Source organism: Capra hircus, chromosome 11, assembly GCF_001704415.2.
Source record: "Capra hircus breed San Clemente chromosome 11, ASM170441v1, whole genome shotgun sequence".
Lineage (NCBI taxonomy): Eukaryota > Metazoa > Chordata > Mammalia > Artiodactyla > Bovidae > Capra > Capra hircus.
In genome coordinates, this window is record NC_030818.1 from 95,643,378 (window position 1) to 95,787,085 (window position 143,708).

Genomic DNA, 143,708 nt, shown 5'->3' on the forward strand with positions numbered 1-143,708 from the left:
GTGGCAGAGTAGTCTGGGGATTATGAGGTCGAGAGTCTCAAGAACTGACCTCTAATCTAGATCCGGCATGATTTCTGTGGCTATGAACATGTAATTTCATTTTCTCTGTATGTCAAGGAAAGTTCTGTGATGTAGTGGAAAGAAAAGGGCTTTGACCACAGCTCACTGTTTATTCATCTCATTCATTTTTTTTTTTAAAGAAAATATGTATTACATCCTAAGTAGGTAGCATGGCAGGTTCCAGAGAGACAGTGGTGAACAAAATGGGGTTCTCTCCCTTTGTAGTGAGGTGAAAGTCGCTCAGTCATGTCTGACTCTTTGCAACCCCATGGACTGTAATCCATGGAATTCTCCAGGCCAGGATACTGGAGTGGGTAGTCTTTCCCTTCTCCAGGGGATCTTCCCAACCCAGGGATCAAACCCAGGTCTCCCACATTGCAGGCAGATTCTTTACCAGCTGAGCGACAAGGGAAGCCCAAGAATGCTGGAGTGGGTAGCCTATCCCTTCTCCAGGGTATCTTCCTGACCCAGGAATCAAACTGGGGGTCTTCTGCATTGCAGGTGAATTCTTTACCAACTGAGCTATCAGGGAAGCCCTCTTTTCCTGTAAAGTGTACTATTAATTGATTCTGAACATCTTTTCATTTCCTGAGTTCACTTTCCTTTGTGTAAAAAGTGTTCAGAATAATCTTCATATTCCATAAGAATTATAGTGATCCTTTTCTCCTTTTTTTTGGCTGCGGTGGGTCTTCACTGCTTTGCACAGCTAGTTGGGGCGAGTGGGGGTTACTCTTTGTTGCCCGGGAATGGGCTTCTCATTGCGCTGCTTTCTTTTGTTGTGGAGCCTGGGCTCTAGGTATACAGGCTGCAGACAGGCTCAGTAGTTGTGGCTCTCAGGGCTCTAGAGCACAGCTCAGTCGTTCTGGCTTTCGGGGCTCTAGAGCACAGCTCAGTAGTCGCGGCTCTGGGGCTTAGTTGCTCTGTGGCATGTGGAATCTTCCTGGACCAGGGATGGAGCCGGAGTGCCCTGCGTTTGCAGGTGGATTCTTATCCACTGTGCCACCAGGGAGTTGGGTGATCCATTGTTCTGATGTGCAGGTTGTGTTCCTTGGATGTACTAGCTGGAAGAAAATATTGAGAACTACTTATCTAGGTCAAGTTCTTCATTTATAGGTTGACAGAGGACTCAGAATGACTGACCATCCCGGTATTCTTTTTACTTACTACATACTGCAATTTCTTCACAACCTTTAAGAACTTCTTGCAACTTTGGGGGCTCTTTCCTTCCCCTTTAACCTGGCCTGTGTGCTCCAGCCCGTTTATAGCACTGTACTCAGTGTTAAGTGAGAGCAAACGTGATCCATTTCATTTTGCTGGACTCTTCCTTAGTGATATGCCATTTCTTTCTTGAAATCCAACCATTTGGTAAATTTGAAGTGTTACTTCCTTTCCAAAGTCATGGCCCATCAACGTGATGAAGATTTTTACCAAGAATCTGAATGCACTTTATAACTTAGCTTATTATTATGATCCTTAATCTGTGTGATTATCCTTTTACCCTAAATAATAAACCATATTCTGTTGCTTTTTTCATTCACTGGTTGCTGTGTGTGTGTTTGTGTGTTAGTTGCTCAGTCATGTCCGACTCTATGCGCCCACCAAGCTTCTCTGTCCATGGGATTCTCCAGGCAAGAATACTGGAGTGGATTGCCGTGCCCTCCTCCAGGGGATCCTCTCCACCCAGGGACTGAACACAGGTTTCCTCATTACAGGTGGACTCTACCATCTGACCGAGAAGGCAGTGGCACCCCACTCCAGTACTCTTGCCTGGAAAATCCCATCGATGGAGGAGTCTGGTAGGCTGCAGTCCATGGTGTTGCAGAGTGGGACAGGACTGAGCGACTTCACTTTCAGGCATTGGAGAAGGAAATGGCAACCCACTCCAGTGTTCTTGCCTGGAGAATCCCAGGGACAGGGGAGCCTGGTGGGTTGCTGTCTATGGGGTCTCTCAGAGTCAGACACGACTGAAGTGACTTAGCAGCAGCAGCAGCTACCATCTGAACCACAAAGGAAGCCTCTGGTTGGTTTGGACAATGTTTTATAATAGAGCTGTGGAATAATCTCTAATCGAATTCTTGAGTCAGTTGAATGGCAATATGATAGCAATAATAGCTGACAAGCTTACCATGGAATGCTCTTGTGATTAAAAAAAAAAAGCAATAAATCCGAGGCAAATTTTGACCATTTCTAAAGATAATACATCAGGGAGAATGACTAAATGGAAAGCAGTCTAGGAGCTGAATCATATTTAAGTTGTTGCAAAACTGACAATTATCACTTTTTTTTTTTTTTTGGTCTGGAGACGCCTAGTGTTGGAGGATATAATTATTGTGTTCAAGTTTTTGAAAGACTATCAAGGGGAAAATATTCTATATTGCTGTAAGCAGCATCACTACTAGCAGTGGAAGGAAGTAAAAGGGAAATAGATTTTGGTTCAGCAGGAGAACTTTCTAACATTAAACGCTGCCCAACAGTTGAGCAGGCTGTCTTACTTAAGGAAGTGAGCGCTCTGAAATTTGAACTGTTGAAATAGAAGTCGGACGCCTGTCTGTACAAGAGGGAATTCATGCCCGGGAGGAAGTTGGACTAATGACTTTTAAGGTGTCTTCCAATTCTAAGGTTTATAGGAGTGTTCAGTTAACCTGACATTTGAATATATGTGAATTGTTATTTTTAAAAGATTGTATTAAATAAATTGTCAATCGACCTAAAAACTGTATGGTCAAGTTTACAATATGTAAAATTTGATAAACATAGTGGGAAATCAGGTTTAAGACTGAAAACCCAGGTGTCATTAAAGGCAATTAGTGACACTTTTAACAGAAAGTAGGAAGAAAGAGCCATATGGGTTTCGAATGATGTGTTCTGGCCAAGTGACACTTGTCACCTAAAACATAAATGCTATAAATTGTTTTACTTTACACATGCTCAGACGGATTTTTTAACATTCAGCGGTACCGTACGCGAGAGCAAGAGCGGGTCTTTGGCGAACAAGTCTCCGGAAGCCCTTTCGCGGTAACCCAGCCGCGGAAGACCGCTCCAGCCTGCGGCGGACTCGGGGGTGGGGGTTGGGGGGTAAAAGCGGAAGAGGCGCCGCTGGCCGCGGGTCCGAACTACCAGTCCCAGAGGTCCCCGCGGCTCTGCGCAAGCGCGATGACTTGGCGGCAGCGCCGCCGCAGGACGCAGGGAAGCCAACTAGCGAGTGGCGGCGGCTGGGGCAGCGGCCGTGGCAGTTCGCGGCGAGGGGACGGCTCCGAGGCCGAGTGACGGTCCGACGCAGACCTCGGTGCCCTCCTCCGCATGATCTTCTCGGTAAGTGCACGTCCCGGATCACCCCGCGCCCAGTGCGCGGGCTCCTTGCCTGGCGGCGGTGCTGCTCCGGCCTAGGGCCGCAGCCTGCGCCTGACGGCGGGCCACCGGGTGCAGCTAACCCCTGGGCCCTGGGCCCTTCCCTCCAGCGAGGGGAGACGTGGGGCCGGGGGCACACGATTCGGTCCAGAGGGGAGAGGAGGCGGCGCGCAGGGGACCAGGCAGCCTGGGGCGGACAAGAGGGAGGGACGCGTGGGGGATGGGATGGGAAGGGAGAAACAGAGGCGAGCGACCTGGCAGCTGGAGAACTGAGAATGGGAGGCGAGAAGGTGCAATATCCTCTGAGTGCCGCTGGTGAAGATGTCTTGGTTCGGAGACTCTTGACAAGCTGGACTCAACGGTCTGGGGGTGGAGGGGCAGCCCACCTACCAGAAACATACACACCATACTTGGCATCTTTCCACTTCCTGTTGGAGGTCTGTAAATAAGAAGCTGTCGGTTGCTTCCATCGCCTTTCCTTCAACTTCGTCTTTCATTGACTGGCAAAATTTTAAACGGGTCCTGGCTAAGCAAAGCAGAGAAATAAACAGGTAGTTCTGTCTGTAAATCTGCGTAAAAACAGGGAGGCGTGGTGGTCCGTTCAGACGAGAGGTAAGTCAAAGGAGAACTCAGTGTTTTAATTTTAAAATTTGTGCTAAAAATCAGTTTGAGCGAGGCTTTAAACTAGAAAGGATTTTAAACCTGGGATTCACCATTTGGTGGTTAGAATTCAGGAGCTCCTTGAACTAGAATGAGAACAAAACACGTCTTTATTATCTGATAACTGTATTGTCATTATAAGCAACAAACCACAGTAGAGTTAGCGATGCCTGTGACTTTGTCACCAACATAAATAATAGATATTTTTGTGTCATGTTTACAGTTGTTGCAGGTATCTTAAAATATCATTTATGGTACACTCCAGTAAAACATTTTTAAAGTATCATTTATGCTTATAATTTCTTTGGATTATGGTATTATCAGACCCACTGTTAGACCTTGTTATTTGATAAAGGTACACATATATTAAAATATCAGGGTTTTTTTTTTCATTCTTTTGCTAATAGTTCAGTATAATTAGTTTCTTTTGTGGTCGCATATAGTTAATTATGCATTTAAAAAGCAATCTGAGAAGGGGGTCCATAGGCTTCACCAGACTACCAAAGAGACCCATGGCTCAAAAAGACTTAAGAATTTCTGAAGCAGAAATAAGTTTTGGGGATCTGTAAGTTGGCTTGCAAGAATATTTGGATCATTAGATAAGAAAAAAGTCAAAGCAGATAGGACAATAGTGTAGATGAAAGAGGGAATTTTTGTAATCAGGGAAATAAAAAAATCTGACTGTAATCAGAGCAATAATTTTGAAAAAGAGTATCGACCACAGATATTTCACTCAAGGTACTGAGGAATCAACAAAATAATCTGAGGAAGAAAGGGAAGTGAGTACTTTGGCCCTTAGATTTTTGTGTGAAGGCACCTCCTGGTTCTAAGTGATTAAAGGAATTGAGCCCTCCAAACTCTTATATAAGTCTGTGAAAGAAAATTTTAGTGTGTGCTGTTTTTCTTTAAGTCATGTAGGCAGTGTGACTTTTAAAGGGGGGGAGGATATTCTAATTTTTCTATCTTTTTTGGGATGCGGGGTGGTGGGCCACACCGTGAGGACTGTGGGATCTTAGTTCAGTTCTGTGACCAGGGATCAAACGCGGACCCTGGCAGTGAGAGCACTGACTGCCAGGGAATTCCCCAGACTAATTTTTCTATCATTAAGTGAAAACTGCAGGATCTCTCTTCGAGTCTGTTTTCCTGTTGCTGTTCTTTTCATACATGACAGAAAGTAAACGTACAGCTTAGAGTTGAAGAGTTACTAAGTCTTTTTCTTGAAATTTCATTTTAAATTCTTGTAGTTCAGCTGCTTTTTGGCCTCAGACTTCTCACTGACAAATCACTCTTCACATTTTTTCAGAATATGTGTGACTGGAAGTTTGCACCTGTTTGTAAAGCACCTGTCAGCATCTTGTGTGAAATATTTTCCCCTCTAAAATAATATCTATAATGAAAAACCAGTGCAGCAGACTTTTTTAGAAAGGATTAGGGGAGGGTATGGAAAGCTGAGGAGGAGTCTTTTCTGAAATAGATGTTGGTGCTGAAATAGTTTGTGTTGACTTAAACACACCGTGTTACAAATCACTGCCTTGGGGAGGTCTTGCCAGATACCTTCTGTGTCCTTACACTGCCTCTTTCATCATTCTTTCTCCCCTGCCCCTTTATTTTATTTATAGATTTACCTATCTGGCATCATATTATTTGTATATTTGTATATATTTATACCTAAAAGATCAAGAGGATTTAGATTGGAGCTACTACTACTAAATGGGACAGTGGAGATTGGGGAGTGCTGTGTGGATATGTCATTTGAACTGGACATTCAGTCGTAGATGTGATTAGCTACAGGGATACTGGAGAAAGGCCTCGGGTACAGGGAACGATTTGAACAAAGACAAGGACAGAGGAGTTTGTAAATCAAATAAACATCTAAGTCAACAGCTCACCCCCACCTCCCTCCCATCCATCCATCCATCCATCCAGTGCGTTAGGTCTGTAAAAGGAAAAATGGAAGAAAAGATTATGTATAAAGGCAGTTTGGGATGAACAAAGGCTGAAAAATCTAGGCTCCCCATGAGAGTGTGTGACCATTTGCCTCCAGATGGATCTCTCCCTCCTAGAGCCCACCATTGACATTGCTCACAGGGAACCTGAAGTCTCTATGCTTAAGAACCAGAGAGGCAGCATGGGGAAATGAAGAGTGTGGGGTGTGGAGTCAAACAAATCTAGTCTTGAATTCCTTGTCTGCTGCATAATAGCTGGATGATTAGGCAGTAAGTTATTTGACTTCTCTAAAGCTATTTCCTCCTCTGTATAATGGAGGTGATAAATAGTTGTCATATAGGATTAACCCCAGAAGTAACTTCAGGAACATGGCTTTCACTCAGTAATTGCTGGTTATCTTTTGGCGTTCCAGCTTTCAACGTGCTTTCACCCTTTTCCACATTCATGCCACGTCCCTGACTTTAAAACAGCCATTACTCTTCTGGTGCCTTCTTGGGCACTGTCACAGTGTTGTCACTTCCCACTTCCCCCAGTCGGCTTTGCTGTGAGTTTGTGAGCAATTTTCCAGGGGTGACAGTTAGCACCATAGAAGATGATACTGCCTGAGAATGGCATTCTGGAAATGGCAACAATATGTATTAACTTTCGTTGAGTGCACCTAACAATATAAAATTTGCCACTCTTTAAATGTAATGTGCTTCAGTTTAGATTAGTTTATTTGGAAAAATTACCCCTGATATTTGCAGAAAATTGAAGCAGGAAAGTAGATACATCCCCAACTGTAAGATGTTTCACTTTTATTTATTATTATTTTTAGTAGTGAGTGTACTGGGGAGTTGGTTACACATTCTCCAGGATAAAGTATGATTTTTTTGAGGGGTTTAAAGTCTGATATATTAAAAATAAAGTCTGATATAAGTGGGATCCTTGGGGTGAATTGGGGGGATGGAAGGGAGGTTCAAGAGGGAGGGGATATATGTATACTTAGCGCAGAGTTAACAGTGTTGTATAGCAGAAACCAGCATGACATTATAAAGCAATTATCCTCCAATTAAAAATAAGTTAAAAAAATAAGTGGGATCCTTTTTACTTGCTTAGGAAAGACCAAAAATAATTGAAAAACAGTTTCTTCTCAAGTGACTAATTAAATTTTCCCCTTCAGCTTCATGTTTATTCACCACACACATTTCCTTCTCTGTAGTTAATGTTTTCTTAGGTAAGAAGGATTTTAGCTGTGTTTTTGTTTTTTTACATTTGAACTGCCTAGAACACAAATTCTATATGTTTGCATAGAATTATTTGTGGCTTTAACTCTTAAATCCTAATCAAGAATTCATTTGTAAAGGAACAATTTCTGTATTGTGTTCAGAAAAAGCTTTTGGCACAAATTGTTTGACTTGTGGTTTGCAAAATTACAGATAATTAAAATTTCCTTCTTTGTGTTTACCTATATTTTCTTCTTTTTTGGATTATGTTTCAGTATGTATTATGATTTTGTAAAAATATTTTCAGAAGGGGAGTTCTTCGTTGTTTCTAAGCTGAAACCCAGTTTTGAGCTCTGCAATTCAAAGTCAAAAAAAGTGATGAATATCTGTTGATACTTCAGGTTCTCATATTTAATAAATAAATGGCTGAGCAAATGTTTAAGAAAATACAGACTTCCTAAGGGTCTTTATAATGTCTTTTTTCTTTTCTAAGTTTGAAGATAAACTAGATACTTGTTAAGTATTTATACCCAAAAGGAAAATATAACTTAATGCTATATATTAAGCCAAAATTATCTTTGTATTCACCTTTTCTGTAAGCCATTTAAAAAAGATAAGACTACATAATAACGAATGAAATATTGCCATTTGCAGTAACGAGTGGACCTAGAAAATATTGTATTTAGTAAGTCAGAGAAAGACAAATCTATGATATCACTTATATGTGGAATCTAAAAATAATGCAAATGACTTTATATTCAAAACAAAAACAGACTCACAGACACTGAAAATAAACCTATGGTTATCAAAGGGAAAAGGGGGTAGGGGGTTGATAGAATAAATTAGGAGTATGGGATTGACAGATACAGACTACTATATATAAAATAGATAAGCAACAAGGATTTACTGTATGGCACAGGGAATTTTAACCAGTGTCTTATAATAACCTATAATGGAAAATAATCTTAAAAAAGATATCTATCAATATATAGGTAGACATCTATATGTGTCTATCTTCTTGTGTGTGTGCCCAGTTGTGTCCGACTCTTCATGACCCCAAGGACTGTAGCCCGCCAAGCTCCTCTTGCTCATGGAATTTTCCAGGCAAAAATACTGGATCAGATTGCCATTTCCTACTCCAGGGGATCTTTCCCACCCAGGGATCAAACCCTCGTGTCTTGGGTCTTCTGCATTGGCAGGTGGATTCTTTGCCAATAGATAAAAGATAGATATACATATCTGAGTCACTTTGCTGTATACCTGACACTAACACAATATTGTAATCAACTATACTTCAATAAAAAGATGATAAACTATACAAGGCTTTAAGCAGACTGTAACTGTATAAACAGGCAAGATGTCTGCTCATTAATTTAAGATGTCTGTCTGAAAGGGTGCCTGCTTGGTCTTGCTCCGGTGTAATGCCTATACACCCACGCTGGAGACTAGTCGTCAAACGTGTTCAGTTCTATTTTTTCTCTTCCTAATTTATATTTTCAATTTATTTTCTCTGAATCTTTGAAAGGATTAATATTGGGGAATTTAAAAGACAGAACATTTAATCAAGGGATGTTAGCCTATTCCCTTTTTTTCAGGATCAGAATCAAATTATCTTCACAAGCAATTCAAATTTTATCTAAGTACATCTATTTTAAAAGTTTTTAGGACTTAGGCTAAAGTCATCTATTTTCAGCCCACTCTGAACTGTCTCCTTTCACTTTCTAATGGAGAACTCTGACCCATGTCTTAATTTTACTTCCACTGTTTATAAATCCTGACCACCTGACAAAAATACATTAGGTCTGAAAGTCATAGCACTTATGGCAGAATTGCGAAATGTTTACAGATGTGGACTTGTGTCCAAAAGGCTTAGGGAAGAATAGATTAATTCTTTTTACAGAATTTATTTCATCTTTACCTGCTTTAGAACCCAAGGAATCTAACTTTGATTTCTCTAAAACAAAGTGCTTTTTAATATCGAATTATTCAAGGGCCTGGTGGGCCAACTTGGATTCTGATGGAAAGTAATTTATTAAGTAAGCTTTCCTCTAAGTTTCTGTTTGTTGCTGTTCAGTTGCTAAGTCTGACTCTTTGCGACCCCATGGACTGCAGCATGCCAGGCTCCTCTGTCCTCCACCAACTCCCAGAGTTTGCTCAAATTCATGTAAAGTTTTTATTCCATCATTGCAAAACATCATGATAGCAGTAATGACAATAATAGCTAACATTTATTGACTTCTTTTTTTGTAGGCATTATGTAAACTAAAGTTAAAAATTCCGTAATTTTATGGAGGCATCTTAATGGTTAATTTATTTTTGAAAAGCCATTTGACTAATGAGATTTATTTATTTACTTTTTTTGTGGTCCAGAATGTTCCTTTTAGGTAGAACACAGTGATAATAATGCTGTTTGAAGTTTGATAGTGTTTGTAATTTTATGAAGTACCATTTTGGAAAATGTGATGACGCAGACATGTCAGTCTGCTGTTTACATGCTTTCCTTAAATTTGAGGGTGTACTCTTGGATCTTGAAACAGGCTTTACCAGTATTACAGCTCAGCAAAAATGCAGCTGAAGCTCAAAGTTCTCTTTCTGCTCTTCTATCTGGTAGTTTTGTGCACCCACTGTATTTAGGGAAGAAACTTAATTTTATGCTGGGGACGAAAGCTTCCTCAAAGCATGTGGGTGGTGAAATCTTTCTCTCAAAGGTTTGTAGAATGTTCTAAGGGTTGTAGGATTTTTTTCACTAGTTTACCTTGATCTCCAGATTTCTGTATGTCTTAGTAAGTTGTCGTTAGAGATTGTTGAATAGGGGGAAATTAGATTTGGTGGTATACAGGGAGGCCTGGCGTGCTGCGATTCATGGGGTCGCAAAGAGTCGGACACGACTGAGCGACTGAACTGAACTGGAGAAGACTCTTGAGAGTCCCTTGGACTGCAAGGAGATCCAACCAGTCCATTCTGAAGGAGATCAGCCCTGGGATTTCTTTGGAAGGAATGATGCTAAAGCTGAAACTCCAGTACTTTGGCCACCTCATGCAAAGAGTTGATTCATTGGAAAAGACTCTGTTGCTGGGAGGGATTGGGGAAGGAGGAGAAGGGGACGACAGAGAATGAGATGGCTAGATGGCATCACTGACTCGATGGATGTGAGTCTGAGTGAACTCCGGGAGTAGGTAGATGGACAGGGAGGCCTGGTGTGCTGCAATTCATGGGGTCGCAAAGAGTCGGACACGACTGAGCGACTGAGCTGAACTGAACTGAACTTTGGATTAATTAAATTAATTAAGGCTTCCATAACATGAAAGTTCCTGATGCGTTTCTAGATCAGGCGGATATTTTTGTGTTACTTACTGCCTTTGGAGGAGAAGGGGATATAATTTTAATACCATTGCAGTTCTGCTTATTAGTGTACAGTGTGTTATTGTTCAGCTGTACCTAGAAATTAAGTACTGTGTCCTTTTTGTTGGACTTGAAAATTTCACAGTTTTAATTATTCACAGAATTTGTCTGGTCCTGAGTGTTTAAGTAATTGTACTAGCAGATCTTTAAGCAGGGGAGCTTTTAGTGCCAAGTTTTTATTATGTTTTCCTTAAAAAATTTTTTGAATTACTAAAGTAATAAATATTCTTTGTTAAAAAAATAAAAATGATGCAAAAATGAAAAATTTTTTCCCTACCTGCATATGCATATACTATATGGTTTGGAATTTTTTTTTCCCCCAGAATTATAGTTAACACTAGCTCTTGATAACCCATTAAACCCTCACAACTTTATGAACATGCCCGTCAAAGTTTCAATTTTACATCCATTTGCATATGAAGAAACTAAGGCAAGGAAAAGTAATTAGCCAAAGCCTGCATAACTAGTGAGCAGCAAAACTGAGATTTGAGCTCAAGAAGTCTTGCTCTGGGATTTGTGTTTTAACTAACCTTGGACTGCCTCTGGGATCTTACCTTGCATCTCGTTCTGCAGTTTGCTTTTTTCACTTAGTGGAACCTGATAGGCATGCGGGTCTCCTGCATTGTAGACAGACGTTTAACCATCTGAGCCACCAGGAGCCACCAGGGAAGTCCTCCAGGTACCTCTGTCTCCTTCTTAGTAATTATGTGGCAGTACATGGAAAGCCGTTTCCCTGGCGGCTCAGTGGTAAAGAATATGCCTGACAATACAGGAGAAGAGATGCGGGTTCGATGCCTGAGTCAGGAAGATCCCATGGAGAAGGAAATGGCAACCCACTCCAGTATTCTTGCCTGGGAAATCCCATGAACAGAGGAGCCTGGCAGGCTACAGTTGATTGGGGTCACAAAAGAACATGACTTAACAACTAAACAAGTCCATGGAAGGCGTACCATGATTTATTTAATGTCTTTCATGCTTCATCTTGTTTAACTGTCCCATTAGTCATGATTTCAAATAAGATTTTAAAAAGCCAAGATTTTAAAATGAAAATAGTGTATCTACATTAGTATTTACTAAATAATGCATATTAGCTGTCCAGGTGTTTTATTCTGTCAGTTGGGTGGTCTAATAAAACCTGAGCTTAATCTACAAGCTATTTGTTATGTGTTGAATTTCATTATTTTCATGGTTTTTCTTTTTCAGCTCTGGAAAAGTAATTAATGGATCAGGGCAGGGGGTAAAATTGACCTTTGGATTTTATTTATTTTTGGTAGGGTTTGGAGTTTTGATGTCATGACACGAAGTGCTGTACTCTTAATTTGAATTTTGGGTACTATCTGACTTTGAATTAGGTACTTACATCTTCAGAGCTGTGTGTCTTTCAGATCCTTGTACTTGTGCCAGGAATAGTTGGTACCAAGTCTATTTTTTTAAACAGTGTCTTACTTTTGTTTCAAAAATGTCAACCAAAGATATTAGGACGTGTCAGTCGTTTCCATATTTTCCCCTCATGATACACATTTCTTCATTGTAAAGAAACGTCCTTTTTTTGGTACCTTAATAGTTATTTCAGACATACTCATTGGGAAGTTAGTAGGTGTCTCCAACTTAAATTTTGTTGCTCTTCTTTAATCATTTTGGAACTGAGTTAGCAGCAGCTTGGCTGATTCCTAACTGGAGCATTGCTCTTCATCATTCAGTTGCTTGTTTATTAATTATTTATAAATTTATACATTGATTCAGTACCTGCTAAACACCAGTTCCGCTGCTGAGTCACGGAGATACCAAGATGACTGTGTCCCTGTTTCAGGGCACTTAAAGTTTTGTTGAGAAAACAATGTTCTGTTGCAAATAGTCTGTGTGAAAATATCTGACTCAGGAGGCTGGTAAAGGCTTCTCAGTTTGGGCTGGGCCCCGCTGCCTGAGTGGGACTTAACTGACCGCTAAGAGGAGTAAGCAGAGGATTCTAAACAGAGGGCATGCAGAAATCCAGTCTCTGACAACTCAGAATTGTCATCAGAATGTCATGTATCCCTGTGAGAAAGCAGGTCCCTCAAGAGCAGACCTTAACCTGTCCTGTTCATCAGCGCCTAGCACTTCATAGGTGTTTAGTAAACATTTCTTGAATGGGTGAGTGAAGCAAGTATGTTAGATACAGCCTTACTGTCCTTGTCTGTCCATTTTCTGGAAAGAGCTGAGCTCATTATTTTTAATACCTGATGATTTTTAGAGTGTGTAATTTAAAGAAACATAAAGTGAGCAAGAAACTATTCCTGCATCGAAGGAGATAAATCTTGCAAGAGGAAACACATGTAGACAAATCATTGTAATTCAACATGATTATATTTATTAAAAAAAAATTTTGCAGTGGACACCCATCTCTGGTATGGGTTGGTTACGTCCCTGGAAAGTGGTGGGTAATTAAAATCCTATACAGCTAACATTGTAGTAGGTCATTAGAAAATGACGGTCATTTTTTTTCCCTTGTCACATTAGTATAAACAGTACATGAATACTGTGATGAAATGTACGTATATAATGAACAAAAAAAGTAACTGGCAGTTCTGTCAAGGTTTAGGCAGTAGTATATAACAATGTTTACCATGCTTGATCCTTGAGTAACATCAGAATTTTTCCTGAATCTGCACACTGCTTTACTGTTGTTTATTTAAAATGTCTTTTTTTGGGCCCCTTAAAAATATTTTTAAAGAAGCTTTATGTTATTACCATAATGAAAGGCTACTATCTCTTGCCCTAAATAGAAACCAAGTTAAATATAATAAAAACACAGCAGTGTTATAAAACTTAGCTTGCTGCTGTTTGCGGAAGGTGCCGAGTTTGAGATCTGCTGTCCTTTAATTGAAAGGAGAGATTAGCAGGTGTTGGGCTTCCCTGGTAGCTCAGCTGGTAAAGAATCTGCCTGCAATGCAGAAGACCTGGGTTCGATCCCTGGGTTGGGAAGATCCCCTGGAGGAGGGCATGGCAACCCTCTCCAGTATTCTTGCCCAGAGAATCCTCATGGACAGAGGAGTCTGACAGGCTACAGTCCACGGGGTCACAGAGTCAGACACCACTGAGCGACTAAGCACAGCAAGTGTTAGGGAAATGTTGAAGACAAACTGGGGCCTCGCTTAGCTTTTCTCCATGATGTGAATAGGAGAACTGAAAGAGACTTGAAGACGGAGTAACTTTCCCACTCAGTGTCATAAGGGAGGAAGGACGTACCCTATTTGTTAGAGGCAGTTCCCCCAGCACTTAGCAGTGGGAAGAGATTTGGGGGCTGGGCCTCAAAGGAGAAATCTGAGTTCACATAAAGATGAGGAGGATATAGGCTTCATGTGTGTGCGTGCTTGTGTGCACGTGGATGCTCAGGTGTGCCCGACTCTTTGCGACCCCGTGGACTATAGCCTGCCAGGCTCTTCTGTCCATGGGATTTTTTCAGGCAAGAAAACTGGAGCAGGTTACCATTTCCTCCATCAGGGGATCTTCCCGACTCAAGGGATTGAACCCATGTCTCCTGTGTCTCCTGCAGTAGGGAGGAGAGTCCAGGAATGAGACTACTCAGATGAGACTCTTCATAGTCTGAAGGGTTGACTGGAGGAAGATGATAATCTTGAATTTTCCTAACCTTTCCCAATAAAGGGCCATTTTGATTTTCTGTTCTCCCACATTGGAAGAAGGCAGAAGATACAGTCAGAGCATAGATCACTTTGACAATATTGATTACTGTCTGAGGTCACCTGCCCACAGGAAATCCCAATTAGCTTCCAAAGACAGAGAGTGAGGTGACCCAGATTTTCTGGTGCCAGTTAGGGAAGAATTGATGCTTTTGAACTGTGGTGTTGGAGAAGACTCTTTAGAGTCCCTTGGACTGCAAGGAGATCCAACCAGTCCATCCTAAAGGAGACCAGTCCTGCCTGTTCACTGGAAGGACTGATGTTGAAGCTGAAACTCCAATACTTTGACCACCGGATGTGAAGAGCTGACTCATTTGAAAAGACCCTGATGCTGGGAAAGATTGAGGGCAGGAGGAGAAGGGGACGACAGAAGATGAGATGGTTGGATGGCATCACTGACTCAATGGACATGGGTTTGGGTGGACTCTGGCAGTTGGTGATGGACAGGGAGGCCTGGCGTGCTGCAGTTCACAGGGTTGCAAAAAGTCGGACACGGCTGAGCGACTGAACTGAATCTGGATTAGTCCCTAGTAACTTTTTCTAAACTTTCATATACCATTTCTGCAGTAGGATCTAGGTTATTTAGTCGTGAAGTCCAACTAAACTTGACTTTGTCAGACAGTTTGAAACTTTCGAAGAAGAGGAGAGTTGTCCAGCTACTGACTGACATATTAATAGCTGGAAGAGTGGGGTGAATAGAAGAAGCAACCTTGACGGTGAATTAAAGCACTCATTTTGGGGAGGCAGATGGCATGGTGGTTAAAATCTGCGTAAGCCAGGTACACCTGGATTCTAGTCTTAGCTTTGCTAGTTACTGAGTTGACCTTGGGCAGAATATTTAATTTCCTCATCAATAAAAGGTGGGTACGAATACCTTTCAGGAATGTTACACAGATTAAATGAGAATTTCCATATAAAGTACCTGGCTGGTCCCTAGTAAGGACAATCCTGAAATGCCCAGTGGTTATTATTGTTTCCTAGGCACGAGTACATTCTACTGCTGCTATTGCTAAGTCGCTTCAGTCGTGTCCGGCTCTGTGCGACCCCATAGGCGGCAGCCCACCAGGCTCCCCCGTCCCTGGGATTCTCCAGGCAAGAACACTGGAGTGGGTTGCCATTTCCTTCTCCAGTGCATGAAAGTGAAAAGTGAAAGTGAAGTCAGTCAGTCGTGTCCGACTCTTAGCGACTCCATGGACTGCAGCCCACCAGGCTCCTCCACCCATGGGATTCTCCAGGCAAGAGTACTGGAGTCGGGTGCCATTGCCTTCTCCAATACTTTACTACCCCCAGCCAAAACTCTGCTCTTCAAGCTCAACCACTATTACTTATAATGGCTTTAAAAATTTTGCTATTAAGTGGAAATTAATATGAAAACTGACATTTCCTAAACAATTCTGGATGGGAAATTTATTTGCCTTGCTTCTTTTGACCAGGAATTAGTGCAAAATGTTAATACAGCTGTGGAACTTTTGCGTTAGGAGGTTTCTGTGTTTTGTTTCTGATCACAGTGAACTGAAAGAAAAAATATTCTTAGTGTGATAGTTTAAACAGTGCAGTTATGTTACCAGATGTTAGTGCGTTCTGTGACATCAGGTAATGATAAGTTACAGTGTTCATGTGCAGTTCTCAAATTCATATATTTTTTTGTACTGAGAGAAGTTGCTAAATTGTATGCTTAGATTTAGAATTATGTTATTTATGCAACAAAAAATTAAAACAGACTTTACTTTTTAGAACAGTTTAATTTACAGAAAAACCTAGATGATAGTGCAGGGAGTTGCCATCCACCCAGCATCAAGTTCCTGTTGATATGGTGCATTTGCTACAATTAGTGAACCGGTATTGATAATTATTATTAATTAAAGTTCATACTTTATTCAGATTTCTTTAGTCTTTACCTGATGTCCTTTTTCTGTTCCAGGATCTCATCCAGGATATGTTACATTTAGTTGTTATTATCTCTGTAATTTTTGATTGGATCATCTTAATTAACCAAATTATTTGTTTGCAAAACATGCTTTATTCTCAAAAAAAGCCATACCTATGTGTGGCATATAATGTTGCTAAAAATGCTCTTTGATTGAAGCTAGTTGGCCTTTAATTCCACTTTCAATAAGCCTTTATGACGGTAGGTTTCATCATGTGAGCAAGTAGCCTGTCTTACCTTTTTAGTTATGTCTGATATTTCACACTTATTTTCATGGAAAGCTTCATTTTGGTTGCCTCTGCCGTGTGAAGGACATGGAGTATGTCTCATTGTGTCCTAGCAAAATGATAAAAATTACTCTGCCTCTTTTTTGTGGAGGCACTTAGATCCCACAAGCTGTGCTACATGGCTTGTGGGATTTTACCTCATTGACCAGGGATTGAACCTAGGCCCTTGGCAGTGAAAGTACAGAATCCTAACCACTGCACCACCAGGAAATTCCCTACCCTACCTCATAATTGATAAGAATGGTGATGTCCTATATCATAGATTATTTATACTTCACAATCTTCACATGTGAACTATACTATTTAGCATATGAAGTAGGTAAGAGGTAAGAGCATTATCCCAGTTTTGAAGATGGGGAAGCAGAAACTTAGGTGAAATCACTAGCCACAGATCACGTTGCCAGTAGAAGTCAGAGCCCAGTCTTAAATCCCTCAGATCTTCTTACTGTAGTTTTTTGTTTTATTTTTAGTATCCTTTCCATCGTCTTGTATGAAATAATTTCTATAAAAAATGATACAGTAGTGAGTGTTTTTCTGTTACTGACTTACAGAGTTGATCTTGAGTTTATTAAATTCCTGAAGCCTGGTGATCTCAAAGATCCATGGGATCTCAAAGAACCGAGCGGCTGAACAACAGACAGATGATTAGATAAACTCTCGATGTTACTTATAAGTTTAAAACTCTTGGCTGCATATCATTAACTTGGGATACTTTTGATTAGAAATTTTCATCAGCGAAATCATGAGACATGATTCTCATTCCATAAAACATTTGAAATTATTTCCCCCTACTTTTGAGTCCTCGAGTCGCCGGAGTTCGTTCAGGCATAGTTGCTGACGTGTGTAATACGTGTTTCCTCCTTGGAACTTTGAGCGCATTTTCTAATTGACGCATTTCACTTTATCTGGTTGTGCTTCCTCCCCATGCTCTGTGTTAGAGGAGGTATGCTTGCTTATCAGGAGTTGACAGGCTTTTTCTGTAAAAGGGCAGATAGTGGATGTTTTAGGCTTTGAGGGCATATGGACCCTGGTGGACTCTGGCAACTATTCAGCTCTGCTATTGTAGCCTGAGAACAGCCATAGATAATATATAAACAAATGGACATGGCTGTGTTCTGGTAAAACTTTATTTGTACAAGTAGGCAACTGGTTGAATTTGACCCACAGGCTATAGTTTGGCAGCCTCTCCTCTACACAATTGTAGGAACGATACAAAAACTCAATGTGCTTCACTTCTTCCAACTAACATCTCCCTTCTAGGCTCTCAGTGATAAGTCTTCCTAACATGAGTTGAAAAGGTTAAAATCTGACTTAACACGCATAGGTATGCTGCTGCTGCTGCTGCTAAGTCACTTCAGTCGTGTCCGACTCTGTGCGACCCCATAGACGGCAGCCCACCAGGCTCCCCCTTCCCTGGGATTCTTCAGGCAAGAACACTGGAGTGGGTTGCCACTTCCTTCTCCAGTGCCTGAAAGTGAAAAGTGAAAGTGAAGTCGCTCAGTTGTGTCTGACCCTTAGTGACCCCATGGACTGCAGCCTACTAGGCTCTTCCGTCCATGGGATTCTTCAGGCAAGAGTACTGGAGTGGGGTGCCATCGCCTTCTCTGACGCATAGGTATAATTGATTTTATTTTTGTAGAAAATATGGTTAAGTAGAACTGAAGTTAATATAGATTTTCAAAGTTCAATTATTGACCCCTCCAAAAAGAAATTATCTAACTTTGAAAATGCTTGCAGCTTTCAGGGAAAAAAAAAATCAGTTTGTTACTGTGAGATATACCTAAAGTTAATTTAAAAATTCTTTGATTTTTACTTAAGTTCTTTTTCTCAGAGCAACTTGTGATAATGCAGTTAGCAAAACTATATGAGAACTTCTTGTGTTTGGCTGTGGTACTGGGGGCTGGGCATACACAGGTCTAAGAGAGAATTCTCATCCTTTGAGGGGACCCTTCATTCTTGCTGGAAGGACAGTAGACATTAAAGATGAAAATAAAAAATAACAGTTCCAATTTAATGGTATGAATAAGCACTGCTTTAGGAGTTCATAGTTGGAATTTATCACTGGGGCAAACTGTATGGTTGGGAAGGAAGATTTCATTGAGCTAGGCCTTGAAAATTTAAAGGAGCAAATAGGATGAAGGTGCATTGAAAATAAAAATGAAGAGGCATAAGAGGGTTTGTATAGAGAAATAATGTGAGATTAGGACTGGAGGGGAGGGTTAAAGGAAAACTCGCCCTTAAACATTAGGTTAACAAGTTTGGAAATTATCCTCTAAGAAGTAAGGAATAAATGTTAATTTTGAACGTGTAGTATTTTTAATGTTTTCAGTACAATGTGCTTATTGTAGTTAACATTTATTGATTGTTTTCATAGTATTTACCTCTCTTCTTTTCCTGTCCATCAGAGACTACACGCTTGTTCTTCCTATGTTATTTCCACCTCTGCTTATGAGGTTTCTAACATGAATATGTGACTGAAATGCCTCTTTTTCATTCATATATTCATTCAGCAGATGTGTACTGATGTGCATGATGTGATGGATTCTATTCTAGTCGGTGTGAACAGAACTGGAAACAAATTGGGCATAAATCCCTCCTCTTAGGGAGTGTATATTTTCTTGGGGAGATGGTAAATACATAAGAGAGATAAGTGAAATGTATAGTAACCAGTGCTAACAAGTCAATCCTAAGGGAAATCAGTCCTGAATATTCATTGGAAGGACTGATGCTGAAGCTGAAGCTCCAATGCTTTGGCCACCTGATGCGAAGAACTGTCTCATTGGAAAAGACCCTGATGCTGGGAAAGATTGAAGGCAGGAGGGGTAAGGGACAACAGAGGCTGAGATGGTTGGATGGCATCACCGATTCAATAGACGTGAGTTTGAGCAAGCTCCAGGAGTTGGTGATGGACAGGGAAGTCTGGTGTGCTACAGTCCATGGGGTTTGCAAAGAGTTGGACACGACTGAGTGACTGAACTGAACAAGAAAAATGAAAGCAGGGAGACATAAAATGAACATGTGACAGAGTGAGGGTTGGAATGTTATGTAGGGTGGACGAGAAAGACTTCACTGAAGAAGATGACTCTAAGACCCAAAGGAAGTAAGAGACCCGGGTGGGAAGCAGGTGCGAAGATACTGGAGTGGAAGTATGCCCGGCAGGTTTGAGAATCTGGCTGAAATAGAATGAATATGGGGGTTGCTAAGAGAGTGATCTAATGTCCTTCTTTGTGTGTCTTGATGAAATTATTAATAGTGTCTGCTTTCATTCCCAGTAGTGTCCCAGTTTGGATGGTAAGTTATATGGTCTGGTAATAGGAGGTGAAGTCAGAGAGCTAAAGGGGGATAGAGGCAGACCATGGAGAGCCAAGAAAAAAGCTTTTGGAGGATTTTGAGTTCAGTGATGTGGTTTGACTTAGGCTTTCCCAGGGTTTCACTTAGGCTCACTGTGGCCACTGTGTTGAGAATAGGCTGAGAGCAACGACGGAAGCAGAGAGCCTGTGGAAAATCTCTTCTGATGCTTCAGTTCTGTCAGTAAAGTAGGAGGCAAGGGGCTGAGAATGAGGAGAGGGGAAGAGGTTGGGGATCTGAGGAGAGAGGATGGTATGGATTCATCGCCTGGGGACTGGGGAGTGGTGGAAGAGCTTGTGGGAGTGACAGGCGTGTGCTGTGCATCAGTGAGGGCCCGCGTAGGGCTTGTGATCGTGAGTTTGAAGTGATGCTAGCATGGTTGTGTGTGTCGGTTTTCTCATTCACAGGTAGAAAGTAGGAGTTGGGAGAGCATTAGGTTTAACTGGAATTGAGGGTTAGTCAAGTGAGGGGACAAATTGCGGGCTTCCCAGGCAGCACTAGTGATAAAGAACCTGCCTGCCAGTGCCAAGTAGATGTACTAGAGGTAGGTTCGATCCCTGGTTCGGGAAGATCCCCTGGAAGAGGACAACCCACTCCAGTATTTTTGCCTGGAGAATCCCATGGACAGAGGAGCCTGGCAGGCTATAGTCCATAGGGTCACAAAGAGTCAGACACGACTAAAGCAACTTAGCATGCATGCACGGAGCAAATTGAGAGTGCATTCGGCAAGTGATCATAATGATTGACTATGGGATTTGTGCTAGTTGGGTAAGGAAGGAAGCAGAGACAGGAGGAGGCTGAAGGTTAGTTAAAAAAAAAATATATATATATGTATATAAAATAGGCTTAATGGCTTGAAATCCTTGGTGGGGTCAAATGATCATTGGAGTTTGAGAGTTGTAGGGGAAGGAGAGAGACTGTAGTATATGATAGCAGTAAGGGTGGGTAGTAGGTCATACAGTGTGATGAACTTGAAAGAAAATGCTTAGCAAGTTTACCCAGTGTTCTGGATTTATTTAAAATATGTTCGCAAAAATGTCTTTGAAGACATTTTGGGCTTTCGAAGGGCTTAGAAGGTGAGTTCTTATTCGGATATTTGAAGTATTACCTTCACGTGATTTTTTATTTTTAAATATTTATGTATTTGGCCATGCCGGGTCTCAGTTGCAGCCATGTGTTGATTTTTTTTTAAGTGAAGGTTTACTTGAAGGTTTTGGCTTCTAAACTGCATAGATTGGTTCATATTTTGCTATGTCATTGGAAACAGTTTATGCATCCTATCTTGAACAGGATTTCTGTTCTGATTGGACTGTGAGCTCCTTGAGATTAGGGGACCTGGCTAGGTTCCAACGATAATTGATAAGATATTTTGTTAAGTTGTATTAAGGCATTAAGAAAGGTACAGTTTGAGAATTGCCAAAATATTTTCCTCTATCATTTTATTATGAAAAACTTCTAACATAAACAAACTGTTGAAGAGTAGTACATTGATCACCATATACCCACCAACCAGATTCAACAGTGTTTATATTTTGCAGTGTTTTACAAATCTTTTAACTTTTTCTTGACCATGTACAAGTGAGTTCCAGATATCCGGACACTTTACTTCTGCATACCTGAGCGTGCATCTCTGAAAAATACAGTGTTCTCTTGTGTAACCACCGGATTTTTCTGAGCCATTCCTGTAGAGATCAGGGAAATAGTGAAATGTACTGGCTCTGTCACCTCTCGCCCACTTGGCCTCATGCAAGTTACTTAACGTCCCTGAGCCTTAATTCCCTTTGCTGCACGGTTCCTATCTCAGAGGGATGTTGTGAGGATGAAGTGTGTAGAGTTCTTAGAACCACACCAGGCACAATTTTCAGTTTATAAAGTGTTTTCTCACATAATACCCAATTACGGTGTATACCACCACAGCCAACCCTTGTCATCGGAGTTGGAAACATCTTCCTCGCCATCTCCATGTATAAGTGTCAGCAAGCTAGTATCTTCTGCCTCCAGTATCTGTCATATCTGTCTGATTCTTTCCACTGCCACTACAATATTTCTTGCCTATCAACAAGTTCGTAGTGTTTCTTCACCTAGTTCCATCCCTATCTCCTCATCTTTCTCCTTACTGCCAGAGTTTATGTTCTCAAATATAAATTTAATCATGTTAATCTATTTAAACTCTTTCCCCATCTCTTACAGTCCAGTTTCTTTTTTTTTTTTCACAGTCCAGTTTCTTAACACTGGCTTATCTCATTATACATTGAGTCCTCTGCCTCCAGCCTCACTCTTAACACACACAAACACACATGCCCCCAGACTGTAGGAAGTCATGTGTAGTTCTCTGAATATCACACACATCTGTGCTTTTTGCTTGATTGGCTCTGTGTATCTGGAAGTCTACCCCTTCCCAAGATCTTCTTTTTGTCAGGCAAATTCTTATCCCACCCCTGCATCCCCACCCAAATACTTGTCTTTTAAGACCACACTCCCGGTACCTGACTTTTCAGTCGCTCCTTCTCCTTGTCCCTACTGTACATTGTACAGCCTTCAGCATATTATCCATATTTTGGGGCAGCCACTAACTTGCATGTCTAATAGAATGGGGGTTCTATTAGATTAGAAAGTCCTTGAGGACTACGTGTTATCTTTGTTTTTTTTTTTGTATCCCTAGTACCTAATGTGTTGCTCATGCCAGGCACAAAATAAATGTAGGTATTGTGTCCACGTTTTATGGAGAAAAAAGCCTGAAGTTTAGATAATATGCATTATGTACCCAAGGTAACAGAACTATTAATGAAAGATAGAGATCTTTAAGAGCCCATTTCCATTTTATTTTCATTAACTATAAACTTCTCATAATTACAACCATTTGTTCAGTGATTCTGTTCTTGGTCTGTGGATTTAGAGCCCCCTAGAGGATGTTAGAATTCCCTCATGGAAGTTTACAGAGTCATGTGTGTTTTCTTTAGACTGAGTTAATAAGATTATATATGTTTGGCAGCAGTTTTTTTGAATGTACATGAATGCTTTTGTGACTTAATAGCAGATCATCTTGGTGAAGTAGACATATTTAAAATCTTTGGGAGGAAAGCACTCTGAGGGTCTTAATATGGGAGACCTGAAATAGTTTGCTGCTGCTGCTGCTAAGTCGCTTCAGTCGTGTCCGGCTCTGTGGGACCCCATAGACAGCAGCCCACCAGGCTCCCCCGTCCCTGGGATTCTCCAGGCAAGAACACTGGAGTGGGTTGCCATTTCCTTCTCCAATGCATGAAAGTGAAAAGTGAAAGTGAAGTTGCTCAGTCGTGTCCGACCCTCAGCGACCCCATGGACTGCAGCCCACCAGACTTCTCCATCCATGAGATTTTCCAGGCAAGAGTGCTGGAGTGGGATGACATTGCCTTCTCCGAAATAGTTTGCTAGGTAATTGATAAAGTACAAAAAAGTGATTTTTTGAAAGCAGTTAAATTCAGGTTAGATGATAATTCCAGAAACTTTCCTAGAAATCAGTAGTTCATTAAAATAAAGGTTAAAAATTTCTGAAGTCAAACTTATTTTAAAAATTGTTGAATCTGTTTCATTATTTAAATTTGAAAGTGGCTTTAAATATATTTCCATTGATTCTCATAATATTTAATTCTTGGTATTTTTTAAAGTCTTAGCACAAAAATATTTATCTCATATATATAAATGTATTTTCATTGGATCTGTAAACATATTGAGAGTTCTGTGGGCTAGGTTCCTCTTTCCAAATCTGAATTCACTGCAAATTATATTTTATCAATTCCAAATAAACCCACTATGAATCTGATTGGTTGGGACAACATTTTTTAAAAGACTTTTAATATATTTCTTTTCTTTAAATTTGTTTTTATTTGGAGGGGGATAGCTCCCCCCCAACTTTATTGAAGTATAATTGACATATAGCATTGTGTAAGTTTAAGTTATATAATAACGATTTGTTACATATATATTGCAAAAGTTTGCCACAGTGAAGTTAGTTAATGCATCCTTCACCTCATGTAATTACCATTTGCTTGTTATTATGATGAGATCATTTAAAGCTTTACTCTCATAGCAGCTTTTAAGTATACAATCTTTATGTTTAATTTTTAAAAAAATTTTTTATTCAGAAATATATTGAACATTGATTTAAATATAAATTCAACATATTCAAGTGTAAATTCAACATTGATTTACAATGTTGTGAAGTAACTCAGATATAAGTATCAGTTCAGTTCAGTCACTCAGTCGTGTCCGACTCTCTGCAACCCCATGAATTGCAGCACGCCAGGCCTCCCTGTCCATCACCACCTCCTGGAGTTCACTCAGACTCACGTCCATCGAGTCTGTGATGCCATCCAGCCATCTCATCCTCGGTCGTCCCCTTCTCCTCCTGCCCCCAATCCCTCCCAGCATCAGAGTCTTTTCCAATGAGTCAACTCTTCGCATGAGGAGGCCAAAGTACTGGAGCTTCAGCTTCAGCATCATTCCTTCCAGAGAAATCCCAGGGTTGATCTCCTTCAGAATGGACTGGTTGGATCTCCTTGCAGTCCAAGGGACTCTCAAGAGTCTTTTCCAACACCACAGTTCAAAAGCATCAATTCTTCGGCGCTCAGCCTTCTTCACAGTCCAACTCTCACATCCATACATGATCACAGGAAAAACCATAACCTTGACTAAACGGACCTTAGTCAGCAAAGTAATGTCTCTGCTTCTGAATATGCTGTCTAGGTTGGTCATAACTTTTCTTCCAAGGAGTAAGCGTCTTTTAATTTCATGGCTGCAGTCACCATCTGCAGTGATTTTGGAGCCCCAAAAAATAAAGTCTGACACTGTTTCCACTGTTTCCCCATCTGTTTCCCATGAAGTGATGGGACGGGATGCCATGATCTTCGTTTTCTGAATGTTGAGCTTTAAGCCAACTTTCTCGCTCTCTTTCACTTTCGTATGGTTTATCACAGGACGTTGAATATAGTTCCCTGTGCTATACAGCAGGACCTTATTTATTCATTCTGTATGTAACAGTTTGTATCTGCTGATCCCAAACTCCCAGTCCTTCCTTTCCCCACCACTAATGTTTAATTCTTAATGAGAAGCATTTTTCTAACTTAATGACTGCTGTCTGGACACAACGTTGTATTCTGCTATCTGGGCCACAAACGCTTCTATTGCTGATATAAAACATTTGTGGTCTGGCAGGCATTCTAGCTTCAAGGGTATAGCTTAAATAATAATGCTCTAAAATACGTGTGCTATTTCTTTCAGTTTGTTTAGCTACTAGATGAACAAGAATTGTGTGATTTCATTCATTCCTGTGGCAAATACTTCTTTACCTCCTGGCGTGAGCCAAACCCTCTCCTTAGCCCCGAAATTACAGCTGTAAGTCGACAAAGCAGACAAGCCTTAGTCTTGGCGGTCCTTGTCTTTCAGTAGGGAAGCCCCACTCTAAGCATCTTGAACATTCATGTAATATAATGCTGAGTAGGAGCAAATGCTTAATAAAAGGTCAGAAGAGGAAATAAGTGATTTTCTCTGTTTTAGAATGAGTTGTTTTAGAAGACCTTTCTCAATAGACTTTTGAGCAGAGAGACCCAAAAATAATTTTGTTTTTCTTTTTCACTCTTAGTGATCAGCCTTTGTCCCTTCTCCACATTTGAAGATGGTGAAGCTAGATATTCATACTCTGGCCCATCACCTCAAGCAGGAACGCTTATATGTGAACTCTGAAAAACAGCTCATTCAGAGGCTTAATGCAGATGTACTTAAGACAGCCGAAAAGTTGTATCGTACAGCATGGATTGCTAAGCAACAGAGAATTAATTTGGATCGGCTTATCATCACCAGGTAAAGAAAAGGTTTTGAGTTCAGAAATTTTATAAACCGCTATAATTCTGCTTATGGCAGTTACATAATTGCTAACTGCAAATAAACAAATATATTTCTAACAAAGTGCAGTGTTTGAGATAACTTACATCAGCATCCCAATGGTGAGTCTTTGCTTATTTTGTTTATTAATGTATTGACCTAAGCACTGTTGTAGAGAATTACAACTTCAGCATTAATATTTTATACCACACCGTTTAATTTTGTACATTGGCATTATATAACATTTTATTGTTATAGAGGGTAAGTTATCTTGTTTCCTACTTTTCTCCTAATATTATTTAAAATACACATTTTCATGTTTTGCTATTTTGTATCTACTTTGCAGTTTTAGAAACCTCATTTTTCACTGTGTTAGTACTTCTTTATTCTATTGTTCCAAGAAGCAATTTTTTTTTTTTTGGCTGCACCACAGGGCATGTGGGATCTTAGTTCCCCAACCAGGGATTGCACTCATGCCCTCTGCAGTGGAAGTGTGGATTCTTAACCACTGGATCACCAGGGAAGTCCCTCAAGAAGCAGTTTTTAAGTTTAGAAATAGTGATACTATGAAGAAGACAGACATAGAAGAGTACATACTGTATGATGCCATAAATATGAAATTCAAAAAGATGCAGAACTAATCTTCAATCCTAAAGGAAATCAACCCTGAATATTCATTGGAAGGACTGATCCTGAAGCTGAAGCTCCAATACTGATGCAAAGAGCTGATTCATTGGAAAAGACCCTGGTGCTGGGAAAGATAGAAGGCAGGAGGAGAAGGGGACAACAGAAGATGAGATGGTTGGATGGCATCACTGACTCAGTGGACATGAGTTTGAGCAAATCCTAGGAGATGGTAAAGGACAGGGAAGCCTGACATGCTGTAGTCCACAGGGGTCGCAAAGAGTTGGACATGACTGAGCGACTGAACAACAGCAACAATCTTCAATGATAGAAATCAGATTAATGGTTATTTCTCAGTATTTTTCATGGAACCTGATTTAATATGAGAAATCTGTCTTCCTTTGTACTTTTTGGTTTTGACTTTCTTTACATATTCAGGTGCTGGTGGTCTAAAAGATTTTAGCAATTCCTAGTGATCTCATTGCTGGGACTGTAACCAACTCACGTTTCCATGCTTCAATATAGTATATGTGTTATATTATCATTGTTGTTAATTTTGTTATTTTGCTTGTTTGCTCTGTTTTTTAGTGCTGAAGCTTCCCCTGCTGAATGTTGCCAACATGCTAAGATTTTGGAAGACACACAGTTTGTCGATGGGTATAAGCAACTGGGATTCCAGGAGACTGCTTATGGAGAATTCTTGAGCCGACTAAGGGAAAATCCTCGTCTTATCGCCTCCTCCTTGGTTGCTGGAGAGAAGCTTAATCAGGAGAACACACAGAGCGTCATTTACACAGTTTTCACCTCTCTCTATGGCAACTGCATTATGCAAGAAGATGAAAGCTACCTCCTTCAGGTGCTGAGATACTTGATTGAATTCGAACTTAAAGAAAGTGACAACCCCAGACGACTTTTGAGGAGAGGAACCTGTGCCTTCAGCATCTTATTTAAGCTTTTTTCTGAAGGACTGTTTTCTGCCAAACTTTTCCTCACAGCTACTTTACATGAGCCGATCATGCAGCTGCTTGTTGAAGACGAAGATCACCTGGAGATCGACCCAAACAAGCTGATTGAGAGGTTCTCCCCAGCTCAACAGGAAAAACTCTTTGGAGAGAAAGGCTCAGACAGATTTAGGCAGAAGGTTCAAGAGATGGTGGATTCCAACGAGGCCAAACTTGTGGCCTTGGTGAACAAATTTATTGGTTATCTCAAACAGAACACTTACTGCTTCCCACACAGTCTGAGGTGGATCGTGTCACAGATGTACAAAACTCTGTCCTGTGTAGACAGACTGGAAGTTGGGGAGGTCAGGGCCATGTGCACTGACCTCCTGTTGGCCTGCTTCATTTGTCCTGCAGTTGTCAATCCAGAGCAGTATGGAATAATCTCCGATGCTCCCATTAATGAGGTGGCGAGGTTTAACCTGATGCAGGTATGCTTTTGCTGGGCATTCAGTGTAAGGTCAGTTGATTGGGCATTGGGGTGGGAACGGAAAGTATGATGACGTTGTTCGTATGTTCTTAACATTCTTTCCCCCCCAAAGTGTCCCAAACATTTGCTTCTTAAGTTTTGGGTTCATTTTTAAATGGAGTCCTCACACACTTTAAATATTTAAATGATTCCATTTTCTAGAACAAGGCTACCATCCCTTTCCCATGATTTCACAATCCAGAATAATTAAAAACTGAGAGGGTCTTTTATACTTCCTTTGGTAGCAAAACCTATCCTGAACTAACAAGAGGCAATTTATAGTCCATTTCGTGTTAATGAGTATTTGTGTTTTGCTGCAGGAATGTTAATGTGTCTGATTATAGGATGCCAGCCTAAATACTGGACATGTTGCGTGTATATGTAGCCAGCCTTTCTAAAATCTACAGAGTTTGAAATCTGAAACTCTTCTGGACCTAAACATTTTCAAAAGAAGATTTTTGGATTTATGTTAACACTTCCCCCCCTAATCATCTGAACTGCTGAAATCATGTTTTTATTTCTTAAGGGATTCTTTTAATTATATGTTATTCCCAAAAATACTGTGAAGAAGATGGAGTTTATTTGGAATAGCATATATCTTTGGATGATTTTTTTTTTCAATGATAAGCTTTCTTTTTCACTATTAGTTCTGTCATGTTGGGGTGTTTAGAAATTACATAGACATCCCTGAAATAAAATTAGAATTACTTTGTCATCTCTGGAACACTAAATTTATTCTTACAATAACATCATTATAGTTCTATTTTTGTCATTCCAGTAGAGATAGAATCACATACTTTCAAAATGAGTAAAAAGGGGGATTGTCCCAGATTTGAAGATGATGCTATATGATAATAACTTTCAGCAAAATATCTTTAGAGAGTAGATTAACAGTTCCCTTTTGACAGTAAGGATCTGGCTCTGAGAGTTAATATTTACTTTCAAAATAGCTTATGTTCTGTAGGAATTATTTGCTTTCAAGTCTAGAAAAAATTTTTTACCTTCAGTACTTTATGAACTATAGAAAAAAGTACTTAATAATATTTTGTCAGCTTTTACAAATTAAGTTTTTAAAGATATGGTAAGTACAGTAGCAGAAACAAAGGTCGTGTACCTTCATTTCCTATTGTCGATATAATATGCATTAAAGACAAAGCAGAAATGTTACTTATTCATTATAGCTCAATCTAAACGTAATAAAATATAGTGGGCTTCCCTGGTGGCTCAGTGGTAAAGAATCTGCCTGCCAATTAGGAGACACGGGTTCGATCCCTGGTCTGGGAAGATCCCACTTGCTGGGAAGCCGCTGGATGCGTGCACCGCAGCTACGGAGCCCTTGCACTCTAGAGTCTGTGCTCTGCCTCAAGAGAGGCCACTGCACTGCAGCTCAAGAGTCGCCTCTGCTCATTGCAACTAGAGAAAAAGCCTGTGCAGCAATGAAGACCCAGTCTAGCCAAAAGTAAATAAATAAATAAAAATTTAACAAGCAGAAGTCCTTAAAATATAGTAAAAGCTGACGGAGTCAAGATGCATGTTTTATTGGGGATCCACTTTTGTATGCTTGGTTAGGTGGTGTGGATATTCTTATGACACAGATGTTTAGAGTAGAATGGAGATGCTTTCACAGTGGGGACTGTCTCTCCAGCCTGCGTCTTCCCACCTCTGTTCTGGGTTGCAGGTTGGCCGCCTTTTGCAGCAGTTAGCAATGACTGGCTCTGAGGAGGGAGATCCACGGACAAAGAGCAGCCTTGGAAAATTTGACAAAGTAAGAGCAGATCCTATGTCATGTGAAGGACTCTGTATGGAAAGTTCTGCTAAAATATTAGTGAACCTGCTCTCTTTATTAAATCTTATCTCTCAGTGATGTGTAAATATTCTTTTTAATTATGCTTGGTTTGGCTGTAGAGGATACAGTGTTGGATCAGTAGCATTTAAAGGAAGATGTCAGCAAAGATTACTAATGCTCACTTGCTGAAATGTTGAGGCGATGCCATTGTAATGAGAGCCAAAGAGCTGTTAAGATTATTTTTTAAAGTTTGATTTTTAAAAATTGTTACAAAATTAAGTCTATGAATATATGAATCAGCAATGATTGTATAATTTTAAGTGGATTTCATAAGTTAACGTGGCATTGTTCAGTTGATTTAACTAAGTAAAAATTTATCATATTTTTAGTAGGCTGTACATTCAACCTAGATTAAAATTCAAAGGTTATGTAGTGGCGTTTCCCTTCCACCTCTGATCTCTAACCTTCATTTCCTCCTCTAAAGGTTCTTTATATTATCAATCTTTGTGCGTCCCTCAAGAAGTCTATATGTATATTCCTAATATATTTTTAGGAATATGTTTTCCTAATTACAAGTGGTAGGACTGTGTGCACTGTTTCCTCATGTTTATTTCACATACCAGACTATCTTGTTGGTTATTTTATATCAATTTATAGAGTTTAATTTTTTCCAGTGTTGGGTTTAATATAATTTTCAAGAAGAAAAGTTTTCTACGTGCTTGTTTGTCTTAATCAGAAATTTTGTTCCCTTTATTTATTTATTTTTATTTTTATTTTTTATTTTTTTTGCTAGTTATTGAATTTAATAATATAAACACCTCATCGCACAGGTGAGGAAAGTGAGGCACAAAAGGTATTTTTTTTTTTAAGAGAACTCTAGATGATAGATAACTTTGGGGTATAATGGATTCAAGTTTAATTGAATCTGATGTATTGAATTGTATGATATATAATGAACAATGAACTCACAGGTCCTGTTTGCATCACAACACCTTAGTCTAACCTCTTGCAAACTCTTTAAAGCATGGACCTGGCTTCATTAACCACTTGTCTTTTGACCATTAACCACTTGTCTTCTCTAACCAAGCTAGCTAATGCTTGAGTGAAAAAAAAAAATAAAACACATACTGTTGTATTAAATGCAATTAAGCTAAGCTAAGTCACTTCAGTAGTGTCCAACTGTGCGACCCCATAGACGGCAGCCCACCAGGCTCCCCCGTCCCTGGGATTCTCCAGGCAAGAACACTGGAGTGGGTTGCCATGTCCTTCTCCTATTTTTATTTTTTTTAAAAATTTATTTTAATTGGAGGCTGATGACAGTATTGTATTGGTTTTGCCATACATTGACATGAGTCTGCCACAGGTGTACATGTGTTCCCCATCTGCTCCCTTACTTTAAAGGGAGAGTGTTTCACAGTGATTTTTTTCTCCTGTTTGAACAGAGCTGTGTTGCTGCTTTCCTTGATGTTGTGATTGGAGGCCGTGCAGTGGAGACCCCGCCAATGTCCTCCGTTAATCTCCTGGAAGGGTTGAGCAGAACTGTGGTTTATATAACCTACAGTCAGCTTATTACTCTGGTAATGGCTTTATTCTGTAATAGAATTTTTTTTTCCTCAAAAGTCATTTATCTAAACGTGGGCAGACCCATAGATGAATACATTGTGTGAGAAATATACACTGTTTGAAAAATTGATCTCCCCAGCTAATGTCCTTTTTACTTTTGCCAGGTGAATTTTATGAAGAGTGTGATGTCTGGAGATCAACTGAGAGAAGATAGAATGGCTCTTGACAACTTACTGGCAAATCTACCCCAGGCGAAGCCAGGAAAAAGCAGCAGTCTGGAAATGACCCCCTACAATACACCTCAGCTGTCTCCAGCAACCACTCCAGCAAATAAAAAGAATCGATTGCCTATAGGTAAAGAGAATTTCTCATATTGAGGCTTTCCTTTAAATTAATGTTTCTTTATTAGGTTAGGCTATTGCTTAGAGATAGGGGATATAGTTTTCAGTAATTTGGAGAAGTTCTTCTCTTCATTTTTACTGGGAGTAATTCAGGTTTTAACATTAAAAAAATATTGCACTGGATTAGTTAAAGTTCATCAGTAGGCTTTAGCTTTATCTAGACATACTTTTTGTAATTGATTGGAATCATGGCCCTTACAGTATACTTATATTTCAGTGTCTGGGACAGTTTTGAAAATGTGATTTGCTCTAAGTAGTCATTATTTGAATTAGGTAGCCCTGTTCTTTCCGCAAAGTTCTAAATAATATAATAAAATAATATTATTTTAGAAGTTTTCTATTGGTAAAGTTGAAAATACATAGTTACTATTTTTCATTATTAGTAATAGTCAATCTTTTATGACTGAGTTAAAATCTTTTTTATTTTATGAAATAAGGCAAAACTTTCATTTTATTTTGTCACGTTTATTAAGAATTGGGCTTCCCAGATGGCTCAGTGGTAAAGAATCCACCTGCAGTGCAGGAGACACAGGAGACATGGATTCGACCCCTGGGTCAGGAAGGTCCCCTGGAATAGGAAATGGTAACCCACTCCAGTATCCTTGCCTGGGAGCTTCCATAGACAGAGGAGCCTGGCGGGCTGCAGTCCACGGGGCCACAAAGCCTCAAACGTGACCAAGCACACACGCAGTATCATCAGTAGGAGTGTGGCAGCATGTTCTTCACGTGTTTGGCTTTCATCATCCCAAAATGCAATTTTCAGAACTAGAGAAAGAAAAAAGTAAAACTTGACATTCAGTATTATAGTCTATTTGTATGTTTTGTTTTTTTTTTTAGCATTAAGAAACAAGTGATGTTTGGTAAACCAGAGATTTTTTTTTTCTTGATGATTCACTTGTGTACATTAGTTCTTTCATTTCTTGTCATCCAGAAGTGTCATTATATAAAAGGAAAGGTATCATGGAAAGTAAACTTCAAATGTTTGCCCGTTGTGATTCTGTACAGTTGTGTGACCTGGTCGTTGAACTTATTTCCTGTTGTAAGAGCTATGTCCGTTATTCAGAGGGTCGATTTTCTTTCTGTTTAATGCCTTCGCAACCCAGGACAACAGTTAGCAGCCATCACTGCCTGGGATTCCTCAGCCACCAGTCTTACTGCTCATATTACTCTAGTAACCCCGTTTGGTGGGTAATAGGCTGTTCCTCTTCTTACATAACTTTTATTTAAGAAACGGTTTATGAAATCATGCTCCATGTGCATGTTGCTTTTGCTTTATGTAAATTGCTACATGAATTTTGATTACTTGCATTTTTATAAATTATAAAGTTTATTTCGTAAGATTCATGTAGTTGTTCATAAAGCTGAATTTAAGCTTACAATTCAAGAGAAGACAGAGTCAGTGAAGAAAGGTGTGAGTGAAGCCTGTTTTAGACTTTTGGAAGTTGGTGTGTACTTTGAGTTTTTGAAAGTATGAGCGATTGATGAACTGATCTGCAGCACTCTGGAGAGAACATGATTGTTTATATTTCTGTCTTCAAGTAGGTCAGCTTTCACTCAAACTGAAGGTAAAAGGCTTTTGTTATTGTCCAGTGTTTTGGCTTTGTCTGTGTTTTTTATTATTTTGTACAGAAAGAGTATCTATTTTGTATTCTGGTTGTATCAAATTGTAATGGCCTCTGAAAGAAAACTGAAACTTATCACAGAGGACTGAAACTCATAGAGAAATTGTTACAAGCTATCTAAATCTTTCCGTTTCCAAAGTTCTTAGGAGATCTATAGGATGAAACACTTTCTAAAGCTATTACTTATTTACTTATAGACAGGGGCAAAGGCACCACAAAATAATTAGGTCCTTCATTAGTTTAGACTGTTCCCATAAAGCAGAAAGGAAATGTGTATTCAAACATAGAGAACTCTTCCATATCTTTGAAAAGAGTTTAATTCAATTCAGAAAAAAACAATGTTTTGATTCTGTTTTATTAACAGTTGCCTGATTAATGCGTATAAGTTTGTATGGCTATCAGATTTCCATATGAAATTTTCTAATGCTTGTGAGTGTAGTTATGAGTATGGGAGACCTGTCCCAGTTAAGTCATTATGTTGTAGAAGCAGCTGAAGATATCTTGAAAAGATAAAAGAATAAAATAATGCTTCCCTTGTCACCCCCAAGTCTTGAAGTGATTGAGGCATGTTTGCTGTTGGGCAGGTGTAATCTGTTTGTCACTCCCTGTCAGGTGACCATGGATCACTGTTTCTGTGGATCAGTTTTGAAGGAGAGCTTGTGTCAGTCACTAGAAGAGCACCTGGGAAGATGTATATTTTTTTTCCTTATTCACATTCTCACCAGTCTTTTTTGTGCATGCGCAAGTGTTCTACATTAATAGAAAATATATTTTTGTATTAATGAGCCACTTTCTTCATTTTGTTTTTTCTGTAAATTATCATACTTGAAATTTTTTTGTCAGCAACTCGGAGCAGAAGCCGCACTAATGTGCTGATGGACTTGCACATGGACCATGAAGGATCAGCTCAAGAAACCATCCAAGAGGTGCAGCCAGAAGAGGTGTTGGTCATTTCCTTAGGAACAGGTCCCCAGCTTACTCCAGGGATGATGTCAGAAAATGAGGTATGATTATATTGTTAAACACACGGATAGCTATTAACCTTAAGAAATTTAGATTTTTTTTTTTTGGCTATGCTGTGTAGCATGAGGGATTTTGGTTCTCCAAACTGAGATTGAACCCATGCCCGTTGCAATGGAAGCTGGGAGTCTTAACCTCTGAACCATCAGGGACAGACCGTTGACCCTGAAGCCTCGGGTTCCTGCAGTCCTGAACTGCCCATTGACATCTGATTGCCTGTTCAGTCATTGACACCAGTAGGGTCCTGGAAAGGCATAGGTTCAGTTCTTCTCATTGATGTACTTTCATCCCAGGGGCACTTAGGCCCTGTAAATGGGTTTTTAGTTAAAAAAATGCTCATTTAATGTTAAGAAGAAATTAAATTTGCATTTGCCATGGTTTGTTTTTCTTATCAGCAATCTTTCCATTGTGATAAACTCATGGCGTTTTATTTTTTCAGGTCCTCAACATGCAGCTTTCGGATGGAGGACAAGGAGACGTCCCTGTTGATGAAAACAAGCTCCACGGTAAACCTGATAAAACCTTGCGCTTCTCCCTCTGCAGTGATAATCTGGAAGGAATATCTGAAGGTGAAGGGTTACTTCATTCAAGGAGTTGTGTGATTCAAGTAATATTTTGTTTTCTGTTCTTTAAAGGAGCCTTATAAATTATAATTGTGCCCTCTGTGCCTCTCACTGAGGAGAGTAATGAAGTTTTCCTCTAATGATCTTGAACAGTTGGCTATAAAGATTATTTCTCTGAATAAAATTAAGATGGCAAGAGACCTTTGGTCATATAAAGTAGAGAAGATGTATGTCTTTACTGAGACTTGAATAATACCGAGTTTTATTTCACTAGTATTAAAATATACCAAAGCTTAGAGAGCTCCTTTAGAGGGATTAATGCATGTCTAAATGGAAAAAATGGACTCATAATATTTCAGGATGTTGTGTATACTTTTAACCTTTTAATGAAGCGGAAAGACAATGGAAATACGATAGGAATTAAAAAGGAAATAAAAAGGCAAGATTGTAAAGTGAGAATATGTCACTCCATGTGCAAGGACAAGCTTTATTAATGGAAGAGTTTCAAGTTGATTAACATTTTAGGATAACATAAACAGTAATAACTTTTCCTTTTTTCCCCCCTCACTTTAAAAAATGTAAGTAATGCGCATTCATTCTAGAGAATGAAGGGAAAAAATTGAACCATCTGTAACCTTACCATTCTATTAATAACAGTTAACATTTTGGTTTATTTACAGCAAAATTAGGCTTACGCTGTTCTGCAGTCTTTTTGGTTTAACAGTGTATCAGTAACATTTCCCTTTGTAATTGAGCATTCTTAAATAACGTGGTTTTTAATGGCTGCTTTCTTTAACTTCAAATGGGCATTTCTCATAATATATTTAAACTTTCTTCTATGATTGCACAAGTAGATTGTTTCCACTTTTTAGACATTATAAGAAGTCCTGCAACAAGCAACCTTAGATGGAGTTTGATTAGTTCCTTAGGATAAATTTCTAAAACCAGAATTCCTGGCTAAAGGGTGTATTTATTTTTAGGGTGTAACAGCATTAAAAGCACTTTAATCAGTTTTATTTTCTTATCAAGGCATGAAACATTACATGGTGGCTCATGACTGTCTTGTAAAGTTCACTCACAGTATAAACCTCTCTCTAGGTCCTTCAAATCGTTCTAATTCAGTGTCCTCACTAGACCTGGAGGGGGAATCTGTGTCAGAGCTTGGAGCAGGACCTTCTGGGAGTAATGGAGTTGAAGCTCTGCAGCTGTTAGAGCACGAGCAAGGTAAAGTAAGGTCTAATTCAGTTGCTCAAGTAGCAAAGAATTTACCTGGTCACAGAATAAGCAATCTGTTTTCCTGTGAGTTGGCTGTGTTCAGTTGATTATATAATGACCATTAAACTGGCATTTATTCATAGTTCCTACAGTTCTTAAAAATGTGTTTGGTTGGGAATTCCCTGGCAGCCCAGCAGTTAGGACTTGGCACTTTCACTGTGATGGCCCGCTTCAACCCCTGGTCGGGGAACTCAGATCCGGAAGCTGCATGGTGGAGCCAGAAAAAAAAATGTTTAGTTGCTAAGTGGATTATTTAGGCTTAAATTACATAGAAGAATTAAAATGAATTGCTTGAATTGTGTAATATTTGGTATTTCAGTTCTGTAGTATTACAATTTTAAGGGGTACAAAGATAAATTCTGAGGGCTCAAGGAACTTAGAATAGGGAGAAAATGGACACAAATGATTAAAATTATCATAAAAGTGCATTGGCAGTTCTGGGTAAGAAATACATGTGGTTCAAAGTGTAGGGAAAAGCTTATTGGGAGAAAATAGTAGCCTTGAAGCCTGGCTGGCATTGGCATTGGCTGAAACTAGAGGTACTCTAGGTAAAGTAATATTAATAGTATAAGCAAGTCAAGGAGCTGTTTCTCAGGAACTGTCAACTAGGGTGATAATGTGAGGTTAGGATGAAAAGCAGATAGATTGCTGTTGTCCTTGTAGAAAAAAGTTCTTTGAATTTTTTTTCATTTAAAGATCACTGGTGGATTTTATGGGAATGTTTATTGCCCTCAACTGGATTTGAGGCAGTGACTTCAATGGGTGTTTTTTACACCTGGGGAGTTAGGAAAAAAGGAAAAAAAAGAAAAGGCATTTCCCATGTCTCATTTCTAGAAATCATGGTTTAATCTCCTTTTAGAAAGGAAAAAGAGGGTTGCCAGTCAGGTTACATGTGGGTTGAATAAAAGTAAGGCTGAGTTTTACTGTATCAGTTTCTGCTAAGTCGCTTCAGTTGTGTTCGACTCTGTCGTGTTCGACTCTGTGCGACCCCATAGATGGCAGCCTACCAGGCTCCCCCATCCCTGGGATTCTCTCCAGACAAGAACACTGGAGTGGATTGCCATTTCCTTCTCCAGTGCGTGAAAGTGAAAAGTGAAAGGGAAGTCGCTCAGTCGTGTCCGACTCTATGAACTGCAGCCTACCAGGCTCCTCCATCCATGGGATTTTCTAGGCAAGAGTACTGGAGTGGGGTGCCATTGCCTTCTCCACTGTATCAGTTTATCACTATATTATTTAAGATTAAATTTTCTGCAAAAAGCAGAAACCTAAAATATTCCTTAAGATGGAAGTTGAAAGAATATCACTTCTTTAACAAATCTTTTAGGTGACTCTGGTATTCTTTTTAAAAAGTATTTATTTATTTGGCTGTGCCAGGTCTTGGTTGCGGCACAAAAGACCCTTAGTTGCAGCTTGTGAACTCTTAGTTACAGCTTGTGGGATGCAATTCCCTGACCAGGGATCAAATCTGGGCCCTCATGCCTCTTGGATCACTGGTAGTCAAAGTAGGGAGCTCTGCTAATTTTAGCTGGGCATCTGTTGGTCAGTGTGGAGCTGGCTAGTCTAGGATGACCTTTGCTTTGTTCCGTGTGGTTTCTCCTTCCCTAAAAAGCTGGTTTCAGCTTGTCCTCAGGGCAGAAGCAAGGATGAGAGAGCAGATGTTTGTAAGGTCTCTTGAGGCCTAACCTCGCAACTGGCACACTTCCTCTTTATCCTTTTGGACAAAGTAAGTTACCAGGCCTGTCCAAATTCGAAGAAGGGGGCATATATCCCAATTCTTGAACAGTGTCACACTACAGAGGACGGGGAGACAGCTGATTATATCAGTTGCCCCAGTTAACTGACCAGAAAGGGGAGGACATACGTTGAGCTTGGCTCAGAGAGGGAAAGAGTACATCCATGAGGGAATAATTCCGTGTTTTGGTACTGTGTGCTGAATGTTCGTGTTCAAATATATAACTTGGAGTTCAAAGACACAAAGTTCTTTAAAGTTGATTTTAAAAATGGTAGCTATGCTGTGATTTTTAAAGTGCTTAATTTTGCTTTTGCTAGCTACCACGCAGGATAATCTTGATGATAAGCTCCGGAAATTTGAAATCCGTGACATGATGGGACTGACAGATGACAGGGATATATCAGAAACAGTGAGTGAGACATGGAGTACAGATGTCTTAGGAAGTGATTTTGACCCTAACATTGATGAAGATCGCTTGCAAGAAATCGCAGGTAACTGCTGGTGAATGTCTCTGGAAGATTGCTGTTCAGTTATTCGTATCCACCCACCCTTCATGGGAGGGAGCTTCCGTGCTCTAACACGGTGTGTATGTTAATAACTGGAAAAACTGAGATAATTGTATGTGACAAGGCATTTGTGTATTTTTTTCTCTTTACTGAAATATAGGTAGTGTTTTCTCTGTCTGCATTTAAGGGTTCTTCCCCATACAAAAAAGAAGAACCAATCTTTTGAATTATCTTCTTGTCAGTTCTTGTTTGCAGAGCCTAGGATATGTTCTTAGTCTATGATTAGCATATTCTTCTTTGGAAACGAAACACTTTGCCTTAAAGTGAAAATTCGTATAGGTTATAGCTGTAAAGCCTTTCAGAGTAATATGATATTGAGATTCTCTAAAACCTGAATTCACTTCTGGTTTAATTCAGCTCCAAAGAAGGAGCAGTTTTCTTTTCCTGGTTTTCTAGTATCAAGTTTAGCGAGATACAGTTTCCATATGTTAAAGTTACCTTTTTAAGAATCCTGTTCTGTCCCTTCTGAAAGAGTCACACAGTCTTGTAATCACCATCTTTATTTTCTTCTTAACCGTACACTGAGCACCATTACCCATCACCCAGATGCAACAATTATACATACACACCTGGCCAGTTTTGTTTCATCTCTTCTCCCACCTTTTTGTCCCCTCTCCTGATTATGTGATTATGTTTAGGCGTGTTCCAGACATTATTTTATTTGTAATTATTTCATGACATATGTTTCTTTTATTTAAAAAATTTTAAATTTTATATCAGGGTATAGTTGATTTACAATGTTGTCTTAGTTGTGATTCAAGTTACACATACACATCTGTCTACTCTTTTCTAGATTCTTTTCCTATGTAGATTATTACAGAACATTGAGCAGAGTTCCCTGTGCTATATGATAGGTCCCTAATGACCATTTTCCCATATACCGTAGTGTACATATGTCAATCTCAAGCTCTTAATTTATCCATCCCTGCCCCCCATTTTTTCCCCTTGGTAACTGTGACGTGTCTTTAAAAGGTAATTTTTGCCAGTAACCTTTTTCTAAAAGTTCTTCATCTACTGAAATAGAATTTTATTAGGTTTAATCAGAAATAGTGGAGCGTTCTGAATTTGACTATTTTTAACACAGATGTACAACAGTGTTTAATCTTTCTGTTTGTATTTTTAAGAAGTATAAATAGATTTCTCAATCGGTTTTGCATTATGTTGTTCCAGATGTCAAAGTGATTTTTTTCCCTGTAGGTGAGCTGTATTTGGGCAATAAGCTGTATTTGCAGTTGAATGAATGCTACAAAGGAGATGTGTATTTTCCTGCAAATACACTTTATTGCTCTGAATATGTGGCTAATGTGCCAGAAAAAAACATTTGGCCAGTATAATTTTCTGTGGTTAAATGTCTCTGAGTGTTTTTAATCCCTGAAGGACTATAATTATTAGAGAAGTGCTGAGGACACACAAAATTTGCTGAAAAACAAGAGTGAAAGCTCGTTGCAATGTCGTGACCTAATGAACTGTGTTTTCTCAGTGGAGACCAAGGTGAATAATAGGAAACTGATTGAAAAGGCATTTGTGCTATTGTGACCCAAGTGGGAAATTTGTGTTTTTAGTGGTTTTATTGATCGAAATTACTCTTACCTTGGCTTTTTTCTTGTGAGTAGAGAGATTTTGTTAGCTTAGTGTTTGCCCTTTCTCCTTTATCACTGCTCTTTCCCTGAGGATCTTTGTTAACCCTTTGCTCCCCGTTGGTTATGCAGGTGCAGCAGCAGAGAACATGTTAGGCAGTTTACTGTGCCTGCCAGGTTCAGGGTCCGTGCTTCTTGACCCCTGCACTGGTTCTACCATATCAGAGACAACAAGCGAAGCTTGGAGTGTAGAGGTATTGCCAAGTGACTCAGGTTAGTATGCTGTCATTGTTTGCTTTTTGATTTGCACAGAACTTTTAAATGTAAGGCATCCTGATTTCTATATTATGTATACCTTTCGTCAGATATATGTTTGACAAGTATGAGGCAATAACATTGTTAAAAACTTCAAATGGTAAATTAGTTTAGGATGTTTTGTGTCCATCAAGAAAAAATGTAGTGTTGGATGGCAGAGGCTAAGATAACAGGTGCTTTCTGACTTGGTTCAGTTATCTTCAAAGCAATTGTTAGTAACTTATCAGGGTTCTATGTGGAATATTGAGTTCAGTGTCTCCCACTAACTTACTGCAAGAGAAGAATAGCAGCACAGCTTGAACCTGGTAATAAGCATGTTTAGATTTGGAGAATTTAACCCAAAAATACCGAATGTATTTTTGAAATGCAGTGAAATTGAGACTCTGGAATCCCAAAGAAAGAAAGTGAAGTTGCTCAGTCGTATCCGCCTCTTTGCGACCCCATGGACTGTAGCCTACCAGGAAGTTGCTCAGTCGTATCCGACTCTTTACGACCCCATGGACTGTAGCCTACCAGGCTTCTCCATCCATGGGATTTTCCAGGCAAGAATACTGGAGTGGATTACCATTTCCTTCTCCAGGGGATCTTCCTGACCCAGGGATCGAACCCGGGTCTCTCGCATTGGAGGCAGGTGCTTTAACCTCTAAGCCACCAGGGAAGCCCAAGGGTTATTATAAATGTGGCGGTGGTTTAGTTGCTCAGTTGTGTCCAACTCTTGCAGCCTCATGGGCTGTAGCCTGCTAGGTGTATTTTGTACTTTCTTTTATGTATTGCATTTCTGCTTTTTTTCTGCTTATGAATTTAAATCCTTGTCTTCAACTAAATATCAACTACCAGGATGCAAATATAAGCAACTAGGTATCTGAATTATATTCTGTTTCATCTGCTTGGCTCAAAAATATGAAGTGATTTTGATATGTGTTTTTTAACCTTACCACATTCAGACATGCTAACCTGTCCATAAGGAGATGGTAGGATTAGCTCACTGCCAAACATCCGTGAAAGTGAAGTCTCTCAGTCGTATCCAACTCTTAGTGACCCCATGGACTGTAGCCTACCAGGCTCCTCTGTCCATGGGGTTTTCCAGGCAAGACTACTGGAGTGGGCTGCCACTTCTTTCTCCAGGGGATCTTCCCAACCCAGGGATCGAACACGGGTCTCCCGCATTGCAGACAGGCGCTTTACCATCGGAGCCACCATAGGAATTATTTTTTAGAAAGTGGTTGATTTAATGGCAAGCTCGCCTGTATTCTTTAGTTCACTTTTAACCAGAAGAAAGAATACTCTGAGATTAGTGATCTGGAAGCAGAGTTTTCATCTGTGTACAGTGAACTGGCCTGTATCGGGATAAAAACCACAACCTTGACTTCTTTAACACTTGATCTAACTGGCTTTGCTAACTGGCCCAGACTTGGAGGTCTGTTTGCACTGAGTCCATTCATGCCCCAGTAGCTTTCTTCATCTGGGTCACAAAAGCTGAAACTGTGATGTGTAGCGGAATCACTAATGTGGCACCTCACTTCTGCTTAGAGGCCCCAGATCTAAAGCAGGAAGAGCGACTGCAGGAACTGGAGAGCTGTTCGGGACTGGGTAGCACATCTGATGATACGGATGTCAGGGAGGTCAGTTCCCGCCCCAGCACACCAGGCCTCAGTGTTGTGTCGGGTATGTCTGTCTTGTTTTAAGGAATAAGGACTTGAAGGTGTGTTCCCACTTCCCCCTTTATAAAGTCAATAGCAAAGATAGATATTTTGTTTAAGATCTGAGTAACTCCCAGGAAACAGTTATTTCTACGGGATCTGACGTCTATGAGAAGTTACTATGTGCCTTTATAGAACTTGTCAGAGTAGTTGATAGACAGTCTGTGTGTGTTCCCTCTATAACTATCTGTTCTTGGTAGCCTCTGCCACTGTATTTAGCTGTCGTGTGGTAATTCTGATTATGTTGTACAAATCAAGGTAAATATATTTAAGCAATAGTACAAGAAAGGGTATAATACCAAACAACTCCCTTGTAAAGAACTGGGACACAAAAAAATGTGAGACTATATACATTTCTCCAAGCTTCATATACTTCTTGTGTGGTTATTTTGTTGTTCTTGCTCTTTATTTTTTTTACCATATATATATATATATATATATATATATATATATATATATAAATTTTTTTTTTTTTTCTGAAGGTATAAGTGCAACCTCTGAGGATATTCCCAATAAGATTGAAGATCTGAGATCTGAATGCAGCTCTGATTTTGGGGGTAAAGATTCTGTCACTAGTCCAGACATGGATGAAGTCACCCATGGTAAGAAGGGGAAATGAGAATGACTTTTATTAATAGGAACAATCACATCCATGACTGAAACTGTCCACCTTAACACATTGCTGATGGTGATATCCATTGCTATACATCTTTGGGGCATTGTGTGTATAAGGCCTTAAAATAAGGTTCACATGCTAAATTTCATTCAGTTAATCCACTGTAGGAATCAGTCATAAGGAAACAATTGATGTATGGAGAAAGTCTTATGCACCAAGATACTCTTCATAATATTTATATTGGTAGAAAACTTAAAACAACCTAAGAACTGAAAGATAACATGGCTAAGTGAATTTTGAAGTAACCACTTATTAGTACTTGCACAGCTGTTTTTTAAATACTTTAAAGAATATGAAATAATTTGGAGAACTACCTAGAACATAATATCACTTGGAAATTTTATCTTAAAGCATTTTATATATAACATAATAAAATGTAAAAAAAAACACATATCCTAAAGAAGGCACTGGGAAGAAGTACAAGAGTGCTAGTAAGTAGTGATTTTATATACTGTGTAATGGTGTTTTGTTTTGTTTTTAATTTATTTTTTAATTGAAGGATAATTGCTTTACAGGATTTTGGTACTGGGTTTTGAAGTACTTTTATTTTTACATTTTTGTTTATTCCAAAGCCAGGTTTCTTACCCTCAACACTGAACATTTTGAGTCAGGTGATTCTTTGTTGTGGGGGCCTATCCTATGCATTGTAGGATGTTTAGCAGCATCTCGGGCCTCTGTTGGAAGCATACCATCCCCTTCTTGTGCAGTCGTGACAACCAAAAGTGAAAGTTGCTCAGTCATGTCTGACTCTTTGTGACCTTGTGGACTATATAGTCCATGGAATTCTCCAGGCTAGAATACTGGAGTGGGTACCCTTTCTCTTCTCCAGGGCATCTTCTCAACCCAGGGATTGAACCCAGGTCTCCCGCATTTCAGACGGATTCTTTACCAGCTGATCCACAAGGGAAACACAAGAATACTGGAGTGGGTAGCCTATCCCTTCTCTGGCAGATCTTCCTAACCCAGGAATTGAACCGGGATCTCCTGCATTGCAGGCGGCTTCTTTACCAACTGAGCTATCAGGGAACAACCAAAAATCATTGCCAAATGATCACTTTGGTGGCACAGTAAGCCCCAGTTGAGAACCACTGTTCTAAACCAGCAGTTTTCAGAGTGTAGTGTCCATGGCCCACTGAGGTCCCTCATGACCTCTTGAGGGGTTGGGGAGGTATGAAGTCAAAACTGTTTTCATATAATAAAAGGTTATTGTCCTTTGTACAATACTGATGTTGCACTGATAGTGCACGAGCAAAGATGGGTAAATTTGCCGAGGCCTTTAGGAGAAAGCAGGACAGCAGAACCAGGCTACCAGTCACTGTATTCTTTTCTCAGAGTTAAAAAAAAATATGAATGTGTTTGATAAAGCAGTAAAAATTATTTTTATATTTCAACCCTTGGTATAAAATTATTTTTATATCTCAACACATCTGTCTAATATTCTGAATACACAGGCAGTATCCCTAATGGATTTCTGCTGTATTCTGAAATATGATGATGTATCTAAGGAAAAGCTTATATGATTGAGTTATGAGCTGAAGTAGCTGGGTTTATTTTTGTTTTTTTCCTTGTTTGCTTTTTCATGAAGCATCGTTTTTACTTGAAAGAATGATAAGCTGTAGTTATTGGTACTTGGGTATTTGGCAGACATTTCTTGAAAATTAACAAAATGAGCCTGTTATTTCAAGGAAAACAACTGACAGGGTAGAGTCTGTTGCCAGTGATAAAATTCAGGCTTTCAGAGAGAAATCAGAATTTTGGAAAGCTTTGTGTCTACCTCCATGAGTATGACAGATTACTGCTATTTAAAAACTTTTCTGGTGAGATTGGTGGTGATACTTGAGAGCGTCATTTTTTCTGGATATTATATGATGAATGGTGTCAACATTTCGAAGATCTGCATTTATCTAGTTGAACCAATATTTTCCAGATGACCAACACATGATGTTACCAAATCATGCTTGGGTAAAAGATTCCTTCAAAGTGTAGGACAGACCACTTGAATTTTAATGTAACAGTACAAAAAAGTTCATTGGTCTGGTTTCAGCTTCCAAATTGTAGCTAACCTTTAAAAAATAGTTACTACTGCCAAGGTTTGGTATAGTATTTGAAGAGTAATATCCACAGTTTCCTGAAAAGGCTGTTAAAATATTATCTCCTTTCTACTTGCATATCTGTGTGTGATCAGCTTTTCCTTATATACTTCAGCCACAACAGCACAGTGCAACAGATGGAAAGCAGAAGCAGATATGAGAATTTAGGTGTGTTCTATGAAGGAATTTGCAAAAATGTAAAAGTGTCACTCTTCTGGCTTTTTATTTTGGAAAATATAGTTACTTTTCACCTAAAAAGGTTATTTGTGTTACCATTTAATGAGTGTATTCAATTGAATTAATATATATAACATTTTAATATAAAATTTATTAAAAGTTTAAATTTTTTATTTATATGTTCTTTTCAGTTTTCATTGCTAGTATGGTTAACTATCATTAGATATAACCAACCTTATATGAGATATATAAAATATCTTATTATGTATCTTATACCTTATATTAGTTATATTAGATATATATAACCTTATATATAAGTAAGGATTTAGGGTTAAGAAATTTTAAGGGACTTTCCTGGCAGCCCAGTGATTAAGACTCCACACTTCCACTGTCAGGTATGTGGGTTGGAACCTGGTTGGAGAGCTAAGATAACACGTGCTGTGTGGTGTAACCAAAATATAAAAAAAATAATTAAAGAAATTAAGCATGTTTTAACTTCCCTGGTGGCTCAGACGGTAAAGTGTCTGTCTACAATGCAGGAGACCTGGGTTCAAGCCCTGGGTTGGGAAGATCCCCTGGAGAAGGAAATGGCAATCCACTCCAGTACCATTGCCTGGAAACTCCCATGGACAGAGGAGCCTGGTGCACTGCAGTCTATGGGTCGCAGAGTTGGACACGACTGAGCGACTTCACTTCACTTCACTTAAGCATGTTTTACGTGACCTAAGACCAAAATCTTGAGAACTGATCATTCTAAGCTATCTTTCCTAATGATAAACTATGTCTGTAATTTTTAGAAAGGAAAGTAATTATAAGACAGAACAAAAGGAAAATCACATCGGAAAAATCATACTATCATTATCAAAAAAGAACTCAGACTCAGAAAGTTTAGAGCATCAGTTTCTTTCCTGTATTTGTAAGTTTTAGTCTCTGCATTCTTATGTGATTTAATAGTCTCTTGTCTTGATTGCTTAGACATGTGCTTAGAGGGGGCTTCCTAGGTGGCACGGGCATCAAGAATCTGCCTGCCAGTGCAGGATATGCAAGAGATGTGGGTTCGATCCCTAGGGTGGGGAGATCCTCTAGACTAGGAAATGGCAACCTGTTCCAATATCCTTGCCTGGAAAATTCCATGGACAGAGGAGCCTGGTGGGCTACGGTCCATGGGGTCGCAAAGAGTCGGACATAACTGAGCGAGCTCTCATGCTCAGAGGAATCTTTTACTCTGTGGCTTTAAAGTAACGTATTCTAGAAGTTCAGGTTTGTTTTGTGGTATAATGTAGCTTGACTCACTTTTGTTATGAGTTCTCTTTTGCTGAGAACAATAGTGAATTTCGAGTTTTAGAACTTTTAATTTATGCTCCTTCTGTAGGTAGTATTGTCTTTGTTTTTATAGGTGAAGGCAAAGTGGACTCAGGAAACTTATAACATTCTGAAAGTTTTGATGATTTTCATCTTCTGGCTCTGCTCTTCGCAATAATCACAATATAATTTGGCCATTAAAAGTAATAGGCATATGGGTACTAGACCACTTAAACATAATTGAAATCCATGTATGTAGATAAAAACCTAAAGTGAATCTGATGTGATCAGAATACTGTTGATTAGACTGTTTTTTCTGGTATGCCCCTCAAGTTCTGACTGGTCAAAAAGGAAGACTGTGGAAGAGAGAGCCTTTTCGCTGTGTGGAGGCTGCCTGAGTCGCGCCTTCTGACCTGATCACACCGTCTGCCCCTGTCTTTCAGGTGCCCACCAGCTGACCTCGCCTCCGTCTCAGTCAGAGTCTCTGCTTGCCATGTTTGACCCACTGTCTTCGCACGAAGGTAAAGTAGTCAGGTGAACTTTCCGGCCCCTGTTTTATCACGGCCAGAAGAGCAAAACTACAACCCCTTTGTTCATGCCTTTTGGGACCAGCTGTGTCTCGGCTGAGAACCTTTTTCCTGTGTTGCAGGGGGAGCTTCTGCTGTGGTAAGGCCGAAGGTTCACTATGCCAGGCCGTCACACCCGCCCCCAGACCCCCCGATCCTGGAAGGGGCTGTGGGAGGAAACGAGGCCAGGTTGCCTACCTTCGGTTCCCATATCCTGACTCCAGCTGAGATGGAGGCGTTTAAGCAAAGGCACTCGTACCCCGAGAGATTGGTTCGCAGCAGGAGCTCCGACGTCGTGTCTTCTGTCCGGCGCCCGATGAGCGACCCCAGCTGGAACCGACGGCCAGGGAATGAAGAGCGAGAACTCCCTCCAGCCGCAGCCATTGGTGCTACTTCTTTGGTGGCTGCGCCTCACTCTTCGTCTTCGTCCCCGAGTAAGGACTCCTCAAGAGGAGAGGTACGGGACACAGGCCATGCTGAAGAACTTGCTCCTTACACACAGCTACAGTCAGTGTTCCATCTGCCTCGTTCTCTTGATACCTGAAATGAATGCGGAATATAGAAATCTGGGGTGAAGGAGGGACAGTAGTCATGTCTAAAGGTGGTTTGTCAGTCTGGTATGTCCAGCACCTTAACCCACTAAAAAAATCCCTCTATTTTGGTTTTGTAGTATCTTGCATTTTTATGATACTTTTGACTTTTCTACAAGTGATTTGGTATCTCATTTAAACCTCACAGTTTCCTTCAGAGATGGATAGAGGAACTGCTTTTTTTCCTTTTCCAAAAAGTTATTATTTTTAATCTTTTAGCACTCACAGAGTTACTAAAAAAAGTTGGAATGAGACACAAAGAGCCTCCCTCCCCCAGCCTTGTGAGACTCAGGTGCCAACCCGGTGTTCCAGTGCATATCTCTCTGTCTTCCTATGTAGAGAAGCATTTCCAGTTCAAGAACAGCAGAATTCATGTCTCTCATTCTGTGTTTGCAATTCCCTTCTCCAACAGTGAGAAGCCTGCTTTCATGATTCTTCATGTAGGTACTTAATTGATGAGTCTCCCTGTATGTAATGGATATCCCACCCCCACCACTGAACCCTCCCTGGGTGCCCTCATTTCCCTTCTTAGGTTGTGATACCCATTCACATGGATGCCCTCAGAGAAGGTATTTTTAGTTCCAATTTTGTCGATGAAAAAACAGAAATAAAATGATTTGTCTAAGGTCATATCGTAGATTAGTAAAGGAATTATAGTCTCTGCCTTCATTAAGACATGTTGTCTTAATGATAACCCATAATTGATGATCAAAGCAGCAGCTTTGCAGTTAATCACATCTAGCTTTGAGCAGCGGTGCCACATCCAGTCTGTATAACTTTGGGGAAGGTGGGGAGATAACCTTTTTTAGCCCCATATTTCTCATCTATAAAGAGGGGTTAGTAATAATATTTATCTCCTGAGACTAAATATTCTTATTAAGCCCTTTTGCTGCCCTGGTAGCTCAGACAGTAAAGAATGTATCTGCAATGCAGGAGACCCAGGTTCGATCCCTGGGTTGGGAATATACCCTGGAGGAAGTTATGGCAACCCATTCCAGGATTCTTGCCTGGAGAATCCCATGGACAGAGGAGCCTTGCAGGCTATGGTCCATGGGGTTGCAAAGAGTCAGACACGACTGAAGCCACTTAGCACCCACAAGGCTACTGTGAAGTTTAAATGAGGTAATACATGTTTTTCATTCAGTGTTTGGCACACAGTACATACTTAGTTTTATTATTAATACTACTGCTACCGTCTCTCCAAATCTCTAGATTTTATCTGCATTGCATTTAGTCATCCCTTATGAGTATTTATTGAGTGCCTACTCTATGCTGGACTCATTACCCTTTTGGCTTGCTAACAGTAGTGAGATAATGCCTACCCTCAAGTAATCAATCAGTCTAATGCTTGAAAGGTATACGTCTGTGTTCCAGAAGCTGCCTGTACCACAATAAGAACAGTTGTGCTTTGAAGACAAATGAGTGGTTTTTGTATTTCACAGAATAACTAAAATCCTTTTCATGGTAATCTATCCTGCTGTCCAACTACAAATAAAACATCAAACTTTTTCTACAGACTGAAGAACGCAAAGATAGCGATGATGAGAAATCAGACAGGAACAGACCTTGGTGGAGAAAGCGTTTTGTTTCTGCCATGCCCAAAGGTAATTTTATAAGATATCAGAATGCAATAATAGCAACAAGAAGCAAAGCCCCCAAATCTCTTTCAGAGAGCTAAAATTTCAACTCCTCTGGGAGGTTCTCACAGGGCCTAAGTTTCATGCTGTTTTGAGGTTATAGAAAATGCTTTCACTCAGGTGAATGCTAAGGTACAGCTTTAGAAGTGATAGTTCCTATTCTTTGCAGGAAGTGGCAGTGGTTTCATAAATGAAAATCAGGCAGGTCACAGTTGTTTAAATATTATATTCCATTGAAGTTAAACATGTAGGACTTTTGACATATTTATTGCTAATAATTACTGCAGGAAAAAGGGATGCTATTAATGAACATTGAAAATTCATTCTTTACATTCTTGGAGTAAACTTAAGCTTCTTATGTTTATAATCATTGAGGATGATAATACCCTGAATATTAGTGTTTATTCTGGAAGGCAGTTGTGTAGCATTGTTTGCTTTTTTGTGTGAATAGCCTGGCATCATTCCAGTAGGTATTGAAATCTGAGTTGGCAAAAGCATCTCTTCTAGGAAGGAGAGATTATCCAGGACTAAAGGGAGGGGTCTTCTTCTGAAGGCCTCTTCTCGGCACTGTGGTGCTCAGGAGCTGAGGAGCACTGCTTTCACGCCAGACTCAAGCCCACTAGAGGAGGAGAGAATGAGGCTCAGAGCTTTGAATGTGTTGTGTTTTTTTTGAGCAGAGGTTAAGAGGCAGTGGTTTTGATTCAATCCCAATAGATTCCTGTTAAATCCTTCTTCCTGTGGCAGATGACCTCAAAGCAGATTCTGAAAACTTCTTTAAGAACCTTCAGTGCTATGTTAAGAATGATAATCAGTGGACACTCGGGATTTCTTAGCTTTTAAACTTTTCACCTTCCTTCCACTTAGAAACGTTGGCACACCAGTTAACTCCAGAATGACTGCTGTCTGCCGAGTAGTGCAGTATGTTATATGTCACACTACTGACTTTATTTAATTTCCAGCTCCTATACCATTTAGAAAGAAAGAAAAACAAGAAAAAGACAAAGATGATCTGGGGCCTGACAGATTCTCAACACTCACAGGTTTGTAGACCCATGGACTTCCTGGCTCCTTCATTCCCAGAGCACATATTTCATAACACTTTCTCTTGGGTGCCATAAACGTTGCCTTTTTAGACGAGTGTGTCTGTGTGTGTACAGTGGGGAGTATGTTCTTCATAGCTCTGTGGTTTCCAGTTGGCGGCCACAGTGAGCTCTTCCTACAGACAGCCACCACCATCATCATCCTCATTGTCATAACTTCCGTTTATGATGAGGTCCCTGACCCTGAGCCTCTGGGCCTGCCCTAGCACCCGACACCTTAGTGGGATGATGACCTCCCATGTCTCTGAGGAAAGTGTGGTGACGGTTTTAGCGCTGTGCATGCCATATCTTTGGATCACTGACAGTAGTTTCCTCTGACGTTGATTGTAGAAGTCTCAGTTTATTTCCGTCTGTAGTTCTTGATTATTCAGGATCACTGAAATTCTGTTTTACCTAATCATTTCCTTTTTTCCCTGAGAAGTGTTCAAACAACATCAGTAGATTTGTAAACTTGACCAATTTTTTTACAGCTTGAATCATTTTAACATTGTTATCTGACCCAAGGAATATATGACTAGGGGTTGGGTTCTTACCTCATGCAGCATTTGTATTTCTGCAGCTTCTTTTTGGCATATTATGAATGAACACCCTGAAAGGAAAAAGTATGAGAGGTAGTATTGACAACCCAACCATGAACTTGATACCTGTGTACTATCTCCAGTGACTGCAGAGCATCTGGAGGGAAATTAATTTCTCATCTCTCTTTTTCTTATGTTGGTTTTAAATTATGTTATCCTACTCAGGTGAAATGAAGGTTTTTATTTAAAAATGGGATAAGTTTCAAAAGAACATCCTCCTCAAAGAGCTCAGCATAGTACAGGTAGAATCCCATTTCACTGCATAGCCCCGTCATGTCTAGCTTTGAAATACATGTAGACAGTTCTATGTCCCGGCGTACCTTCCTGTTTATTTAATGAAATGACTTTCCTGGAATAAAGGGTTTTTAACAGCAGTAGCTGTGCTTTCAGGCCAGGTTTCCTGCTGAGAGCAGTCAGGCCTCATTCAACCAGCAAATACTTGTTGAACATCTGACTCATGCTAGGCACTGTGCTAAGGGTTGTAGGTGTTTAGTCAAATCACACATGAATCTTGGCACTTAGTCTGATTGAGAAGAATTGGAAAGGCATACTTTTGGCAAGATTTTCATGTTTGTTTCCTTACCATCCTCCTCGTTTTAGACCACCACCACCATTTACAGAGTGGAATACTCAATGAAGAAATCTCAGGTTTTCAAAATGTTTGAATTAGTAACTTTGGAGAAGTTTAAAATTATTTTTTATTCGTGTCTTTAGGCAATACATTTTTCTTAGTTCTCGGTGCCTAAAGGAGAAGCTAAGTTGACTAAGTTTTTCCCATAAAATATTCCATTTTGTTTGTGTTTGATTCAAGCAGTTTAGCTGCCCGACTGGTGCAGACATTTCTACCCACTCTTAATTAATGACTCACTGAAAAGTATCATTAAATCAATTTTTTGAAATGTTATGAATTTCTTAACAGTCTGTGCATCATCTCACCACCTTAACATTTCTTTTTTTCATATTCTCTCTGAATCTTTCCATATCTAGACATGGCTTTTCATGATTAAATCAGAGTTGTATCCTTTTACCGCATGTTACTTCATAAACCCTCTCCCAGTGTCTCCTAGACATAGGTGGTTTTTTTTAATCATTATTGGCTCTTAGGTCATCTATCATGATTTTATGGCAATGTAAACCATTCTCTTGCTTTTGGATATTTAATCATATGCAATTTTTTTTTTACTATGAAAAACTACTTAAGATAAGTTGGAACACTCATCCCCTTGTACATATAGCATTTTTTGTATGTTTTAGTTATTTGTTCTTATTGTTTATTGTCCTCAGATAAATTTTTTTTAAATGGCATTATAGAAATAAAGGTTATAAGCAACATTATTGCTTTCACTATCTTTAGCCTTTTTTCAGAGCCTTCAACAGCACTCAAAACCAATAGCAGAAAGAAGATTTTGTAACAATAAAGGTTTTGTAAGTTTGCATTTTGAAGAAGATCATGTTTTATTAGGACTCTCTTACATGCATTGAAATTATTATAGCAGAAATTAAATTATTTTGACAGTTGTTTCTCCCTACAGTTTACCATAGTTTTACAGAGACATAAACACTAAATATTGTTTTTTGTAGAAAGAGAAGAAGAACCTGTGAGCATACTACTTAACCTCTTTCTACTTTGATTTCCTTTTCTTGAAAATAGGGGTGGTAATGGTACGTCCCTTGTAGGGTTATTGTTTGGCACAGTTCCTGGCACGTGCTAAGTGCTCAATAAATGTCAGCTGCTATTCACATTAGCTGCAGTTAACACATAGGAATATATAAATTGTAGTGATTTTTTTTTTTTAATATATGTCTTAAGACTTAAAAAAAAAATGGGATTCTACCAGAGTGTGGATATTACCTGCTTGGCCTAGATCTGTCTCAGGAATTTACATTTCACCATGGAACTTTGTTTTGTCCCATAGATCTGTAGCACTTCTTTGCTTTGTTAACTGTTAATTAGTGGCTTTGCCATCTGACTCCAGGAAAACATAACTGATGTGCTTATTTTGCTGACAGGATAGTGGGCCTGTCAGTAACCAGGGCTGCACCTGTGATGGTGGTAAACCCCTTCTCTGTGTACCCCAGGTACAATTCAGGCAGTCTCCCAGAATGTCTAGATTCTCTGGGAGCACCTCTGACACCACTGCATGCACAGAAGTGCTGTCTAGTCCAGCACCTGTAACTGTCCTGGTGAGATTCAGTGAGGTCAAATATGAATTGCCTAAAGGTTTTAAATACGGTGTAGAGAGAAAAATTCATGGAGGAAAAGTGGAGGAAGGCATTTTAAAAGTATTTAAAAGGGTCAAGTTTTAAGTCTGAATACGTTTTTTTCCTCCTTCAGCATAGAGATGTCTGAATAAATGAAGCCTGCATATAAAAATGCCTTGTTGGAAGTTCTGTTGGCATGCATTGCTAATAACAGTGATTGGGGTATAAACACTGTAGAATCCCATCATCCATTCAGTCTGCACTGAACTGTTTGACAATGTCATGCAGAAATCTGACGATGATGAGAAAGTGGAGCTAATCGTCCCGATTTCGTGCCTTGGCAAGGCTCTCAGACCTAGACCTGGGATGAGCAGGCAGCTGCATGGTGCCTCTTATAACACTGAGATATGTGCTCTTTTTAAGTCTTACCTCCTAATCCGCCTTTGGGATTATGCTACTGGTGTCGTACTAACATCAGAGTGGATGCAAACCAAGGGGCACTGATTCTCCTCCTCCTTTCCCTCCTGCAGATGATCCCAGCCCGAGACTCAGTGCGCAGGCTCAGGTCGCTGAGGATATTCTGGACAAATACAGGAATGCCATTAAACGCACCAGCCCCAGTGAGGGAGCGCTGGCAAACTACGAAAGTGCAGGTGACCATCCTGATACAGACGGAATGGGAGCTTTTATATCCCTGCCATGAAAGTGGTTTGAACTGAAAGTAGCCTCTTTCTTTTTTAACTTTTTCTTTTATGTTGGAGTATAGTCAATTGACAGTGTAGTTTCAGGTGCACAGCAGAGCAACTCAGCCATATATACGCATGTATCCATTCTTCCAAGTAGCCTTTCAGTAGCTCCCGTAAATAGTTGTCAAAAAACCATGGTATAATCCCCGAGATTACTATTAGAGCATCTCTGGAAGAGTCTCTGACAAACCGAACATGAGTTGGCTCAAGGGGGACTCACAGGAGCCTGAGAAAACCTCCTACACTCTTAAGTTTTAAAATAACAAAAAAGTTGGAATAGTACAGTGAAGGTCTGTTATATTCCATCTGCTTAGACTTACCAGGTGTTAATGTTTTGCCACATTTTTATATGTATGTTTTTCCTGAAGCATTTGAAATGATTTCCTGAGAACAGAGATTTTTTTCCACGTAGGCACAGTATCTTTGTTATACTAAGGAACTTTTCATTTCTTTGGATTGTATACATGCATGTATTATCTAGATGGATAAATTAGAAACAGAGAAACAGCTGTGGGGGCCCCATAGGTCTGTGCTGGCTGCCTTTGTGCATTTGTCCCCGGCTCGTTCTCAGGCGGGGAGGACTGCGGGGGTGTCCCTTGGAGTGAGGATGAGGGGTCTCAGTGTGGCCTGGCTGAGAGGGTCACAGCCAGCTGCTTCCTGACTGGGCAGGATTCCACGTCTGTAAAACGAGGGTGTTATGTGAAATGATTTCTGAGACCCCTTTTAGTTCTGTGGTTCAGTAATTATAGTTACAGAGTATTATCTTTATTAAGTTGATAAAGGTTTTCATTGTTTTGGATTACAATTGGATAAGAAGTAAGATTATTCTCAACTGCTCTCTTGATATATTATCATTGCTGTCAGTTTATTTATATAGTGTTTGAAGTTTCTTTTTTTTTTTTCCCTTTCTCTCTCAAAGAACTCTTTTCAGACGGCACAGCTTAATTTATTGTTGAGTTGCTCTGAATACCTACCAGTGCCAGAATATTCCGAATTAACTTGCTTATCCTTTTTGCGGGGGGTGGGATTTGTTTAGAAGTCATGGGTGATGGTGAAAGCGCACACGACTCCCCTCGTGACGAAACCCTGCAGAACATCTCTGCTGACGATCTCCCGGATTCTGCGAGCCAAGCGGCCCACCCTCAGGATTCAGCCTTCTCTTACAGGTATTTCTTGTATATGATTTAGAACCTTTGGGTTTGAATTTTTAATCACCATTGCTGTCACTTCAAGTCAGGTGTTTTATTGAATCCCTTAATAAATATGTAAAGCAGGGAGGTAAGACTTTGCTCGCCTTGTGGATGTCATATATCAAAGGCTTTAATTCAGAGAATGAAAAAACCAATCAAACCTCATGGGCTCACAGGGACCACATATTGTTGAGTAACCCACTTTCCCAGTAAGCCTACTGGAGCCCTCCCAGTTTATCATCTTGCTCATTCCCTTGATTTCTAACACGGTTTGAGAAAATGACTTTAGGAGCCTGAATAGTTGTACACGGGCTTAGTTGCTCCAAGGCATGTGGGATCTTCCCGGATCAGGGATTGAACTCCTGTCTCCTGCATTGGCAGGCAGATTCTTTACTACTGAGCCTCCAGGGAAGCCCCCAGATTATCAGTTTTAAAGCATTAATCATCTGTCCATCTCTCCGTTTCTGTCTCTGTCTTTCTAGCTTTTTAAACTTTTTATTTTAGAAACTTTCTAGCTTGTACAAAATGGCAAAATACAGCAATGTACCTATTCCCCGGATCTGTTACTAATACGTGGCCAGTATTGTTTCATGTTTACTTCCTCCCCCACTTAATTTAAGTAAACTCTTAATAGCATATCATTTTATTTACTTTTATTGAGGTGTCGTTGATTTATAATATTGTTTAAGTTTCAGGGGTACGACGTAGCGATTCACAATTTTAAAAGCTCATACTCCATTTACAGTTACCATAAAATAATGACTGTATTCCCTGTGCTGTACATATTATTTTATCATTATTATGGAGCTTTATACTTTTTTCCTGTGGTAAAACGGGGTGGGGGGTAGTGGGAGACAATTTTTATTTTCCAGCCATGACTTCACTGCTTCATATATATTCGGAGTCTTTACAAAGTAGGCAGATATTAGAGTTGGTTGAGCTGATTCGTAAGTTACTCATTTTCGAGGAAGCAAACCATTAAGGTGGGTCTCAGAACCAGTCAGGTGAGGTGGACAAGTGATAATCCTGCAATGGGAGCAAACTCTGGCTTGCTCTTAGAGGTGTTTTGACTCCTTTTATTGGGAGGCAGCCTCAGCCATTCTGAAGAAGCTCTGATCCCTGCTCTCCAAGACCCTCCCAGGGTGAAGGACTGCGTTGTTGAAGAGGGTGATGTCTTGCTGAAGGGTGCTCTGCCAGGTGGTAACAAGAGGTTCAGTGGTCAGAAATTGAGCAGGTTTTGGTTCAGTATAGAGGTTTGATCAACAGGGCAACAGAAAGGTCTTCTTGTCACAAGCTTTTCTTGTGGCAGGATCAACATTTCTTGAGAAATGTGGTGGAAGGCTTCCTTAGTTTGGGTGCTGAGATGGTCCCGATGACTTCTGTTGATTCCTTCCCAGCTTGGGCAAAATCTGGCTTTCTGACTCATCCTTACGTTTAGCATAGAATTTAGTGGATATTAGAAGGTCAGAAAGGATTTGTTTGATTCTAGTGACTTTACCAAATGGTCCTTGCTCAAAGCACCTTTACAGCCTTGCTTCTCAGATAACCAGAAGGCCCACTCCTTAAGCAAGGTGTCAGTAAGTTAAAAATTATCTTTTATTTATGACCATTTGAAACATTTGAGTCCTGAGCTAGCCTATTAATTTGTGTATGTGCATGTGTGCTAAATTGCTTCAGTTGTATCCGACTCTTTGCAACCCTATGGACCATAGCCCACCAGGCTCCTCTGTCCATGGGATTCTACAGGCAAGAATACTAGAGTGGGTTGCTATGACCTCCTCCAGGGAATCTTCCCGACCCAGGGATCAAACCCGTGTTGCTTATGTCTCCTGCTTTGACAGGCAGGTTCTTTACCACTAGCACCACCTGGGAAGCCCATTAATTTGTATAGTAAATATGATAATAGTTTATAGAATGTGACCATATCTGGACAAAGAAATGACTATATTTTCATCTGTTTTTTAGAGATGCAAAAAAGAAACTGAGGCTCGCTCTTTGCTCTGCGGATTCTGTGGCTTTCCCAGTGTTAACCCACTCAACAAGAAACGGTTTACCAGACCATACAGACCCAGAAGGTAGGTTGCTATGTGAGAGTTTATTTTTTTCCTATGCTTCATAGGAACCGTATGAAACTGCCAGTATTCAACTGTGTTTAAACTATACAGCAGTTCCATCCAGTTCAACTTAACACATTTATATTAGCATCAGTTAAGGGCACTTGGATTACTGATGGTTTGTGAAAATGTTCTCTAATTGGTTCTGCTTAATTTTAATGATACAGACATAACTGACATCCCACAGGCTGAGGGATGACCTTCGGCTTATATAAAGCCTATGGAACTTCTCAACAGTAACAGAATTCTGATGTTTTTTTATTTAGACAATGAAATTGTCTGCTTCTTAAAAGTGCAAATAGCTGAAGCAATTAACTTACAAGATAAGAACTTAATGGCTCAGCTTCAGGAAACTATGCGTTGCGTGTGCCGCTTTGATAACCGGACCTGTAGGAAGCTGCTGGCGTCTATCGCCGAGGACTACAGGTAACATCCCCAGCCTGTTTCACTTGTATGCCTGTTTTCAGCTACAAGTATTTTCTTCTCAGCCCTTATTTCAGAAATGAATCTAGGTTCACTGCAAAGTGCTGGGCTTTCCTGGATGTAGATTTCCAAGCAACATTTGTGGATATTTAGTCTGGAAGTGTAGTTGTAAGCGAGCAGCTCTTACTAGGGCTTCTCTGATAGCTCAGTTGGTAAAGAATCTGCCTGCAACAGAGGAGACTTCAGTTCGATTCCTGGGTTGGGAAGATCTGCTGGAGAAGGGATAGGCTACCCACTCCGGTATTCTTGGGCTTCTTGTGGCTCAGCTGGTAAAGAATCTGCCTGTGGTGCCGGGTTGGGAAGATCCCTTGGAGAAGGGAAAGGCTACCCACTCCAGTATTCTGGCGTGGAGAATTCCGTGGACTGTATAGTCCATGGGGTCACAAAGAGTCAAACACGACTGAGCGCCTTTCACTCACTCACTCAGATCTTACTAACAAAGTACAGTTGACTTCAGCTTTGCCCAAAAGCATCTTTGGTGGAGGTAGGGCCAGGATAACTAGGATGTCATTTCCCTCTTTTAGTGGTGATAGAAAAGACTGCTTCCGTGGACCAGGGAAGCAGGAGGAGTCCTAGGAATTGTTATCATTTGCCTGTTGCCTGTCACTGCTGACATTTAAGTTGAGAAGCTTAGGAAGTAAAGAGGCCTAGGGAATGGGTGCTCTAATGATTGTTGCATTTAGACTATAAGCAGATAATTGGTGGTATATTTAGTGATCTCATGGTATATCAACCTGTATTTTGTTGTTATTTTAGTCTTTTGTAGAAGTCAGCTTCCTGTTAAGTATGAGGTTCTACCAGCATGGAGACTGTGCTCCAATGCAGAACAGACCAGTGATGTGAAGAGATTTAGTAGTGTTTAGGGAGTTAGCGAGCTGAGTGTTCAGACCAGTAAATGGTTCTGTTTCTTTCTTTCTTATTTTTTTAAATTGAAATATAGTTGATTTACAATGTTAAATTAGTTTCAGGTGTACAACATAGTGATTCGCTCTTTTTAAACATTATACTTCAGTTACAGTTGTTATAAAGTGTTGGTTCTGTTCTCTGTGGTGTGCATTCGACCCTTGCATAATTTTTGGCTGCACTGGGTCTTCATTGCTGCGTGAGGGCTTTCTCTAACTGTGGTGCGCGGGCTCCTCACCGCGGTGGCGTCTCTTGTTGCAGAGCACAGGCTCTAGGCTGTGCCGGCTTCAGGAGTCGGAGCACGCGGGCTCTAGAGCTCGGGCTCAGTAGCTGTGGCCCACAGGTTTAGTTGCCCCTCGGCATGGGACATCTTCCCGGACGAGGGATCGAACCCATGTTCCCTGCTTTGGCAGGCGGACTTGCAGCTGCCGGACCACTAGGGAAGTCCTGACTCTGTTTCTTGAGCTGGCAACGTAATCAGTTCTCAGGATGGTTGTCTGCAGTCCGATAGGCTCATTTGTAAAACCAGTCTTCAAGGTCGTTTTTTTCCCTTTGGAGAAAAGTCAGGACTCTTTCCAGGGAGGGTGTGCACCCTGTGTCTGGTGTCCTGCAGTATCTTTCCTTTCAGGAAGAGGGCCCCCTACATTGCTTACCTCACTCGCTGTCGACAAGGACTGCAGACCACGCAGGCTCACCTGGAAAGGCTACTGCAGCGGGTTCTGCGGGACAAAGAGGTGGCCAATCGATACTTCACCACCGTCTGTGTGAGGCTGCTGCTTGAGAGCAAAGAGAAGAAGATCAGGGAGTTCATTCAAGGTAACCAGAGACCCTTCGGTGAAGCCGTATGTTAGCGGGAAGATTTGGGAAGTTTTCTTTTGCTACTTTTTAAGTACCTACGTGTCTAAGAGCAGTTCCTTAAATTCCCACTTATTTCTTAGTACTTAAACCTTGATGTTCAGCCAATAAATGTCATGTTTACCCTGGCTGAATATCTATAGTTTATTTAAAAGTTGGAAAAATTAACAAAGTTTTGGATGCACCCAATTTTTCTTTTTTTTTTTTTAAACAAAGCATATCACTTTGTAACAAACCTCTTGTTCTTAAACTTCTGCACGTGTCTTACCTTTCCCCTGTTTTTAATGATTTGGATGTATTTTCTCCCCAAATGAAACCATGCCCAGTTACCTCCAGCTTTGAGAGCATGGTAGCTGAATAGGTAGTGGATTATGATTCTAATAGTTTTCTATTTTTAACTACTTTCTAATAATTTCCTATTTAAAATCGTTCAAATACTCTATTTTAAAGCGTATTATTTTGCATTGGAGACTTTCAGAAACTCACAGCCGCTGATGATAAAACCGCCCAGGTGGAAGATTTTCTGCAGTTCCTGTACGGCGCAATGGCCCAGGACGTCATATGGCAGAACGCGAGCGAGGAACAGCTTCAGGACGCTCAGCTGGCCATCGAGCGAAGTGTGATGAACCGGATCTTCAAACTTGCCTTCTACCCGAATCAGGACGGGGACATACTCCGTGACCAGTGAGTGCTCCTGCCTGTGATCGACTAAGTAGGGCTATCCCAGCCAGCCCCATAGTTTAGACAAGCTATTCACCAGACATAATATCTGAGTAATAAAGGAAAAGATACATGTTTCCTTTTTGCACCTCTCAGAGTTACCAGACCGGAAAGAATGAAGGTGCTCTGTTCTCAGAGGTGCAGGGAATTGGGCTGGAGGCCGTGTACACTGGTCTGGCCATTGTGGAAGGCACTGCTGTCTACTCTGCCACAGCTGTTCTTCCCTTCTTTCTACCACCTGCTCTTACCCTTCAGATCAGAACTCGGACCTCACTTCCTCAGGGGAAACCCTTCCTAGCCTGTCTGCCTGGGTGAGATGCCCTGGCAGGGCAGGGCTGCCTCAGGCCTGGGTACCTTTCTTTAGCACTTGCCCCCATTGCAGTTTTACACTTGAGTCATGGTTTCTCTCGCTGGCACAGCTGACATTTCGGGCCAGATGATTCTTTAATGTGGGAGGCTGTCCTGTGCCTTGTGGGACATGTAGCGTCATGACTGGCCTTGGCTGGTAGTACCCTACCAGCTGTGAGAACCACACTGTCTCCAGACACTGCCAAGTGCCCCTTGGGGGCAAAACCACCCCCTGTTCCAGATCACTGGTTTGTGTGATTGTTTGATGAACGCCTCCGTCCTCCACCGGATGGTTCCTTGCATGAGTACAGGAACACAACGCTTCATTCATCTCTCCATCAGGGCATCAAGCACAGTGTGTGACTTCTGATACGTACTTTTTATTTATTGGGAATGATATGTATTTGAATATCAAAGTATCAAGAAGTGTATGGCATATGAATTAAATCTCAATAAAGCCTATTTTTAAAAACAATCCTAAAAATACTAATCTTGAAAAAAATAGCTAGAAGGGTAACCGTGGTTATTTGGGGGTAGTAAGACAGCATTTTAATTGTTTCCTCTTCTGCGTTTTCTCGACCACTGGTTTACGACCCGGTTTCTGCCCCCGAGTGTGTTGCTCAGTGGCCGCCGTGTACCCCCAGCAGTGACGGTGGCTCACTGTGCCAGCGACCTTGAGGGGCCCATGTAATAGGACCTCAGAGTGGGACACTGGTGGTTGCTGTAAGATTTTTTTTTCATGGAAATTTAAAGTTATCTCATGTATGTTTGAGAGAGCTCACTTTGGTGTGAGTGGGTTAGGATCGTTCCCACCTGCCTCTCTCACTTGTTCCTAGACTCGGGCTTTTTACCCCTCCCCTAGTTTCTGTATGCAATTTGCCAGCTGGGTTCTGTTTTCTCTCCAGAGCCCCAGTTTTTGGCTTCCAGGGTGGGATAAGGAATGGGAACATTCAAACTACTTATTGCAGAGAGCACCGTTGAAGCCGATTATGCCTCTGTCTCCTCCGTGTCGTCTTTGCAGGTTTATAGAGAGTTAGCACTGTGTTCTGGAAAGAACACTCGAAGGCAGGAGGCTGGGTGTAGCCTCTGCTCACCACTGTGTGGCCTTAGGGAGATCCTTCACCGTTTTAGGCCTAATCCTTGTCACCTCTGAAATGAGAGGTGAGCGTCCTCAGCGTCCCTTCTCCGTCAAAGCGTCTGTGCTCTCCAGTTTCTGGCCTTTGACCCCTCCACTTCTTGGCCTGTTCACCAGTTAGCTTGTCCAGGAAGCATCCAGGCTAAGGAGTCCCCACACCTCTCCTGTGGGCGCTGCCCTGGTCCAGAAAGGAGGGGTTCCCACTCTTCCCCCTGCATCCCCTTGGCTCACTGAGCCTTTCTAAGCAGATCCTAAATGTGAGAGTTTTTGACCAAAACAGAAAGAATACTTATAGCTAAGAGAGAGTCTCAACTGTAATGGTAATCTGTATCTAGAAGTGAGTCTGAAATGGTGGAAGTGTGTTTTAAGGAAACCGATTATAACTACCTGCATACCTTCTTTTCTGAATTATATGTTTACATATGTGTTTTGGGGCATTTTCAGGGTTCTTCATGAACATATTCAGAGATTGTCTAAAGTAGTGACTGCAAATCACAGAGCTCTTCAGATACCAGAGGTAATAACAGTTTATACAGTATGGATGGTATTATTCAATTAAAAGTGTCTTGGTGTACTATGTACATGTTACCAATTTTTCAGGGAAGCAGAATATAGTAAGTTATAAAGAAACCACTTGCACTGGATGTCCTTCAGTCGATAAAATTCTCAAAGGTCTTTCGGTGGATTAAAATTCCCTAGCCTGGGAAGGGACCTTAGTAGTGAGAGGTGAGTGGAGGGAGGGCCAGCCTGGGGAAGCCCCCGCCCTGACACCACCCCCTTTAGGCAGGGCTTCCTGCTCACAGCTCACTCCTCCTGCGGCAGCCACACTCCACGGATGCTTTTATAATCATATAGACCCTCGAACTCCTAACCATGCAACAGCCAGTGTTCTTTCCAGAACATTCTGCAGGAATGTCCCGTATGAAGGGATCTGGTGGAACTTCAAAGAGAGTGTGAAAACTCTTGTTCAGGAGAGGGAACTGAATCTGAATGTGACCTCAGAATTACCTTTTAGTTCCTGATACTAACATTTTTACCTGTTTTACACCTCTTACAACATCAGAAAACAGGAAAGTTTTAGGTATATGAGTTTTCTGGTTGTTTCATTAGAATCTGGATATTAATTGGTGTAAAATTTTTAATTGTCCTTGATTTCTAGAGCTGCTGCAACACAGGTACATACTAATTTTTAAGCTATTTTAAAAGTAGCTTGTCGGTTCTTCTGGAATCAGCTGCAATACATAGATAAGTCCCATTCTAGCTCTTTAAGAAAGATAATTGCTTAAAATTTTACGAATTCTAGGTTCTGTGTTATCATATGCCTCTACTGTATATCTGGGTGGGTTTGTTTGTTTTTCCTTTTGGGCTACATCATGCAGTTTGGGGATCTTAGTTCCCCAGTGACCAGGGATGGAACCTGGGCCCCTGGCAGTGAGAGCTCAGAGTCCTAACCACTCAACGGCCAGGGAATTCCCCTGGGTGGGTTTATTTTAAAATGCAAAGCAAATAATTTAAAAGCTTAAAAGTTAGGCTTCAGTCCTGAAGTAGGAGGATGGGGAGGAATTGCAATTTGGTTTTTCTGAAAAAAGGAAAATTGCAATTTGGTTTTTCTGAAAAAGGGAAAAGGCAGCGGCTTCACCCATCCGCCTCCTGACGTGGAGGTTGCTCTGGTCACTGCCTTCCACCTGCATGACGGTCTGTGTGTGGTCTCGCTTAGGTTTATCTTAAGGAGGCACCGTGGCCCTCGGCACAGTCAGAAATCAGGACAATAAGTGCTTACAAGACGCCCCGGGACAAAGTGCAGTGCATCCTGAGAATGTGCTCCACAATCATGAACCTCCTGAGCCTGGCCAACGAGGACTCCGTTCCAGGGGCCGATGACTTCGTCCCTGTGCTGGTGTTTGTGTTGATCAAGGTAGGTCCTCGCTACCTCCCGTGAGAAGAGTTTCTTTGGCGTCCTGAGTCAGGCGGTGTACAGAGGGTCGCCGGGTGTTATGGACTTTGACTCTTTAACAAGTTTCCAGCTCTGTGATACCCAGGAAGAAAGTAGCTAATGTCAAGTTATGTGCTGTCTAGAAGTTAGGGTTTTCCAAAGAAAGGAAGAGCTAGATTCCTAGATGAACATTTTCAGCTTTTTCAAGCAGTGCCTGAAGGTCTTGCTTGGAGCTCGGTGGGTAATTACTGAATGAATGAATGAGGGCAGGTTCCCTGGCTGTAATGTTTTTAACCATCTTCTTTCATGTTGAATTCTTCATGGTGGTTATCACATAAACTGCTCCATTTTCCTGTCATCGTTCTCCTCTTTTGACCTCATGTTTTATTAATTGTACCATATTGTTTTTCAAAGTACTGACACCTCTTGTCCTTTTTTGACTTTAAAGTGTCACCATTCAAATGGTTTATTTTGAACATTTTGGTTTGGAGGTGGGGACCCTGCAGATTGGGTGCACAGCAGCCACCCAGTATGTGTTCCAGTCAGCTCAGCGCTCTGGTGATGTCTAAAGTGTATTTGACATATAGCTTACTAATTCTTAATGTGGCGGTATTTCTGCAGCCTGAACTCTTAGCTCAGAGTCAGAGCGCTGACTCTGAGTCTGTGCGGTCAGCCTTCTTCACTCCTCCTCTTGCCCATTGCTCAGCTCTCTTCCACAGATGATGTGTTTAGCCTCTATACAGAGCCAGTCTAAGCCCCTTTTAAGGAACAGGCCTTAGCTTGTCCTCCTGATTTAACACACCTGAACCTGGATGTGAACAAGCAGGAGCTTTTCTGTGCTACCTCCTGCAGCAGAGGGCCCACTCTGTTTTTAGGTTTTTTTTTTTTTCTTTCTCGGCTGGTTCTACCCATACTTACTAAACAGATATAACTCAATTTGTCTGCAGCATTTCCTTCCTTATCTGGAATCCTGGGATGCTGAGTGAAGCCACTGGGATTAGTTCAGCCCCTCTAAGGACCAGTGAGGTCAAGTGCTTTGTTAGGCTAGAAAGCTCTAGATAGTTGAGCTAGGATTAGAACCTAAGTCTTCTTTCCAATACACTGTTGCTCCTCACAGTAACTCGGGTTTACAGGTTAGTTCCAAAAAAGGATTTGGGGGATTATTTTCAAAAGGACTGGTGTCTCTTTTTCACAGGAAAACATGTGAAAGATGTTACCATAAGTGAGTTTTCCAGCTGAGTAATTGACTTTATTTTTCACTTCTCTAGGCAAATCCGCCCTGTTTGCTGTCCACTGTCCAGTACATCAGTAGCTTTTATGCCAGCTGTCTGTCTGGAGAGGAGTCCTATTGGTGGATGCAGTTCACAGCAGCCGTGGAATTCATTAAGACTATCGATGACCGGAAGTGAACAAGACAAAGGCCCACCGAGGCAGCAGACTGCTAGCGGGGCAAACAGATCTCTTAGAAAATGTGCCAGCTGCTTTGAAAGCTGAAGATTGTTTTTGTATAATATTGTACAGTGTTCAGACCTTTTAAAACAGATCTTTACTAAACAGATTAATGAGCTAACAAGCAGGTTCTCTTTTCTTTGGGTTCTTTTCCTTTCTGAGTTACATATTTCATTAATTTCTTGTCCCCACATAGAGAATAGTACTGCAAAAAGGGACCACATTTTTCAGGTATTTTGAAATACAAAAAGAAAAAAAAAACAATCTCCTAGAAAATTCCTAGATCTCTGTTTATGGATACTCATTCTTTCTTTTCATTTAAAAAAAAAAAAAGAACCGTACACCTCTTTCAAGATGCTGTCTAATCTTGGATGCATCTAACAGAAGGAAAATGCCGGTTGCACTGAGGATTATAATAGTGGTGACATTAGTGGCATTATCTATAAATACACTCACCTAAACTGAAAAGCTAAGAAGGAAATGTAAATATGATATATATTTATATTTGATGTAATATGGACATCTTCAGATTCTAATAAACAAGGAATATTGCTGATAGTAGGTTGTCATGTACCCTCTTGTGAAATGGTTTCCTTGACAACATTTAAGCTGAGCTTAAAAGCAAAAGGCGAACAAATACACAGAAGTATTTATTAAAGTGTAACACAGTTTATTGAACTTTCTAGGTATGGAATTTGATGCACAGGGCTGCCTTTGATGAGGGGTATAGAACTTATTGAATATATCACTTAGACTTTCTCACCCTGGACATCTTTGAACCTGCAGTAGGAGATAGACTGTTTGTTTAATCATCATACATGGCATACAAAGGAACAGCAGATATCTAACCCATCCTTGTGGTACTTCTCATCTGAAATGCTAAATAGAGTGTAGAAGCCCCAGCCAGAACTCCTTACAAACCTGTAACTGTAATATATTTTTGATGATGATTCACATTGAATGCACAGACCAGGAATTCAGTGAATGTCAGTTTTTTTAAAAACTAATTTGTATTGTCTGCTTTAGTGATACGAGTTTTACTAGTGATAAACTATTTTAATCAACCATACTATTCTTATGGGGGGAAAAATCTATTTTGGCAGGTTTCTGTGCCTTTGTTTCCCTCTTCTGAACAAAAATACGTGTTTCTGTATTTTGGTTTGATCGTGTGTTGCTAATTAATGAGGATTGGGTTTTGGTGTCTGAGAAACAGGCCAAGGAGGCCCGCCAAAGCTTCAAGCACAAGTCTTAACACATAGGCCATCACTGACTGGTTTTGCTCTGTATGATTCCTAAATGTGTTTAACTTCTTTTATGAAAATTGGTCCCCTCCTTTGAGTCTCTTGTTGCTGGCAGCATTTCCAGGCATGTTTAAGGGAACTATGACCAACAGCCTTGAGCAGATAAGGACAGAGGCTGTCTCTCCAGGAGCTCTGTGCTCCACTGTGCCTAAAGAAGCTGGGTTTTTTTTATGCCTTGACCTCTTCTCATTCCTTTTCTCTAAAATACTGAGATAAGTTGCAGAGGATTGTGAGATGCGGTTTCTGCCTTTTAGGGGCAGATCAAAATTCAAGAAGTATGAAAAATGCCCTCTTGAGCGTTAGATCAAGAAACCTATGTACAGTCATGCTTCATGGACTGTAACGGTCAAGCTCATGTAGGTCTTAGAAGTCAGATCCCATCATAGATACTTAACAAGACAAACTGTCTTAACATGATTTCTAAGGCAGAGAGGGGAGTTCAGCACTTGATTCAATACATGTTAAGTGAACAGAAGTCTTGGAATAGTTGAAATTTATTGTTTGGGGATTTAACTCAGAAGTCAATGCAATTTTTCACCCCCGTGGTGGTTACTAACTCTATTCCATGTTACTATGGAAATAAATATGAAGATGTGGACACTGCATGGGGCTCTTTTCGGTGGAGAAGGTGGTGAGTCTGTATATCCTAGAGGCAGGAGGTAGGGCTCTGCAGGGCTTGAGACAGTTGTGAGAGGAGGACCTCAGAGCTTTGGCATCACAGCTACATCCGAGATGGAGGTGGGTGCCTGTGTCTTGACTCAGGTGCCGGCAGAGAAGCGCACAGCCCAGCCGTTTAAGGTTCAGCTGTTTTCTTCTGGAAGCTGGTCAGGAGTAAGGACTACTTCAGCGTTAACTGTCACTGGTAGTTTTGTAACAGGGTTTAGCATGGTGTTGAGTTCTGAGTTTAGGAGTTGGTAACTGCCTGCATGGGCTTCCCAGGTGGCTCAGCAGTAAAGCATCTGCCTGCCAGTACAGGAAACTCAGGTTCGATCTCTGGGTCAGGAGAAGGGCATGACAACCCGCTCCAGTATTCTTGCCAGGGAAATCCCATGAACAGAGGAGGCTGACCGACTATAGTCCACTGGGTCACAGAGAGTCAGACGCAATTCAGTGACTAAACAACAACTGTGTGTGTGGCAGCGGTGGGCGTGAGATAGGGGGTAATCTGATTTTATTCTTTCAGGAAAGGAATAGTTGTCTTTCAGCTGTTTCTTAGCACAGTTCCTCCCAGGACATAGGTTATATGAAGGATTGTGCAAAAATACAAAATCACACGTAGGAAACCTTCAGTAGCCACCGATTATTACATGGGATTTACAAAGAAAATGAATGTTAAATGTTCGCTGAAATTCTGTGGAACTATCTGACGAAAAAAATCAGTTCATATTTTGTATTAATACCCTGCTTCCAGAGATAGTTAAGTGATAGAATTACAGATTGAAGATTTGTCTTTTATTGTAAAAGTATTATTTTTTAAATCTAGTAAACATTTTGTTTTCTTTCTCTACTTTAGGTCAAATCTCAGCCACAGTTAACTGATTTCTCCTACTTTTTCTTTTTAAAAACCTGTTTATAAAAGCCATTTTATACAGATATGAAATCACTGTAAGAGGGTTAGGCTTTGTGAAGGATGGAAAATAGATGTGGATGAGATGCATGGGTTTTTCTCTCCCTGTTGTGTCCTGGACGCTTTTGTTTAATGTAGACTTTCAGCCTACATGTTCCTGAGGTGCGTAAGCGAGAGAACTAAAACCCGTCCCAGGCAGTGACCAGGTCTAGCTTTGGCCACAGGAAGCTGTACCTGACTGTGCATGTCGGTCGGCACTGCTCCCCATTGCCTGCCGTGGGAATTCCGTGGCCAAGTGAAGATCAACATCGTGAAGATTTAACAGTTTCTGTGTCTGATGGGATTGGGTGTGAAAAGGGAAAGTAGGAACACACTCGCTCAGAATTGTTAGTGGATTGTGTCGAAGTGATGGAATCGTTAGTGGATTCAACTTCCTCCATTGATGTGTGTCCTGGTCTTTCTCTTCCCTTTCCATTCCTGCTTTATTTTGTAAGGAAAAGTCTGCCTTCTGTTTAGTTCTTTTAACTAGTAAGTTTATTCTGTATGTAATTGCCATACTTTAGGGGGGAAGTCAGAAAAGATCTTCTTGAAGCTCAAAGAATTTTTAGTTGAGTAGATGAACAGTGATGAGATATTTGAGGTACTTTGCCAAAATGCTTGAGAATGTTGCCAGATTAATAATCATATATTTTAGAATGTAGGTTACCCAAGGAGTAGGGTGACCAGGAATAGCTTTATTACTCTTGAGAATACTTGGAGAAAGGAAGATACGCTTTGCTTCAGTGTTAAGGTTGGTGTGGTTGGGCTGTGGCATCACCACAAAGCTGCATGTCCCCCAGGCCTGTGCTCATCGAAGGTTAAATAACACGGGAGAGAGCCCTCTACACCTGGTTCGTGGCAGACACTGTGGGCAGGAGCCACACGCCTTAAGAATTCACCTCTGCTGAGTTGTTCTGTCTTGTCTACCGTATTCTTGTGTTTCACCTGTATGAAAAAGCTTTGTACTGCCTCTCCTCTTGAAACTGATAAAAACCTATAAGCCTCAGTGAATGAGCTTGCACCATCTTGTGTATGTACAGGAAACCCATCCTGTCTCCTAATGTGATTACTCATGTACAATATCATTGTGTAAAATTGATTAAAAAGGGAGAGCAGTTGAATTCATTGGGTTTTATGTTTCCATCATCTCTTTTGTATTTGGAAGCATTTCTGAAAATTTCTCTGACTTCTCAGATATAACTAAGGTTCTCCATGAATTCACACTCGACTTTTTCATCTGAACATCTATTCGTTAACTACAGTACAGGCAGGAATTGGAATCATCCACAGTTGCTGATGAGATGGTGCACATCCACTCCTTTAACACGGTTCCTGTCTGAACCCTGTATTTGGTTAGCTATTCATCAGCCGTGGTTCTGAGCACAGAAGTCCTAATCATGTTATTCACGGGAGCCTTGATTAATCTCAGTTGAGGGGAGTTTCTATTAGCCAAGGAACCCTTGTGGCAGAGGCCAGCTCATTCTACTCGCTGGTGGAAAAGCACTTTGTTCATATTGGTTGCACTTAATTTGGAAGGAAACATTTAAAAACTGGATTAGGGTCCGGTTTTCACTCAGTCTGTTCAGTATTAAAATTAATGCTATGACTTTCCTAGAACCGAAAATAGAATTCAACTTTTCTTGCCAATTTGGAATTCCCTATGTCACCTAGACTCTCGTTATATTTGTGCCTACTCACCCCTCTCTAAGTAAGCGGCTCTGTGGCTTTTCCCTGAGGATGCAGAGCTAGTGATGTTCAGCTAGGCCTCCCTGCGGTGCTGCCTGTAAAATATATCACGATCCTGAAAAGTGAAATCAGGTCAGAAGCTCCTCTTGGCTGTAAATGTGTCTCTACCTAGAGATTTAAGTATTCATTGAAGAGCTTTCGAGCCGGTCATTTCATTCCAGAAGAATCCTGTTCCATCTTCTTAGGGTACCAAATAACAGTACAAAGACTTCAGGGGGGAGAAACTGATCAGAGAGGCAGGAAATTCCAGTTATGAGGATCCAGGAAGCATCTTCCACATTTTGTGCTAAAATGGAAAAAGCTCTCAATTCTGTCATTGAACCTGTTGTTGACAGTGAACATGGAAACCGTGGTAATCTCATTTCTGTTAACGAGGATTTCAGCATATTGCTTTCCCAAATCATTAAATTTTATGCTCCTGTCAAAAAGAGTATCCAGTGTGATTTTTAAACAGGGGCCATTTTACTTCAGCTCTCCTTAGCCCTACTAATTTGTAGTTTTGACAGAACTTTTGTCACCAAAACTGTTGGTTAATAGAAATAACCGCTGATGTCCTTTATCAGTAATTCCTAGTGAATTTAGTCAAGAGATCTGTCTGATCTGACTCACTCTGACCAAATAAACTACATTCTTTGGGAAAATGAAAATGTTAGTTGCTCAGTCGTGTCTGACACTTTGTGACCACGTGGACTGTAACCCACTAGGCTCCTCTGTCCATGGAATTCTCGAGAATACTGGAGTGGGTAGCCATGTCCTTCTCCAGGGGATCTGCCTGACCCAGGGGTCAAGCCCAGGTCTTCTGCGTTGCATGCAGATTCTTTACCATCTGAGCCACCAGGGAAGCCCACAGTCTTCAGGGGTGGCACTCAAAACAGGTCCATTTTTAAGTACCCTAGCTGCTGCTGCTGCTGCTGCTGCTGCTGCTGCGGCTGTTAAGTCGCTTCAGTCGTGTCCCACCAGGCTCCACCGTCCCTGGGATTCTCCAGGCAAGAACATTGGAGTGGGTCGCCATTTCCTTCTCTAAGTGCCCTAGGAAGTTCTGTAAAACATTGTTTTCAGACCTCACTGTTAAGAATCACCTGGTGCTCTTGCTGATAAATCAGCACGATGGGGATGGGACAGGAATCTTTAAACAAGTACTCCAGGTGACTGACTTATTTTTGTGGAACTTAGAGCAGCAGCATGAGTCAGCATCTCACAAAGTATGAGCTGGAGGATCACGTGCACTGTCCACCTGGGATGATAAACTGCTGACTCATTATTCCTCACAGGGCACATGGAGTCAATTTGGGGGGAAGAACAGGAGAAAAAATCTGCATGCCTAGCAAACTCCGCTTCTCACTCTGATGCTAACTAAAAAATGTGTGATCTGTGAAAGGTGTTCAATTTCTCAAGTTCTGGCTCCACATCCCCAAGGTGGGTGGAGCCCCTTTTATAGGATACAGGGCCTGGCAGGGACTTCCTGGTGGTCCAGTGGTTAAGATTCTGTGCTTACACTGCTGGGGGCAAAGGTCCAGTCCCTGATGAAGGAACTAAGATCTTTCATGCTGCATAGCACGGCCGAAAATGAAGAAGGATAAAGGACATAGTAGCCAATCTGATATCCTATAAGGATAGTTTTTTTCTTTTTTAAAAATTTTGCTTAAATCCAAATGTTTTCTCTTTTGATAATCTTCTGGTTATATAAAAACTGTTTTTTTCCCAAACCTCAAATTGCTAAACATTTGATAATCACAGTGTTTGGATTTCTATGTGAAAACATCATCTAATCTTCCTCATTGTTTTAGCTTTTTAAATGGCTGTTTGGTTTCTGTTGCCTTCGCTGTCCCGTGTTAAGTAACAGCATTGTTTCCAGCAGCCCCAGCTTCCAACTGGATTTTTCTCCCCCAGCTGGAATTTTTCCCCAGCCTGCCCTCTGCTGAAAGTGAGAGAACCTGTAAGCAGTCACTTCCCCTCCTGTTTCTGATCCTCTGTCGATACGTGAGTTCCAGCCCCTTCCTCTCTCACTCACTTTTTGATCGGTAACAACTTTCTTTTCCTTCTCCTGTGGCTGTGATGGCGACAGTTGAAGCTGTGTCTGCTGCAGCTGGCACTTCCCTGATGGCTCAGTTGGTAAAGAATCTGCCTGCAATGCAGGAGACCCAAGTTCGGTCCCTGGGTTGGAAAGATCGCCTGGAGAAGGGAAAGGCTACCTACTTCAGTATTCTGGCCTGGAGAATTCTATGGACTGTATAGCCCATGGGGTCACAGTGTTGGATGTGACTGAGCGACTTTCTTTCTGCAGCAGCTTAGGGGTAGCAGTCTGGGAGTGAGCCAGCCTGGTTGGGTGGGGGGAGACAGAGAGAGGCGGGCGCATAAGAAAGTCACAAGTGACAGAAGGGGAGGTGCTAAGGCCGTCCCACCAGCACAGTGTCACAGTGATGCCCCGAAACACCTCCTCCACAGCAAAGCTGGGCCACACCAATGGGATCATCTAGATCATTCTTGCTACTTCCCGGAAAGCCACTGGTTTCAAGTGGTATGTGGTTGTAATGTCAGGTCCAGGAGCCTGAAAATGGTTCTTGTTTTACATCTGCCACTAATCAATTCTAAGGCCAATGAAAACCTCTTTGAAGGGTTTTTCCTGAGTTGGGCTCTACTACCTCAGTGGTCCTGGACATCCAGTCTTGGTGAATATATATGTATACACGGACTTTATACATGGATATACAAATATGTATATATGTGCATATATGTATGTGCATATGGGGCTTCCCCAGTGACTCAGCGGTAAAGGACCGGCTCCTGCGCCACAGAAGGTGAGGCTTTGATCCTTGGGTCAGGAAGATCCCCTGGAGGAGGGTATGGCAACCCACTCCTGTATTCTTGCCTGGAGAATCCCATGGACAGAGGAGGAGACCAGTGGACTAGAGTCCATGGGGTCGCAAAGTCGGATGTGAATGAAGCAACTCAGCAGGCAGGCAGGCATGTGTGTATATACATATGTGTGTGTGTGTATACATGTATGTGTGTGTGTGTGTTTATATGGTCTTGAAATAGTTCTTCTGTGCCAGCATTTAAGGAGGGATGTAGTAGAGGGCAGTGGCACTGTGGAGGTTGCCAGCATGGACCATAGGTGTTTGGAAACCCTGATGGAAGAGGCTGCCCACTGAGCTGACTCAAGAAGGGACTTGAGACTCCAGCTAGTACACATCAGTTTAGGCACCCAACGTCTTTCTAATCTGGTTTAATGAACTTGAACCAGGACTGATGTACTGTGGGTGACCAGGTACAGGCCGGGTAACCCTAGAGAAGCACTCTTCTCTGACATCAGCCAGCAGAGCCGAGGGGCAGTGTTGGTTCTGCGTCGTGACATCCCAGGAACAGTCTAACGACCTACGGACACAAAAACTGCTCCACCTGTTTTTAACTAAAGGCTTCCCTTGTGCACTTAGTCATGAATAATAGTGACACAACTTCTGAAACTTCCCTTTATACTGTCAACTGGGAAAAAAAAAAAAGGCGCAGTGTAAGAGCTGTGAGTCCAGTTTTATTTGGGGACTTACTGAGGAGATGGCTCTCAAACAGCTTTAAGGACCTGCTCTGGAAGAAGAGGAAGGCTGATACATACGTGATTTGGGTGAAGGCAGTGCTCGCAGTAACGCGCGTGTCTCACTAAAAGGTTGCTGCTGGTCATGAGAAGGCGCCCCATGAATGATCTTAGTGATTTTCCTAGATGTGAGAAGATGCAAGAAATTGGGTTTATGAAATTTTCTCCTGAAAATATCTCTCTGCCAGTTTTTCCAGACGAAGCAGTGCCTCATTCCTGATCTCCACCCTGAACTCCTTTCAGGGGGTGTTGAAGGTCACAAGCTGCAGTAGCTATGACCTAACCCTCCTAAAAGCAGATGGCGAGTGACTTAGCTGTCCGTTCTTTTCTGGATTTGGCTATTTCAGTCTTTAGTGGTCTAGTCCACCCACATCTTCTATTCCTCATTGTCCCAATCCCTGGATCACTCACACCCCCCGAAGGGTCTCTTGAGGAAACAGCTCTAATGTGCTTTTTTCTTTTTTCACCTCCATGATCACAACTGATGGATTTCCATGCCTCCCATCCCCCCTTTCTCATAGAGTCAGTCAAGTCTGATAAGATTTCTCTTCTGTCCAGAACCTTTTCTATTTTGCTTCCAACCTGCATTTTCATCCTTATGCCTCTGTCTCTTCTTCCCCTCCAGCTCCACTCCTGCCCCTCAAAGTAAATCGTGCTTTACCTGCATCACCCACAAATTGGCACTGGCCCTCTACCTCTGCGAGGATCAGATTATGAACCACTGCAGCTGCTGACCTTCAACAACCCCCTGAAGGGAGTTCAGGGTGGAGATCAGGAGGAATGAGGCCCTCTGAGCTCTGTGAAAAACTGGCAGAACGGGTCTTCAGACAGATAATTTCAGGAGATGATTTTACGAGCCCAGTTCTTGCATCTCCTCTCCTTCACGGTGACCTCCGCTCCTTGTGGCTAGCAGAAACGCTCTGCAAAAAATATGTGCCTGATTGCACGAACTCCCCCTGCATAAAATTATACATACTGCCCTCCTCCATCCCACCCTCTTTGGAGCAGTTCCTCAGAGCCATCTGAAATGCTATCTCTCAAGCTATAGTCCTCATTTGACCCCAAATAAAACAACTCACAACCCTCAGATTGTGCACTTTTTTCCAGTCAACACCTGCCCCTAAGCCTCCGCCTTTGCAGCGCCCTCTGGTTTCAGTGCTCTCCCTAAGCAGGCTCTCCAGCTCTTCTGGGCGGGCGACTCCCCAGATGTCCACACCCTTCCCTCCCTCTCCTAGGATGCTCATCCTCCTACACTTCTCTACGAAGTAGTGATCTCTCTGGAACCTGAGCTCTCCTTAGGGACTGTCCGATCCCCAGCTGGCAGGTGTCCCCAGGTGTCGGGGGCCGGGGAGGAGGGTAGGTGGTCAGACAGTAGCCCCTGGGTGCGGGGATTCCACTCTTTTTTCCTCCCAGATTCAGTCTTTGCAGGGACAGGGGCTCTCTCTCTCTCCTCCGCCCCCCTTCACGTGGTCCGGGGCCGAAAGCTCTGCTCGTCCTGGGGAAGACACTGCGCCCCAAGCCCCGGACCTCTACCTGGGAGACGGAGGTGAGCGCAGGCTGCCGGCAGCCCCGTCCCGCTGCGAGCGCCTGTGTCTGGGCCCGCCCACGGGTCACCCTGCTGGGACAGTGCATCCCCAGCGGAAGAGGCCGGTTCACCGAGATGGTCCATCGAGCTGATGGAGGGTCGGATAAGGAGTCCCCCACCCAGCGAAGTGCTGGCACAGCCACGCCAAGTCCAGGGCGGGCGGCCGGGCGGCCGGCGGGGAGTTCGGGAGGTCAGGCTGGCCGTCCAGGACGCCTACGGTTCTCCAGCTCCAGCTGGCCCTCCACGGCTCTTCCAGCGCCCGGGGCTGCGCTCGGGGCCCAAGCTGCCTCCGGACACCCGAGCCCAGGGGTCTCACCCTTCCTCCCTCACTTGGCGTTCCAGATCCCGGTGCCAGGGGTCTGCCAAGAAGAGTTGGTGTGGGCCCTGCTGGACCGTCTAGGGCCGCCCCGGGGTCCGAGGACGTGCCACACTGTCGCCTGTCCGGTGTCTGCTCCGCACCCTCGTGAGCCACGGGCGGGGATGGAGGGTCTCCGGGGCCCTGCGGAGCGCCACCCGGCTGCAGCCTCGAATCGGGCCACGTGGTCTTCTGTTTGCACCGCCTCCCCGCCCTCCTTGTTCCGCAGGCACGGGTTAATCCTACACCGTGAAGGAGTAGGAGTAATTATTATCTCTATTTATTTATTACTTTAGGTGGGGTCTACAAACCGGTGTCCTCTGGGGGCAGCAGTATCGGGTCGGGTAGGAAATCCTGGGATTTGAACCCAGGGCAGCAGGGGTTCCTCCCCCGAGGCGTCCAAGAGCTGCGGGGCGGTGGGAGAGGGCTGCGGCGGGACCTCGCTGTTCGCGGAGTCGACTCTGGACTGGCCGGTTTCGCCCAGGCCCCTGCTTTGCTGTTGCTTGGGCGACATCTTGTGGCCAAGGACGGGTACAGACCCGCGGCAGCAAAGGCTGCGGAACGAAGGCCCCCCTCAGACTCCTCTGGAGGAGGCCACAGGCTCTCAGACTCAGAAGCTCCAACCAGCCCCCTCGCATCCACCCTTTCACTGAACTCTTTTCTAGGACAGCTCCAGGCAGACCCCCCCAACTCACTTGTGTCCCCTGAGCTAGACACACGAATATACTGGGTTCCTCTTGGCCCACCCCTTATTGGAGCAAATTAGCATTATATAGCAAGCTAGTGACCCGGGCTTCCCTGGTGGCTCAGACAGTAAAGAATCTGCCTTCAATGCAGGTGATCCCTGGCCCAGGAAGATTCCCTGGAGAAGGGAATGGCAACCCACTCCAGAATGCTTGCCTGGAGAATTCCATGGACAAAGGAGCCTCATGGGGTCGCAAAGAGTTGGACCCAACTGAGTGACTAGCACACAATGGGCAGGTTATTATTCCCATTTTGCAGATGAGGCAGCATCCCCGAGTAACCACAGCAGCACTGGAGCCCAGCTTTGTCAGGCTGCAGTGTCGGGCACCCCACGGTCCGGGGAGGTGCTGCCAAAGGTGGAAGTATTATTGGCCACAGGAATGCCTTGGGTTCATTTTTTGGTGCTGAGCACAGAGCTGTGTGCTTTACAGAATCTCACAGAACCCTCATCTGTGAGCCAGGTAGCATTATGAGCCCCATGTTACAGATGAGGAATCTGAGGCTTGGAGAGGTGAAGTGGCTCACCTAAAGCCACCCAGAAAACCAGTGGCAGAGCCAGGATCTGATCCAGGTCTGGAGGATTCACAAACCCTTATTTAAAAATATATATATTAATATTTTAAAAATATATTTATTTTAATTTATTTGGCTGTGCTGGTTCTTAGTTGGGGCATGTGAGACCTTCCTTTTTCGCTTGGCATGGGGATCTTTAGTTGAGGCATGAGAGATCTTTCCCAGTTGCCACAGGTGAGATCTGGGATTCCCAGGTGGCTCAGAGGTAAAGAATCCCCCTGACTGAGCACCATGCCAATGTAGGGGATGTGGGTTTGATTCTGGGTTAGGAAGATTCCCTGGAGGAGAAAATGGCAACCCACTCCAGTATTCTTGCCTGAAAATCCCATGGACATGGATAGAGGAGCCTGGTGGGCTACAGTCTGTGGGGTGGCAAACTTGGACACGACTTAACATGCACGCCCATGCAGGATTTAGTTCCCTGACTAGGGATGGAACCTGGGTCCCCTGCATTGGGAGTGTGGAGTCTTAGCCACTGGACCACCAGGGACATCCCCTGAGTCCTTAGTTTTAGCTATTGGGGACCCTGTCTGCTTCTCTGCAACATATCAGCCCCATAGGATTAGGGGAGAATCATATCAAGCAGGAGTGGCGAGAGCTTTGTGAACTGTAGAGGACCGGGCCGCTGACGGTGCATTATTGTCCTGCTCCTGGTGTGCAGTTCTCCTTGGGCGTGTGAGCCCCTTGAGGGCAGGGCTGGATGCTCATGGCATCCTCAGGGCCCAGCGCAGATCTGGTACCCAGTGGGCAGTCTGGGGAGCAGGGAAATGCCCACTTTCGCACCCATCCCCATGAGGCCCAGGTCCACTTCCTAGGGTTCATGGTCGAGGCAAGGATAGTCAGTCTCTGCCTCCTGATTCACTTCGTTCAGAGGAAGGGGTGACCTTCTCTTCCTCCTTGGTTGCGATAGGCTGGCACCTGGACTCCCACGCAGGGCCCAGAGGGAGAGGGCTTCGTGGCGGGAGATCCCTCGCAGGCCCCGAGAAAGCAGCAGGGCGGGCGGAATATAAATGCGCCTGTGAACGCGGAGGAACAGATGAGAGCGAGCCTCCAGGTGACTGGGTGGAGAGGACCCACAGGGGCAGCCGCCTCCTCTCGGCGCACAGATTGAACCCATGATGAAGATGAATGGAAACCCCTTTGCTGGAAAATGTGGCAATCAAGACGCTACCTGGGCCGGGGCCCTCCCACCAACTCCGCGCAGGGAAATGTTAGGATTCGGAATTTCAGCACCAGCCGCATGGTTAGCATGGAAAGCAGGCAAAACTCGTGATAAGCAGCCCCAATTAGAGGATAAATGATACAGGATGCCCGTTAGTTTGGCAGGAATCTGTGGACTCGGCGGCTGCGGGTGGGTATCAGACGGCCCCTGCAAACAGACGCCAGCTTGCACAAAGAAACGCAGCCCGCACGGCTGCCCTCAACCAGGGGGCGGTCCTGCCCAGAAGGGTTTCCTGAGAGTAGCTGTGGGGTTCTGAAAGGCTGGTTGAGGGTGCGGAGGTGAGATGACTTTGTGGGTTGCCTAGCACTTGCTGATGGCAACAAATTGAACTTGTAGCTTCCAAAATTCCACGCGGGGAGGCAGGGCTCATGAGGACCCTGTGTCTTCATCTTTCCAGGCTGAAAAAAATCCCCCCCCCCTTTTTTCTCCTCAATACGTCCACTTCAAAGCAATGTGTGTGATCATTGGGTGACATGCACCGTGGACCAGGAGGGAAGGTTTGCCGGGCGTATTAATATTGTCGACCAGATTGCAGGGGGCATGTTTAACTCGCTTCAGGTGTTCTCGCAGCATTGGCACAACGGATCAGCTAATTACAAATCATGCCTATTTATTCATTAAACAGGGCCTGGGGGAAATTCAAAGAGGCAACACTGTCTTCACTTCATTCAATTTGCAGTCTGTGATTAAACGGAACACAGCTGCAAGACTCCAGAAATGTTGCCTAATACCCATCCGCCTGTTTTTCCTAGCTCAGACGGACCTGTTCTCTGGAGGCCATTTCTACCCTCAAGTGGGGTCTTGTCATCCTTCTTCAGCAGTTATGCACTCACAGACTGCTTGTGACTCTGAGCAAGGGCCAGCACCAGCACCAACGACTCAGTTTCTTCATCTGTATAATGGGTTCGTGATCCTCTGGCTGTTGGGATGGGTGTTCAGCGGCTCTTCTAGGCACCAGTCAGAAACTGGATGGTGAAGATTCTTTCTGTACCCCTTACATTCTGAGCTGCCATTAAGACGCAGGCCCCAGGGTCCCCCAGACAGCCCTGACCAGGGGAATCTGCGTCTGCTGCTACCATGGGGACCCAGCACAGAGCCTGGCACATAGGGACTGCTTGCCCAGCGCTGGGTGGAACTGGCCTGGTGTTTCCTGTCCATGACCCCGGGCATCCCGGTGTCCCTCTGGGATGATGCGGCCAACAGTCTCAGTTTGCCCAGGATGTGGGGTTTCCCAGGATGTGGGCTTTTTAGAACTAAAACAGGGACAGTCAGTTTGCTTTCAAAGTCCCATGAAACTCTGCTTTTCCAAGTTCCCTATGAAAAATTGAGCTAACTTTACCTTCAATGCTTGCAAACGTGTGGAAGGCCCAAGGGTTATTTATTATCATCAATAAATTATAAGAACCAAATAGCCAACATTTGCTTAGTGTTTTTCAATCCACAAACTGCTTTTAATTTGCAGGATGAGTGTTTCAGGGCTTCCTTTCCACTTACTCAGCGTCCACGGCCTGAGCCCCTAGGGCTGGTGTGGGAACATAGGGTATCGGGGGCTAAGGCAGGAGGGCCCTGGTCCCCTGTGAGGCTCCTTGAATTCTGTGACTCTCAACTCAGGTCACGTTTCTGTCCCTCCCTCCTGCCTCTGTTAGAGGCACCCACATCTAGAAAGGGTCCCTAGGCAGAAAGCAAACTGTTAGCCTGAACCGTATGAAAATAGTCTTTTTCTGGATCCCCAACAGTCAAATATCATCATTTTCATAGGGTTCAACCTCAGATAGTAGCGGTGAAGTTCAAGCCATGAGCAACTGGAGACAACTTACTTAATATCTCTGAGCTTCTGGTGGCTCAGATGGTAAAGCGTCCGCCCACAATGCGGAAGAACTGGGTTCGATCCCTGGGTTGGGAAAATCCCCTGGAGAAGGAAATGGCAACCCACTCCAGTACTCTTGCCTGGATAATCTCATGGACAGAGGACCCTGATAGTCCACGGGGTCACAAGGAGTCAGACACGACTGAGCGACTTCAATTTCACTTTCAGTGTTTCATCAGAAAAATGAGGCTCTTAATTAAGTTCCTCCGTTCTGGTGTTGCTGTTGGAATTAATGAGATCATCCATGGATCAGGCATTTCAGTAATGCCTGGCACTTAGTAGGTGCTCTCTGAATTAGAGCTTTTATTGTCCGCCTGTACCTGTCATGTCCTTCAGCTTTCTGAGCTGCTTGTGGTCAGCCACGCAGCAGGCGCCTGACAAATGCTGATTGAATGAAGGAGTGGAAGTGTGAATAAACGTGGCTCTCTCCGTTAGTGTTTCCCAAATGACCTTGAACTCAGACAGGCTGCTTTCCCTCCACTAAGCAAGGGGCTCTCCCTCGGCCCTCCTTCTCTCGAGGCCTCTTGGTAAAGCACCCCGTTTCTCCTGTGGCTCCCCGCAGGGGAACTGATGGGTTGCAAGACGTGTTTCCATCCCCCCTATGGTTTCTAAAACATACAAATCATTCTGGCTGCACTTCTGTGTTTCATTACGAGGAATGCACATTTGAAAACAACAGAGGGTGAGGTTTAAAAGCAACATGCAATTTTTATTACATATATCTCCAAATCTGCCATTAGGCCTGTCCCCGCGGTGTTATTGACCTTGATTCTTTCTCATTTGCATCCTGCATTTTTCATCCTTTGGAATATGGTGTTTTGGGACTTCTCCATCATTAAGTGGATTTACAGCAATTTCCCTGTGTGTTTTCTCCAAGGGATTCTGTTATGAGATGCACATTAAATCTCCATTAATACCTCATTATCCGACTGATAAGATTACCATGATAATGAGGCAGAAATTCTAATTGTTTCACTTCTTATTGTGCCTTCCATTTAATCCTTTACTCTACCTGGAAGTTGGTCACGAGCTGGTGAGCACCAGGCAGAAAAAGACTTTCCAAAAGGAGGACCCAGAGGGTGGGATCTTCGTGATCCATAGTGATGGAGGGAAAGAAAGGAGGTGGAAGAATGTTTAAATGAACTTCCTGGGCCAAAAGTTTGGCGGTGGAAAGCCATCTGGGGTGGGCCTAGGTGGATTTACAGAGCTGCTCTGCTCCAGCCTGATATACACTCAGACAAGGCGCATGGGTGCACATGCACACACAGACATGTGCTTGAGCACACGTGCATGCACACTCACGTACATAACCGCTCACATACGTGCACACAGGACACACGCACAAATGCACACACACACACACACACACACACAGGCCAAGTTCCAGAGAGGCTAGCCTCACGGCCTCAGGCTCCATTTTCCTATCGGCCTGGACCCCCTTCCAGACCATCCCTTACTCTGGAACTCTCTGTAAGCCTGTCTTCCAGACAGATGAGCTCATTTCACTGAGTCAGAGGCATGGGGCCAGAAGACACTGGGGGGAGGCGGGGAGGGACAGAGAAGAGAACCTCTTCAAGGGACAGCCTACCTGTGGGCTTCCCTGGTGGTCCAGTGGTTAAGATTCTGTGCTGCCACTGTAAGGGGCATGGGTTTGATCTCTGGTCGGGGAGCTGAGACCCCACATGCCACATGGCACAGCCAAAAATAATATATATGTGTTTTATAAAGGGAGAGTCTACCAGTGGTCACGTGTGGATGTGAGAGCTGGACCATAAGGAAAGCTGAGCACTGAAGAGTTGATGCTTTTGAACTGTGGTGTTGGAGAAGACTCTCGAGAATCCCTTGGACTGCAAGGAGATCCAACCAGTCCATCCTAAAGGAAATCAGTCCTGAATATTCACTGGAAGCACTGATGCTGAAGCTGAAACTCCAATCCTTCGGCCACCTGATGTGAAGAGCTGACTCAATGGAAAAGACCCTGATGCTGGGAAAGATTGAAGGCGAGAGGAAAAGGGGACGACAGAGGATGAGATGTTTGGATGGCATCACTGACTCAATGGACATGAGTTTGAGTAAACTCTGGGAGCTGGTGATGGACAGGGAGGCCTGGAGTGCTACAGTCCATGGGGTCACAAAGAGTCGGACACGACTGAGCGACTGAACTGAACTGAACGTATGGTCATGTGCAGTTGCTTGAGCTGCAAAAGCACCTCCCTTTTGACCTTTATCTTGCCCTTCTACTTGGAGAGTAGGGCTGAGAGCTGCAGGAGCCGCACCTTGAGCAGAGCTCTTGAGCTGCAGGAGTTCTTGAGCAGAAAGAACTCTTTGGGGAGTTCCCTGATGGTCCAGTGGCTAAAACTCTGTGCTCCCAATGCGGGGAACCTGTGTTTGATCCCACATGCTGCAAATAAATTAGTTAAAAAAAAAAAAAAAAGAGGGCTTCCCTAGTGGCTCAGTGGTAAAGAATCCACCTGCCAGTGTGCAGGAGACATGGGTTCCATCCCTGGTCTGGGAGGATCCAACATGCCGCAGAGCAGCTGAGCCCGCGAAGCACAGCTCTTGAGCCTGTGCTCTATTAGAGCCCTTGAACTGCAGCTCCTGGAGACTGTGTGCCCTAGAGCCCTTGCTCCATGAGAGAAGCCACCTTAATGAGACGCCCGTGACTGCAACTAGAGGGTAGCCCCTGCTTCCAAAACTAGAGAAAGCCTGAAACTCAGCAAAGACCCAGCACAGCCAAAGAGAAAGAAATACAGAAAATACACACACACACACACACACACACACACACACACACACACACACACACACACACACACACACATATATATATATATATATATTTTTTTTTTTTTTTTTAAGAAAAGAATGAGCGCATTCAAGCCTGTCAGTGGCACAGTGTCTGGAGAAATGGCACGTCTGTGAGCCCAGTTCCTCAGGTGTCCCAAAGCCAGGCATGGCCTAGAAGGCAAGAGACTGAGCCACTTCCAGGGACAAGCTCTGTGACACCAGACGTTATAAGCATTGCAGTAAAAATGCAGTCTTTCTACAGTGATCATAGATTTAATGGCGAATTCCTGCGAATATTCTGGTTTCTTCTGCATTAGTTCCCTAAGGCTCCCATCAGTAAGTACCACAAACTGGGGGGCTTTCAACAACAGAAGGTATCCTCTCACAGTTCTGGAAGATTGTCGTTGTTCAGTTGCTAAGTCGTGTCCGACTTTTTGCAATTCCATGGGCTACTGCATGCCAGGCTCCTCTGTCCTCCACTATCTCCCGGAGTTTGCTCAAATTCATGTCCATTGAGTCGGTGACTCTTCCTCTGCCACCTCCTTCTCCTCTTGCCTTCAATCTTTCCTTTCCCAAAGCATCAGGATCTTTCCCAATGAGTGGGCTCTTTGCATCATGTGGCCAAAGTATTGGAGTTTCAGCTTCAGCACGTTCCATTGTCCTGGAGTATGCAAGTCTGAAACCAAGGTGTCAGCAGGGCCATGCTCCCTCTGAGACTCTGGGTCAATCCCTCCTGGCCTCTCAGCTTCTGGCGGTGCTTGTAACTTCATCACTCTGGCCTCTGCCTCTGTTGTCACACGGCTTTATTCTCTCTGTGTGTCCCTTTTTCTTATAAGGACATCAGTCATATTGGATTAGGTTCCACACTAATGACCTCACCTTAACTTGATTGCATCTGCAAAGACTGTTTCCAAAAATGCCCCATTCACAAGTGCTGAGAGTTAGGATTTCAGGGTATCTTGCTGTTGTTCAGTTGCTAAGTTGTGTCCAACTCTTTGCGACCCCATGGACTGCAGCATGCCAGCTTTGTCTGTCCTCCACTGTCTTCTGGATTTTGTTCAAACTCATGTCCATTGAGTCGGGGATGCCATCCAACCATCTCATCCTCTGTCGTCCTCTTCTCCTGCCCTCAATCTTTCCCAGCATCAGGGTCTTTTCCAATGAGTCAGCTCTTCACATTAGATGGCCAAAGTATTGAAGCTTCATCTTCAGCATCAGTCCTTCCAGTGAATATTCAGGGTTGGTATCCTATTGGATTGATTGCTTTGATCTTCTTGCTGTTCAAGGGACTCTCAAGAGTCTTCTCCAGCATCGCAGTTTGAAAACATCAATTCTTTGGTGCTCAGCCTTCTTCATATGTATTCTTAGGGGACACACTTTAACCCATAACACCTTCTGAAATATATCCATGTAATTAAAATGTTAATGATAATATTAGTCAAATACTAGTACAGTTGGCAGAATTTGTGAGTGGATTCTCAGATGTTGAGGTCAAGGGCTGGCCTAGATCTGATGGCCCTCACTGTTTCATTTTCCATGGCAGTTGTAGAACCGCAGATTGGCAGAACTGGAAAGTCTTTCTGAGACCCATCAGTGCAACTTCATCATTTTCTTCGTTGTATTTTAACCATTTCAATCCCCCTTCTCCCAAAATATATAAGCACATAGTTAAAAAAAAAAAGTCAAATAGTACTAACAGCTCCTAACAAAAGCCAGCTGTCCCTTGACCCATTCCTACCTCCTTCCAGAGTCCCTTTCCCCAAAGGCAATTACTCCAAATGAGCTACAAGGGAAGACCTTAAACAATTTACAGGCACTTAATTCATATTTGTCAATAATTCATTTGTACCACTATTTCTCATCCCAGCAGCTTTAGACATTTTCTACTCGTTTCCTGTAATGGAACATGAAAATTTAATTCTCTTACTCATCTGCCCTCACCTTTCTCTTTTCCGTGCTCACAGTGTAGGTATAAAGCAATATTTGTTAAATCGGGACTCAGCATCTATGTAAGTGTTGTTCACATCTGAGCCTTGTAAGAAATTTTGATCACATTTCCTTTCTCTGGTAGCTTTTTGGATCCTCATGTTTTTGTTTGATTAGTTTTTTTAATGTCCCAATTGTTAATTCTTCCCCAACTCTTTAACGCCTCTGAAGTCTGTTTTCCGTGCAGTATAATAGAGATCTTGTGAGTCTGAAAACGGCTTTATACCATGCACTTGTGTGATTGATAGTTTGGCTGGGTGTGATATTCTAGGTAGGAAGTCACATCCCCAGATAATTTTGAGAGTTTATTCCATTGTCTCCTACTTTCCACCATTGCTGTTGATCTGGTAAATGGTATTTAAATCTGGAAATGGACACACTTCTTCTTTTGCAAGGCCTTTCTTCTGGGATTTGAGTCATTCTGACCAGGAGTTGAGTTGAGTTTGGGTCATGTTGTTATGGCGACCCTCACATCCCTCTAGCATTACCTGGCTCCACTAATAGTTCAGTTCAGTTCAGGTCAGTTCAGTTGCTCAGTCGTGTCCAACTCTTTGCGACCCCATGAATTGCAGCACACCAGGCCTCCCTGTCCATCACCAACTCCCGGAGTTCACTCAAACTCACGTCTATCGAGTCGGTGATGCCATCCAGCTATCTCATCCCCTTCTCCTCCTGCCCCCAATCCCTCCCAGCATCAGAGTCTTTTCCAATGAGTCAACTCTCCCCATGAGGTGGCCAAAGTATTGGAGTTTCACCTTTAGCATCATTCCTTCCAAAGAACACCCAGGGCTGATCTCCTTCAGAATGGACTGGTTGGATCTCCTTGCAGTCCAAGGGACTCCCAAGAGTCTTCTCCAACACCACAGTTCAAACGCATCAATTCTTCGGTGCTCAGCTTTCTTCATAGTCTAACACTTACATCCATACATGACCACTGGAAAAACCATAGCCTTGACTAGACAGACCTTGGTTGGCAAATAATGTCTCTGCTTTTGAATATGCTATCTAAGTTGGTCATAACTTTTCTTCCAAGGAGTAAGTGTCTTTTAATTTCATGGCTGCAGTCACCATCTGCAGTGATTTTGGAGCCCCCCAAAATAAAGTCTGACACTGTTTCCACTGGTTCCCCATCTATTTCCCATGACGTGCTGGGACCAGATGCCATGATCTTCATTTTCTGAATGTTGAGCTTTAAGCCAACTTTTTCACTCTCCTCTTTCACTTTCATCAAGTAATTAGTACCACTAATAGTACTGAGCATCAATTTCCTGTTCTTATTATATGCATATCTTCTTTGATGAAGTGTCTATTCAAATCTTTTGCCCATTTTTTAAGTGGGTTGCTTAACATTCCTTCAGCGTTTCTGTGTTTTAAGGGTTGGGCTTGATTTGCCACAGGAGTTTTCTCAGTGTCTGTTCCACGCTCAGCTTTCGGTCTGCCCACTGTACTTGGCTCTGCACCTTCCATGGCCTTGCCCCTCCTCTAGCTGCACCTTTAGCCTGGCTGGGGGAGGAGCATTCATTGTTGTTTTACAGGCAGGAGCTGGATCTTGGTGACCCTGCCGCTCACCTGATGGCAAGTGAGGTCTAAGGGTCTGGGCCCAGGATGTGTTTCTACCCCACACCCAGAGTTTGAGAGTTTTGACTAATTATTCACCTTTCAGGAAACCACAAGTCTGGTAATGTGTGTCTGTTGGTGCCTTCCGTGTGCCAGGCTCCCCTGGGCCCAGAAGGGGACAACACGGAGCAAGTGCCTTGTTGGGACAAAGGGCTGTCCTGGTGGCTCTCGCTGGAGACTCCCCTGAACCACTGGGAATTGCGGTCTCCACTGTACAGTAGCAAACCTGAGCTTGGATGGGAAGACCAGCCCATTAGGGCTGGAGGGGCAGTTCTGGCCCTCGGGTCCAGCTCCTTGCCAGGTACATCCGGCAGCTGAGCCCTTCCTGGAGCTGGTGGCCAGGGCTGTAGTCACTGGGCCTCCACTTTCCTCCACCTTGCTCACCACCCTGAGGCAGGAGATAGATGGACCCCAGGCTAAACAGCTGCAGTTTGTCCCCTGTGGACAGATACTCCAAGATGAAGATAATAGCAGGAGGATAATAGGAGAGGCTGAGCCCTGCCCAGATAAAAGATGGAGACCACATATTTCTTGTTCTCGAGGTGGAGACCTTTCCCACTGTACATGGGCAGGAAAGCTCCCTGGGGGTCAAAAAGGGAGTGATGTCAACCTACTGGATTCTTTCCTGGAATCCATCTTGACTAAGAGATGCATGTACACACACAGGGAGGACCCTGAGAAAAATCCAGTATGGACTTAGAACCAGGAGAAACAGGATGATTGGCCAACGGAAACCCAGAAGAAATGCCCCATGTTAGTGATTCAAGCTCTGCGAGGCCTGGCTGTCTGAATCTGCTTGTTTGTGCCTATTCACACATACTCTTTTTCCTCTTAATAAACTCTCTACTTGTTTCACTAATTTCTGTCTCTTTGTGGGAGCTTATTTCTACAAAGCGGATGGGCCAGGGACTTGTCGCTGGACACTAGTCCCTGGTGGTCCAGTGGCAATGATTCAGTGCTCTCACTGCCACGGCCTGACTTCAGTCTCTGGTCAGGAACTGAAATCCTGCTTTAAGTCACTGCAGACCGAGGCCAACCGAGATCACCTCCGTGCCAGCACATCCACTGGAGGGGGACGGAGCTCTGAAGTCCACTTGCGTGGCTGAGTGTGAGTTCAGGCTCAGAGGCCAGGTTGGCTGGTGCTGACATTTATCAGCTGGGACACCATAGGGAGGTGAATTCCCTCCTCAGTTTTCTCATCTGTAAAATGGGAATAGTTTATCCCTAGCTTGCAGGTGGTTGTGAGGGGCAAATGGGGGAATATGTGAGGTGCCCACATGGCCAGGCCACTGGCAAGGGCAGAGCTGGGTGAAGAGGAGTCCACTTTGCCTAGAAGTTGCTGTGCTGGTCTGTCAGGCCCCCTGGGGGTACCCGTGGCTGCTCACCGTACTCCATCCAGGCAGGGCAACCTGGCCCTCTGCCTCCTGAAGGGAGTTAGACCAGTGTCCTATGAATTTAGTAAGGGAACCATCCAGGGGAGATTTGGAGCAGAGAGGAGTTGGTTAGCAAATCCGAACCTCAGTCACTGTTATAGTCAAGCTGTGGTTTTTTCATTAGTTATGTACAGATATGAGAGTTGGGAGATGCTGGGCTGGGACAGGTTGAGCCCCTGGGGCGGCTTCGAGAAGAGTAGGACCAGGCCTGAGGCCCTGCAGCTGTGACCACCCTTCCCCTAGGAGACCTGATCTTGCAGGATTTTGGATGATCTAAGGGGCCAGAGCAGGGGAGTCAGGGATGAGCAACACCTGGGTGCCCAGTGCTGGAGACCCCTTGTCCCTGACTCATCAATAAGGAGTCTGGCTCACACCACCCATCACACAAACTCCAACCCTCATCTATGCCTCCCCCCAGTCACAGAGTGATGGGACACCACCCCAAGTTCAAATATTTTATTGCCTCGGGGACTTCCCTGGTGGTCCAGAGGTTGGGACTCTCAGCTTTCAGAGCAGGGGACTTGTGTTCTGTTCCTGGTAGGGGAACTAGGATTCTACATGCTTCGTGCAGAAACAAAACAAAACAAAACAAAAACCCCAAAGCCAACCAAACAAAATCTTGTCTCTGTAAAGTTAAAAACCTGATTCTCTCTGTAGAGAGCCTGTCTTCAAATAAGGAAGTCCTTAAGGTGAGCCCTAATACAGTCTGACTGGCGGGGACTTTGTGTACTCAGTTGCTTAGAGGGGTCGACTCTTTGCTACCCCTTGGACTTAAGCCTCCCAGGCTCATCTGTCCATGGGATTCTCCAGGCAAGAATACTGGAGTGGGTTGCCATTCTCTTCTCCAGGGAATCTTTGCGACTCAGGCAGGGATCCAACCCATATCTTCTATCTCCTGCATTGGCCGGTGAGTTATTACCACTAGCGCCACCTGGTGGGACTAGTATCCAATGCTGTGTGCTATCCTTAGTCTCTCAGTTGTCCGACTCTCTGTAACTCCATGGACTGTAACCCTCTAGATTCCTCTGTCCATGGGGATTCTCCAGGCAAGAATATTGGAGTGGGTTACCATGCCCTCCTCCAGGGGATCTTCCCAACCCAGGGATCGAACTCAGGTCTTCTGAATTGTAGGCGGATTCTTTACCGTCCGAGCCACCTGGTAAGTCCTAGAATCCAGTTAAAAGGAGAAATATGGACTCAGAGAGTGTGCAGGGAAATGGCCTGTGAAGATGGAGACAGAGACTGGGGTGATGCTTTTATGAGCCAAGGGACATAAAAGTTGTCCCTGCCAGGGTCCAGCCCCGGTGGATCCAGAGCAATTTGAAGGGGAGACAGAATCGGCGTCCTAGGAAAAAGCTATTCAACTAGAAATATAAAGAGAGATTAGGAAAGAATAGTGTAGTAGGAAAATTAGTGGAGAAAAAGAGGCTGAATAACTTGGTTTACTTGGAATACCAATAAAACTCCAAGACAAGGAGTTTGCATCACCTACGTAGGCCACCGGCGCCCACTTGAATAGCGGAGGGTGCCTCGCCTTGGGCTCCCTCTCTTGTGGGTCTTAGAAGCCAGGGCAAAATTAGCAGGCTTGGCGAGCATCCACGCTCCAGATGGGAATTCAGCCAGAAGGGGAAAGAAAGAACGACATGGGGGAATCAGTCTTTCTAGAAACTGATCCATTTTCTTTATTTTCAGGTTTGCTTATATACTTTTCGTTATACATAGGGATGAATACAGAGTCACGTGGGGTCAGCAGACCTGACCTTTATCAAAATCAGGTGCTTCATATAAATGTATACAAAGGTCTTAGGGGTTTTACATCATCTTCTGGCCATGAGGCCTGCTGACATTTTATGGCCCTTTCTGATAACGGTCAGTCAACCAGAAAACTTATTCTTCCAGGGGTGAATTTTCTTAAACCAGGCACCACCCTCCGAGGGCACCAGATAAAGTTGCATTCCTATAGGGTGAGGGTGCAGTGGGTTACAATTAAGAAAGGAATTTACTTAGCTTAAGGTTTAACATGATTAATCTTAAAGGTTAATACTTATTTCCCCTATATGCTAGTTATATTCATTATAAGGGCAGGGAATATGGAGATTTAGCAGCAAATATTGGCTCAACAAATGAAAAACCCTTCACCAATATAATTTCTAATCAACCCACTATACTATACTAATAATTTTCCAACTTCTCAAAAGAATCTGTATTTAGAAATTTTAAAGCATCTCGTGCCTCTCACAGTTGGGAGGCTGTAAACAATCACATGTGGCCGGACGAAACTGCTCAGGCAGGCTAGAGAACCTTCAGAGGAGTTTGTAAGTTGAAACACTCTTGTCATGCCCAGGAATTTTTATTGACTGGAACTGCAAGTTAACGCCTTCTCCGAGAGAGGTGGTGGGGGACAGCCCCCTGTAAAGTCAGAGGTGTAGGTGAGAGCATAAAGCAGTAAAGTAGGCAGACTCTGGTTTTGGGGATAGATGCTCTGGAACAGGGGGTCTCCTGAGGCTTGATCCCGCCTTTGCATAATGCCGAGCCTCCTTCCTCATGACCTTTGCCACAGGCGGAGTTCCTCAGGCTGGCTCCCGGCATGTCCCCAAACCACTGTAAGTGAGGAATGGATTCTCCCTTACAACCCTGGAAAGGAACCAACCCTGCTGACACCTTGACCTCAAGCCTTTGGCCCCTGGAACTGTGAGGCAGTAAATTTAGATTTTAAGTCACCTAGAGACTGAAATTGAAGAAAGTAGGAAAACCACTAGCCCATTCAGGTATGACCTAAATCAAATCCCTTATGATTATACAGTGGAAGTGAGATATAGATTTAAGGGCCTAGATCTGATAGAGTGCCTGATGAACTATGGAATGAGGTTCGTGACACTGTGCAGGAGACAGGGATCAAGACCATCCCCATGGAAAAGAAATGCAAAAAAGCAAAATGGCTGTCTGAGGAGGCCTTACAAATAGCTGTGAAAAGAAGAGAAGTGAAAAGCAAAGGAGAAAAGGAAAGATGTAAGCGTCTGAATGCAGAGTTCCAAAGAATAGCAAGAAGAGGTAAGAAAGCCTTCCTCAGAGATCAGTGCAAAGAAATAGAGGAAAATAACAGAATGGGAAAGACTAGAGATCTCTTCAAGAAAATTAGAGATACCAAGGGAACATTTCATGTAAAGATGGGCTTGATAAAGGACAGAAATGGTATGGACCTAACAGAAGCAGAAGATATTAAGAAGAAGTGGCAAGAATACACAGAAGAACTGTACAAAAAAGATCTTCATGACCAAGATAATCACGATGGTGTGATCACTCACCTCGAGCCAGACATCCTGGAATGTGAAGTCAAGTGGGCCTTAGAAAGCATCACTACGAACAAAGCTAGTGGCGGTGATGGAATTCCAGTGGAGCTATTTCAAATCCTGAAAGATGATGCTATGAAAGTGCTGCACTCAATATGTCAGCACATTTGGAAAACTCAGCAGTGGCTACAGGACTGGAAAAGGTCAATTTTCATTCCAATCCCAAAGAAAGGCAATGCCAAAGAATGCTCAAACTACCGCACAATTGCACTCATCTCACATGCTAGTAAAGCAATGCTCAAAATTCTCCAAGCCAGACTTCAGCAATACATGAACTGTGAACTTCCAGATGTTCAAGCTGGTTTTAAAAAAGGCAGAGGAATCAGAGATCAAATTGCCAACATCTGCTGGATCATGGCAAAAGCAAGAGAGTTCCAGAAAAACATCTATTTCTGCTTTATTGACTATGCCAAAGCCTTTGACTGTGTGGATCACAAGAAACTGTGGACAATTCTGAGAGAGATGGGAATACCAGACCACCTGACCTGCCTCTTGAGAAATCTGTATGGAGGTCAGGAAGCAACAGTTAGAACTGGACATGGTACAACAGACTGGTTCCAAATAGGAAAAGGAGTATGTCAAGGCTGTATATTGTCACCCTGCTTATTTCACTTCTATGCAGAGTACATCATGAGAAATGCTGGACTGGAAGAAACACAAGCTGGCATCAAGATTGCCAGGAGAAATATCTATAACCTCAGATATGCAGATGACACCACCCTTATGGCAGAAAGTGAAGAGGAACTAAAAAACCTCTTGATGGAAGTGAAAGAAGAGAGTGAAAAAGTTGGCTTAAAGCTCAACATTCAGAAAATGAAGATCATGGCATCTGGTCCCATCACTTCATGGGAAATAGATGGGGAAACAGTGGAAACAGTGTCAGACTTTATTGTTTTGGGCTCCAAAATCACTGCAGATGGTGATTGCAGCCATGAAATTGGAAGAAAAGTTATGACCAACCTAGATAGCATATTTAAAAGCAGAGACATTACTTTGCCAACAAAGGTCCATCTAGTCAAGGCAATGGTTTTTCCATTGGTCATGTATGGATGTGAAAGTTGGACTGTGAAGAAAGCTGAGTGCTGAAGAATTGATGGTTTTGAACTGTGGTGTTGGAGAAGACTTGAGAGTCCCTTGGACTGCAAGGAGATCCAACCTGTCCATTCTAAAGAATATCAGCCCTGGGATTTCTTTGGAGGGAATGATGCTGAAGCTGAAACTCCAGTACTTTGGCCACCTCATGTGAAGAGTTGACTCATTGGAAAAACTCTGATGCTGGGAGGGATTGGGGGCAGGAGGAGAAGGGGATGACAGAGGATGAGATGGCTGGACGGCATCACTGACTGGACGTGAGTCTGAGTGAACTCTGGGAGTTGGTGATGGACAGGGAGGCCTGAGTGATGCAATTCATGGGGTCACAAAGAGTTGGACACAACTGAACGACTGAACTGAACTGAATTGAGAGTATGGTATTGGTTACAGGAGCCCTAGGAAACAGCACTACCAAGCCTACTGCCTTCACTGGGAAGGGCTGGGAAGCCAGGCCCCCAGTGTCACTGGGTCACGTGCCTGAAAGTTTGGACAGGAAGCATCCCTTCCTTCTGCTCATCCTGAGTCTACTGCCTGCCAACCACTTTCCAAGCCTCAGACACTGCCCAGAGTCCAGGGGCTCACTGTGGGGCTGCCCAGGCCTGGGTCCCTGGCCCCCAAGACTTGAGTTGGGGGCCACCCATTTTGTTGTTGGTGTTTCTGTCTTTTTATGAGGGGCTCTGTTCTCACAGGGCTTCCCTTGTGGGCTCAGCTGGTAAAGAATCCACCTGCAATGGGGGAGACCTGGGTTCAGTCCCTGGGTTGGGAAGATCTTCTGGAGGAGGGCATGGCAACCCACTCCAGTATTCTTGCCTGGAGAAGCCCCGTGGACAGAGAAGCCTGGTGGACTGCAGTCCATGGGGTCTCAAAGAGTTGGACACGACTGAGAGACTAAGAACAGCACTGTTCTCCCAAACCAGTCCTTCCTGTAAGAGACTCAGCAAGTCTGGAAGCTGGCAAAGCTTTTGTAGATGAGTCTCCCACCATGTGTACAGTTGGGGAAACAGACACAGAGATGGGCAAGGCCCGTCCCAAGGCCACACAGAGAGAAATGACAGGCCTGGGTCAGCAGGGCTGGGGGGCTTTGTGCCAGTGAGAGGCCATGTCTCGGCCATTCCCTCCAGTAGCAAGTGCTGACTGGTGTGGGCTTCGAGGCCTGGGGAGACCAAGACCCTCCTCTCCACAGCCCCTCCCAGAGTGACCCCCTGCTGCCTGCCCCCCACTCCAGGACCCACAGAACTCCCCCTACACTCTCACCTCCAAGCCTTTCACAGGCACCCCTTGTGCCAATCAATGTCCATCTGGAGCCACCAGGTCCTGTGGGTTGGTGGGGGGGGCTGTAGTTTAGGATGAGGTATGATGGGGTCATGGAAGGAGCTGAGACAGTGATGATTGTGGGAGAAACTGGGGGATCAGAGCAAAAATCACAACCAGCCAACCTGGGGAGGAAGGTCCAGCCAGCCGGCCAGCCCCTGACTGTGAAGGAGGTGCCCAGAGGTCTGCATGTAGCTCCCACCTTTCTGGCTCTGCAACCATAAACCCACAGGCATACAAAGTCCCCTCCATCCATCTCAGGGGCTGTGAAGTCCTCTCCCAGCTGTGTCACACATGCCCTTTGATACCCCAGAAGCTGAGCACTGATGAAAGTGTGGCTGCTTTCAGTGCGCTCTGTTACGTGAGGGGGAATGAGAGAGGAAGAAAAGGGAAGAGGAAAAGGACCGATCGCCTGCGCAGTACACTCATGGTGGTTTTCCTTGGTGGCTCAGCAGTAAAGAACCTGCCTGCTAATGCAGGAGGCTCAGGTTCAATCCCCAGGTCAGGAAGATGCCCTGGAGAAGGGAATGACAACCTACTCCAGTATTCTTGCCTGGGAAATCCTATGGACAAGAGGAACCTGGCAGGCTACAGAGCACGGGGTTGCAAAAGAGTCAGATGAAACTGAGCGACAGAACTACGAAAACAACGCGCTCCTGGTGAACAAGGGAGACACACAGTCCTTGGTTCTGCAACAGCCTCATGCCTACGGTGGCCGTTAATTCCTCTGCCATTACCCGTCCCACATTCTCTCTGCCTGCATCAGGCACCCACCCAGCTGGCTCCGGCTCCTAACTGGTGGGGGGAGCCAGGCCTTTCCTCCTGAAGATGGGTCAGTGTTCCTGCCCATACTGAGCTGGAATTTCCCTTCCAACTATATCCCTCCTTGCGCTGTGTGCTAAGTCACTCAGTCCTGTCCGACTCTTTTTCGACACATGAACTGCAACCTGTCAGGAACCTCTGTCCATGGGGATTCTCCAGGCAAGAATACTGGAGCGGGTACATCCCTCCTCACTCCCATAGTATTAGTATGTATATATGTATATGCATGTATCTGGCTGTACCACGTGGCATGCAGAATCTTAGTTCCCCAGCCGGGGATCAAACCTGCATCCCTTGCTATGGAAGCACAGAGTCTTAACAATTGAACCATCAGGGAAGTCCCCCATTATATATTTAGCAGCCCTGTTTCCCCAGATAGGGCCAATCACCCCCTTTTGGCTGTTGATTTGGCAGCATAAGGAGCCCAAAATAGCCAGAAGGAAACATTGCTTTAGTGGAACTATTGTTATGTCCTCCAGTGTGAATGTTTCTTCTTTGGGAATTCAAAATTGCAAGGATGGGAAACAAACACTTTGCTAGTGAGAAAATGGTGAAAAGAACTACTCCCTCTTCTATCCAGCGCTGACTCCCACACTCGTGAATCCTGACTGTGAGAGAGACGGCCCCGTGTGCTGAATGCTGACTCAGATCACGGTCTGCACCCTGGAGGATCCTGACCCAGCCCTGTGAGGTACTGCCCCACACTGGTGCCTTCCCTGGTGGTCCAGTGGCTGAGACTCAGAGCTTTCAGTGCAGAGGGCATAGGTTCAATTCCCGGCTGGGGAACTAAAAGCCCACACGCCATGAGGCCAAAAAGTGAAAATTTATTTTTCAGGCTTCCCAGGTGGCACTAGCAGGAAAGAACTCACCTGCCAGTGCAGGAGACATAAGAGATGCGGGTTCAATCTCTGGGTTGGGAAGATCCCCTGGAGGAGGAAATGGCAACCCACTCCAGTATTCTTGCCTGAAACACGCCATAGAGAAGACTGGCAGGCTATAGTCCATGGGGTCACAAAGAGTCAGACATGACTGCAGTGACTTAGCATGCATGCTCAGTGCCCCAAACAGTGTCTCCAGAAGATCATCCCACTTTTTTTTTTGTATATCTATTTGTTTGGCTGTGCTGGGTTACAGTTGTGGCCTGTGGGGTCTTTAGTTGCAGTTTTCAGGACCTTTAGTTGTGGCTTGTGGGATCTGGTTCCCTGACCAGGGATTGAATCTCATCTCTCCCACCCACCTGGTATTGGGAGCTCAGAGTCCTAGCCTCTGAACCATCAGGGAAGGCCCCATCCCACCCTTCTCTAAAGCCAGCTGCTTTAGTGGGATAGGGAATTCCATGTGAATCAGAGAATCCTATGAGCCAATTGCCAGGCTTGGTTTGCTGCAAAGTGAATGTCCTGGTTGAAGCAAAGCTTTGTGGAATACCAAGTTGGTGGATAAGGCATTCTGTAAGTCCACGGGTGGTGGTTTTAGCAGAGCATTTGGGGCTGGGAAAGCAAATCTATACTCAGGAAAAGTTTATGCCAAGAAGCACAAAGTGCTGCTCCTTCTATGATGGTGGTGCGCTCTGTAATCTGTCTGCTACCAGGGTGCTCTGGTCTCCTTGGGGAGCGGTGTCATAGCATGAGCTCTATTGCGATGGTTTAGGGAAGAAAAGGCAGTCAAGGTTCCGGTGGTCTAGACTACGGAAGAGGGCTGGGAAGCTGAAGGTATATTACTGGCCCCACCCACTGGACGTAAACAACTGCTGCTAAGAGAAGAGGTACCAGGGACTTCCCTGGTGGTCAAGTGGCTAAGACCGAGCTCCCAATGCAGGTGGCCCCGGGTTCAATCCCTGGTCAGGGAACTAGATCCCACATGCTGCAACTAAGCGTTCACACATTGCAACTAAAGATCCTGCATGTCTCGTCGAAGATTGAAGATCTGAGTGCTGCAACTAAGACCTGGCACAGCCAAATAAATAAAATAAACATTTTTTGAAAAAGAGAGAAGAGGTACAAGATGCAGTGATGGTGAGCTCCAGCCGAGAAATGGAGTCAGAACAATAGCTGCCGTGGGAATCACCCCATGAGGAAGCTGATGTCACCTACTGCCACGTGCCAAGGCCTTCTGTGCGGACCCGGGAGGTGAGTGGAAAGGGGATGTGATAGGAATGGACACCCCCTCACGACGCGGTGTCCTCGGTGGAGGCACCAACAGGAATGTGCTCTGCTCCTGGTTTACCCGTTGGGGAGGGGGCTTCCATCTGGCCTTTTTCCCATAATGCGCCTTTCCTCCCAGGTGCTTTCAGAACTGGGAAAGGATCCCTGAGCTGTGTTCAGGGATCTGCTGGGTCCAAATGAGCTGGATGTGAACAAGACTCTCCTAGTTACCTGATTGATTCCCAAGAGTATTTTAAAAACATGACCATACCCAGACAGAGCTAAACAAATAGCATGTGATATCACTTATGTATGGAGTCTGAAAGAATGGTACAAATGAACTTGTTTACAAAACAGAAATAGATTCACAGATGTAGAAAATAAACTTGGGGTTACCAAGTGGGAATGGTGGGAGGGATAAATTGGGAGATTGGGATTGACATATACACACTACTGTGTATAAAATAGGTAACTAATAGGGAAGTAGTGTATAGCACAGGAAACTTAATACTCCGTAATGACCTATATGGGAAAAGAATCTAAAAAAGAGTGGATATATGTGTATGTGTAACTGATTCACTTTGCTGTACTCCTGCAACTAACACAACATTGTACAACTATACTCCAATAAATATTGTTAAAAAATAAAGAAACAAGCAAATACTCTCTCAAACTCAATACAAAAACGTGATCATACATTCTTAACATTACTCCCATCAAGATGTGCAGACTGCGTCCCTTCCTCTCGAGTCTGGGTGGGCTTGTGGCTCCAAAGGAAGTGATGCTACGTGACCTTGAAGGTTAGGCCTCTGAGCGATGGCCTTCTCACTTTGTTTGCTGACTTTGTTCAGTTGTTTATGGAACCTGGAGTCCCTGAGTAAGAATCACGACTACTCTGAGACCACCACGCCAGGCCTCATCACCAGTCCCAGCTGAGTCCTGCCCACCAGCTACAGCAGCCAAAGCACCGAGTATGTGAGATATTATCTCAGACTCTCCAGAGCAGCCCATTGCCAGCCGAGCACCACTAAATGATCTCAGCTGACGCCCAAAGGAGGAGAATGCCCACGGAGGCCTGCCTGAACTCCTCACCCATGAGATAACAGGGCATGAGACAATGTTTGCGGTCTGTTACACAGCAAAGATATCCACAATACCTCCAGAAGCCCTTACTCTGATGGGACCATTGTGGGTCTCCTGGAAGTGTCAACTCAGAACCAGCATCCAGGAATCCGTAAAATAGCTGGCCCTTCGCCTTCTCCAGCGCACTCAGTCACTCAGGCCTCAGGTCCCATAGGGGAACACCGGGAGGAGAATGCATAGTGTATAGTCTTGGCTGTGCAGGGTCCTTCCTCAAGTGACTCCAGCCTCCTCTTTCATTCAAGGGGCTCTGTGTCCATGAAACGCCTGGTCCTGGCATGGGTGGGCAGTGACTCACATTCTCTGTTATGCTGCTTTAGTTCAGACTTCTGTTCAGCAGACCTAGAACTTTCCTGCTTCTGCAAATCAAGATTTTATTAGGCTGCCCATTTACTTTGGTCTTGGAGCACCATAATTGGTTGATCGATCAATCAATTACTAATAATTCCATTCCCCTGCATTCCACCCTCCACAACTGGAGAACAATAGTGAGGTGGTGAGGTGGGTGAGCAGAAATTAAATAAATTCATTCTGAGAATTCCCTGGTGGTGCAGTGGTTAGGACCCCACACTGTTACTGCTGAGGGTCTGGGTTCGATCCCTGGTGGGGAATCCTGCAAGTCAAATGGCACGGCAAAAAAAAAAAAAAGTCCGCTCAGCATTTGAGCAACCTTTGGAATCTTTTGGACGCTTCCTTCTACACTCTACTAAAGGAATCCTGGCCTCTCAGCTTCACTCAGTGTAGGCTACCTTGGGACCAGCCTTCCATGAATCAACTGAGCAACCCTTTAGAGCAAGCCCCAGACCATGCTACAGCCACTCCCCACTGGCCCCTCAGCATCCCCAGATGGGCTCGTCTAGTTGCAGAAAACAAGCTCAGGGCTTCCACTGATTCTGCATTTGGTGAGTTGTGTAATTATTTCACTATATATCGCAATGTAATAATAACAGAAACAATGCACAATAAATGGCACGCGTGTGAATCATCCTGAAACCATCCCCACCCCCAGTCCATGGAAAACGGTCTTCCATGAAACCCATCCCTGGTCCAAAAAGGCTGGGACCACTGTTTTAGAGCCATCCCCAGCTGTCTGAGCTACCAGGAGGGATGCAGGATCTATGATTAGCGCATCCACTCACTCAACACGTGATACTCCTTTCATCATAATGCGCTACTTAGTGTCCATGCCCAGACACATTTCCCTGTTCGTATACACTGGAGACATCCTGCAGCTCTTTGGTGTGTACTATGCCTTCTCCGGGCTTCCCAGGTGGCGCGGTGGTAAGGAATCTGCCTGCCAACGCAGGAGTCACAGAAGACACAAGTTTGATCCCTGGGTCAGAAGATCCCCTGAAGGAGGAAATGGCAACCCACTCCAGTATTCTTGCCTGGGAAATCCCATGGACAGAGAGGAGCCTGACAGGCTCCAGTCATGGGGTCACAAAGGGTCAGGCACAACTAAGCAACTGAGCATGCGCGCTCAGTTGCGCATGCTCACACACACATGCTTCCTCATGGGTCACACTGTGTGCCTGATACCCTGAAACTTGCCAGATCTTAAGTCTGAGAAGTGTTATGCCTTGGCCACTAGAGTTTCTCTAGGCACAAAGAGAACCTCTGGCTCTTTACTCAGACTTTGGGAATTGAAGCCCTTGAGCTCATCTTTCACCCTTTTTTGGTGCACTTAGAAGCAAAGGAGCAGCCCCATGGTCCTGATGCTCTTTATTTCCAGGTATGCTCTGTGCCAGCAGCTGCTTGGTCAACCAGAGCCTTCTATAGGCCATCACCCCAATGGTCACAAGGTGATCAGTTAAGTGACAGCTTCACATTGCATGCCATGGACCACCAATGTCCCCTTTACCCCAGCAGCCAGGTCCCTAAAATGCCCCTAAATCGACAGATTAGAGCGTTGATGCCAGCCTCCCCTCCTTACAGTTCTGCTCCACTGGAAGCATCACCATCGCCAATCACTGTATCAGGCAGGCTGGGTCGGGAGGCAGAGCCCTGTGAGTATTATGGGATATGGATTTATCATGGGGATTAGGTTTGACATGACAGTGGGAGGAGCTAGGGAGATGAAGGTCCAGAGGGGGAACTGGAGGGTCAGAGAAAGAGCCTCCACAGGCAATCTGAGAAGCCGGGCACGTTCAGAGCCTGTTGGGAGTTGTGGCCTGGGTTCCTGGCTGAGCCTCTGGAGGTGGGCAGGGGGCTGCTGATGGTCAGCAGGGCCAGCAGGCAGGACATGGAACTAGACGCAGAGGTGAGGGGAGTGAGGACAAGCAGGACCCCCCGGGACTCTGGGTCTGCCCATCTCCACATCTGACGAGTGTGACCTTGAGAGAGTAAAGATCACTGCTTCACCTCTGCTTTCTGGCCTCATGTACAGACACCATACAGGAAGGCATCCTGAGAAACGTCTGTTAGCATCGTTGGCACACTCCCTCCCTGCATCTCCCCTGTCTCCTTCTCCCAGGCCAGGCTTCCCCAGTCCAAGCACCTCCCCACACCTGCCCGATGGCTGCCTCGCCTCCCCCAGCAGACTGTGAGCTCTGAGATGCTGGGCTGAGTCTCCCAACTCATCACGGTGCGACCAGCACTTGGCACAAGCTTGGAACAGAGCGGCGTTCAATATACGTTTGCAAATGGGTGCGTGAATAAATGAATGAATGAATGATAGTTGCTGGGTTCTAGGAAAGCTGGGAGAAAAATCAGACAGGGAGGAGGCTGGCCGTGGCCTTCGGTATTGAGCACTTATACTCTGCATGACCCTGGGGAGAGGTTGAAGGTGGAGGAGGGAGGTGGAGATGAGCTGACCTGTGAGTGACCGGAACACACGTGGTTGAATGTGTCCAGCACCCTTGGATGAACCTAGGAAGAGACCGGCAGGGAGCTCAGAGGCAGCAAGGCCCCTGCCAGCCAGTGAATCCTGGAGGACTTCCTGTAGGGGGTGCCGAGCAGGGAGGACTGAAACAGGTGGAGTTAGGTGTGCCTTCCCGAGGGAGGAAAAGGCTTGTGCAGATGCGAACCCAGGGCACACATCTGAAAGAGTGAGGTTTTTATTTTGCCCTCACTTCAGGCTGTTTCTAGGTTTTGATTTCTAGAATGATTCCTGCTAATTTTATTTTTTTGAGTTGTTAAAAATAACTTATTAACATTTTTCTCTTGGCCATGTGGCATGTGGGGTCTTAGTTTCCTGACCAGGGATCAAACCAGCAGCCCCTGCATCACAAGCACAGAGTCTTATTCACATGGACCACCAGTGAAGCCACTCGGATGACTCCTGATGTTAAGGAGGATGGTCTTGTTCATGTTAAGATTAATCTTCATGGTATAAACAGCAGACACAAACAGAAACCTAGTTCCTGAGTTCTCTCCTGTCTCCAAGCTCAGCCTCTCTGGTCCACGCTGTACAAGAGGGCCAGAGGGATACCTCTAAATCCCTCCATGGCTTCCCATTGCCCTTGGGATATGGTGCAGCCTCCTCTCACCTCTGGATCTTCCCACGGGCTGCCCCGCCCCCTACCCAGAACACTCCTCACCCCTTAGATGCTGCCTCCTCAGAGCAGCCTCTCCTGTCCCAGCCTGGATCAGGGATCCCCTCGAACTCCCCAACTTACTACTCATCAGGTTTGTTAGATTAGAGGCCTCCCTGATGATCACTGTTCACCACGGAACCCTGCTCAGCAGCCTGAGCTGGACTCCTGGGGCAACCTGTTATCCTGGCTGGACTCGGTGGGGGTGTGGGGAGCTTTTCTCTGTGGGGTACAGGGACCCACAGCTCTGCAGGACACAGAGTAGGGGCTCTAGAAATTCTTGAGTGAGTGGCTGAAATTGTGGTGTTTCACTTAGTTTGTTCTTGTGTTACTTTTGCAAACTTTGAGGTAAGTTCTGTTATTATCCCCACTTTTTTTTATCCCCACTTTTTAGACAAAAGAACAAAGGCTCAGAGAAGGGCACAAAGCTTCTGGCTATGCTCAGCTTGGTCTAATTCCAGGGACCAATAAACAAATAAAGCCAGGCATCTGAGTGAGAATAAAGAAAATCAGGGAGAGGACTCCTGTGAGTTACTCAGGTTTCAGTTCAGTTCAGTTGAGTCGCTCAGTCGTGTCAGACTCTTTGTGACCCCATGGACTGCAGCATGCCAGGCCTCCCTGTCTATCATCAGCTCCCAGAGTTTACTCAAACCCCTGTCCATAGAGTTGGTGATACCATCCAACCGTCCCATCCTCTGTCGTCCCCTTCTCCTCCCGCCTTCAATCTTTCCCAGCATCAGGGTCTTTTCAAATGAGTCAGTTCTTCGCATCAGATGGCCAGACTATTAGAGTTTCAGCTTTAGCATCAGTCCTTCCAATGAATATTCAGAACTGATTTCATTTAGGATGGACTGGTTGGATCTCCTTGCAGTCCAAGAGACTCTCAAGAGTCTTCTCCAACACCACAGTTCAAAAGCATCAATTTCTCAGTGCTCAGCTTCCTTTATAGTCCAACTCTCACATCCATACATGACCGCAGGAAAAACCATAGCTTTGACTAGACAGACCTTTGTTGGCAAAGTCAGTCAGTCAGTTCAGTCGCTCAGTCATGTCTGACTCTTTGTGACCCCATGAATCGCAGCACACCAGGCCTCCCTGTCCATCACCAACTCCCAGAGTTCACTCAGACTCACATCCATCAAGTCAGTGATGCTATCCAGCCATCTCATCCTCGGTCGTCCCCTTCTCCTCCTATCCCCAATCCCTCCCAGCATCAGAGTCTTTTCCAATGAGTCAGCTCTTCCCATGAGATGGCCAAAGTATTGGAGTTGCAGCTTTAGCATCATTCCTTCCAAAGAACACCCAGGGCTGATCTCCTTCAGAATGGACTGGTTGGATCTCCTTGCAGTTCAAGGGACCTTCAAGAGTCTTCTCCAACACCGCAGTTCAAACGCATCAATTCTTCGGCGCTCAGTCTTCTTCACAGTCCAACTCTCACATCCATACATGACCACAGGAAAAACCATAGCCTTGACTAGACAGACCACGTCTCTGCTTTTGAATATACTATCTAGGTTGGTCATAACTTTTCTTCCAAGGAGTAAGCATCTTTTAATTTCATGGCTGCAGTCACCATCTGCAGTGGTTTTGGAGCCCCCCAAAATAGTCTGACACTGTTTCCACTGTTTCCCCATCTATTTGCCACGAAGTGATGGGACCAGATGCCATGATCTTCATTTTCTGAATGTTGAGCTTTAAGCCAACTTGTTCACTCTCCTCTTTCACTTTCATCAAGAGGCTTTTTAGTTCTTCTTCACTTTCTGCCATAAGGGTGGTGTCATCTGCATATCTGAGGTTATTGATATTTCTCCCGGCAATCTTGATTCCAGCTTGTGTTCCCTGCAGTCCAGCATTTCTCATGATGTACTCTGCATATAAGTTAAATAAGCAGGGTGACGATATACAGCCTTGATGTACTCCTTTTCCTATTTGGAACTAGTCTGTTGTTCCATGTCCGGTTCTAACTGTTGCTTCCTGACCTGCATACAGATTTCTCAAGAGGCAGGTCAGGTGGTTTGGTATTCCCATCTCTCTCAGAATTTTCCACAGTTTCTTGTGATCCGCACAGTCAAAGGCTTTGGCATAGTCAAGAAAGCAGAAATAGATGTTTTTCTGGAACTCTCTTGTTTTTGCCATGATCCAGCAGATGTTGGCAATTTGATCTCTGGTTCCTCTGCCTTTTTAAAAACCAGCTTGAACATCTGGAAGTTCACAGTTCACGTATTGCTGAAGTCTGGCTTGGAGAATTTTGAGCATTGCTTTGCTAGCATGTGAGATGAGTGCAATTGTGCGGTAGTTTGAGCATTCTTTGGCATTGCCTTTCTTTGGGATTGGAATGAAAATTGACCTTTTCCAGTCCTGTGGCCACTGCTGAGTTTTCCAAATGTGCTGGCATATTGAGTGCAGCACTTTCACAGCATCATCTTTCAGGATTTGAAATAGCTCCACTGGAATTCCATCACCTCCACTAGCTTTGTTCGTAGTGATGCTTTCTAAGGCCCACTTGACTTCACATTCCAGGATGTCTGTCTCTAGGGGTGTGATCACACCATCGTGATTATGTTGGTCGTGAAGATCTTTTTTGTACAGTTCTTCTGTGTATTCTTGCCACTTCTTAATATCTTCTGCTTCTGTTAGGTCCATACCATTTCTGTCCTTTATTGAGCCTATCTTTGCATGAAATGTTCCCTTGGTATCTCTAATTTTCTTGAAGAGATCTCTAGTCTTTCCCATTCTGTTGTTTTCCTCTATTTCTCTGCATTGATCGCTGAAGAAGGCTTTCTTATCTCTCCTTGCTATTCTTTGGAACTGTGCATTCAAATGCTTATATCTTTCCTTTTCTCCTTTGCTTTTCACTTCTCTTCTTTTCACAGCTATTTGTAAGGCCTCCTCAGACAGCCATTTTGCTTTTTTGCATTTCTTTTCCATGGGGATGGTCTTGATCCCTGTCTCCTGTACAATGTCACGAACCTCATTCCATAGTTCATCAGGCACTCTGTCTATCAGATCTAGTCCCTTAAATCTATTTCTCACTTCCACTGTATAATCATAAGGGATTTGATTTAGGTCATACCTGAATGGGCTAGTGGTTTTCTCTACTTTCTTCAATTTAAGTCTGAATTTGGCAATAAGGAGTTCATGATCTGAGCCACAGTCAGCTCCTGGTCTTGTTTTTGTTGACTGCATAGAGCTTCTCTATCTTTGGCTGCAAAGAATATAATCAATCTGATTTCAGTGTTGATCATCTGGTGATGTCCATGTGTAGAGTCTTCTCTTGTGTTGTTGGAAGAGGGTGTTTGCTATGACCAGGGCATTTTCTTGGCAAAACTCTGTTAGTCTTTGCCCTGCTTCATTCCGCATTCCAAGGCCAAATTTGCCTGTTACTCCAGGCAAATTGACTTCCTACTTTTGCATTCCAGTCCCCTATAATGAAAAGGACGTCTTTTTGGGGTGTTAGTTCTAAAAGGTCTTATAGGTCTTCATAGAACCATTCAACTTCAGCTTCTTCAGTGTTACTGATTGGGGCATAGACTTGGATTACTGAGATACCCCACACCCAAGGTAAGAGAAACCCAAGTAAGATGGTAGATGTTGCAAGAGGGCATCAGAGGGCAAACACTCTGAAACCATACTCACAGAAAACTAGTCAATCTAATCACACTAGGACCACAGCCTTGTCTAACTCAATGAAACTAAGCCATACCCACGGGGCAACCCAAGATGGGCAGGTCATGGTGAAGAGGTCTGACAGAATGTGGTCCGCTGGAGAAGGGAATGGCAAGCCACTTCAGTATTCTTGCCTTGAGAACCCCATGAACAGTATGAAAGGGCAAAATGATAGGATACTGAAAGAGGAACTCCCCAGGTCAGTAGGTGCCCAACATGCTACTGGAGATCAGTGGAGAAATAACTCTGCAAAGAATGAAGGGATAGAGCCAAAGCAAAAACAATACCCAGCTGTGGATGTGACTGGTGATAGAAGCAAGGTCCGACGTTGTAAAGAGCAATATTGCATAGGAACCTGGAATGTCAGGTCCATGAATCAAGGCAAATTGGAAGTGGTCAAACAGGAGATGGCAAGAGTGAACGTCGACATTCTAGGAATCAGTGAACTAAAATGGACTGGAGTGTGTGAATTTAACTCAGATGACCATTATATCTACTACTGCGGGCAGGAATCCCTCAGAAGAAATGGAGTAGCCATCATGGTCAACAAAAGAGTCCGAAATGCAGTACTTGGATGCAGTCTCAAAAATGACAGAATGATCTCTGTTCATTTCCAAAGCAAACCACTCAATATCACAGTTGGCAAAGTAGTCTCTGCTTTTTAATATTCTGTCTACATTGGTCATAACTTTCCTTCCAAGGAGTAAGCATCTTTTAATTTCATGGCTCCAGTCACCATCTGCAGTGATTTTGGAGCCCAAAAAATAAAGTCCGACCCTGTTTCCACTGTTTCCCCATCTATTTGCCATGAAGAGATGGGACCAGATGCCATGATCTTTGTTTTCTGAATGTTGAGTTTTAAGCCAGTTTTTTCACTCTCCTCTTTCAGTTTCATCAAGAGGCTCTTCAGTTCTTCGCTTTCTGCCATAGGGTGGTGTCATCTGCATATCTGAGGTGATTAGCTGTCTTCTGTTAAGCACATGCGGGGCTTCTCTGGGGACTCACATGGTAGAGAGTCTTGTCTGCAATGCAGGAGACCCAGGTTCAACTGGACGATCCCCTGGAGAAGTGACTGGCAACCCACACCAGTATTCTTGCCTGGAGAATCCCATGGACAGAGAGTGGGACAGTCCATGGGGTTGCAAAGAAAGAGTGGGACATGATTAAGCAATTAAAAGAAAAAAGTCTGTGCAGCCCTTTCCCCAGGGCAGGCCCAGTGCTCTCGGTGGCAGCAACCCTGCTGCTGTTTGTTCACGTTTCCTTAGTTTCCTTAGAGGGACGAGTGCAGGCCCCTGGGCGGGCCCAGCCGCCGCATTGTAGTCTGAGGGGCCTCTCCAGGGCGGGCCTCACTCTCACATGCAGAGGACTTAATGCTTCTGAAGAGACACTCAAAGCCCAGTGCCTGGACTCCAATCCCAGCTCCACCGCGTACCAGGGGCATGACCTTGAGCAAGTTAGCTTTCTTGGCCTGTTTCCCCATCCACAAAGTGGGATAATAAATAGCACCTACCTCACAGGGTTGTGGTAAGGATTAAGCAATATTTGTAAAGAACATAGAACACTGCCTAGCACATAGTAAGTCCTATATTATTATTTTTTAAACTTTTTATTTTAATTAAAAATGTGATAGTTTCAGGTGCACAGCAAAGTGATTGAGTTATACATATACATGTATCTTTCCTTTTTCAAATCCTTCTCCCATTTAGGTTGTTGCATAATACTGAGCAGGGTTCCCTGTGCTATATAGTAGGTCCTTGTTATCCATTAAGATTTATTTATTTAAACTGCCACATGACTATTATTTTATTTTTTAAAGATATTTTATTTATTTATGTTTTGACTGCACTGTGTGGCATGTGGGATCTTAGTTCCTACACCAGGGATCAAACCTGTGCCCCCAAAACGGAAGCTTGGAGTCTTAACCATTCAACTACCAGGGAAGTCCCAAGATTTATTTTTTTATTGAATATAATTGATTTACAATGTTGTGTTAGTTTCTGATGTATGGTAAAGGTATTCAGTTATACAATATATATTAAACATATATATTCTCTTTCATATTCTTTTATCATGGTTTATTGCAGGATAAAAAGATGGAATGCTTCTCGAATTTTTGTGTCGTCCTCGGGCAGGGGCCATGCTAATCTCTGTATTGTTCCAGCTTTAGTGTCTATGCTGCTAGAGTGGACACACACAAATAAAAGTTTTTAATGTGCAGCACCTACCCAGCAGTCCTACTTTGTGGAATCTGTCTGATGGACAGCTTCATAAAACTCATAATGGTAAATATTTAAGAATGGGCCTTGCAGTGTTATTTGTAAGGATAGATGTTCATCAAAGGGGGAGTGGTTATATATATAAGTGGTTAAATAACAAGCGGAACACTATGCAGGAGTGGAAGAGTGAAAAGAGCTGTGCGTGTGAGGTTGAGTTATCTGGAATTACAAAGTTGTCATGGCAGTTTTAGAGGATTCAATCTCATACTACACACCTGTGTTAGACTAGATTGCGCTGTGGTGACAAGGAGAGCCAAACGTAATGTGTAAACACAATAGAGGTTTGTTTGTTGCTTAACAGTCCCAGGTTGAAGGGGGATGAGATAAATGATGAGGGGGGGGTCTCTTCCATGAGGCAATTCAGGGAACCACACTAAAAAAAAGTCTGACATCTTCACCGGGTGTTTTTCCAAGGCTGCGTGTTGGTTCTGGCCAGACGGGAGAAGGAGCACACAGGCGCATGGGGGGACAGCCTATGGCCCCGGCCAGGATGGGGTACCCCTTACTTTGGCCCATATTTCATTGCAGACGGCTTAGTCATACGGTCACACCTAACCATGAGGACACCAGGAGATGTGCTCTAGCTGTGTGTATGGGAAGCAGGAAAGACGGGAGTTGGTGGATGGATGGGCAGTCTCTGCCTGGTATTCTCTAAGCCTCAGTTGCCTTATCTTTATTTGGGGCAGTGGTAGTAGCTACTGCACAGTAAATGACGGAATATGTGTGTGTTTAGCACTGTCCTGGACCCATAGTGGTGGTGGTGTTTAGTTGCTAAGTCGTGTCTGACTCTGCAACGCCATGGAGTGTTGCATGCCAGGTTCCTCTGTCCATGGGATTTCCCAGGCAAGAATACTGGAGTGGGTTGCCAGTTCCTTCTCCAGGGGATCTTCCCACCCCAGGGATTGAACCCATGTCTCCTGCTTGGTAGGCAGATTCTTTACCACTGAGCCACCTGGGAAGCCTGACCCATATTGACCACCCCATAAGTATTAGGGTGACAGGCTACCTCCCAGAGGTCCCTACTGGAATCAAGCACCAGTTGCCTGCAAATGTACTTAGCCTGGCTATGGCAGATTGTATTTCCCGTTTGCTCTTGTTGGGCTTCCCAGGTGGCGCTAGTGGTAAAGAACCCCCGCTTCCCAATGTAGGAGACATAAAAATGTGGGTTCGATCCCTGTGTTGGAAGGATCCCCAGGAAGAGGGCATGGCAATCCACTGCAGTATTCTTGCCTGGAGAATCCCATGGACAGATGAGCTAAAATCCATGGGGTTGAACAGAGTTGGACATGACTTAGAGAATAAACAACAGCATGTTCTTGTTACAATGGGTCATTGACATTCCTGCCTGCTTGTGCCTGGGCAGCCCTTCCTCATAGGTGGTGCAGGTGATACGACGTGACTCCTAAGACTGGTCCTAATAGGCAACGTGGTTTCTGCCTTTCATTCTCTCTCTCTCGCTGCCCCCACGCCTTTCTCTCTCTCACTCACATGGTGGTCGCTCTTGGAACCTAGCCACCATGTTTCAGGAACCCAGGCCACCTGGAGAGGCTACTTGTGGGCGTTCCAGTTCACAACCCAGCTAGGTCCCCCAAGGAGAACCCGCATCAATTATCAGATGCGTGAGCAGGCAACCTTCATGATGACTCCAGCCCCAGCCTTGAAGTTTTCCATTCGAGGCCTCAGACCCTGGTGGCACAGGGGCAATTCTTCCCTACTGTCTGCATTCCTGACCCACAGGAATCAACAGTCAAGTAATGATGATTGTTTGAAGTGATTAGATTTTGCAGTAACTTGTTATGCAGCAATAAATAATAGATAGGGTCATACACTTTTCATTCTTCTCTTTCCTTGTCTTATTTCCCACTCATTTTTCCTGGGATCACCTCCCACATCTCCCACCTGTCCTCCCTTTCTTGTCCCAGGGTCTGCTTCTGGGGGACCCAGCAGAGCAACGCATTATGTGGAAAAGCTACATGTAAAAAAATGACAAATGGGAAAATTATTGGGTGCTTCTTTTTTGGGAGTGGGTTGATGGGAGGGATTGGGGGCAGGAGGAGAAAGGGACGACAGAGGATGAGATGGCTGGGATGGCATCACTGACTCGATGGACGTGAGTCTGAGTGAACTCCGGGAGCTGGTGATGGACAGGGAGGCCTGGCGTGCTGCGATTCATGGGGTCGCAAAGAGTCGGACACGACTGAGCGACTGAACTGAACTGAACTGATTGAGAATCAGAAACTTTACTTTTTAGTCAATACATGTCTGAATTACTTATATGTTAAGCAATACTTCATTTATACTTTTTAAAACCTAAAAAAATTTCCATTTTCCTAACTTTGAGTCAAGTCATCAGAGTCAGTGCTGAACCATGTGAATTGATCTCTGAGAAGGTGAGATTCAGACTTTTCGTATTTGTGGGCAGTAGAGTTGGGGTGTGGTGACTTTTTCCTTTTCTCCTAATGCTTTAAATAAGCTTTAAAAATTGTGGTAAATTATATATGAAATCTACTGTTTAACCATTTTAAGGGATACAGTTAAGTGGCAGTAAGTGTGTACACACGGCTTTGTGACCATCACCACCATCCATCTCCAGAATCTTTCATCATCTTTCACCACCCCAAGCTGAAATGCTGTATCCATTAAGCACTAGCCTCTGCCCCTGGGGGGGTCACCTTTCTCCTTTCTGTTTCTATAAATTTGGAATCATACAATATTTATCTTTTTGTGTCTGGCTTGTTTCACTTAGTGTGGTGGTTTCTTAAGTGGTCCCGGGATCACTTTCACAGTCACCTCCATCCACGGCCACACTCTCTGGCATGAGACCTGTAGCCACCCAGCGGCACAGGTGGGGCTGGTGGGCATGGCTGTCAATGTAGCAGGCACTCATGACTGGTCCAGACACTTTGTTATGGACGAGCTCACGGTGCCTCCCCTTCCCCAGTTCCGAGCAGAATTGCTGGGCGAGGGTTAATCAACATTCAGTCATGTTTCCAAGTTTAAATGGAGCATTTGTTTAATTATGTGTAAGTAGCAATACATTGTGGCCATTATCTAAATCACTATTTTATTTCCTGGATGTGGTTTCATAATGCAGGGTTTCTGCTCCAGCCTAGCATCATTAACAGAGAAGAGTTAATGAATATAAAAGCGTAAAGGCTAATTACACTTTAATTTACAATCATGGTCTCATTTTGGGACCACATGAAATCTGTTTTGAAAACAATTAAAAAAAAAAAAACCCGTTCTTGCCCTGGTAAGTGGAGGGACCCCGGCCAGGAGCCCAGCTCTGTCTGCCACGTGGTGGCTGAGCAGCACTGGCTGGCACCGATCCCCTCCCTGGCGCCATTACTGGGAGGCTGGTGAGGCCAAGTTCAGCGCCCTGTGACTGTGTCTTTTGTCTCCAGCAATTTTCCTCCTGCTTTCAGCGTCTGCGGGGAAGAGTTGGGGGAGCCCCATCTGGGGCACCGGTGGTCTGATCATGCTCTTCTGATGTCGCATCACATTGAACCGTGCTGTTTGCAGTTACTTAGTGGTTTTAAAATGGTGGTGATGGAAATTCGCGTGTGTGTGCGGGGGGCGGCGGGTAGCAGGGGATGCTGACATTTACTAAGTTCCTATGTGTGCCAGACATTATGTCGGGTACTTTTATATATATTATTTATTTCTTGAAATTGCTTATCAATGGCAATTAGTCTCCCTGAAATTTGAATTAGTCCTTCTGAAATATTTAATGGAACTATGGAATCATTGTTAATTTTCTTAGCATAATAATAGCATTGTAGTTACCTAGAAGAATGTCCTTTTTCTTAGGAGATGAAAAGAAATTTGTGGGTGAAAGGTCATGATATCTGTTTCTCGCTTCCAAATGGCCCAGGAAAGTAATTTACATATATTATATATACATTCTTTTTTCTTTCAGGTGGTGCTAGTGGTAAAGAACCCCCCTTGCCAAGCCAGTGCAGGAGACATAAGCGACATGGGTTCGATCCTTGGGTCAGGAAGATGTCCTGCTGGAGGAAATGGCAACCCACTCCAGTCTTGCCTGGAGAATCCCATGGACAGAGGAGCCTAGAGGGCTACAATCCATGGGGTCGCAAAGAGTTGTACACAACTGAAGCAATTTAGCACATATATATATTTATATATAAATGCTATATATTTTAATACATATAATTTATAATATATGATACATATAGAGAGAGAGAAAAAGAGAGAGAGAGTGAGAATGAGGGAGACAGAGACAGAAGCCCAGAGAGAGAAACAGAGATAAGTGGGCAAAGTATGAACTGTGGTTGAATCTTGCTGGAGGGCATGCAAGAGTTCAGTGTGCAGTCCTTTCAGCTTTCCTGTTTTGAAAGCTCATAATAAAAATTGGAAAGAAAAAACATCATCCCAACCGGCTGCCTTGAACCGCTTTACCTTCTTTTCTTGTTAAATAAACTCTTTCTCCCAAATGAGGTAAAAAGTCCATTTAATTAAGTCCAGCATCTGTATGATTTTGCATTATGGATTACTGGAGTCTGGAATAATAATTAATCAGATAATCAAATAATAATTAATTAAACAAATATGCAAGAAAGCCAAATAAAACCTCAGAGGGGATGGCCTGCAGTGGGGCCTGGCTGTCTTTTGCTTCTCAAACCCTCAAGAACAATCATTTAAAGATGTCCCACCAGCTGCAGCGCATTTATGCGAAGGGGGCAGTAAAGGGCCCTCTTGGTATTAGCTGAGTCACGCGTAGGAATTCATCCACAGGAAATGAGGGGGTGGGGCTGCAGCATTATTTGTGTTCAACATAACAGTGAAGTGAAAGTCACTCAGTCTTGTCCGACTTTTTGGGACCCCATGGACTATATGGAATTCTCCAGGCCGGAATACTGGAGCGGGTAGCCTTTCCCTTCTCCAGGGGATCTTCCCAAGCCAGGGATGGAACCCAGGTCTTCCGCATTGCAGGTGGATTCTTCACCAGCTGAGCCACAAGAGAAGCCCTAAACAGAAGAGGAGGGACGCCGAAATAGAACCCGAAAATAAAACGATGCAGTGCGTTTTAAGGCTTTCTGTAGTTCCTACACAGTTTGGTAGGAGGGTCTGCGCTCCGCACCTGTGACTCCACCCCCTTGGCCATGGCTGATTGGATCAGGCGGACACAGGTACTCAAGCTGGGCCAATCAGAATGGCTGCCCCAGGAATTTGGAAAAGAGACTAAGGAATCCCAGTGCTGTCTGAATCTGGGAACTGTTTCCGGCCATCCTCTGCCCGGTGGACTAAGGAACCTGCGTGCCACGAGGAGTACGGAGCAGCCCTCGCGGAGAGAAGCAGGAGACAGCAGGGATCCTCCGGGGAGACCTGACAATCCTGCCAGGTCTTATCGTGGTCCTGCCCTTGGGTTTTAAGAGATTTCACTGCAGTGTTCTGTTAAATTCCGTTTTTGTCCTTTTGAATCTGGCTTGAATGAATTTCTGTTGCAACCAAAATAGTCCGAATATAGTGAACATGTATTGTTTTAATTATATGAAGGAACACTATAGAGATCACAGTCATTTACTGACTGGGAAGGGCACCGCGTACTGTGTGGCCCCGGGCCTGTGCAAATGTTTCAGATCCATGCCTGGTTATTCCCGCTCTGCCTGGTGTTGCAAAGCCCTGCCCTGCCCTGCAACTGAGCTTCCCAGGCCCCTCAAATGGCCAGTGGGAGGCCCTGGGGGGGACAGGAGGGCAGGAGAAGGGAGAAGCCAGGGTATTTCTCTCCCTGCCGTCCTGCCCTGGCAGCCTCTGATAGGGACCATGCTGTCTCTGCAGCTCCACCCCCATGGCCCCTGCGAACCCCACCTCCTCCTTTTGTGCTGCCCACACAGTGGGGAGGTGGCTGTCTGCTTCAGTGATCTCTGGGTCTCTGTTCCGTTCCTATTGGCTTCTCAGCATTTTGGTTACCTGTGCAGTTAATTGCCTGTATCAAATTCCACCTGTTGAAGTACTGTTTTCATGGTTGAATGCTGACAGAAGCACATGATCTCATTTCACTCTCGAAATTCCCCTCTGAGGGAGATATTAGGATCCTCACTTTGCAAATGAGGAAGCTGATGCTCAGAGAAGCCTAGTGATGCCCTCAAAGTCATACAGCTTGTCACAATGCTCAGAAGCTCTTTGCGTTCTTACTATTGGGCTGCTGTGTTCAGTCGCCTCTTTAGTTACAATGAGGCCTTCCCAGATGGCGCTAGTGGTAAAGAACCTGCCTGTCAGTGCAGGAGACACAAGAGATGTGGGTTCCATCCCTAGGTTGGGAAGACCCCCCTGCAGGAGGGAATGGCAATCCATTCCAGTGTTCTTGCCAGGAAAACCCCACGGACAGAAGAGCCTGGTGGGCTACAGCCCATAGGGTCACAAAGAGGTGGACACGACTGAAGCGACTTAGAATGCACGTATAGTTAGAAAATCATTAAAGACAAGCAACAAGAAACAAATCCCGGGCAAGTGCAGGACGGATACAGAGGGTCTGGATTGGCCCTGCAGGCCTGGAAAACTCCCTCAGGCAAATCCATCCTCTCTCAGGCCCTGGACAGCACAGGGACTGGTCCTGGAATCTCAGGCCTCAACTTAGGAGCTCACAGCCCCTGGGCATGAGCCTCTCTGAGCCCTCATTAAAGGGAGAAAAGTCAAGTTTAAAGGTCAGATCCCCGAAGAGGCAGCACGAACACACCTCGGGCAGCAACGGTGGCGTGACTGCCAGTGGCCGAAGTGCTGTGCCTCGCCTGGAGCGGAGCCACCCCGATAAGCCTATTCAGCTCTTCTGTCTGCATCTCCTCCTCCTCTGGGGCCTCAGCCAGCTGTGCGGATGCAGAGGAGGGATGTGGATGCTGTGTTTCAGTTACTGACCCACCTTTGTTCAGGACAAGTACCACCTGTTCTCATTGACTTAGGATTTTTCTTGTTTCAAAAAATATGTCCATTTTTCATATCCATAAACTATTTGGGCTTGAAGGGCTGGTTCCATTTTTTTCCTGACACATATGAAGTGAAATGTGTAACTATTAGAGGAAAAATTCTCCTGGGAGCCCATGGGCCACTGCCCACTCAGGCACTGATGATAGAGGCCAGGAAAACTGTGCCCCTGGTGTTAGCAGAGTGACCCCAGATGTGTGACTTCTCTCCAGCCTCAGTTTTCTTACCTATAATCTTGGTCCCTATCTCAGGGGTATTGTCAGGTTCCTTCAACTAATTGAAAGGTCCAGAGGACGGGTATCACCCACAATGATTGTTTTGTTATTATTGCCAGCAATCTGTGGCCTGACTGGGTCCCTTGTGGCCTATGGAAGTATAAGGCCAGATTCCAGGGCTTCTCAGGGGCCCCAGGCCAGGTGCTGGGATGACAGGTGGGCACCCTAATTTCTGTGGAGCTAACTTCTGTGGAGGCTAGTAGTCTGCAGTTCTTAATTATTATTTTTTTAATTCTGCAACCAGGGATGGAACCTGGGTACCCTGCAGTGGAAGCATGGAGTCCTGACCACAGGACTGCCGAGACATTCTTTTCTGAATTAATTAATTAATTAGCATCCCTTATGAATGGCCTCTAATCTGGGATGGTTGTGAGGCTCCTATCCCCTGGTAAGCTTGTAGCTCTGGCACCTGGCATCTCCACCTTTCAGGTCTGATCCCTTTTGTGCATTCCACTCAGATTCCCAACTCAGATTCATCTGGGGAGTTACCTTGAGGCTCCATTTTGGCATCATGTCCTGCCGGGCAAGCTGTGTGACTCTGAGCATGTGGCTTAACCTCGCTGAGGCTTTGTCTGCTCGGGTAAGATGGTAGTGCTGATGATACCCACCTTGAGGTCTCAGTCATGCAAGTCCTTACTGTTGATTGGGCCAAGGTGGGTGTTGGTGGACTGATGGAAATGTGACCTGGGGCTGAAGGACCTGGTAGTCTAGAGAGGCAAGTGTTGCTGTAGTAGCAGTAAAAATGGCCACATTTATTGAGGCCACACTATGGGCAAGTTGTACTGCTAAGCGCTGGATGTGGACCCGCCTGGGGCTCACTCAGCCCCTTGCTCCCTGCTGCCAGTCTGAGAGCTGGTGGGGGCCATGATGGCTGCATTGGACAGAACTCTACCTGCTCCCTGGGCTTTGCCCAAAGAGAGAGTCCACGGGCATCCTAGAAGGCCAGCCGGGCCTGAACCAGGAGGCCTTCTGGACTTTCATGGGCACCTGAAGAGTTGAAGCTGCAGGGCTGGGTGAACTTCCATCCACCCCTACTTTGCAGATAGAAGCACAAAGGGTCAGGTCAGGGAAGGACTTGTCTGAGGTTCCCACAGTGAGTTAGGAGCCCAGACATCCTGTTTCCGCACTGAGGCTATGGTGCCATTTCCTTTTTGTTGGGGAAACAGCCAAGGGATGCAGCAATGGGACAAGGACATAAAGATGGCCGTGCCGCCCACCCCGTGGTTCTGGAAGTTGTTTCCAGGCAATTTTCCAGGGGAATTCCTGACTTGGAGCCGGGATGTCCAACTCCTTAGAGGCTGCTTCTCTGGTGGGACTGTAAAGGGTCCCAGTGCTGGGACCTGGCTGAGGGTCTGGCGGCAGAAATGAAGACTCTACCTGCAGGTGCTTGGACCCAAAGTGACCCTCCCCCTCACTGCCTGCTCAGCCCCCCTATCTCTAGCTCCCCTACTCATTCCATTCACTTCATCCTTCTGAGATTTATTCCTGAGTCTCAAAGCCTGGAAATAATTTGCTGACAAAGCCTCGTCCTCGGCAGGTGCTTTAATTGGTTTTGTGGGAGCAGGTCCGGGAGCATCTATTTAGAAGGAAATAGAAATTATGGCGGTGCTGCCCGTCCTTTGTCTGTAATGGGGACTGTGGAGTGTGTGTGTGTGTGTGTGTGTGTGTGTGTGTGTGTGTGTGTGTGTGTAGGGGGAAGGGTAGCTTGAGGAAAGCAGAGAACTGGTCACAGAGGCTGTGGGTTCCTGGGCAGGGGTGTCTGGGACCACGGGGCAGTGAGGGTAGGGGCTGCAGGCCGCCTGCCTCCTCGGCCCTGGACCAGCCTTGGAATCAGGGCAGGGCAACTTCTCAGCCTCGTAGAGCTGAGGGAGGGAGAAGGCAGTGGGCTGGAGGGATCTCAGGTGCCGGCACACGGCTGGGCTTAGCGATCAGGAGCCTCGTCCTTGTCCTTCTTCAAGGACACCCTAGCACCTGTGGGTGGGCATCCTCTAAAACACAAATCACAGTTGTAACTCCTTGACTCAAAGCCCTTCCATGTCTCCCCACTGCCTTCAGAACAAAGCCAAGCTCCTTAGCTTGACATTCAAGGTCCCTCACAGTCTGTCTGTCTTCAGAAGACAGATGACTGCCTCAGCCACCTCTTTCTTTCCTCCAGTCCCCAACTGCTCCCTACGATAGTTTCTAGTCCCTGTCTTCCTGTGTGCCATGCCCCTTGATCACCCGGCAACTGCCTTGTGATGGAGATCATCCCTACTCTCATTTTATAGCCTAGGAAATGGAGGCTCAGAAAGGTTAAGTCACATAGCAGGGCTGGGACTCCAGCCCAGGACTGTCTAGTACCCGGTCCCATACTCTCAACCACCAAGGCGCAGATGGGAACAGGCCTCTGAGCTCCACGTCTTCTCCTGAAATATCCCTGCCTGCATTTTTCCATTGGCAAACTCTTATGCATCCTTTTAAAGCCCACTTGACGTCACTTGTTTGGGAATCCTTTGCTGACTGACCCCTCCCATGTCCAGTCTCTCCTTTGTGCTTCCCCAAACCCCAGCCAAGCCCTCATCTCAACTCTGATCTCTGGGTTTGTCCTTGTTCTGTGTTAGTGTCTGTCTCCTGCTCTTCATCCCTCCCTCCAGACAGAACTCCAGCTAAACCGTTGACCCTACAACGAGGACTGCAGCCCTGAAGCACAGATGGGTCAGATCCTGGGACCTGAACTCTTTTCTTGCCTGGGGTATTGAGCAGCCTAGACCACAGCTGCTCTGTGTGATCTTGAGCAAGACCCTGTGTCTCTGTGGGACTCAGTGTGCCCATCTGTAAAATGGAGGGTCAGTCTGGAGGCATCTGACTCTTGGGGACTCTGAGGGCCAGGCTTGGGCTGGAGCCTTACCAATGTGATTGTGACTCTTGTGATGGGTGTGAGGGGGTGGCCACTCTCCATGTCAGGGTGGGTCACATCAAAAAGCCAGTGCTGGTGCCTGGCGTGGGTTCCACATGGTAACTGTAGACGGGGCTGGTAGAGCTCTGAAGTGAGCCTCAAATCAGGCCTGCAATCTCAGCTCTGCCACTCACCTGCTATGTGTGAGCTCAGGCAAGCCTCCCACCTCATGGGCCTCGATCTCCTCTGTAGGAGGCAGTATAATAATACCACCCCACAGGGTTGATTTGCTGTGAGGATCGCAGGACAGGTGCACAGGGCCTGGCCCAGAACATGTGTCCTAAGCGCAAAAAAATGGGTGCCACCTCCCTGCTGGCACAGAAGGGGTCAGAGAGGGTCCTAAAGGATCTCAGTGTAGTTAGACAACCAGACTGACTCACAGAGACCAGGCCAAAACTAAGGGCCTCTCATGGGTCTTGGTTTCCTGGCCCAAAGGTGGACCCTGAGGCTGGGGCTCCTAAGGTGTTTTTTCCTGGTGTGATTTTTGTGTTAAGACTCCAGAACGCTAGTAGTAAACAACCCACCTGCCAATGCAGGAGATATGGGATGCAGGTTTGATCCCTGGGTGGGGAAGATCTCCTGGAGGAGAGCATGGCAACCCACTCCAGTCCATGGGGTTGCAAAGAATTGGACACGACTGAAGCGACATGGCACGCACACGCATGTGATTTTTTTATTTTAAGACTCCAAGACGGTGTTAAGTGGGTGCAGGCAGTTCCTGGACAGATGGGCTCAGAGGAGAGCTGGGGCGGGCAGAGGCAGGCGGTGCCGGGAGGAGACCACTACGACCCAGGAGGTGGCCGGCCGGGTTCGGAGACCCCCATTCACATGCCCCAAAGTCAAGGTCCCAGCCAGGTTTCCCCGCGTCCCGGCTGTGCGTCCCGCCTCGGTCTCCCGCTCTGTCAAAGCAGGAAGCAGCCCCCGCGCGTGGCCGGGTTGGGGTGCGAGCCGGGCGGGCTGGGCAGGCGGCCGCCGCGGGGCTCTGGCCGGGCTTTCGGGCCCCGCGCGGCGGCAGCTCCGGGCCCTTCCACGCGGCCGCTCCGGGAGGGTGTCTGCGGCCACAGTGGAGCCCGGGAGAGGAGGCGCCACCACCCACCCCGGCGCCCCCGGGCGCCAGGCCCGAGCCCGCGTAGTGCGGACCGCAGGGGGCGCCACGAGGCCGCGGTTGGGCCTCCCGGGCGGCTGCCGCTGCCCGGCGGAGAGGGGCGGCGCGGGGCCGGGGCGGAAGTCTCGGCCGCTCCCGAGCCCGAGTGTCCCGCCTCGCCGCCGTCGGGCAGCCGGGACCCCCGCGGGTGTTTGGGGCGCTTGGGGTCGCGCCCCCGCCGAAAGAGGCCCAGGCCCAGACGGACGCGCGGGCATCGGATCGTCGACCCACCCGGTGCACCGTGGCCCCCGCAAGGCCTTCCCGCCGCGTGTGTCCGGCTCCGCGTGGCAGCAGGTGTGCGCGGGCTCCGGAGTGTGCGTGTGTGAGCCCTTGCGGGTCCCCCGCGTGTGACAGCGGCCGCTGGCGGGAACGCTTCCAGCGTGTGTGTCGGGGAGACCTGCTGTGGCGGGCCGGGTGCACCCGGTCCTGGCGGGATGGGGACCCTTCCTTTGTTGGCGCCCCTCCTCCCCGCAGGCCAGGTGGGGGTGAGCAGGGGTGGGGGTCCCAGGCCGGGATCTGCAGGCCTGGGAGACGGTCACAAGGGCAGGAAGATGAAGGATGAGATCTCTTCCTCCCTTGCCCCTTCCCATCTCCAGGTTCCCTGGCCTCCTTCCCTGAGAAGACCTGAATGGGAGTTTCCTCCCCTCCTGGAAGAAATGGAGCTGCCTATGTGTGTGTGTTCCGCTGTCCTCTTGACCCTTGAATCTTGGGCGGAGAAAGCTCTTGATCTCTAGGGATTCGATCACTCCAGGTCCCAGGGAGAAGGCTCACCCCAGGGATGCCCTGGTGGGGACCTGAGCCTTGGGAGGGAGTGGAATTGACTTGCCAGGAAGTCTTGACTTGGAGACTTGACAGGGAGACTTGATTTGGGAGGAAGTGGAATTGAAACCAGCAACATCAGGGGGCCTTGGAGGTGGTGAGCTGTGTGTCTGGAGGCTTTGAGCCCAGGGACTTCTATAGGTCCTTTCCAGCTCATACCCACAGAACCTTTGAGAATCCACACAGAACCTTTCAGAAGCACTTGTCCTGAGCCAGGCTCTGCCCTGGGAAAAGTGAGGGAAAGGAGAGGAGGTTTAGAGAGGACTGAGGCCCTGCCCCTGCCAGGTAATTGCAGTCCAGCAGAGCAGTAGGACTTATGGTTGGCAGCGCATGTAGGAGGGATGTGGTCAGAGGGGGAAACGGTAAGTGGGGTTGCCTCGCAGGACCTTAATGCCAGAAAAAAGGAAGTCTGGATTTTCTCTCACAGGGGCCACCAATGTGCTCTGTCCCTTCTCCGAAACCTGCTCCACCCCTGCAGGTGGGGATTCAGAGCACAGGTTCAGAGCAATGGAAGGGGAAGCTGGGTGATTTGACGGGTTGCTTAACCTCTCTGAGATGTTCGTGAAACAGGCTTTGTAGTAACTTGATTTTGAGGTCCCACGCTATTGCTGGCAAACCCAGCACCCACCACAGAGCACAAGGAAGAAGGTGCCCTCCAGGCCCAGCACATCATGGTTCCCCATCCTGGCACTGTGACTGGTTCATATACGGGCGCAGGACCCCGCTCCCGGCCAGAGGCTTTCCCGCAGGACAGGCTGTAGGAATTGTCACTACTTATTCTTGCCTTGGCTTTTGAACTTGTTACTGACTTTAGATGGTTTGCATTTTCACTCTTTCTGCTACTGGGCAAGTCCTGAGCAGTTCAGAAATACAAAAGGGGCTGCTTTGTGTACAGGTTGGTTCATTCTTGGCAGCAGCCACATGGAGCAGGTGCAAGAGCTGAGGTCGGGAATCAGACAGACCTCAAGGTCCCCATCTCTGCAGCTTCTCCCTGAGGGACTCTGGAGTTTCCCTGGAGTTAGGAGGGACAAGGACCCTGGGAGGATCCAGCAGGAAAGAAGGAGGAAGCGGAATAGTTGCTGGGCTGGACTGGGGAGACTGAGGGTGGGGGGTGGGGGGTAAGGGGGTGCTGCAGTAGCTGCAGGTGGGCTCTGAGCCTTAGACATCCAGAGCCCCTGCCAGCTCAGGTCACCAGCTCCCCCAGTGACCACAGTGGTGGCATCCGTGAGGTCTGCTCATTTCTCCCTCCTTCCCCCTTCTCTCTCTCACCCCTCTCTCTCCCCTCCCCTTCCCGCCCCCACAGCCTCAGTCTCTTTCTTTCTTATCCACTTGACACAGGACAGTCAAGCAGCCTTTAAACCCTAACCCAGACAGGACCATGAACCTCTCCAATTTAAAGCCCAAACGTGAGTTCCTGTTGCTCTTGGACCGAGTCCTGACTTGGTCCCGGGCCCACCTCCAGGGCCCAGCCTGCCGCTCCACTTCCCTCTCACTGTCCCCTCCCCATCCTTTTGTGCTGGGTTCTCCCAACCGCTGAGTGCCAGGCCTGGAGCACAGTGGTGAGGGGCCAGGCTTTGGGATTTGAATCAGGACTGTGCTAGCTGTGTGCCCACCCTCTCTGCATCTCAGCTTCCCAGTCGATGGGAAAATAACACAATTATCCACTTCAGTGGGGAGGTGTGGGCACGCAGAGTGTTAGCACAGGGCCCAGCACCCGGAAAGGACCAGACCTGTGCATGGCAGGCTTCTATTATTATTATTATCAGTGTCTGTGCAAGGAAGTCATCCCAGCCTCTTAACCCAGCCCTCCAGGAATCTCTGGCTTGCCAAGTCTCCCCTCCAGACTAGCTGCCCCTCTTCTCTCATCCTTCAAGGCTTTGTTCCCATAAGTGTGGAAGGACTGGAATCTTTGGGGCGGGGCTGTCATCACCCATGGGGGCTGCTTGTGGGTCCAGCTACCCCTCCCAGAAGCTCTGAGCCGATGGGGAAGGGAGAATGGGGCACCTGGTCCTAGGGGGCTGAGATCCCCGAGAGGGACCCAGAGGATAAAGAGACAGCATTTTCAAAATAATTGCAGTGATCAAGAAAGACTCCCCATCCCATCCTGGATAAAGGGAGGAAGACATTTAAGTCTTGAGTGAGCAAATTTGACCTGAGCAAACCAGCTTGGGCAGAGGGGTGTGCAGGACGTCAGCTGGAGAGGTGACATGATTAAAGGGTCATTGTTAACTAAATCCTTACTGAGTGCTTGGTTTCCATCGTTTTTGTTGTCTAGGCTGATAGAAAATGTACTCCTTTCCCCATCATCAGAGAACAAGAGAATGCTCTATTTGCCACACAGTGCACACGGGGTTCCTGTCTGTGATCCCATCACTGACACCCATCAGATGTTGCTGAGGAGGGTGTGGTTGGGAGACTTGGAGGGGTGAGAGATGGGGATGTTGGGCCCAGGGAGGAGGTGGTGGAGCAGGGAGAAGTGGGCCGACTGGGGGTGTGCTTTGTGTTGGGGTGTTGAAGATCCCCTGGAGGAGGGCATGACAATCCACTCCAGTATTCTTGCCTGGAGAATCCCACAGACAGAGGAGCCTGGCGGGCTACAGTCCACGGGGTTGCAAAGAGTCAGACACGACTGAGCAAATAAGCCCAACGTGCGCAGACACTTGCTGATGGATTGTTTATGGGGTGATGGACGGGAGGCAGCAAGGCCCTCCCAGGTTTGTACAGCCGAGTGGATGGAGGCATTGCTGCCAGGAGGGTGGGGCCCTCAGCTGGCCTGAAGGAGCCCTCCGAACCTTCGGCCCTGATCCATGCCAGGCTCTGGGAATCGGGAGCCCAGAGTGGCCTGTCTATCTTGGACAGGTAGGGTATAATACATGGCTAAGTTGGCCTCAAGAGATTTCTGATTACTGGGACTTTCTTGGAGGCCCAGTGGTTCAGACACCAAGCTTCCACTGCAGGGAGCATGAGTTCGAGCCTTGATTGGGGCACTAAGATCCTGTACGCTGTTTGTGGCCAAAAAATTGAAAAAAAAAAAAAAAAAAAAAACTAAAATAATAATAGTGATAAAATGTGTTTGTGATCATTAAAAAAGGTGAGTCCTGGGGAGGTGGGTCTATGCACATGGCTGTGATGGACCGATCGGCTCAGGCAGGAGAGCTTACCTGGCCAGGCTCTCTCAGTCCCACCCAACCCCTGTCACCTGTGGACACAGGCTCTGTTGTTAGAGTCGGGAAGGGATGATGGAAAGAGGGAAGACAAGGCCAAGTGGGTTTGACTGTGCTCTGACCCGCTGGCATAGACATGGCTTCAAAGCCTGCTGATCTGCATGCTGTCCTGCCCGCCCCAACATAGACCAGTGGGGGAAGCCTGCATGGGGTCCAGGGGAGGCAGGGTGTGGTAGGGCCTTGTCTCTGGAGTCAGAGAGACCTAGGTTCAAATTCTCCCACATACTATTTTGGGCAGCTGGCCTCTCTGAGCCTCAGTCTCCTCATCTGTAAAATGGAAATATTGGTAGTTCCTACCTCCCTGTTGTTTAGTTGGTAAGTTATATCTGACTCTTTTGCAAGCCCAGGGACTGTAGTCCACCAGGCTCCTCTGTCCATGGGATTTCCCAGGCAAGAATACTGGGGTGGGTTGCCATTTCCTTCTCCAGGGGATCTTCCTGACCCAGAGGTGAAACCTGCCTCTCCTGCTTGGCAGGGAGATTCTTTACCACTGAGCCACCAGGGAAGACTTGGTGACTAAACAACAGTAACATCCTTGTGGGTTGTTGGGAAGATTAGAATCTGAGAACACAGGTAAAGCATGTGACCCAGCAGACGGGAAGTGCTCCAGGCATTTTAACTCTCGTGATGGTCATTACTCTAATAGATCTTGAGTGCAGCAGGAGATGTTCTTTCTACCTCCAGAGCTTCTGAAGGTTTGCTTCCTCTGGGTCTGGGTGCTGTACCCCTCCTTCTCCTTCCATGCCCGGGTCAGGGGTCTTGTCTCTGGAAGCCCCTCTGAGCTCCTCCAGAACCCAGCTGGCTTGAGACGCCCCTTGGTCTACCGCCCTGTGCCTGGCATACCCTCTCCACAGTGGTTACTCAGTACTGGCTGTCTCCCTTCTCCCAGACTGGCCACCATGGGATGCTGGGTTTGACATTTTCTGTGTCCAAGTCCCACCCAGAGGCCTCAGATCGCCCAGCTCAAGCTTTCTGGTTCCCTGCTTGAATTCCAGATCACTTTCCTCTCAGATGAGCAGGGCCTGGGCAGGGTCCAGCAGTGGAATGTGGAATGCCAGGCAGTTTAGGATGGTAGTGAGGTCCTTGCTGGCCTGGACTGGGCTGGGTGTGAGGAACGGGGCCGGAGCTGGTGGAGGCCGATGGAGGTTGAGCCCATGAGAAGGAGGTGGTGGCCATCTCTGCCTGGGGCATCCTTGATCACAGGTACAGGTAATGAGGGGATAAAATGTAGGGAGTCCCTCAGAGGGGCCAAGGCCCAGCAGGAAGATGGTGTCAGCTGGAGGGCAGGGGCTGTCCCGCCAGGGTGATGTTCCACTGGCCCTGGGCTCAGGTTAGTTCCAGGCTTTTCTTCTCTGGATGGGAAACCCTGTGTTGGGGTTTGAGTGGAGGGGAGGGATTTTATGGGCTGGGTGAGGGGAAGTGGCAGACAGGCAGGGGGTAGATGGCTTTCCCGGAATCCCAGATCGCACTTTAATAATTTGTTTCAGAATTAATGTCCATTCATGCTGTCTTCACTGTTCCAGCTCATTGGAAGATTAAATAAAAACTCGTGTCCTCCCCACCAACCCCAACGGAGGGAGACCAACCCCGTTCTTTCCGGCTGGGCTGGCTGCCTGAAGCCAGTGCAGGAAATAAATCTCTCAGAGAAAACCACTTTGCTCACACGATTTCAATCCAACAGGGCTTAGTGGCCCCAGTCACTCCTAGTTTTATTTAGCTGATAATCTTTTATTGTATCAGGAGAACCTCGCAGAAGCACTGTGTCTTTACAGGCCCACAGCCTCCCCAAACAGCTGGGCCGGGCCTCCTGGGCAGCACGGGCTGGCTCACTGCCCTGGGCACCTTCCCTTTGCTGCAGCCAGGTACCCAGAGAGGTGGTTGCTTATATGCCAGGGCACTGGGGAAAGGACAGGGGTGGCTGCCCCTGGCTGCAGGACACAGGCAGGGCCTTGGTGGGATGGAACGGCTGTATTTTGCTTCTGGGGACCAGGCCTCAGGGTCCCAGCTTGTGGGGGCTCACCAACCAGGGAGGCCATGAGCAGACAACCAACCAAGATATCACTCAGTCAGTCAGTCCACAAATATTTATTGCGTGCCTTCTCTGTGCCAGGCTCTGAGAATAAGAGGGTGAGGAGACAGACACACAGACAGGCCTCCTGTGTGGCGGCCGCTCCTCCTGGGGTAAGCCTTTGTCTCACCACGTTGCCTGATTCAACTTTTCCTGCTCTTGTACCATTTTCTCGAAGGAGTAGTTCCATTCTTTTTCCACTTGTTTTTTTTAATTTCATGTGGATTATCTAGTACAGAAGCTGACATTAATTTGATAATATTTAGAAATATTAGAAGCTAGTGGGCTAGTCTAAAAATAAGTAAAAATAAACCTTCACATCAAAGAGAGACAAGACTGGATAAAGGCAATGAAAATCTGTCAGTCTTGGGGTCAGGAGAGAAAATCAGCCAGCCTTAAGATACGAGGTGATTATTTTCTCCAATTATCTATTTCTTATTTACTAAACTGTTTTTTATTATGTATCCATTAATTATCCAATATTTACGTATTTTTCCTATTTTGTTTCAATGTTGCCTCTTTTACAGTAGTATCAGTTAAACTTATGTATTAACTTTCCCACTCAAGTTCTTTGAGTTTATAAATTGTATCTATTGTATTTTCATAGTTCAATCTGGATCATTAGAGTATTTTGTATTCTCACTGGGGTTTAATGAACTTCATGTAAACACAGATTTGGCTCTGCAGGTGATGCTAGTGGTTAAGAACCTGCCTACCAGTGCAGCAGACATAGGAGAAGCGGGTTCGATCCCTGGGTTGGAAAGATCCCTTGGAGGAAGACATGGCAACCCACTCCAGTATTCTTGCCTGAAGAATCCTAAGGACAGAGGAGCCTGGAGGGTTATCATCCAAAGGGTCACAAAGAATCACACACGACCGAAGCGACTTGGCTCGCACGCAGGCAAACAGATTTGGCTCTGATTTCTTCAGCACATTTCTCATTTAAAATTTTTTTAAATTAAAAAAAAATTTTTAATGTTAATTATGGACTTACAGGGGCTTCCCTCAGAGAAGGCAATGGCACCCTACCCCAGTACTCTTGCCTGGAAAATCCCATGGACGGAGGAGCCTGGTGGGCTGCAGTCCATGGGGTCGCACAGAGTCGGACACAACTGAGCGACTTCACTTTCACTTTTCTCTTTCATGCACTGGAGAAGGAAATGGAAACCCACTCCAGCGTTCTTGCCTGGAGAATCCCAGGGATGGGGGAGCCTGGTGGGCTGCCATCTATGGGGTTGCACAGAGTCGGGCACAACTGAAGTGACTTAGCAGCAGCAGCATGGGCTTCCCTGATAGCTCAGTTGCTAAAGAATCTGCCTGCAACGCAGGAGATCCTGGTTCGATTCTTGGGCTATGGGGTAGCACTATTCACTTCATAGACTTACAGGAAATTGGGAAATAGTATGGAAAGTTTGGGATACTGTTCCCCCAAAGCTATCCCCAAAGGTAATATCCTTCATGGCTGTGGTACAGTACCAAAACAGCAGGGTAGGCAGGTTTGAACAACTTTAGGGTTGGGTAATTTCAATAATTTCAAGCTGCCTTTGTGCTCCTGTGCCTCCTTCCCGCTCTGCGCTCCGTGACTGATGGTACCTGCTTGCAGGGTCGTGGGGGCACCCCTCAGTATTGCCAGGATGGTGAGGTCGGGAGAGAGTGGGGTGAATCTGACAGGACCCTGACAGATTTCGTGCTGGGCTGGCTCTGAGCCAGGGCCCTGCAGAACCTGCGGTGGATGGACAGGCAAGGTTCTTGTCTTCCAGGGCTGCCCTGAAGTAAGCCCAGACTCTGGAGCTTCCTGGTGGGAGGGAGTTAAACGCCCTTCGTGGTGGACTGAAATGTGCCCCCACAAAATTCATGTGTTGAAGGCCCAACCCTCATACCTTAGAATGTGACTGTATTTGGAGGCAGGGTCTTCAAAGAGGTAATTAAGTTACAGTGAGGTCACTAGGGTGGGCCCTGATCCAACAGGACAGTTTCAGCAGAGGAGATTAGGACACACACGGAGGGATGACCATGTATGAACATGTACAGGGAGGAGGGGGCCTTCTGCAAGCCAAAGAGAGACTCTGTAAGAAACCAGCCCTGCTTGGTTACCTGGACCTTGCACTTCCAGCCCCCAGAAGTATGAGAAAAACTTTTTTTTTTTTGTTTAAGCCACCCAGTCTCTGGTACTTTGTTTTGGCAACACTGGTAAGTAAACACTCTCCAGTGTATTAATCTACATTCAGGGAAGTGAGTGGGATGGCCCCCAGAAGCTGGTACCAGATAAAACCCAAGATGCCCAGTTACATTGGAATTTCAGATAAACAGTGAAGAATTTTTTAAAAACATATATCGAATGGGGCATACTTATGCTAAAAAAATTCATTGTTTATCTGAAATTCCAATTTAACCAGGTGTCTTGTATCCTTATTTGTTACAACCAGCCACTCGGCCTCAGAACTGAGGCAGTGGCTCCCGCCAGGACCAAGGCTCAAGGACATGCAGACCAGCCATCGCTGCCCAGAAGGGGCTGAGAGCCGGAGGCGGCTTCCCGGGCCCGAGCCGCTCTCCCCAAACGGTTCCATCTCCTGCACAAACATATTTATTGGGCTTGATGGCAAACAGATTATGCTTGTCCCGGGAAGGGCAATTCGAAAGAGAAAACCTTGAAGTCCGGGAAATAACGATGAGGGGAGTTAAATTAAAGTGCAGAAGACCCTCCCGAGAGATAGCGTCAGGGTGAGTTACAGGCCCGATAAGGGGCTGGGGGCTCACAGAGGGGGCTCAGAAAGGTCACTCGGTGGTGCGCAGAGGACCAGGAATCATAAATATGGGGCAAGATGCCCAGCTGGGGTCGCCAGGGTGAAAATATTGGGGTCATTCCAAAAACAATTATCCTGCTTGGTTTGCTCTTCAGGTCTTGTAAATCTTTCACCTTTTATAAAAGATTTCTGGGGAAAGGAGCACTTTGGAAGCTTTAACTGATTTCTGAGGCCGCTTCTTGGTGGGTCTGCGAAAAGAAAACAGACAAAAGGGGAAAAGTAATTACCCAGCATTCTCAGGGGCACAGGGATGGGCTGACTGGATTCTTATTCCTGAGAGAGTTTAGGCTGCCCTGCCTGAGTTTTGACTCACTCTATTTGGAATCTGGTCACACTTTAGCAATTAATGCTTTTTTTGTTTTGAATCCAGTCACAGTGGGGCTCTTGGTACCCTGTGGACACTGGTTTTGGGGGCAGTTGTGGCAGCTGTGTGGCAGCCATCTTGTCAAGTGTGGTGGCCATCTTGAGTGTTGAGGCAGCCATCTTGATTGTGTGGCACTTGTCTTGGGCATGTGTACCGAGGCTCATGTGCCCACGCAGAACCCATGAAGCTGGAGGATGGGTCTAGGCTGTCCTGGCCTAGGCTGGAGAATGGATCTTGGCTGTCCTGCTCCATTGCATCCCCTGTATTCTCAGTGTCTATCCAAGGGAACCCTGGTTCAAGCTCTGTGCCTCTGTCCATTCCAGAACAATTGGCAGCACCAGCAGAAGGTAGTCATTCATTCCATCAAAGTTTATTGATCACCTGTTATATGCTGGCCACTGCACTGGGTGCTGATTCCTCAGGCTTAGCCAAGAGCTTCATCTTTGAGGCAACCACTTCCCAGCTGTTTCTGCCCCTCTGACCACAGTCACAAAACTGGCTCTGCCTCTGACATCTTGCTCCCATCTACTGCTGCTGCTGCTAAGTTGCTTCAGTCGTGTCCGACTCTGTGCAACCCCATAGACGGCAGCCCACTAGGCTCCCCCGTCCCTGGGATTCTCCAGGCAAGAATACTGGAGTGGGTCGCCACTTCCTTCTCCAATGCATGAAAGTGAAAAGTGAAAGTGAAGTTGCTCGGTTCTGAGCTCCCATATACTAGCTCATGTAATTGTCATGACTCTGTAGAGGAGGAATTATTAGCCCCATTTTACAGATGAGGAAACTGAGGCTCATCGAGGAGAAATGACTGGCTTAGTGTCACATGAAAATAGGGAGTGAGGCAGAGCTAGGCAACCCAGGACAGAATGGCATTATTTACAATGTCACATGCCTCTCAGTCAAGAACTATGAAGGGTTGAGATTGCAGGGTCTGGGATCAGATGAAACCTGGTCAAATTTTTTGTCCCACTTCCCCTTAGCTGTATGACCTTGGTGAGTTACTGAGAACTCTGAGCCTCACTCTCCTCATCTGTGCAATGGGCACAGGTGCTATGGTCCTGCCATAGTGACGTAGTGTAGAGGCAAGGAGCCCATGAAGCCTGGTGGGGCAGAGCCCAGGCTGGGAGCCTCTAGGCTCCTCTAGAGAGAGAGAGGCTGTTTTTTTATATGAGAAGACAAAGAGTTTCTCCCAGTCATCTTTTGCCATCTGCCAACTCCCAACAGGACATAATTACTCAAATTGAATAAACGTTTGCTGAATGAGACTTGGACTTCCTTTAAGGTTCAAAGCAGACTGAAATGTAGAAGGATAGGGATGGGGGTCAGAGAGGGAGTGGCTATGGGCTGCTGTGCCGGGCCATGCCTGCCCCGTATTAAATTCAGAGCGTTCACATAGGAATACTCATTCTTCCATCCATTCACTCATTAAACAAACATTTTGTGCCAGGCTTGCTCTGGTGCTGGAGTTACTGTGAGTGCAGCGCAAGGCAAACTCAGTCCTCCAGGCCCAGAGAGCACACCTGGGAATGAGAGACAGACAGGAGCGAGAGGCCTGGGAAGAGGCTTTTGCTGGATGGAGGGTGATCATGGCTGCCGGGATGAAGATGGAGTGGCCCTGATGAGCCACGTGGAAGTGTGCAGGGTAACAGGCTCAGAGAGGTAAAGCAGCTTGCCTAAGGTCACACAGCTAATAGGTGGCAGAGTTGGTTTGCTCTCAGTCTGCACCTGACCCTGCTTAGCTTGAGCTGCCTGAAACAGCATTGTCACTCTAAGTTCTGAGCGACCCATATGTGGCTCTGGCCAAAAAAAAAAAAAAAATGGTGTTTGGGAAACACTGCGTACGTCACTCCTTCCTGGCGCATGGCACTTGGTACCCGTTAAGGGCTCTGGGGATTCCTGCAGGAGAAGAACCTGCTTGGCCTGCCTCCTCCTGGACTTCTGCTCCAGGCAGTGGAAGCACCTTGGCCAAGTTGATGCCTTCAGGGGATCAAAGTGCTCAGCTCTGGTGGGCCCCTCCCAGAATGTTCTGGAAACCAGAGACTCTAGTCAGTGGCCAGTGGTAAGAGCTCGAAGGGCCAAGGAGGACCATGACAGCTCAGGCAGGCTTCCTGGAGGAGGAGGTCCTGGAGTCACACCAGCAAGGACAGCTCAGCTCAGGAATCTGCAGGGAGGCTGTGGACATGAGGATGATGAGCTATGGCTTGAGGGGCCAGAGGGGCCATGTTCAAATCCTGGCTCTGCTCTTAGTCACTATGTGACCTTGGGGAAGTGACAGGACTCCTCTGAGCCTCAATTTCCTCATCTGTGAAATGGGATCATGCCAGACCCTCAGATGATTCTCAAGGCTTTAGCCCAGGGAGGCTGGGAGGACCATTCCACTGCTGAGAGTGTCAGTCTGGCAATGGAGAAGGAGGGCTGTTCACACTTTTTTTTTTTCCCTCTGAAGAACTAGAGACTGTAAAATACTCCTTGACCTGAAAAAGCCCCAACTGGACGCTCCTGTGGGTCTGTTACAGACATGACTTTGCAAATCAGATGTGACAGGCAAATGTGTGCCAAGATGGTGGCCAGCTGTTGGGCGGTAGGGAAGGGGCTGCTTAGAGACCCTCAGGGCCTCCTTCGAGAGCAGACGCCGCCAGGCTCGCTGTGCCCCGAGCACAGGTGTGTGAGGACGCGTGCCCTGCCCGGGGGGAGTGAGGATGGGCAGGGGCAGGCGGCTCATGGAGTACACGCTCCCTCACACACACACACACACACCACACATACCACACACACCGTGTACACCACACACACTCGTATCTCACACACACACACCAGAGACTCATGCCACACACGCCATACACAAGCATCACACACACTACAGTCATACCACACCACACACACACTCACATGATACACTGCCCATTATACACACCACACGCGCTCACCCCACACTCACCCCCCACACACCATACACCATATGTTACACACACCACACTCACTCCCACCACACACACACGCCTTACACACCACGTGCCCTGCACACACACTCACACCACACACACACACACCCTCACACAGCGCACCATTCCCCAGAGAGGCTGTGGTTGGTGGGAAGCCTCACCTCCCTTGTGCCCATGTGGAGGAGGTGGCCCATAAGGGGGGGCACTGGGGTTGGAGTCAGAAGCGGGTCCTCCTCACGGGGCAAAGCCTCTTCAGCCTTTAGGTCTTGTTACTGTGGAAGGAGGCCACAAGCTTCTGCTTCAGGGGAATTTGGAGAATACTATTTGAATAGGTATTTGGCACAGTGGTTGGCACACGGCAACTGCTGAAGAGATCCGTGGACTCTACCTGCCCCGATTCCTCTGCTCCGGCGACTGGGGTCCACCCCCTGAGCTGTGTCCTGGGAGCGCTGCCATACACGGCAGCCAGCCCCCGGCCACGGGGATTGGCCTGAGGATAAACATGTGGCTGCCGTCAGGCCAACCAGACCCCTGTCCTGTCACGTGTATATGGCATGGGGATAAGAAGTCCCTCCTTCTGAGGTTCCAAAACCTGGAACAGGTTGGAGCTGACCTGGAGGATGCCCTTCTCAGGGGCAGCGAGTGAGGTCTAGAAACGGGACGTCAGAGTTGATCAAGGTGTCGGCTGAGGGTCTGTCTTCTGTTGACACACACATTGATGAAAGGCTGGTCTCATGGGAGGCGAGTGTCAGCTGAGCACTGCTCTGTGAGAGCCTAGGACATCGGTCCTGTTCCCAAGAGCCCCTCACAGCATCCTAGAGGGGGACACAGATTAGACCCTCTGCAAAGCCGAAGGCTTCCTTTCCTAACACGGATGGGAGAGAACAGTGATCGGTGCAGAAGGCCTCAGGAGCCCTACCTTCCACAGTACAGGGAGGATTTATTGGGTAATGATCAACACGACCATTTGGAAGAGGTCTTTGCGCACACTGAGCTCCCGCGCCTCAATGTGCCCCAGCTGCGAGGCTTCCTAAGCCCACAGGGAGCCAAGGAGCCATTTCTCACTCACACTGATCCACGCAGATGGGGTTGGACTCTCTGGCCACTCTCCTTCCACTTGCTTGATTTCTTCCTCTTGGGGTTTCTTGCCTCAGAATCTGGCCTCCCCAGCGTCCACCAGCTTGCCAGCTTCCAGTTGGACCCACCGGATCCAGGAGTGTTCCCAGCCCCCAGCTGCAAAGGGCTATGAGGGAAAGGACGTGTCTGCCTCCACTCTTGCTCCCCTCCGGTCACCCAAGCTCTAGAGACTCTCTTGGCCCTGTCGTCCATGAGTTCCCAAAGAGAGGCTCCGGGTCAGGTCATTTCTGCACCTTCTGGGCCCGAGCTGGGCTTGGCACAAGGTAGGCGCTAGTGGACACTTCTTGACTGAAGGTTGAGCACTTACATTCCTCCAGAGTCGGGGAACTCACTCCACACTGGGAAGCTAACTCATTGGTGGCTGCTTGGAGAGGGATCCCTTGGGCCTCTTCTGGGACATGCTCAAGGGGGATCCCTACCTGGTCCCCGGGTCCTCCCAGTATCACACACCGGCAGCATCTTCCTCCCACCAGGCCTTCCTTCTCACCAGGTTGGAGATTTTGTAAATCTAGGTTAACAAGCCTGCTGCTTTTGTTGCAGACACTGGTTGGAGCCCAAAGTGGGGTTCGTCTCCTTCGATCAGTGCATTATATCATCCCCTGAAAGTGATTAGAAAGCAGAGACATCATTTCACTGGATTTCAGGTCTCCATACTGTGAATTTCTCATTCTGGTTAATGATCGCTTGGACGGATGGCCAGGCGAGCCTTTCACCACACATCGAGTTGTGAGTGATGACTCCTTCCGTGCTGGGTCCTCTCACCAGGAAGGCTTTGTTATTTCTGACCCCATTTCACAGATGGGTGCTCAGAGACATGGAGGGGTTCACTCAAGGAGCCTGGCGTGGTGACCCACGGCAGGGGGTGTGGGCGGGCCAGAGCAGCCCGAGACTCCAGACTTCAAGGCTGGTGGGCTGGGTGCCCCAGGCAGCCCTCAGCCCTCAGCCTTTGAGCCCAGGGAGGCATGAGGTCCCCACCCTGCTTTCCACCTAGAATGCCATGAACACTCCTCCCTATCATTTTCAGAGCCTCCCCTGGCTGCCCTTGGCTTTGCTCCAAGAGGGAACTGGTGGGACTAGTGGGAAGCTACAGCCCATGGGCCAATCCCGGGGCTTTGTAGAGACACCCTCGGGCATCCTGTGGCTGGGGGATGAGGTCTTAGTCTAGGAGCTGGAGTCGGGGTATGGACCAGTTAAAATGATCTGCTCCGGCCCCCATACATCATCACCCTGGAGCCCTTAGCCAGGCCAGCCAGTGCATCCTGGCGGTCACCTCTGCAAAGCTGATAATCTCCCCTTTCATATCATAGTCTGTGAACTGACTCTGACATGGCCCCATTTTGGAGCCAGGAAACAGGCACAGAGAACACGTCCAGGTCACCTGCAGGCAAGTGGCAGAAGTCGGGTCTGAGCTGGGCAACTGGACTGCAGCGCTCAGGCTTCTGACTGTGGTCGACGCCAGGCCATCTGGCGCCCTGACCTGGGCTGCTGTGAGGAGTCCTCCCGTAAAGCCACCCCTGTGTTTATTTGATAAAATCACAGCTGCTCCAGCAAGGAAACCGAGACTTCTGACACTTCCCAGGACTCCAGGGTTTGGCTCAGATACTCCTCAGCCCAGAGGAATAACTCCTACAATGGGGGTGGGCACAGAGGTTTTGGGGTAACCTAATTCTAGAACTTTCTCTCCTAATTTACAGCCTTCCCCAGCCCTTTCGTCTAACGCACAGCAGCTAAGCCCTTAGAAGAACCAAGGGCTTGAAGAATGCTAAAAATTTAATGTATGTTAAAAGGGTATTAAATTCTAAACTGAAATTTACATGGGAATATGACATTAAAATATTTTTAGCTTTCAGGAAGCTGGGGGCTGGAATGCTATAATATAGACAAATTTTATCATTTTAAAAAGAATTAGCCTCACAGTATTTCTTATGTATTCATAGAGTTAATGCATGAAGATAAGAACCCTGCCTGGGGCTACACAGCGAGGCAGGCAGTGCCGATGAGGGGAGAGGGCTGGTGGTAGGAACCTGGGAGTGGGGCCTAGGCCCCCAGCTGGATGGGTCAGGGAGCTTCCCTGGGTTCTGGAGATGCCCCTGAAGCCTACTGGCAGGGGAGGCCTTGTTCTCAGTACGTGACTTGGCACCATCTCCATGGCTACTTGTTGTTGTATAGTCGGAAGGTTGTGTTCGACTCTCTGACCACGGACTGCAGCACAGCAGGCTTCCCCGCCCTTCACTGTCTCCCAGAGTTTGTCCAAACTCATGTCCATTTAATTGGTGATGCCATCAAACCATCTCATCCTCTGTCGCCACCCTAACTCCCGCCCTCAATCTTTCCCAGTATCAGGGTCTTTTCCAATGAGTTGGCTCTTTGCATCAGGTGGCCACAGTATTGGAGCTTCAGCATCAGTCCTTCCAGTAACCAGGTGACTCGAGGGTCATGGAGCTGAGGCCGAGCCCACGGAGTCCTGGGGCGGGGGGTGGAGGGGGGGCGGGAGGCCTTGACGACAGACGGGAAGGGAAACGTTTTCCTTTCACTGCCGCAGGGGCCCCTCTAGCTGGTGGCCGCCTGGGCCACCAGTCTTCAGGGACAGCGTCCAGCTTCTGAATGAGGAGGGGAGCAGACAGAGCTGCCCCTGACTCAGCTGCCCCTCTGGCCGCCCACCTCTGCTCCAGGCACCGTCTCAGAGCAGAGTGACACAGACTCAGCCAGTGACAGCTAAACCCCATCCGCCAGAGGCCGCGGCGGAGGCGGGCCAGGCGGCGCCGGCTGGAGGTCGTCCCGGGGAGCCCGGTGCCCGGAGCCCGCACCTCCGAGATGAGCTGTCTTACTGTCTGCATTTTGTTGACAGGAACACTGAGGCTCCAAGAGATGACAAGTGTCCTCAGTCACCCTGCTGATCCAGGCAGGGCTGCGATTCCTGCCCGGGCTCTGTGACTTCAGGCCATGGCTGCATCCTGGTTGCCCTCAGGAGCTCCCCGGCCCCCTCTGGGTGGTGACAGCCGAGCGGCCCAGCAGGCAGTCCCCCACCCCAACCGGGACAGGGCGAGGAGAGGGGCTCAGCCTGGCTGAGCTGTGATCCCGGGAGACATCGCCGGCCAGGCCAGGAAATGACCACTTGCTGCCTGGCGGCCACCTCCCAGCCACCACCCCTCTGGGAGGTCACTCATTGGCAGTTAAAAATCTATTGTGACTTGTCAGAAAAATGAATAAATGGGCACATTATTTTTTCATTCCAGACCTCAGCATCTGTTTGTCTAATCAGGAAGGAGAGTGGGGAAGTCGGCAAGGGCTGCTGTGTGCGTTTTATGTAAGTTTTCCTCTGTCAGAGGAGTTTAAATGGGTAATGAACAGGCCGTGGTGATTTGAAATATAATCCCATTACGCTGACGAGATTACGGGCCTTCGAGACTTCACAAATCACTCTAGAGCTTTTACAGCAAACACCACCCTGTTGGGATTCTGCGTTTAAGCAGAGGTGTTTGGTGGGAACACAACGTGACAGGCTTAACCCTTTCCCTCTCCTGCCTGCCTTTCCAGAGAGCAGGGGCCTCTCCATGGGGCCTCGGGGGAACCTTCAGGATCCAGGGCATTTGGGTCGCGTCAGACGGAGGCCCAACAGGGCTGGGGACAGCGTAGGGGGTGGGTGATCTCTCTATCACTTCCCAACTGCATGGCCTCAGCTGAGGCTTCTCTTTGCCTCAGTTTCCTCATCTATAAAATGGGGATTCGGTGGGCCTGAGGATAGACCAAGGAAACGGTGAATAGAATAGTAGCTAACGTTGGTAGCGGAGAAGGCAGTGGCACCCCACTCCAGTGCTCTTGCCTGGAAAATCCCATGGATGGAGGAGCCTGGTAGGCTGCAGTCCGTGGGGTCTCGAAGAGCTGGGCACGACTGAGCGACTTCACTTTCCCTTTTCACGTTCATGCATTGGAGAAGGCAGTGGCACCCCACCCCAGTACTCGTGCCTGGAAAATCCCGTGGGTGGAGGAGCCTGGTGGGCTGCCGTCTATGGGGTCGCACAGAGTCGGACATGACTGAAGCGACTTAGCAGCAGCAGCAGCAGCAACCTTGGTCAAGAGCCTAATAAGAGGCAGGGGGCCGGCACTGACAAAGTGTGAAATTAGCTTATGTTTGTCAGCGTGGGAGGCGTGACTGTGATCCCACACATGATTTCAGGGGTAGGTACGAGGTAGATTTTTCGATTTGAACAGTTATGTGTGTATGTGTTATTTAGTTATTTATTTGGTGGTGTTGGGTCTTAGTTGAGGCACACAGGATCTTTAGTTGCAGCTTGTGGGAACTAGTTTCCTGACCAGGGATTGAACCTGGGCCCCCTGCATTGGGAGCCTGGAGTCTTAGCCACGGGACCACCAGGGAAGTCCCAGCTATGTTTTTATTGTAATGTACACCAACATGCATACATGCTGCACGTCGAATCCGTGACTCCACGGCCATCCTTGTTTAGGATGGAGTTTAAGGTAGAGAAACTTCCTTGGCTTTATTAGGGCTTCCCTGATAGCTCAGTTGGTAAAGAATCCATCTGCAATGCAGGAGACCCATATTCAACCCCTCGGTTGGGAAGATTCCCCCGAAGAAGGGAAAGGCTACCCACTCCAGTATTCTGGCCTGGAGAATTCCATGGACTGTTTAGTCCATGGGGTCGCAAAAAGTCAGACACGGCTGAGCAATCTTCGCTTTAAGGTAGAGAAGGCTTCCTTGGTGGCTCAGGCAGTTAAGAATCTGCCTGCAATGCGGGAAACCTGGAATTGATCCCTGGATTGGGACGATCCCTTGGAGAAGGCTATGGCTACCCACTCCAGTATTCTTGCCTGGGAAATCCCAGGACAGAGGAGCCTGGCGCGCTACAGTCCATGGGATCTCAAAGAGTCGGACACGACTGAGCAGCTAACACTTTAAGGTAGAGAACAGCATTAGCCTGGATCAGTTTAAAGGGAAAATATTTCACTGCAGATGAGGTGCAACCTTGGGGGGAAGCCTGTGATTGGGAATTTTTGGTGGCAGACATTGTGATTGCTTATAAGCACTTGTGACTGCCCATCCTTGGGTGGTCACACCCCTCTGACCCTTGAAGGAGGCAGCCCCAGGTGGCTGATTCTGTTCAATGAAATATGAACAAGGGTGGGAAGGGTTGCTTTTGAACCACAGCATCTAATTGTTGCTGCCCTTTTCTAGCCCTTCTGTCTCCTGCCCAGGCTTCAGTGGAAGACCAAGGGTGGCTGGACCATACTCTGTGTGACGAGAAATAAGCCTTTGCTGTGTTAAAGGCACTGGGGCCTTTGGGCTGTTGGTGTCACTGTAGCCCAGCCTGTCCGGCCTAGTAAACTCATCCAGTTCTCACAAGGCTCCTTTGAAGAAGGCTTTATTGTCCCATTTTACAGAAGAGAAGACTGAGGCTCAAAGAAGTAATGCAGCTCATCTGAGGACACACCAACCAGGAGACAACTGAAATCTGAGCACTGCCTGCCCGGCCCCAGGGTCTGCTTTATAGGAGGGTGCTCAGTGAGCGTTCATGTCACAGAATCAGTTGGCAAGGAAGGACAGGAGGGCAGGGCCCTCGAGGCTGGCTCTGGGACTTGGGCAGGGTGCAGGCCTGCAGAGCAGGACCCCCAAATTCAGCCGTCTGTCCCCAGGGCAGGGGGCCGAAGCCCGGCTCCTGCATGGCCCCTTTCCAGACACCGAGGAAGCTGGTTTTGGCAGTTGTCATGGCAGCTTCTTTGGACTCTGGAACTCCAGGAAAGGACAGCTCAGGCCTGACCAGGTCCCTTCTCAGGGCGGGCACTGCTAGAGGAGAAAGTGGCATCTGGGCAACTGGACTAAGTGAGATGACGGACGCCAACATCGTGTGGCCACTTATCAGGGGTTCATGCACCATGCGCTGGGCACGTGCTGTCTCACTGTCTTGCTTCCAGCGCTGCAAGTGGGCATCTCAACCCACCATACAGATAGGGCACAGAGGATCCGGCGGAGTACAGGACTGGGATATGGGCCGGGTTTGAGGCCAGGCCGTGGAGGCTGTGACCCAGCCCACACCCGGCCCGTGGTCCCTGCAAGGCTCTGGGGTGGGTGCTGCTGCTTGTGCCCAGTGAGGAGGCTCAGCCCACGGAGCCAGGAAGCCCCTGCATTCTCCTTCCTTTCCTCCGGCTTCTCCTTCTGGAGGAGGCGCACAGCCCTTGGAAACACCAGAGGAGGTGGTGGGAGCCGTGCCAGGAGCTGGGACCATCCTGCCAAGGCTGCCAGGAGGCCGCGGTGGTCCCTCGGGGCGCCAGTGTGGGCACAGGGGGCAGGCTGAGGGCGGGGTGGGGGCAGAGGCACCGACCCTCATCCCCGCCTTGCCTCCTCTCCCGTCTCAGGGCCCCTTCTCTGGCCCTCGTGGCTGCACCATCCTTGCTGTCAGGGAAGCTCAGACACTGCTGACGTTGGGCCCGGTGGTGAAGCCACAGCGTCTTCTCCCGGGGACACTGGGAAGAGGGGGCTTCCTTCTCTCCTGGGAGCTGCAGCGCCTCAAGAAGCCAAGCCTGTCCCACTCAGCAGGGCTGCCAAGGGGCCTGACGAGATGGCCCGGCCTGGCGCTGTCTGCTGCCCCCGTCTCAGGTCCCCAGGTCCCCAGCCCTCCTATGGCTCCCACTGCCCGTCTCTCCACAAGCACCTGCCAGGCCTAGGCTGGTCCCCAAGGGGCTCGCACGGTGCTCACTGCAGGGTGGCCTGGGGGGTCACCCGCCATCCCTTGGCCTCACTGGGCTTCGAGCGTCACGATAACCAGGTCGGGTCTCTGCTCCCTTCTATCCTGAGGTCTCCCAGTCCTTCAGCTGGGGAACCCAGGGGGCAGCTGGCAGGTTTCAGGGACGTGACAGCGGAGGGGAGCCTCTTCCAGCTTCTTAATCCATGGAGAGAAGACTCGGAGGGGTATCAGCGTGGTCTCCACCTAGCTGAGGGGCCTCCCAAGGCAGCGGGGACACTGGTCCCGGGGACCAGGGAGGAGAGGGCTCAGGAGGAGCTGCTGCTCCGGGTGGGGAGCGAGGCCCGGCACGTGGGGCTGAGGAGTCCTGGGGAGGGAAGACCAAAGAGGCCAACAAGGGCAAGTGCTGACCCGAGGGCAGCATGCTGTCTGCAGGCCGAGGACCAGAACCCAGGAGGGAACGTCCACTTGCTGCTCCAGGGAGGGGGCAGGACGGAGCGAGCTCAGCGTTCCTCAGCTCTTAGGATTCTTGTCCAGACACAGTGGCGCTCCTGCAGGTTGTGCAGGACAGAAACCTCTGGAAGGAAGTCTGGGCTCACTGTGATTCTGAGACATTCAAGACATTCTCCAGAAGGGATTGCAGGGACCACCTACTCCAGCACCTGCACTAACAGATGAGGAAACCGAGGCCCCAGGGAGGCAGCACCCAGAAGATCTGCAGTCCGTGGCCGTGGAGGGCAGGCCTGGAGTCTCAGGGCACAGCTCCCATTCATTCGCTTTTGTGTCCTGGACGGAAGGTGGGACCCTCCCAAGCCCTGAGTCCTCATCCCTGGAATGGTGGTGGTGACCTGCCTGAGGCTGGCTGCAGTGACCTGGGCCTGTGCATATTCACAAGGGGCCGGCACACAGCCTGCCCCAGACGATGGGGGCAGCTCAGTAACCAGCGGAGGCCAGGGCTCCAGGGACTACTGCTTGGGCCTGTCAGCCACCCAGACTTGGTAAAGGCCCAGTCCTGAGTTACCATCAAGTTAGTGAGGGCCACTCTGGGGCGTCAGGGGACATGCTGGGAGGTGGGGGCACGGCCTGTTGGGTCACTTGAGTATAACCTGGGTGTGCCAAGCTGCTTGGTAAAGCCCGGGAGACAGGTAAGAGATGTTCGGAGTCTTACTTTAAAATCCAGGTGTGGGTTGAGAGAAGCAGAGGAAAAACTGAATTTTAACCATCTCAGTGGACCTGGGCAATGGTTAGTGTTTCTCTTAAATTACTCCTTCAAGTGTGTGCTGTGTCAACTGCACGTGAGCTGTATTCCATGATACGAGAAAGGTGTTGCTTCTGTAATGGAAGGAGGTGATGATTTCAATGTCACCCTTGAGTGAAGAGGATCATCCTGTCTTGCTCAGGATTAAAGGAGACCCATGGAGCGTTTCAGAGCCGCTCGGTGCATCAACTGTCAGCAAATGTCACCACCCAGCGCGATTCTTGGTGGTCACCGTTCTTTACCAACATGTGCTCGAGACTTCAAGAATTCAAAGCAATACGCAGAAGAAGGTGTTTATGACTTTTAATATTGAATATGTCACAAGATTTAATGACCAAATTAGTCATTTATATTTTTCAAAGATATCTAAATATAAAATTGCTAAAAATTCAAATAACAGATAGCAAGCTACAAATAATATTTGTTTCTGGGGTGGGTAGCAATGGAAGACATTAGAAAAGGGTGCTTCTGTTGGCTGAACAAAGATCAGAATGAAGGAGGAATTCACTAGGACGCCCCTGTGCAAACGGACCCTCGACTGTCAGAGGCTGTTTCAGCAACGTCGCTTCCTGTACCACAATTAAAAACAATTTTTTTTTGAAATGCGGTTCCTAGGTGAAACCTTGGCCCCGCCACCCTGGCCGGGGACTGAGCGAAAGGACGTCACCCTCAGAGGGACCCTGGAGAGGCTGGTAAGGAGCACTGAGGCAGCAGGCTAGCCTGAGGGGTGGGGGTCAGCAGATGCCCATTCCCTTGCTCCCCACCCCCAGGAGTGGGACCCCTGGCAGCAGCTCCCCTCACCCCGAGGTCTCCGATGAAGTGAAAGCAGTGGCTTTCCTGCCGCTGAGACCAGGGGGCAAGCACTGTGAAGAGAGGAGTCTTCAGAGTCCAGGGCATGCCCACGTGCGGGTCTGACTGTCGGCTCAAACTCAGCCTGGCTACTGAGGAAACAGCAGCTCGGCGTGACCCCCGTTTCCCTGCGCCCCGAGCTTGACGTGCAGTCCTGCCTTCCTGAAGTCAGAGGTGCTGGAGTGGCTGAGGAGAGAAGGCTTCCGAAGGGGTGGGTGGTGCAGCCCTGGACACACATCACTACGTCCCCTCCTGAATTTCAGTAAGATGCTATCCTCAGAGCAACACGCTCATTTAAACAAATGGCATAGTTAAAACTATTGACTAAACCCTAAACATTTCTTCTGAAAAATCGAGCCATAGCTTTTCCAATCTGCCTGTTCAATATGGGGAGCAGATTTTAAAGAGAATAACATAATCAATCCTGCCCCAAAGAATGGTCCGTCATACCAACCATGATAAAGAGTTTATTAAAAGGAAGAAGAAAAAAACAGAAATGTACACTTTTGTTCTTGGCTTGTTTTAGGAAATTTGATCAAGCTGCAAGGACACGTCTGGGCGCGGCTATGTACATCCTTGCACGGGGCCATCAGGCAGTGAAGATGGCGGGGCCTCTCGTGGCTCCTTGCCGTGTCGTCCGGCCCCGGGCACTGCTTGTCGAAGCCACTGTCACTCAGGCTTCGGTCCGGTGGAAATGTCCCCAGCTCTGTCCGAGGGAGTGCCCCCCTTCCCCTGGAGCCCACCAGCCCTGTCCCCACGAGCCGGGAGCCTGGACCTCGGAGCGTGTCCGAGGACCGCAGGACACAGGGTGGGCAAAAGCCACCTGGCCCTGCAGGCGGCTCTGAGCTCCAGCAACAGACTGAAGCTGCAGGCAGCCGTCACTGCTGCCCTGATTTCTTTTCCTTCTGGAAGCTGAAGCTTGTACGTCTGTTCAGTTTTCTTTGTTTTTGAGCGAAATAGTCAGCCCGGGCAGTGCTTGCTCGCGATTCCAGTATGTAGTTAACCTAGAAAGCAAGAGGACACAGCCCAGTCACTTACCAGCCACCCTCTGCTCACCCAGGACGAGCGAGGGAAGAGCCCGGCCCTGGGCTGGGCAGCTCCTGGGTCCGGTGCTCCCCTGAGCACAGAGTCGGGTCATCACCACGACCCTGAAGGTGCACGACGGGGAAACAGGGCTGAAGAAGACATGCGGCTGTGCAGGCCTCTGAGTCCCTGGTGCAGCTGTTCTGATTCCTGAGCCTGAGTTCCCTCCTCACCACGTGCTGCCTCCCAGAACCTCCCTGGTTCTGTCCCCGCCTGCCATGTGGCCCTGGGCTCGCACACAACGTCCCCGAGCCCTGCTCAGGTCGCCTGAAAGACAAGACATCACAGGGATGAAAACCAAACCAAAATAAGGCTCTGTGTTCAGCCTCCCAGCAGTTGGGGTACTTCCAAGCTCATAAGGGCCCCACTAGCTATGGCTCATTTGATAGAAAGGAAAGTGAGGCTCAGAGAAGGGGACCAAGATGCCCTGGATTACTGAGAGGTCACGGTCAAAGCTGGGACAGACACCGTGGGAACCCTGGGCAGGGGCACAGCTGGGCTGCCTCCCAAGCGTCAGCCTTACTGCTGCCCCTGAGGTCTCCTGGGCTCTTTTCAGATCCCCCCATGCTGGGTGGCCACTGCCACCATCACCTTTGGCACTGAGTCCCTGTCTTGTCTGAGCCTCGTCCCATGCTTGGCTCACGTGGCAGAGGGAAAATCAAGACTTGGTTCCTGACCCAAGGGGCTCACATCCTAGTGAGTGAGCAACAGAACAAGTGTGACAACAGACACCGAAGGAGCAGAAAGGAATGCGGACAGTAACTAATGGGAACATGTGGGGAGGGAAGTCTTGTGAGGGGATAAAGGAGCTGGGTTTTGAGGGATAAACAGGAGTTTGGGGTGTACAAGGGATGGGGAGAACCAGTGTGCATCAAGGCACAACAGAGGAACACAGCAAGGGGGTGTTCACGGCCATTCAGAAGCTGAGGGGCCAGACACGGCGAGGCGGGGAGGGGCCAGGGAAGGGCAGCAGTGCTGTGGTCAGACCTGTGCCCAGCGCGAGGGTGTGCCCCCGGCTGGGCAGGGCCACAGGGCAGCAGCAGTGATTGGAGCACTTTTCAAGGATAAACTCATTTAATCCTCACAACAGCATTAGGAGAAGAGGGCGGCAGAGGATGAGGTGGTTGAATGGCATCACCGATTCAATGAACATGGACCTGGGCAAACTCTGGGAGATGGTGAGGGACAGGGAGGCCTGGCGTGCTGCAGTCCATGGGGTCGCGAAGAGTCGGTCATGACTTAGCGACTAGACAACAACAAGGGCCTTAGGAGGAGGTGGCTGCTACTGCTATCCCCACTGTACAGAGGAGAACACCGAGGCTCAGAATGGCAATGTCATTCACTTGAGGCCACGAAGCTTGTCAGAGTTCGGGTTAGAACCTGAATCAGTTCTCTGGCTTCTCAGAGACCCCCACCCCTCACCTCCTCAGACTCCCCTTGTCCCACCGCCCCAGCAGCCCTCTGGCTGGGCCTGTCTGTGAACCAACACCGTTCCTCTCCAAGCTCAAAGATCGGAAAGTTGAGAAACCTGAATACTCCTGGCTAGAGAACCGAGCCACCCCTTCTGTTGATTCTACATTGAGGGCCACGTGTCCTGCCCTGAGGGGAGAGGCCTCTGCTGAGTGAGGAAGAACGGAGGTGATGGGGGTGGGGGGGAAGCAGTTCAGATGGCCTGGTTCGTGTGGGGCCGGGGCTCCATCACGGCGTCCCCTCCAAACTTTCTGCTCTGATAGTCGCCGGCAGCAGGCATTAAGGGCTGGTGTCTGAGTACAGAAGGCTTGACACGCTCGGCCCGCTGCCTCGCCAAGTTACCAGCTGAGAGCAATAAATCACGAGGCCGGCAGGCCGGGTGATGACGTGGGACACCACAGACGACGCATGGGAAGAAGGGGTTGTATCTTTCTTAATAAGAGCAATCTTTGGACTCAGTTGTTTGCACAATCAGCTAGCCTGTTTTCAGTGTATTTTTGGCACATGTAACTTGACAAAAGCATTTAAAAATGATCCTTAACAGGCCAAGTATTTCCTAGATTTATTATCTTCAATGCTTTGTGATAATCACATAGATAATTTTAATGGAAGATTAATGTAATAATCAAAAGATAAAAACGCCCTTTGGTCTGCCATTAGCTGGTTAATATGCTGTGGCTTAAAACTTGCACAATTTTATGCACTATAGAGTGTTTCACTTTCAATGCATTTTACAGCTTAAGGCATAAAAATATAGGGAGTTTTCATGGTCAATAAAGTCACAGCCTCTATCACTCGATCATGAGAAGAACCCAACCTGAAGAGACCAATGATTCCTCTGAGATTCATCTCGAAGCCTGCAGAATTAGGGACCACACATGGCTTAGCTCAACTCTATCTCAGGTGGGGTGGGGGTGGGGGAGTCTGGGACTGCTCAGCTGGGTTCGAGCTGACACTCTACCTCTGGGTGCTCTGGAGCCTTGGGCCTCTGTATTTTCATCTATAAAGTGGGGGTAATAGTGTCCACAGGTTTTCCAGGTGGTACAGCGGTAAAGAATCCACCTGCCAATGAGGAGACACGAGAGACACAGGTTCGATCCCTGGATCAGGAGGATCCCCTGGAGTAGGAAATGGCAACCTGCTCAAGTGTTCTTGCCTGGAAAATCCCACGGACAGAGAAGCCTGGCGGGCTACAGTGCATGAGGGTGCAAGGAGTCGGACACACCTGAGCTCAT

General features: G+C 45.9%; 2 protein-coding genes across 15 annotated transcripts in view; one reads left to right on the top strand and one right to left on the bottom strand.

Moving 5' to 3' along the window:
• Nucleotides 3,226-69,800, top strand: GAPVD1 (GTPase activating protein and VPS9 domains 1). 7 transcript variants are annotated; one of them, XM_013967908.2, is made up of 26 exons: nucleotides 3,227-3,372; nucleotides 25,479-25,696; nucleotides 26,930-27,773; nucleotides 29,490-29,576; nucleotides 31,040-31,174; nucleotides 31,325-31,514; nucleotides 34,027-34,187; nucleotides 34,643-34,772; nucleotides 35,865-35,990; nucleotides 38,091-38,264; nucleotides 40,049-40,189; nucleotides 41,762-41,896; nucleotides 42,414-42,533; nucleotides 46,620-46,697; nucleotides 46,826-47,199; nucleotides 48,849-48,936; nucleotides 49,929-50,009; nucleotides 53,380-53,502; nucleotides 54,632-54,761; nucleotides 56,751-56,860; nucleotides 57,166-57,325; nucleotides 58,914-59,101; nucleotides 59,611-59,824; nucleotides 61,788-61,860; nucleotides 63,061-63,258; nucleotides 64,545-65,283. In XM_013967908.2, exons 2-26 carry the CDS (start codon nucleotides 25,512-25,514, stop codon nucleotides 64,683-64,685), a joined length of 4,386 nt encoding a protein of 1,461 aa, XP_013823362.2. In that variant the 5' UTR covers nucleotides 3,227-3,372; nucleotides 25,479-25,511; the 3' UTR covers nucleotides 64,686-65,283. The 7 variants fall into 7 exon arrangements, with proteins under 7 accessions (XP_013823365.2, XP_013823362.2, XP_013823363.2 ...); XM_013967909.2 differs by having other exon boundaries at nucleotides 34,643-34,709; nucleotides 64,545-64,685; XM_013967911.2 differs by lacking the exon at nucleotides 41,762-41,896 and having other exon boundaries at nucleotides 3,226-3,372; nucleotides 64,545-64,685.
• The window catches only part of MAPKAP1 (mitogen-activated protein kinase associated protein 1), a 239,815-nt gene continuing 235,465 nt past the window's right edge, over nucleotides 139,359-143,708 (bottom strand). For 6 of the 8 annotated variants that reach the window (XM_018055769.1, XM_018055770.1, XM_005687140.3 and 3 more), the window contains one exon: nucleotides 140,368-140,924. In XM_018055769.1, coding sequence (XP_017911258.1) covers nucleotides 140,799-140,924 — 126 coding nt within the window. In that variant the 3' untranslated portion in view covers nucleotides 140,368-140,798. Of the gene's footprint in view, nucleotides 140,925-143,708 lie in introns of all 8 variants that reach the window. The other 2 variants (XM_018055771.1, XM_018055772.1) reach the window with 2 other exon arrangements.

Coding starts and splice junctions, on each gene's coding strand:
- GAPVD1 (XM_013967908.2), top strand. CDS start 25,512: ATGGTGAAGCTAGATATTCATACTCTGGCCCATCACCTCAAGCAGGAA. Junction 34,188..34,642: donor GGATGATGTCAGAAAATGAG/GTATGATTATAT, acceptor TTATTTTTTCAG/GTCCTCAACATGCAGCTTTC. Junction 59,825..61,787: donor GGGGACATACTCCGTGACCA/GTGAGTGCTCCT, acceptor GGGCATTTTCAG/GGTTCTTCATGAACATATTC.